The following is a 144,179-nucleotide window of genomic DNA, read 5'->3' as shown; positions in this document are numbered from 1 at the left end:
TTGTTTCATCTCACTTGCATTGGGCACATGAACTTGTATTTGGTAACAATAGCTTCAGATGATTTTTTCAAAAGAAGGAATATCAAGGTGAATATTTGACGGCAAGAGGCAGTCTGGAAGAAAACTTTTCCTAAAACCAGCTACAAATACTTCCTAAATTGTTTTGATAATTATTTCTTTGTAGATGTATTTTTATTCATCATAGCAATTCTCTTTTTTGTGCATAACACTTCACTCAGGAAAGAAAACTCTTTCCTGATCCGTCTTTGAGCTAGCACCATTAAGTATATTTCTATGTCCCCAAATTTGTGTTGTTGTTTAGTTGCTACGTCATGTCTGACTGTTCTGAGATCCCACTGGACAGTAGCCTGCCAGGCTCTTTTGTCCCTGGGATTTCCCAGGCAAGAATACTGGAGTGGGTTGCCATTTCCTTCTCCAAGGAATCTTCCTGACCCAGGGATCCAACCCACATCTCCTGAATTGGCAGGCAGATTCTTTACCACTGAGTCACCTGAGAAACCCTTGCCCAAATTTACTCATTCAAAAAACAAAAACATTCATTTATCCATTATATGTGCTTGGTCCTAGGGATAAAGGAATCAGCAGACATATACTCCTAGATATAATAGAATCATCTTACAGAGCTTAAGTTAAATATTAAAGTATAAATATGTGTAGAGTCATTTGTTGCTAAATCTGGAAAACTCGTTTTGGTCCTTATCAAATTTGATCACTGAGGGGCACTTGACGCCTGTCTCCTTTCATGAAAGGCTCTCTTCCCTGGGATTCTGTGGTAACACATTCTCTTGTTTTCTCTTCTATTTTGATCCCTATTTTCCTGTTTAAACTCCTCTTGTGTCTACCTCTTAACTCTTGATGAACTTTAAGTTTCCGTCAGTGGCCTTCACTTCTTGTGCTATGAACATTCCTTCAGTTCAGTTCAGTTCAGTCGCTCAGGTGTGTCTGACTCTTTGCAGCCCCATGGACTGCTGCACACAGGCCTCCCTGTCCATCACCAACCCTCGGAGTTTACTCAAACTCATGTGCACTGAGTCGGTGATGCCATCCCACAATCTCATCCTCTGTCGTCCCCTTCTCCTCCCGCCTTCAATCTTTCCCAGCACCAGGGTCTTTGCAAATGAGTCAGCTCTTCGCATCAGGTGGCCAAATATTGGAGTTTCAGCTTTAGCATCAGTCCTTCCGATGAATATTCAGTCCAACGGACTCTCAAGAGTCTTCTCCAACACCACAGTTCAAAAGCATCAATTCTTTGGAACTCAGCTTTCTTTATAGTCCAGCTCTCACACCCACACATGACCACTGGAAAAACAATAACTTTGACTAGATGAACTTTTGTTGGCAAAGTAATGTCTCTGCTTTTTAATATGCAGTCTAGGTTGGTCATTGCTTTTCTTTCAAGGAGCAAGTGTCTTTTAATTTCATGGCTGCAGTCACCATCCGCAGTGCTTTTGGAGCCTCCAAAATAAAGTCTCTCACTGTTTCCACTGTTTCCCCATCTATTTGCCATGAAGTGATGGGACCAGATGCCATGAACTTAGTTTTCTGAATGTTGAGTTTTAAGTCAACTTTTTCACTGTGCTCTTTCACTTTCATCAAGAAGCTGTTTAGTTTTTCTTTGCTTTCTGCCGTAAGGGTGGTGTCATTTGCATGTCTGAGTTTATTGATATTTCTCCCGGCAATCTTGATTCCAGCTTGTGCTTCATCCAGCCCAACATTTCTCGTGATGTACTCTGCATATAAGTTAAATAAGCAGGGTGACAATATACAGCCTTGACATACTCCTTTCCCAGTTTGGAACCAGTCTGCTGTTACATGTCCAGCTCTAACTGTTGCTTCTTGACCTGCATACAGATTTCTCAGGAAGCAGATCAGATGGTCTGTTATTCCCATCTCTTTGAGAATTTTTCAGTTTGTTGTGATCCACAGAGTCAAAGGCTTTGGCATAGTCAATAAAACAGAAGAAGATGTTTTTCTGGTACTCTCTTGCTTTATTGATGATCCAACGGATGTTGGCAATTTGATCTCCAGTTCCTCTGCCTTTTCTAACTCCAGCTTGAACATCTGGAAGTTCACAGTTCACGTATTGCTGAAGCCTGGCTTGGAGAATTTTGAGCATTACTTTACTAGCATGTGAGATGAGTGCAATTGTGCAGTGGTTTGAGCATTCTTTGGCATTGCCTTTCTTTGGGATTGGAATGAAAATGGACCTTTTCCAGTCCTGTGGCCACTGCTGAGTTTTCCAAATTTGCTGGCATATTGAGTGCAGCACTTTCACAGCATCATCTTTTAGGATTTGAAATAGCTCAGCTGGAATTCCATCACCTCCACTAGTTTTGTTCATAGTGATGCTTTCTAAGGCCCGCTTGACTTCGAATTTCAGGATGTCTGGCTCTAGGTGAGTGATCACACCAACATGGTTATCTGAGTCATTAAGATCTTTTTTGTATAGTTCTTCTGTGTATTCTTGCCATCTCTTCTTAATATCTTCTGCTTCTGTTAGGTCCATACCATTTCTGTCCCTTATTATCCTTTGTTATGACCATCTTTGCATAAAATGTTCTCTTGGTATCTCTAATTTTCATGAAGAGATCTCTAGTCTTTCCCATTCTGTTGTTTTCCTCTATTTCTTTGAACTAAGGAAGGCTTCCTTATCTCTCCTTGCTATTCTTTGAAACTCTGCATTCAAATGGGCATATTTCCTTTTCTCCTTTGCCTTTCATGTCTTTTCTTTTCTCAGCTATCTGTAAAGCCTCCTCAGACAATCATTTTGCCTTTTTGCATTTCTTTTTCTTGGGGATGGTATTGATCACTGCCTCTTGTACAATGTCATGAACCTCCATCCATAGTTCTTCATGGACTCTGTCTATCAGATCTAATCCCTTGAATCTATTTCTCACTTCCACTGTATAGTCATAAGGGATTTGATTTAGGTCACACTTGAATGGTCTAGTGGTTTTTCCTACTTTCTTCAATTTAAATCTGAATTTGGCAATTAGGAGTTCATGATATGAGCCACAGTCTGCTCCCAGTCTTGTTTTTGCTGACTGTATAGAGCTTCTCCATCTTTGGATGCAAAGAATACAATGAATCTGATTTTGGTGTCAACCATCTGGTGATGTCCATGTGTAGAGTCTTCTCTTGTATTGTTGGAAGAGGGCGTTTGCTATGACCAGTGAGTTCTCTTGGTACAACTCTATTGGCCTTTGCCCTACTTCATTCTGTACTCCAAGGCCAAATTTGCCTGTTACTCCAGGTATCTCTTGACTTCCTACTTTTGCATTCCAGTCCCCTATGATGAAAAGGACATCTTTTTTGGGGTGTTAGTCCTAGAAGGTCTTGTAGGTCTTCGTAGAACCGTTCAACTTCAGCTTCTTCAGCATTACTGATACTGTGATACTGAATTGTTTGCCTTGGAAATGAACAGGGATCATTCTGTTATTTTGGAGACTGCATCCAAGCATTGCATTTCAGACTCTTGTTGACTATGATGGCCACTTCAGTTCTTTTAAGGGATTCTTGCCCACGATAGTAGATACAATGGTCATTTGAGTTAAATTCACCCATTCCAGTCCATTTTAGTTCGCTGATTCCTAAAATGTCAGTGTTCACTCTTGCCGTCTCCTGTTTGACCCGTGATCTCATATCACTCCACGGGTTCATTTACTGTCCATACTTTTATCAGTTCCAGGCTTGTATAAATCTCATTTTCCTGGACTTAATAATATCTTGTCACTTGGTTGCTATCAGGATAAAGGAAATGTTTACGTATCACTTATCTCATTCCCTGGCATAAACTTAGCCTAAATCTCTTCCTTATAAATTTGTATTTCCTATCGCATTCTCGAAATGTTCATTTGGATGTTGTATAGGAACTACATGTCCTAAAGTAAAGTCATGATCTTTCTCATCAGTCCTCTGCAGCTCTGTGATTTTTATTTCAGTGAATGTTACCACAGTTCACATTTGCTTTTGTGACTCTATAGGCATAGTGTAGGTCTGGAGCCAAAGTTCTGACTCTGGCTTTCAAATTCTTGGAGAACAGCTAGGGTGGTGGGTGTATTGTACAGCACAGAAAGTGAGTGCTGGGGTCACAAAGGGTCAGACACGACTGAGCAAATGAACTGAACTGACAGAAATTATAGCCAATATTTTATAATAGCTAAACCTTTAAAAATTGTGAATCACTATGTTCTACATCTGCAACTCATGTTGTGCATCAACTATACTTCAGTAGAAACAAAATATAATACATCTTTAAGTTTTTAAAAATGTACACAGAAAATAAAATATAAAACATTAAAAAAGGAGAAAGAAATAATACTTGCTAAGAAAAGCAGAAAAGCCAAGAGCAATTGAATTTCAATAATATTAATGACTGTAATTTAAAGATAATTCAAAGATGAATTATTGAGCTCTTACTATGTGTCAGACATGGTTTTTAATGTACCTTGTGCATTATTTCATGTAATACACAAAGTAATCCCATGAAGCAGTGTAATAGTCAGGGTCCAGTTGATAATGACAGAAATTGCCTTACCTAGTTTTACAAGAAAGGAAATAGAGGGAGAACTTTCAGAACAACACCATAAAACTTACCAGTCAAAGACACCACTCCTTCCATATGCACGATCCTGGGAAATCAGAGAGCTGATGTCTACATCAAAGGTCCCAGAAGTCCACACTTTATATTTGTCTTTATCTGTCTGACTTACTTCATCAAGCATAACATTCTCTAGGGTCTCCTGCATTGCAGGCAGGTTCTTTGCTATCTGTGACATCAGGGAAGCCTTAGGCCACCCACATTGCTGCAAATGGCAGAATTTCATTTTTGATGGCTGAATAATATTCCATTGTGTGTATATGTGTGTGTATGTCTGTGTGTGTGTGAGAGAGAGATACACACACACATATTAATCCAATATCTGTTGATGGGCACTTGGGTAGCTTCTGTGTCTTGGCTATTGTAAATAGTGCTGCTGTGAATATTGGGGTTGTTTGTATATTCTTGATTTAAGTGTTTTCATTTTTTCCAGATATCTATTCAAGAGTGGAATTTCAGGATCATATGGTATTTTGGGGCTTCGACATAGAGAAGCTGGTTCAATCCCTGGGTCAGGAAGATCCTCTGGAAGAGGGCAGGGCAACCCACTCCAGTATTCTTGCCTGGAGAATCCTGTGGACAGAGAAGCCTGGGTGCTGCAGTCCATGGGGTCGCAAAGAGACTGAAGTAACTTTGCATGGAGGCGTGATATTTCTACTTTAATTTTTTGAGGAAACTTCATACTGTTTTCCATAGTGACTGCCTCAATTTACATCCCCACCAAGAGTGTACTAGGGTTCCCTTTTCTCCACATCCTCTCCAGCATTTGTTATTTGCAGACTTTTTGATGATAGCTATTCTGACAGATGTGAGGTGATACCTCATTGTGGTTTTGATTAGCATTGCTCTAATAAATAGTGATGTTAAGTCTCTTTTCATATGTCTGTTGGTCATCTGCATGGTCTCCTTTGGAAAAATGTCTATTCAAGTCTTCTACCCACTGTTTGATTTGGTTGTTTATTCTTTTGATGTTGAAATGTAAGTGCTTTTTATATATATTTTGAATATTAACCCCTTATTGGTCATATAATTTGCAATATTTTCTCCCATTCTGTAGGTCATCTTTTCATTTTATTGATGGTTTACTTTGCTATGCAAAAACTTTTAAATTTAATTAGATTCCATTTGTCTATTTTTACTTTTGTATCCTATGCCTTTAGAAATAGGTCTTGGGAAATGTTGCTATGTTGTTGTTCAGTTGCCAAGTCGTTTCTGACTCTTTGTGACCCCAGGGACTGTAGCATACCAGGCTTCCCTGTGCCTTACCATCTCCCAGAGTTTACCCAAACTCATGTCCATTGAATCGGTGATGCCATCCAACCATCTCATCCTCTGTCATCCCCTTCTCCTCCTGCCTTCAATCTTTCCCAGGATCAGAGTCTTTTCCAATGAGTTGGCTCTTCACATCAAGTGGCCAAAGTATTGCACCTTCAACTTCAGCATCAGTTCTTCCAATGAATAGATCCCGGAAAATATTGCTATTTATGTCAAAGAATGTTCCGCCTATATTTTCTTCCAGGAGCTTTAGGGTTTCTGGTTTTATATTTAGGGCTTTAAACCATTTTGAGTTTATTTTTGTATATGGTGTTAAGGAATGTTCTAATTTCATTCTTTTACTTGTTGCTGTCCAGTTTTCCCAGCACCATTTATTAGACACTGGCTTTTTTCTGTTGTGTATTATTACCTCCTTTGTCATAGATTAATGAGCCATAGGCGTGTGGGTTTATTTCTGGGCCCTTTATTCTGCTCCACTGATCTATGTGTCTGTTTTTGTGCCAGTGTTATAGTGTTTTGAATACTGTAATTTTGTAGTAATTTTGAAGTCAGGGAGCATGATAGCTCCAGTTTTTTCTTGTTAAAGATAGCTTGAGGAATTCAGAGTCTTTTGTGATTCCATGTAAATTGTAGGATTATTTGTTCTAATTCTGTGTAATGTGTAATGGGTATTTTGATCGGAATTGCATTTAGTGTGCAGATTTCCTTGGGTGGTGTGGTTATGTTAACAGCATTAAAATTTCCAGTCCAAGAACAAGGTATATCTTCCCATCTGTTTGTCATCTTTAATTTCTTTCATCAGTGTCTTATAGTTTTCCAAATACAGGTCTTTTATGTCCTGAGGCAGGTTTATTCTTAGGTATTTTATTCTTTTTGATGCAATTGTAAATTGTATTGTCTCCTTAATTTCTCTTTTTGACAGTTCATTGTTTGTGTATAGAAGTGCAACAGATTTCTATGTATTAATTTAGTCTCCTGCAATTTACTGAATTCATTGATGAGCTCTAGTTTTTTGGTGATGTCTTTAGGATTTGCTATGTATTGTATCATGTCACTTGCAAATCATGACAGTTTTACTTCTTGCTTTCCAATATGAAAGTGCTATCTATTTTTGTATTATACTTTATAATATGATACTAAAACTTTATAATATAACCATACTAGCAAATATTCTTATAAAGTTTACAGTGTACTCAGCTCTAAGTGTTTAACATATTGTGAAATCCTCAAAACAAACCTGTAGCAGGTACTACTATTTTCATTCCTTTTTACATTTGAAGAAGCTGCGGTGTGGAGTTTGAGCAAACTTACCCAGTGCATGCATTCTCAGGTGCATCCAACTCTTTGTGACCCCGTGGACTGTAGCTCACCAGGCTCCTCTGTTCATGAAATTTTCCAGGCAAGAATACTGGCATGGGTTGTGATTTCCACCTCCAGGGGATCTTGCTGACCCAGGGGTTGAACCTGTGTCTCCTACATTGAAGGTGGATTCTTTACCGCTTACTGCTGAGCCACCAGGGACCAACTTATCCAGTATCACACAGCTATGAAAGTGGAGAGACAGGCAGTCTGTCCTATTCATCACTGTATATAGTACTGCCTGTATCATGGGGTGCAATATTGTTTCATAAATTACTTCAAGGTTATTTCCTGACTCAATGGGACTGCAAGGTCCTTGAGAGCAGGAACTTGTCTTTTTTTGCTGTATGCTCCACTTTGGGTGTGTCCTCCAAGTTATTCTTTTCATATTTACCTTAAAAACTTTTTAGTTTAAAATAATTTTAGATTTTCAACAAGTTCTTAAAAATAAAACAAGAGTTCCCGAATACCCCTTACCCAGCTTCCTTTAATATTAACATCTTACACAACCATGATCTTTATCAAGATGAAATTAACATTGGAATATCACTTAACTAACATACAGACTTTATTTAGATTTCACCAGTTTTTGTAATAATTTTTTTCTATTCCAGGGTCCAATACTGTATACCAAGTTGCATTTGGAGTCTTACTGTTTTTTTGAATCTGTAAATAAGCAAGAGAGGATAGCTGACTATAGGGCCAATTTGATAATGATATCCAGCAGTCTAAGTCTAAATATTCAGAGTTTTTGACCACCGGGTTTCCCTCCTTTGTTTTCCGGGATAGCAGTATAAATTTCTGTGCTTTAAAGTAGGACAGTATGACACTTAAAAATAAGTGTTTTGTTTTGTGTCTTTGTATTTGAATAAGGAGAAAATTCAAATTGAATGTGTAATTCTTGTAATTACATTGAATTCCATTCCTCTTAAAAGCTTTGTTATTAATAAAGCTGCTGTTTGTTGACTGCCTATTCCTGTTTAGTAAGAACTTCACATGTGATTTTGCTGTTAATCATCACATCAATGCTAAAAGATAATTATAGTGCAAATACGTTAGTTTTTGTTTGTTTGGCAGTTTTTATTTTTGTCACTGCCCTTCCCCAACTTGGTATGATCTCCAGTTTGTGGATCGCCCACCTGGCAGCTCTGTGGTGGTGCTAATGGGGAGCTCCTCCAAGAGGACTTGTGCCAACACACTGCACCTCCCAGGACTGCTGATGCCAGCGCCCCGACCCCGAAGTGGGCCACTGTGGACCCACACCTCCGCAGGAGGCTCCCAAACACTCACAGGTAGGTCTGCTCTGTCTCTTGTGGGGTCACTGCTCCTATCCTCTGGGTCCTGGGGGGCACAAGGTTTGGTTCGTGCCCTCCAAGAGTCTCTGTTTTCCCCAGTCCTGTGGAAGTTCTCTAATCAAATCCCGCTGACCTTCAAAGTCAGGTTCCCTGGGGATTCCCGGTACCTTTGCTGGATTCCCCAGGTTGGGAAATGTGGGGACTGACGTGGGGCCAATCATAGCAAAGAAGCTCTTGCGCTGTTGCGAAGGTTCAGCCCCCACTGCCGCTAGACTAGTTATGGCTCTCACCATCCCTCCTTTTGGTGTTTGCATGAGATTTTTTGAAACTTATTCATTTACTTACCAAATATTTATAAAGCATATGGTATATATGTGGGATAGCCCTGTGAGAGGGGTAGGGAACTCAAGAAAAATAACACTTAGACACCACCATCAGGGAGTTGGCAGCTTGGTTGGAATAGCCACAGAAAATTAGAATGCAATATGGTCAACGCAATGATAAGATTTTCTTGAGATATGAAGGAATAGGGAGGAGGAATATTTAGCACAGCCTGGTGTTGTTGGCTGATGCACTTAGGGCAATGAAGGCAGACTCACTCATACCTGCAACATCTGATTTAATCACATATTGTCTCAAGTAACTGATTAGTCCCCTTGAGGAACGGTGCCATGCTGAAGGCTCAGATTTGCTCCTTAATACTGACAAGTGAAATCTGTAGTAGCAGCAGCAACAGCTAGATCAACTGTAGCTGAGCTCATGAATAGCTTCCATGTCCATTACTATGCATTTTGTTCACAGGTCCACCATGTTCATGGGTAGCTGAGGGCAGAGGTGAGCTGACCTCTACTAGACACATGATTCCATCCACAGAGGTGTTCAGGGCTTCCTCCTAGGGAGATGTGCTCCTTCAGGCATTGATGTGAGACACAAAGATCCACACGTTTTGTGCTTACTTGCCTAGGTTCATTCAGGTGCTACTTTCCCAGACCTCTTTGTATTTGATCTTATAATCTTTCTATCTTGTTCCTTCTAGATTCCTGATGAACCAGTCAAGTGACTTGTGATTACAGGAATTTCTGTGTATTTTTATTTTTATGCGATCACTTCCCCCTCCAGACTGAGTTGGTGACTGCTTATCATCATCAACATCAACAGCAAACGAACTGTTCAATGCTCTGCTTGCTGGAAGCATCACCCTTCATTACTACCCTTCACAGTCACCCCCTGGGAGACTGGAGTACAGCAAGAGCCTACAGCGAGCCAGGCATGAGTGTTTTCCTTGTCATCAGTTAGTGAAGGGGAGCAGAAAATGCCACCCCAAATATGTCACTTTGGCACAAGGCTTATTTGGAGCTGAAGGCAAGTGGCAAGAAACACAGATAAGGAAAGCTGTATGCCCTTTCCCTAGTTTCCTAAAAGCAGGCCACAAATTTATAAAGTATCCCCATTCTCTATTTACCAGGAAGGACTAGACCTCCTCTCAGCTCAGAGACAGCCCTAGAGGAATCTATATAATGAGGTTTACTCACTACATCTTCCATCAGTTCCCCCATATATCTACCTGCCCACAGTTTGCTGTCCCAGAAACTTAAAGCCCATTTCTTTGTCTTGTCATTTCTCATGTTCACCTTCTCCACTGAATTAAACCATCACCTTTATCCTAAAAGGCAGCTGAACTGAACTGAACTTTATCCTAAATTAAATGACCCTTGTGCACTGTCGTAAACGATTCCAAGTATCCAAAGAGGTATATATAAGTTAAAAGCATTTAGCTAAATAAAATGTTTAGTATTAGTCCCTTGGACACAAAGGAGATCCAACCAGTCTATCCTAAAGGAGATCAGTCCTGAATGTTCCTTGGAAGGACTGATGCTGAAACTGAAACTCCAATACTTTGGCCAACTGATGCGAAGAGATGACTCATTTGAAAAGACCCTGGTGCTGGGAAAGATTGAAGGCGGGTGGAGAAGGGGACGACAGAGGATGAGATGGTTGGATGGCATCACCGATTCAGTGGACCTGAGTTTGAGTAAGCTCTGGGAGTTGGTGATGGACAGGGAGGCCTGGCGTGCTGCGGTCCATGGGGTCGCAGAGAGTTGGACATGATTGAGTGACTGAACTGAACTGAACTTCATCCTAAATTAAATGACCCTCGTGCACTGTTATGTAAATGATTCTAAGTATCCAAAGATGTATAGATAAGTTAAAAGCATTTAGCTGAATAAAATGGCTAGTATTATTCCATTTGCATAAATAAATATATATTTAAGTATAAACTATATGTGTAATAGTGATTTCTTTTGAGGAGAGAGGGCAGTGGAGCACAGATAAAGGGAGATTTTCCCTTTTTATTTTATAACAGTTAATAAAAGATAACATTTTTGCATGTGGCAGACCCTGTCCTAAAGCTTTACTTTTTTTTATTTCACTTACTCATTACAACCCCAGGAGGAAGATAGTTGTGGTTGAGAGGGTAGACTCTTCCAGTCTACAGACATTTAAGAGTTCGTATCTCAGCTTATAGCCTAGCAGTGCAACTGTGAGTTTAAAACAAATTACCTGAACACTCTGTGCTTCAGTTTCCTCATCTGCAAAATGTGAATAGAAGTAATGGAGTTGTTGGGAGGGTTAACTGAGGGACACATGGAAGCTTATTAGAACAGGCCTTGACACATAAAGCACTCAGAAAATTATTATTATCATATTGATCTTCTCCCCTTCATAGACAAACAAAGTGAGGCCCAAAAGTTTTGAGTAACTTGTTAGTAAGTGGTAGAGTCAAGTATTAAACCCAGCCTGTCCCCAAAACCTAGGCTCTTAATTATTTAGTCAAACTGCTTCTCAGTTCTCTTGTGTAATTGAATTTTTTGTAACCATGCTTATGAACACCCGTGTTACTTATGTATCTTGGAGAAATTAAAAGCTGTGAAAAGAAATGTGAATAGAAAATAAATTTTTACAAGATGAAGAGGAAATTTTAAACTATTACCTGTCCAATTTTTAAGAGAACCTCATAGATATTAATGGGGCTTCCCAGGTGGTACAGTGGCAAAGAATCCGCCTGCCAAAGCAGAAGACACAGGTTTGATCCCTGGGGCAGGTAGATCCCCTGGAGAAGGAAATGGCAACCCACTCCAGTATTCTTGCCTCAAAAATCCCACGAATAGGGTAGCCTGGTGGGCTACAATCCATAGGGTCGCAAAGAGTCAGACATGACTGAGCACACATGCCTACGTAGATATTAATAGTGTTTTTTTTAAGCAGCTTTATTGGGATTTCATTTACATACCATAAAATTCACCTGCTAATGGTGGTTGGTTTAGAGAAAAAAAGTCTTGGTTACAGAGTTTTGTTTTAGCTCATGGTAGCATTTTGAAATTCACTGCAGTATTTAGCTTGGTGTCCAATAATTTGGTTCAATTCAACCCACTCACAATTATTAAGCACTCACAGAGGAGAAGGCCTTGGGGGATACAGCAATCATGTGAAAAGTCCCTGATCTTACCTTAAGTATAATAGCTGGTGTTTTTTTTATCATTTGCATTTGATTATTTTTGGCCTTTTTTTTGTCATGATGTAAATCATGATTAAATTATTCATCACCCCACTGTGTGTGTGTGGGGCAAGTAATAATAAATTCAACATTTTTGCTATAAGGATTTTCTTTTGCATCCTTTTTTGTTTTGAAGAACCTGCAATCATTTGTGGTGAAGGAAGGACTTCTCTAATAATCCACTGTATCCCTTGGAAGTAACTCAAACATCATGTCCTATCCTGACCTTTCTGGTCTGAGAATTTCCTGAAGTGTTTGTACAGTCAGAAAGATTCCCCTTGGTTATTGGGAAACTCCATCAGTTCTCCTTTCATGGGACTCTCTTCATTACTGAATTTCCAACATCCCACATCTAGCTTCCATCACAGACTGGCCTGAACTGACATCATGTCTCTATGTATCGTAAGTTGAGTTGTTTTGGATAAGGGTAGTCTTTTTCCTTAGGGACTTGAATTTAGTATATATTATGAACCAGACAGAGAACATCAATTGGGGAAGCAGAATGGGGTTACTGGAAGATTATAAATATTTGGAGTGGGTGATATGATGCTGGGCTTCCCAGGTGGCTCACTGGTAAACAATCTGCTTGCCAATGAAGGAGACACAAGAGACATGGGTTAGATCCCTGGATCAGAAAGATCCCCTGGAGGAGGGCATGGCAACCCACTCCAATATTCTTGCCTGGAGAATTCCATGGACGGAGGAACCTGGCAGGCTACAGTCCATGGGGTCACAGAGTTGGACACGACCGAGCAGCTGAGCATGTGCCCACATGATGCTGAAAGGGTTGCTGTGGCCCCACAACAGGCTTGCCTACATCTGTGAACCCGTTGATGAGGCAGTGACTGAGTCTGACGCTGTGTTTCTATTGATGGAGATGGTTTGTTTTCTCACATGCAGGAGGCAACACAGGGTGGTAGAAAGAACATGGACTTTGGAATCAGATACATATTGATTCAAATCTGAGTTTCATCACCAGCTTCTCTGAGTCTGATTTCTTACCTCTTCAATGAGGTTCTAAAACTCTTGTTTCTGGGTCCCTGGCTCTTGGTAATTTTTTTTTTTGCAGGGCTTCTTAGCCAAAGTAAATGTTCAACAGTCCTGTTTATTAAGTAGTTAGGTTTGAATCAACTTAATAATTATGTCCTAACAACTTAAAAGCTTCTTGAAAAAATAGACATACATTGAAAGAAAAGTAATCTTTTTATTTCATCCTTAAATAATCATGATTTCTTACTAATGGAATGTGTGCAAGCTCCTGGTGGACACTACACAACTTCTGGATTTGGGGGGAAGATCAATCCACCCTGATTTTCACACAGCACTTGCTTTTTATCAGAGAACCTGGTTTTGCAAAGTTTGATGACATCCAAAGGAATGTAGCGTGATCGAATATTGAAACTGTGAACCCCCTTGAATTACTAGTTTGCTCAGTTCCCAAGAAACCCTGAGCCTGCTGGATTTCCCCTGAAAACTTAAGCTACCCCATGAGCCCACCTGCGTGAGGTCTGGGAACCACAGGGCTGAGAGGATTCAAGTGCAGTGATTTGGGAGGGATGATGTAATAATGAGGGGCCAGTGCCTGGAACGTCACGGGTGCTCAGTAAGTGCAGCAACAGGCACGTGCCCGGTGGGGGTAGGAGAGAGAACCCGGCCCAGAATTTGATTCGGTATTATGCCTCTTCAAGTAAACAACTCTCAGTGTGCTGAAACAGAGTCCTCTCTGGACGGCCCTTGATCCTTGCAGTTACACCTGCCATGATGCCTTCTATCTTTTATACACACACACACAGTAGGCCAGTAGTATCAAATTCCCAATACCTTGGGGAGAGCCTGGGAATTCAACTCAGGAGATCTGATGAGCTGGTTTCAGTAAGGTGGAGGTAATTACTTAGGGTCTCTGACACTTCAGATAAGAGGCAGCATTTTGTTACCAGATATATATCAGATCAATATATACCAGATATATACCAGATCAAAACCAGATATATACTAGATCAATACCATATTGATACCAGAGATATCATAAATTAAAAAAATATGTTTTAGTTTTGGCTGTGCTGGCTCTTCGTTGCTGTGTGTGGGCTTTCTCTAGCGCGGAAGCTGGTGCTCCCCTAAAGCAGCGCTCAGGCTTCTCATTGCGGTGGCTTCTCCCGATGTGGAGCAAGGGCACGCAGGCTGAAGGAGTTGTAGCTTGTGGGTTTAATTGCCCTACAGCATGTGGAATCCTCCCAGACCAGGGATTGAACTGCCGTCTCTTGATTTACCACTGGACCGCCAGGGAGGTCCCGGAAATTTTTAATATTATTAACAATTTAATACCTAATACATGAAAATTCTGATCTTTTTGTATTACTTTCCATAGTGTTTGTTTTAATAATGTCACTAATGGCCTCTAAAAGGTTTTACAGTGCTGGGCATTCAAAAAGGTAAATTAAAAAAAATTTTTTTAACCATTTCCTAATCTGCTAAATTCCATTTATATTTATTATTTTTTAATTTTATTCACGTATAGTTGAGTTACAATGTTATGTTAGTTTCAGATGTATATAAAAGTAAGTTATAAGTATGTATATATATCTATTTTTTCAGATTCTTTTTCCTTATAGTTTATTACAAAATATTGAGTGTAGCTCCCTGTGCTATACAGTAGGTCCTTGTTGGTTACCTATTAACATTTTATATACAGTAGTGTGTATATGATAATCCCCAGCTCCTAATTTATTCCTCCCCCTCTTTCCCCTTTAGTAACCATAAATTTGTTTTCTATGTCTGTTGGTCTATTTCTGTTTTGTATATAAGTTCATTTGCATCTTTTTTGATTCCACATGTGAGTAATATCATGTGGTATTTTTCTTTCTCTATCTGACTTACTTCACTTAGCATGATCACCTCTAGTATGATAAAGTTGCTGCAAATGGCATTATTTCTTTTTTTATGGCTTAGTAATATGCCACTGTGGGCTTCCCTGGTAGCTCAGCTCGTAAAGAATCTGCCTGCAACGTAGGAGACCCCGGTTTGATCCCTGGGTTGGGAAGATCCCCTGGAGAAGGGCATGGCAACCCACTCCAGTATTCTTGCCTGGAGAATTCCATGGCCAGAGGAACCTGGCGGGCTACAGTCATGGGGTTACAGGGTCAGACACGACTGAGCTACTAAGCACAGCACACTGCACAGTATGCCACTGTATGTATGTATGTATGTATGTATACACTGTATGTATATAGACACCACATCTTCTTTATCCATTCATCTGCTGACAGCATTTAGGTTGCTTTCATATCCTGGCTAATGTAAATAGTGCTGCAATGAACATCAGGGTACACATATCTTATTGAATTATAGTTTTCTTTGTACGGCCACTATGGAGAACAGTATGGAGGTTCCTTAAAAAAACTAAAAATACAGCTACTGTGTGATCCTACAATCCCACTCCTGGGCATATATTCAGAAAATCCTGATTTAAAAATAATGTTTATTTAAATAAATAAGTAAACAAACAAACAACAATACTATGTGGCCCAACACCCTGCAGGTCAAACAACGCGTGCCTTTGGGTTAGATTTTCCCCGTGGATCATGCTTTCCAACTCTGAAACCAGACCAAACACTTTCGCTCTGGTTGACAGGACCAACAGCAAATCTAGTGCTTACGGCCCATGGAGTGAGTCATTTTTCAACACCTCCTTTCTCTGTATGACAGAATTATTTTCAATCATAACCAGGAGAGGAAATGAATAAGAGTACTGACTGGAAAGAAAATGCAGAAAGTGAGATTTTCAGTTACTGAGCATTGTAATGAATAATGTCACACTTTTTGTTTTTGGACCTGAACTTCATTGTAATCGATTTTGCACATTTGTGTCAAAATTTGTCAGTCTATCTTGACTCATAGTGCATCGAAGAACCCTTTTTGATTTGCATTTTTGAATTTATTAAACATTTCACATTGACATGTAGTTGGTTGACAATGTTGTGCCAGTCTTCACTGTACAGCTGAGTCAGTTATGCACATAGAAACGCTATTTTTAAAATCCCGTTTTCTATTACAGTCTATCACAGGGCACTGAATATAGTTCCCTGTGCAACGCGGCAGGTCCTTGCTGCTTGTCCATCCTGTACACACAGTTTACATCTGCTAACCCCAAGCCCCGCGTCCCTCTCTCCCCTCTCCCCACTGGCAATCACAAGCTTGTCCTCTATGGCTGTGAGTCTGTTTCTGCTTTGTAGATCGGATCATTTGTGCCATATTTTAGATAAAGGTGATATCATATGGTATTTGTCTTTCTGTTTCTGACTTACTTCACTTAGTATGACAATCTCTAGTTGCACCCATGTTGCTGCAAATGGCATTATTTCATAAAGAACAGCTTTTATTAATTTAATTTTAAAGTTTTTTTCACATGAAGTGACCAAAATACAAATAGTTAGGAAAAATCTTAAACTTAGGGATACGTTTCTCAGTCATAAAAAATTCCCATTTGATATTGGTTTCCAGATATCACAGTGCTATCCACATCTGTTACTTTGAAACTGACTTTAGCATCTTTCATATGTCTCTACAGTTGAAAAATTTAAAATACCAAAAAGCTCCACATGGTCACGGGATGACAGAAATGATGAAGTTCAAATTCCGCTCTCTAGTTTTTATAATACTTTATTTCTATTGTTTATCTTGAATCTACTCTTTAAACATAGGAACGAGTAGTCCTATAAAAACTGGAGAAAAGAATTGGGCCATAGTGATTATGAAAGTTATGAACTTACTTTTAAGGGTATGTGTGTAGCTGAGTCCTCATTAGTCCGTGGCTAACTTCAGCGAGAAGTTCTCCAAATTAAGTTGTATGTGGGACACAATATCTATTAAAGATAAGTAATAAAACCATGCTTACTGGAAGTCTACATACATATTATTACAATTCAACTGTAATGTCAGCATTTATTTAGAATACGGATTGATACAAGATTTTTGGAGGGGGCTTATTTCAATGCTATTTATTAGAATTGCTGGCACATGGTGATATTAAAAAGGAGACTGAGATTTAGTCAGTCTGGAAAGATGAAGCAAGCTATCCAAGAACACAGACTTCATTAACAGAAGACCAGGATTGGAGCTCAGATTTCTTGTTTCCTAGCATCTGGTAACAAGATGGGTAGCACTGCAACATGAAACAGTTCCTCAGGACTGTAAAAGGAAGTAAAAATAATTATTATTTTAATATTATATCAATATATTTATTGATCAATTTATTGCTTGTTATGAGCTAGGCATTGTGATATGTGTTTTATGTAGATGGTCTCACTTAATTCTCCCAATTCTGTAATTATTACCCCCTTTATGTGGATGAGAAAACCAAGACTTGTGAGATGTATGTCATCAGAAGAATAAAGGTGGGAGGAAGCATATTGATCAACAGGATCGCCTAAGCTGTGAGCTCCTGCCACAGGCACTGACACCTTCCTTCCCACCTCCAACCATCTAGCAATTCACGTTTTTGCTTTAGGGCTCTGGGAATTTAGGTAGGGTCTGAGTTATATACTCCGAGTTATATACCATCACTTCATGGCAAATAGATGGCGAAACAGTGGAAACAGTGGCAGACTTTATTTTTGGGGGCTCCAAAATCACTGCAGATGGTGACTGCAGCCATGAAATAAAAAGACACTTACTCCTTGGAAGAAAAGCAATAACCAACCTAGATAGCATATTTAAAAGCAGAGACATTACTTTGCCAACAAAGGTCCATCTAGTCAAGGCTATAGTTTTTCCAGTGGTCATGTATGGATGTGAGAGTTGGACAGTGAAGAAAGCTGAGCGCTGAAGTATTGATGCTTTTGAACTGTGGTGTTGGAGAAGACTCTTGAGAGTCCCTTGGACTGCAAGGACATCCAACCAGTCCATCCTAAAGGAAATCAGTCCTGAATATTCATTGGAAGGACTGATGTTGAAGCTGAAACTCCAATACTTTGGCCACCTGATGCGAAGAGCTGACTCATTGGAAAAGACCCTGATGCTGGGAAAGATTGAAGGTGGGAGGAGAAGGGGATGACAGAGGATGAGTTGGTTGGATGGCATCACCGACTCAATGGACGTGAGTTTGAGTTAGCTCCAGGGGTTGGTGATGGACAGGGAGGCCTCATGTGCTGCAGTCCATGGGGTTGCAAAGAGTTGAACACGACTGAGTGACTGAACTGAACTGAGTTATATACTCTAACAAGTTGTGGGTTTGCAAACATATTTAAACTTCATTGCTAGGTGAATAGCTGGAGAGGGTGGGACAGATATCACCCAGGGCTCTTCCAGCAGTGAAGCGTGACTCCCTATAGCCTGTTGACAACAGCAGCTCCAGTTGGATCCGTAAATCCTGTGGGCTGCTCTCTCGTGCTCCCCAAACCTGTTTGTGTCTGGGCCTTTCACAGATTGTCAGGGAGAGTCTAAACCTGTCTTGTCTTGAGCTACTGATCAGAAATCCCCACCCCCTGTGTACTGATATTTCTTCTCATTTTTCACTTGACAATCTCCTCCCTTGGGCTGTGAAACTTGGGCTGGAAATCCTGTCCTTCCTTCATAAGATTCCTGAAACTAATAATTTCCAGCATTTTGTGATTATCTTTCAACAGATATGTGTTCTCCCTATCCTGGAGGGGCAGAATAGTAAACAAATCGATTTCTCTGAAGAATGATTGATAAATCAAATACTTTTATGAATTAATAGGCTACCAGTATACTTAATTAACAGAGGCTGACATTTTAAACACTGTATTTGTTTTTCATCTTCCTCTCCCCTGTCTTAGAAATCTGTCTTTGTATTTCGTTGTCAGATCGCCTCTTCTGTCCCCTCATCTGATGTAGTTTTTGAAGGACTTGGGGGGTAAGAGGCAAACTCTAGGAGATACATTGTCACTTGGATGTTTGACTTAGTATCTGTATTTTGAGGAAGCACATGTTGCTGGAAACTTGGAACTTGAAGAATAAGGTTTTAACCTTTCTTCTGACACTGATTTGTGTTAAATTAAGCAAAAATCTTAACCTCCATGGGCCTCAGTTACACTGCTTGTTATGTGAAAGAAATAAACCCAACTCCAGGACCATTCTGTGACCTACACTCCTGGCATAGAGTAGGGGAACAAAAAAGCTTCCTTCACAGGGACCGCAGGAAATAGAACCTAAATATCTGATGTGTAAATATCATGCATCTTGAAGTTAGAACTGTGTTTCAGGTCTCTGGAATATTCTTTTCTATATAACAGGAGGCTGTTCTTCAGTTTGATCCTCCACGTGTTTGCTGCCTCTTTGAGTTGTCCCCATAATCCTGGTGCCAGTTGCGGAGAGGAAAAGAATTTCTTACATCCTCTGATGTGGCCTCTTTAACTTGAACTTTGTCTGATGCCAGAGCCATGATTCATCTCCAAGAGACCGTGTCCTTGAGAAGTATTTTTACCCATGAGAGCAGAGAAAAGCCCTGGCTCTGACATTTGACCAGGTAAGGGAGATGCTAGCTGAACTGCTCTCCTTCCGCTTACAGACTTCCCAGGAGAGGAAGTCACAGGTGCTTTCGTCATGAAACTAATAAAACCTGAACCAGAAACTATGAAGTTGTTCAAAAAAAATTCAAAGATCTGTGCTGCTGCCAAACCTGGAAACCTGGAGTACATAGTGTTCTTCTGAGGGTACCACATATGGTGTTTTGATTATGAAAGTCAAGACTATGAAATGGGAAATGGAGGCAGAGGAGCTGAATTGATCTGTGTAATAAAGTAATGCTCAAAATTCTCCAAGCCAGACTTCAACAGTGTGTGAATCGAGAACTTCAGGATGTTAAAGCTGGATTTACAAAAGGCAGAGGAACCAGAGATCAAATTGCCAACATCTGTTGCATCATCGAAAAAAACAAGAGAGTTCCAGAAAAACATCTACTTCTGCTTCATTGACTACAGTAAAGTCTTTGACTGTGTGGGTCACGACAAACTGTGGAAAACTCTTAAAGAGATGGAAATACCAGACCAACTTACCTGCCTCCTGTGAAACCTGTATGCAGGTCAAGAAGCAACAGAACTAGAGCTGGAACAACGGACTGGTTCAGAATCAGGAAAGGAGCACGTCAAGGCTGTTTGTTGTCACCCTGCTTATTTAACTTATATGCAGAGTGCATCATGAGAAACGCTGGGCTGGAGGAAGCACAAGCTGGAATCAAGATTGCGGGAGAAATATCAATAACCTCAGATATGCAGATGACACCACTCTTATGGCCGAAAGTGAAGAAGAACTAAAGAGCCTCCTGATGAAGGTGAAAGAGGAGAATGAAAAAGCTGGCTTAAAACTCAACATTCAGAAAACTAAGATCATGGCATCCAGTCCCATCACTTCATGGCAAATAGGTGGGAAACAATGGAAACAGTGAGAGACTTTATTTTCTTGGGCTCCAAAATCACTGCAGGTGGTGACTACAGCCACGAAATTAAAAAATGCTTGCTCCTTGGAAGAAAAGGAAAAACCTAGGCAGCATATTAAAAAGCAGAACATTACTTTGCCAACGAAGGTCTGTATAGTCAAAGGTATGGTTTTTCCTGTAGTCAGGTATGGGTGTGAGAGTTGGACCATAAAGAAGGCTGAGCACTGAAGAACTGATGCTTTTGAACTGTGATGAGAAGACTCTTGAGAGTCCCTTGGAGTGCAAGGAGATCCAACAAGTCCATCCTAAAGGAAATCAGTCCTGAATATTCATTGGAAGGACTGTTGCTGAAGCTGAAGCTCTAATACTTTGGCCACCTGATGTGAAGAGCTGACTCATTGGAAAAGACCCTGATGCTGGGAAAGACTGAAGGCAGGAGGAAAAGGGGATGACTGAGGATGAGATGGTTGGATGGAATCATTGACTCGACGGACATGAGTTTGAGCAAGCTCCAGGAGATGGTGATGGACTGGGAAGCCTGGTGTGCTGTGGTCCATGGGGTCACAAAGAGTCGGACATGACTGACTGAACAAAAAGAACAACAGCAACATTAAAGTAATAGGAATTTCCTATTTTTTCCTTGTGTTTCCAAGGAAGTGTTCAGGGGCCTCTAACTTTGGGGAAGTGGAAAGGAAAGTACAGAGTACAGGCAAGGGGAGAGAGAAGAGCACCACAGATGAGGGGGGGATTAGGGCCTGAGGAGAGACAGAGGCAGGAAAGGATACTGGGCTGACATGGTTTGGGAAGGGAAGGAGCTTCCCTGGTGGCTCAGCAGTAAAGAATCTGCCTGCCGATGAGGAGACATGGGTTCAATCCCTGGATCAGGAAGATCCCCTGGAGAAGGAAATAGCAACTTACTACAGCATTCTTGCCTGGGAAAATCCCATGACGAAAGGGCTGTTGGGCTACAGTCTTGGTGTTCAGTTGCTCTGATGTGTCCAACTCTTTACGACCCCATGGACTATGGGATGCCATGTTTCCTTGTCCTTCACGTCTCCTGGAGCTTGCTCAAACTCATGTCCATTGAGTCAGTGATGCCATCCAACCATCTCATCCTCTGTCATCCCCTTCTCCTCCTGCCTTCAATCTTTCCCAGCCACAGTCAATGGGGTTGCAAGAAAGTCAGACATGACTTAACATGCACACACACAGTTGGAGAATGTTTTAAGAGAGCGTTGATAGTCTCCTGTGCTCTAATCTTCTCCTTAAACCTGCGCTACATCTGCCCCTCACAGTCCTGTGGTTGTGATGACCTGGAAGAGGGGGAAGAGGGGCTGTGTTCATGATGAAGGGGACAGAAGGCCTAGGAGGGATGAAAAGTCCCAGACGACTGTGATGATGAGGAGGAGCTTGAGCAAAGATGATGGAACAAATAAGAGATGAGAGAAAGCAAGCATCCCCCTAGCATGGAAAGTCTCAGAGGATCTGCCTGGTGATAACTTGACAGTGCAGAAAGGGCGACCTCGAGGGTGGAAATTTGCAGCTAAAATCAGTACTGTAGGCTGACTCAGGATCAGGCCTGACCCAGAGGGTAAGGCCAGGCCAACTTGGCCCTCAAAGAGGCAGACTGAGTCTCCCAGGGTTTTTCCTTCCCTGAAGGGCATCCAAGAGTTTCAAGAGGGGAAAACCGATGATCTACGCCCAGACATACTTCACTTGTGGGTTGCGGGAAGGTGGTCAGACAGCCAGAGCCTCAGAGCACCCTTCCCAGGGTTTACCTGACGTTTTCAGGGCTCAGCTCATCAAAGAGGCTGACGGCTTGTTCAGAGGAATTCCCGTCAGAGTGGGAGGATAGGCCCGTAGCAGGGGAATGAGGAAGGCGATTCCACTTAGAAAAAAACAAACAGAACCAAGAACAAAGGGTGGAGTTCCAGGAAGAGATAACAGAAATTTTCTCCCCTGGGAAAGGTGAAATGTGTGTGAAAATCACTCTTTCATTCAGAGCCCTGCAGTCTGTATTATTCTGTATTATTATTGTGGAAAGTTCCAGAAAGTCAGACGACTCACTGCTCAGGAAATCATAGATGCCAGAGGCTGCAAGTGCAGAGGGCAGAGCGATCCCAGGCAGAGCTCTTGACCTCACTTGGGTGTTGTCCATCTCCCAGCCTTGTCTCAGCCATCCTTCCCCTCCTTTGAAATCTCTGAGCCATCTTCCCACACTGACTGCATCTGGGAGGCTTGTGTCTGCTCCCATCAGCCCTCCGTGTATCCCCATGCAGAGCTGATGGGTGGCTGACGCACAGGACTAAGTGCAGCTCTTCCTTTACTGCACTGAGGGGTACTGTTCATATGTGTTTGCCCTGGACGTGCTGAATCTTTCTCAGGGAAGGCTTAGTGGCTCAAAGCAGTGGACATGGATTCCAATCATGCCTCTGCCTCTAGGACTAGGGCAAGTTCTCTTAACCCAGAAATAGAGAAACAGAAATACCCACCTCACTGAGTTGTGAAGATTAAATAAAACAACACATGTAAAGCACTTACATGGTGTCTGGCACATAGTAAATGCTCAATAAAAAAGAGCAGTCACTGGAACTCACACACTATTGTCTGGAGTGTATATTAGGACAATCCCTCTTGAAGATGCATGCACTCTTGACAAATTTTTTGGCATATATTATATATCAAAGCTGAACATATGCATAGATTATCTCAACAATTCTGCTAATAATTACCGTCTTTTGTTAGTTTAAAAGGTCACCATCATGGGAAATATGTTCTGAGCTCTAAAGAGCCAACTAATAAAGTTTTGAAATACAACCCAAGTATAACTTGAGGGCTGTTTTATATTTTATTAATAATGTTGTGGTTTGGTGCTTTTTGGTACTTAAATTCCTGAGCCTTATTGGCTTGAAGTTCTTTGCACTCCATGGTTAAGTTAGTCACATGGTCATGTTTTGGAATTTGAGCTCTGTTATTAGAATAATTACATCTTGGGCTGACTCGGAAATGACTTGGAATTGGTTGACATCCTTGAATAGACAAGAGTAAGTCCCATGACGCTAGGCCAGCCACTAGGAGGGTTTCTGGATGTGACAAATGTCACATTGAAATGCTTGACAATTTTCTCTGTTGAGGACATTATTACTTGTATAAGAACTAAACACTCATCAAATGCTCACTTGGTGAAATTACATTGAATGTTCTCTTATTCACTCCTCAGCTGGATTGCCACACTCAGTTGTAATATTTTATGAATAAAGCCTTACTGAAATACATTTGGGTGCTGTCATAAAATTGTCAGCTCATTCTGCTTCTTCCTCTCCTCTTACTTCCCTCCCTTCTTCCTTTATATCTCTGCTATGATCTATTTTCAGGTATCTCTTAAATATAAACATATATATTAATATGAAATACTTTACAGTTGACTTTGAATTTGAAAACTTCCTTTACAACCCTGTTGATATGATAAAAAATTTGAATTTAAGGCACATCATTTTGAATGGCTCCGTCCTGTGGACCAGGGCTACTCAGAATGTGGTTCACAGGGCAGTGTCTGCCTGTGATCTGTTTGCTACTACCAGTCTGTGAAGACATACCTACAGAACTTGACACTAAGCATTTATACACTTTTATAAGCAATTTCTCAGAGTAATTTTATGCCCATTGAGCGTGTCTGTAATAACATCTTCCAAAGAGAAGTGAGTGGTTTGTCTCATGCAGTGGCTTCTCGTCCTGTTTTTCTCCACCCCCCCTTTCCCCCTCGTCCTTTTTCTCCTCTTCCTCCTCCTCCTTTTTCTTCTTATCCTCCTTGTCCTTCTTCTATAGACATAAAAGTCTGTGGTATTGACATATTGACATAAGGTGCATAAAGGATTGCTCCACTCAGTCAATGTAACGGCAGCTTTGTTTACACCATTGTTGGAGGAGGCCCTGTGAGGGCGTGAGACTTCCCGTTGACCCTTGGATCGCTGTTCGTCCTGCCAACTACGCCGACTGTATCACTGGTCCTGTTCGTGACACCAGTTGTCTGGCTCTTCACACTATCTGCACTGTTCGGTGAACCCAGGGTAAGGCAGGGCGCACACTAAGAGGCTGGAAGAAGACTTGAGCAGCCGTAGGATCTGCAGATGCGTTTCTTCTCTCCTGGCTGACACAGCAGCCATAACAGCGGCCGTGCTATATTCTCCCCTCTTGTGGTTGACCCCGCGGACACAGCCGTGACGCAGCAGCAGTTGCTGCCGCCTTGTGAGTGGAACTCACACACGCGCACCACACACAACCCGAGACTGTGCCAGCAGAGGCACACGCGCAGCGCCGTAAGTGACCTCAGCGCCCTGCGCACAAGAGCCAGGACACGGAAGCAGCCTAGACGCCCATTGGCAGACAAATGGAGAAGGAGGCTGCGGCACGAATACACAACGGAATATTACTCAGCCATTAAAAAGAATGCATTCGAATCAGTTTTAATGAGGTGGATGAAACTGGAGCCCATTATACAGAGTGAAGTAAGCCAGAAAGAAAAACACCAATACAGTATACTAACACATATATATGGAATTTAGAAAGATGGTAACAGTGACTCTACATGCGAGACAGCAAAAGAGACACATGTAAAGTACAGTCTTTTGGACTCTGTGGGAGAAGGCGAGGGTGGGATGATTTGTGAGAATAGCATTGAAACATGTATATTATCATATGTGAAACAGACTGCCAGTTCAGGTTCGATGCATGAGACGGGGCGCTGGTGCACTGGGGTGACCCAGAGGGATGGGGTGGGGAGGGAGGTGGGAGGGGGGTTCAGGATGGGGGACCCATGCACATTCGTGGCTGATTCATGTCAACGTATGGCAAAAACCACTACAATATTGTAAAGTAATTAGCCTCCAATTAAAATTAAAATGAATAAATAAATAAATGATCTCAGCTGTTACACAGTCATTATTTACAAAATGTGGGGCGAGAGAGTCTGAACAGTTCATTCTGGCCAGTGTGCTCTGTCCCCACGCTCCGCCCCAGTTGGACCTGGGCAACCAGAGGCTTTTCCCTCCTCCCCTGCCCCTGGAAGGCATGGTCTGCCCACCCTTCCCACAGCGGGAGTCATTTTCAGGACGCAGCTTAAGAGAGCATGTGCTGCTGAGATCACCCGAACTGGATGTGTGACAGTGACTGAACCTGGTTAAGACCTCTGTATAAACAAGACTCTGGGGGCAGGTGCAGAGATTTACTCCCCTTGAGGTCGCCCAAGACAAGCCTTGAATGGCAGTTTCCTCGCTTATCATACCTGCCACCCACCCATCTGGGGTGATCTGCCTTTCTCCAGTCTCTCCTTGCTTTTCACGTGTGGAAGCCAGTTTCAAATTTCACCCAGGGGAACTCTTGAAGTTGTGAACCAACACCCGTTACTAAAAATACCCTCTTTTCTCTGTGCTGCTGCTGAGTCACTTCATTCATGTCTGACTCTTTGCGACACTATGGACTGTTAGCCTGTCAGGCTGCTCGGTCCATGGGATTCTCCAGGCAAGAATGCTGGAGTGGGTTGCCAGGTCCTCCTCCAGGGGATCTTCCCGACCCAGGGATGGAACCTGCATCTCTACAGCTCCTGCATCGGAAGGTGGGTTCTTTACCATCAGCTCCACCTGGCAAGCCCAAATGCTCAGTACTGCTCCCCGTCAGAGAATCAAACCTTGGTCTCCCACATGACAAGCAGGGATACTCACCACTACAGTAATGAGAAGTAGTTCCATCAAAAAAAATTCAGTTTTGCAACTTGCATTTTTTATTGAATAAAATATAGTTCTTCAGCTTGACCTTTAGGATCTTAACATAAGCCCAGTATAACAGCTGAATTTCTCGTAATTCTTTTAAAGTTAAATAATTTCTTCTTATTATCCATTTAAACCATTTCTTTTCCCAGAATGTTTTCTCTGCTTAAATATTTATGAATTTATTCACTCACATAATGAATATTTGCTGGGCTTCCCTGGTGGCTCAGGTGATAAAGAATGTGCCTGCAATGTAGGAAAGCTGGATTCAATCCCTGGGTCATGAAGATGCCCTGGAGAAGGGAATGGCAACCCACTCCAGTATTCTTGCCTGGAGAATTCCATGGACCGAGGAGCCTGGTGGGCTACAATCTGTGGGGCTACAAAGAGGTGAACATGACTGAGCAACTAACACTTTCACTTTACTTTTTCACTTCAGATGCTGGGCAATGGGCTTCTGCCCCTCGGTAGTTTAATAACTAGTACTTCAAATATTTACCTGCTTTGGGGACGAGCTCCAGTCTTGCCTTCCTCATGAGGTGTAACTAGAAAAAGTACTGACTATTGTCAGAAGAGTTGAGAGTCCGAACACTTGGGTGTGAATCTCAACTGGGAAAGTTACTTTCCTCCTTGAGTCTCGTCTGTATAGTCATCTGTAAAATGGGGCCAATAGTGATCTTTTTTTCATAAAGATTTATTTTTTCAGAACAGACTGACTGACTTATGTGTGTGTAGCTGCACCGGGTCTTTGCGGCTGCCCTCCGGGGTCCTCCGCTTGGCTAGGGCTTCGCACTGCGGTGGCGTCTCCTCACAGTGCTTCTCTCGGGGCAGAGCGCCGGCTCCAGCTGCACAGGCTTCAGCGGCTGCGGCGCACGGGCTCAGCCGCTCTGAGGCACGCGGAAGCTTCCGGAGCCAGGGATTGAACCCATGTCCCCTGCGTTGGCTGGCAATTCTTAACCACTGTACCACCAGGGAAGCCTCATAAAGATTTTCATTTTTTTTAATTATATGGAATAATGATGTAAACGTGTCTGGCATAATATGAAGTCTCGCCATGCTATTTTCCTCTTTTCTCCTGTGAAAAATTTGGCTTTTTACTCAATCTAATTCTGCCATCCAAGGCATGTTTTTTTCTGTCCTCAATACTGTATACATTGTAAATTGGTTCATTTAACTGGTACGACCTTCCTATCCTAACTGCCCCCTTTTCTGGAATCTCCTCCCTTCCTTCCATCTGCCCCAATTCATTATTTTTTTCAGGATAGGATTCAAAAACCTCGCTTCTCCACAAGTACTCACAGGCCCCTTGACCTTTTGGCATTTGGTTAGAGAACTTCAGCTTCTAATCACGTTATCTCAGGTGCTGTTGGGCATCTTATTAACCCCACATTATTGATTTAATGAAAATAAATATTCTTTGACTGTAAGGAAAATGTCTTTATGTGTTGTTTATATGTTCCTGCTCCCTGGAGTTTAGAGCATATGATAAGTAGTTTAAAAACCCAGTAGAGCCCTGACGCTGGTGAAGGACCCTGGTGGTCAGCCATGTTTTAATGCAGAGGCCCAGCGGCTAGCAGGGTCTGCTGCTCAAACGCTTCTCTCATCTACAGCTTACAGACCAGGGAACGGCAACCAGTTTGTCCTTGAGCAAAATAATTAACCCATGTCCTCAGACATTCTGTGCTGGCAAAAAGCTGAAACTTCAAGGGTAAAAGCTTCAAGGGTTTCTTATGTTTTTGATAAAGTTGGTTGTGCCCCAAAATACTGGGTGGAAAAATTCTTACTCGGCCAATTATTTTGGCATCATACTGCTTCAGTAATAGACATATCACCAATTACCTGTCAGGTGTGGTTTGGAAGGCTGGCTTTTGGGTAAATACAGACAAGGGAATAACAGCTAGTTCTTGCCCAGAGGCTCTGAACCTGCTTGCATTTTCCCAGCTCTGAAGGAGCAGATGCCAAGCACTCCTCCGGATGCTGAGTGAACTTCCAGAGGCCACATCACGTGTCTTCAAAAGTCCCGCTCCAGGAAGAGTCCTTGCTCAAATATTCCATCTCTTGGTAGCTCTACCTCGTAACCAACGTTCTGAAGAATAGTGTCTAGCAAAATGGAAGGACAGAGAAATGTTCTAACTTAGATGAGTATCTTTTATTTAATTTTAACTTTATTATATTGACTTTATTTATAAAAACAAAAAGAAAAAAGTAATCTCAAAATTACACCATATTAAGAACTAATATTACAATTAACTTTCAAATTATAGCTAACCCTAATGGAATGCTTATAATGTACCTGTGCAGTTTTTCTTGTCCAGATGTTATATGAAAGCAGGTTCAAAAAGTATATGAAAGCTGAACAAAGAATTAATTATATAGGGTTGAATAAATGGATGTTGGAAACTTATTTTGGCTTTTTATTGCAAATTTCAAGAAAAATTATGAGACTTAGAAATGGAGAAAAAAGAGAGCATTGGATGTTCTTTCAGCAGAGCGATCATGAGTGTGATCTAGCTGATCATCCAGGGATTATTTGATTGTATTTTACTATTTCACTGTCTGATTGACAAGAATATTCTATAGCTCTGCATGGATAGAAACTAAGTTGTGGAAAACTGACAGGAATCTAAGTGTTTCTACCCCACAGTAATGCAAACAATCTCATCCACAGAAATGCAAATGCTCTAAAAAACAAATGAATGAACAACACAGAAACAGTCTCATAGAGAACAAACCAGTGGAGTCGGGGTGGAACCGAATAGGTGACGGGGATTAAGAGGCACAAATCTTCCAGTTATAAAATAACTGGGCTTCCTAATGGTGCCAGTGCTAAAGAATTTGCCTGCTAATGCAGGAGATGCAAGAGACGCAGTTTTGATCCCTGTGTCAGAAAGATCACCTGGAGTAGAAAATGGCAACCCACTCCAGTATTTTTGCTTGGAAAATTTCCTAGATGGAGGAGCCTGGTGAGCTATGGTCCCTAGGTTTGCAAAGAGTTGGATAAAACAGCATGCACGTGTACACACACACACACACACACACTAAGGGTCATGGGGATGTAACGTACAGCATAATATCTGATAATATTTTAATAACTTCGTATGGTGACAAGGCCTCCCAGGTGGTTCAGTGATAAAGTATCTGCTGGCCGACTCAGGAGACTCGGGTTCGATCCCTGGGTCTGGCAGATCCCCTGGGGAAGGGAATGGCAACACACTCTAGTATTCTTGCCTGAGCAATCCCATGGACAGAAGAGCCTGGTGGGCTACAGTCCACGGGGTCACAAAAGAGTCCGATATGACTTAGCAACTAAACAACAACAATAAGAAGAATGGTAACGGATGGTTACTAGACTTATCACGGTGATCAATTCATAACATATGCAAGTGTCAATGGCATATTGTCTCATAGAGATAAAATTTTGAAATGTAAAATTTATATTTTATTGACCTATGGAATTTTAATCAGTTTTGCATTTATTAGCAAAATTATTTCAGTGTACCTAATTGCACATATATAGTCTACAAAATCTCTGATTAGTACACCCATTAATTAATTGGATAAACAAATTCTTTGATATATGTTTATTTTATGTTTGAGAGTCATCATTTTAGAAAATTATAGCTTAGCATTTTTGGAATTTCCACTGAGAAACCCGAATGGGCTCTCTTGGCAAAGTATTAGTATCAAGTAAAGTGTACTTCTGGAGAAGTTCACTAATGGTTACTTAACCTGGACACATCCCTTCTTGGAATCCAGGGTGAATTCCAGTTACAGTAGAACTTAAGCTCTGGTTACTCTGTTTCTCTAGTTTTTCTTCTCTCTCGACTGATTTTTTGTTTTACTTTCCTTCTTGATTTGCTCACAGTTAATAACACATTGACTGCTATCCTGGTAACTTTTGCATACCAGGACCACGGAGAAAGGAGAAGTGACCCCACAAGAGACTGAGTCAGACCTGCCCGTGAGTGTCCAGGAGTCTCCAGTGGAAGCCTGGTTTGACAGCGGCCTGCAGTGGGGTCAGGGGCAGTGAATACAAGTCCTGGGAGCTGCAGGGTGTTCTGGCATGAGTCCTTTTGAAGGAATTTGGCCTCAGGCCAAACTACTGGGAGGGAACACAGCCTCACCCATGAACAGAAAATTGGATTAAAGATTTACTGAGCATGGTCCAGATTCCCCCACAGTCAGTCCCTCCCATCAGGAAGCTTCCACAGCCTCTTATCCTTATCCATCAGAGGGCAGACAGAATTAAAAACCACAATCACAGAAAGCTAGCCAAACTGATGACGTGGATCACAGCCTTATCTAACTCAATGAAACTATGAGCCATGCCATGTAGGGCCACCCAAAACAGACAGATCATGGTGGAGAGTTCTGACAAGATGTGGTCCACTGGAGAAGGGAATGAAACCACTCAAGTGTTCTTGCCTTGAGAACCCCATGAACAGTATGAAAAGGCAAAAAATAAGACACTGCAAGATAAACTCCCCAGGTCAGTAGGTGCCCAATATATATGTTACTGGAGAAGAGTGGAGAAATAGTGCCAGAAAGAATGAAGAGGCTGAGAAAAAGCAAAAACAACATTCAGTTGTGGATGTGTCTGGAGATGGAAGTAAAGTCCGAGGCTATAAAGAACAACATTGCATACGGACCTGGAATGTTAGGTCCATGAATCAAGGCAAATTGGAAGTGGTCAAACAGGAGATGGCAAGAGTGAACGTCGACATTTTAGGAATCAGTGAACTAAAATGGACTAGAATGGGTGAATTTAATTCAGATGACCATTATATCTACTACTGTGGGCAAGAATCCCTTGGAAGAGATGGAGTAGCCATCATAGTCAACAAGAGTCTGAAATGCAGTACTTGGATGCAATCTCAAAAACGACAGAATGATCTCTGTGCATTTCCAAGGCAAACCATTCAATACCACAGTAATCCAAGTCTATGCCCCAACCACTAATACTGAAAAAGCTGAAGTTAAATGTTTCTATGAAGACCTACAAGACCTTCTAGAACTAACACCCGAAAAAGATGTCCTTTTATCATAGGGGACTGGAATGCAAAAGTAGGAAGTCAAGAGCTACCTGGAGTAACAGGCAAATTTGGCCTTGGAGTACAGAATGAAGCAGGGCAAAGGCTAATAGAGTTTTACCAAGAGAATGCGCTGGTCATAACAAACACCCATTTCCAACAACACAAGAGACGACTCTACACTTTGACATCACCAGATGGTCAATACCAAAATCAGATTGATTACACTCTTTGCAGCTGAAGATGGAGAAGCTCTATAGAGTCAGCAAAAATAAGAACGGGAGCTGACTGTGGCTCAGATCATGAACTCCTTATTGCCAAATTCAAGAAAGTAGGGAAAACCACTAGACCATTCAGGTATGAAGTGAAATTTTCTCCATCGTGTCCGACTCTTTGTAACCCCATGGACTGTATAGTCTATGGAATTCTCCAGGCCAGAATACTGGAGTGGCCAACCTTTCCATTCTCAAGGGGATCTTCCCAACCCAGGGATTGAACCCATGTCTCCCTCATTGCAGGAGGATTCTTTACCAGCTGAGCCATCAGGGAAGCCCAAGCATACTGGAGTGGGTAGTCTCTCCCTTCTCCAGGGGATCTTCCTGACCCAGGGATCAAACTGGGGTCTCCTGTATTGCAGGTGGATTCTTTACCAAGTGAGCTATGAGGGAAGACCATTCAGGTATGATCTAAATCAAACCCCTTATGATTATACAGTGGAAGCGACAAATAGATTCAAGGGATTAGATCAGATAGACAGAATGCCTGAAGAGCTATGGACAGAGGTTTGTGACATTGTACAGGAGGTGGTGATCAAAGTCATCCCCAAGAAAAAGAAATGCAAAAAGGCAAAATGGTTGTCTGAGGAGGCCTTACAAATAGCTGAGAAAAGAAGCGAAGTGAAAGGCAAAGGAGAAAAGGAGTGATATATCCATCTGAATGCAGAGTTCCAAAGAATAGCAAAGAGAGGTAAGAAAGCCTTCCTAAGGAATCAATGCAAAGAAATGGAGGAAAATAACAGAATGGGAAAGATTAGAAATCTCTTCAAGAAAATTAAAGATACTAAGGGAAAATTTCATGCAGAGATGGGCACAATAAAGGACAGAAATAGTATGGGCCTAACAGGAGCAGAAGATATTAAGAAGAGGTGGCAAGAATACATCGAAGAACTATACAAAAAAGATCTTAATGACCTAGATAACCACCTTGGTGTGATACTCTCCAAGAGCCAGACTTCCTGGAGTTCTAAGTCAGGTGGGCCTTAGGAAGCAGCACTATGAACAAAGCTAGTGGACGGAGGAGCCTGGTGGGCTGCAGTCCATGGGGTCACTAAGAGTCAGACATGACTGAGCGACTTCACTTTCACTTTTCACTTTCATGCATTGGCGAGGGTAATGGCAACCCACTCCAGTGTTCTTGCCTGGAGAATCCCAGGGACGGGGGACCCTGGTGGCTGCCGTCTATGGGGTCACACAGAGTCAGACACGACTGAAGCAACTTAGCAGCAGTAGCAGCAGTGGAGGTGATGGACTTCCAACTGAGCTATTTCACATCCTAAAAGATGATGCTGTGAAAGTGCTGCACTCAATATGCCAGCAAATTTGGAAAACTCAGCAGTGGGGCCACAGGCCTGGAAGAGGTCAGTTTTCATTCCAATCCCAAAGAAAGTCAATGCCAAAGAATATTCAAACTACCACACAATTGCACTCATTTCACACGCTAGCAAAGTAATACTCAAAATTCTCCAAGCCAGGCTTCAACAGTACGTGAACCAAGAAGGCAAAGGAACCAGAGATAAAATTGCCAGCATCCATTGGATGATAGAAAAAGCAAGAGAATTCCAGAAAGACATCTGCTTCATTGACTATGCTAAAGCCTTTGGCTGTGTGGATCACAACAAACTATGGAAAAATTTTAAAGAGATGGGAATACCAGACCCCCTTTCCTGCCTCCTGAGAAATCTGTATGCAGGTCAAGAAGCAACAGTTGGAACTGGACATGGAACAACAGATTGGTTCCAAATCGGGAAAGGATTACGTCAAGGCTGTATATTGTCACCCTGCTTATTTAACTTATATGCAGAGTATATCATGAGAAGTTCTGGACTGGATGAAGCACAAGCTGGAATAAAGATTGCTGGGAGAAATATTAACTCAAATATGCAGATGACACCACCGTTATGGCAGAAAGCAAAGAGGAACTAAAGAACCTCTTGATGAAAGTGAAAGAGGAGAGTGAAAAAGCTGGCTTAAAACTCAACATTCAGAAAACTAAGATCATGGGATCCAGTCCCTTACTTCATGGCAAATAGATGGGGAAACAAAGGAAACAGTGACAGACTTTATTTTCTTGGGCTCCAAAATCACTGCAGATGGTGACTGTAGCCATGAAATTAAAAGACGCTTGCTTCTTGGAAGAAAAGCTATGACGAACCTAGACAGCATAAGCAGAGACATTACTTTGCCAACACAGGTTCATCTACTCAAAGCGATAGTTTTTCCAGTAGCCATGTATGGATGTGAGAGTTGGACCATAAAGAAAGCTGAGTGCCAAAGAATTGATGAACCAGCTTTTGAACTGTAGTGTTGGAGAAGACTCTTGAGAGTCCCTTAGACTGCAAGGACATCCAACCAGTCCATCCTAAAGGAAGTCAGTCCTGAATATTCACTGGAAGGACTGAAGTTGAAGCTGAAACTCCAATACTTTGGCCACCTGATTCGAAGAACTGACTCATTGGAAAAGACCCTGATACTGGGAAAGATTGAAGGCAGGAGAGAAGGGGACAACAGAGGATGAGATGAGATGGTTGGATGCATCACTGACTCGATGGACATGAGTTTGATCAGGCTCTGGTATTTGGTGATGGACAGGTAAGATTGCTGTGCTGGAGTCTATGGGGTCACAAAGAGTCGGACAGGACTGAGGTACTGATCTGAACTGAATAGCATATTCTCATTTGGTTGCAACAGTTTTTGGAAATTTGCTTTTATAGCACAACCATTTGGCGATCTTTCTAGAAAATGGATATGAATTCTCAGTTTGGTGAGAAACAGCAGAGAAACTGATCTTTTTTGTTTGTTTTTCTGTTTATCTATTTGTGAGCTCACATTTATTCAGAATTTTGAGGCCATTGGGAAGGAGGATAATGCTGCAAGATCTAGATCAGGTAGATTTTGTATTTCTGTTTTATTCTCAACTCAGCTGAAGTGAGAGACTGAAGCCGTAGTTCTCTATGTTCTTATGCATCTCTCTTTGTTAGTGTCTGTAACTGAAAGAGGTTCTATCCTATAAGTGTGAAAATGGAAAATGTTTTCCAACTTGTGGAAGGTATTGCTATGGCAGGGTATTAATAAATTAGATTATAATGACTTAAAGAAGCACTGTTCTGATTTTTTCAGAGGTAAATAAGCACTTATATAATTATTAAAAAATAAATGCATAATACATTTAAAAGGCAGTAACAGTCTTCCCATTCTCATTTCTTCTTTTTCCCACAATGTGCAGCAGCAGGTAGACCTCTTGAAAGTTGTAATAAATAAATTTAGCTGTGTCGCAGAATCCAAAATTCATACACCAAAATCAGCTGTATTTCTATATACTCACAAAGAATAATTGGAAACTGGAATAAAAAAGAAGACCATTTGCAGCAGGGTGAAATATTTATATATAAACTTAATAGAATACATACAACACCTGAACACTGACAACTGCAAAACACTGCTGGGAGAAATCGGGGAAGCTGGCAGTAGCTTTCCCGTCAGGAGCTCTGTATTGGGTGGAATGGAGTCAAGGCATGAGTGGCCTGTGGGATCTGGAAAGGGGAGTAAAGGTGCACCAGCTTTGCCATCAGTGTTGATAGTAATAGGTGATATCTCCAGAGATTGCTAGGTGAAATCACCTGAGACCAATAACTCATGATATACCTGGTGTTACTGACCTCACCTCGGTTCTTGGACTCTTTAGTCAATAGAAATTGATGAGGCCAAATGAGAAATTCAGGTAAGGATTTATTAGGACTCAGCATGAAGGAGTGTAAACAAGTAACGGGTTCCCTTGCTCCCTCTCTGAGTGGGGGCAAGCTGGCCCCTCTAGAGCGGTGAGGGTAAGGGCAGACCCACGGGTCGGGCCAGAGGGGAGGCTTAGGTGGTCTGCCCACCCCCTTGGTGGTACTGTGTGCAGGGATCATGTTTAAGTACCCTGCTTTTGCTCTCAGCACCTCAGAAATGGCAGTTAGAGTTTGGCCTTTTTGTATCTTATTGTTCATAATTTGCCCCAAGTGAGCATGTACACAGTTATTTTCAGTCCATTATAGTTTCTTTGTATTTTGCTGCTTGAGATGTTTGTCCAGGTACAAGTATTGCAGAGGTTTATAAAAGTGAAGGCCATAAACCTAGACTGACTTCCCTAGAAGGCAAAAATATCCTGGAGCCAGTATCTTAGTTTTCTGGAAAGACTATAATTATGTGTGTCTTTTTTTCTTATAAGTGAATAAATAAATATTCTGAGTTAATGAAAAAAGTGATTCATAAATCATTCCCCACCCTCTTTCCCTATTAATAAAGACAGAGCCTTGGGCTGATGTGCTGAGGACATAGAGAAGTGTTGCAAGAGTCTAGAATCACGTTGCGAGAGTTTCTCATGGGATGTGCTTTCCGGAAAAGCCTGTACTTTCTGTAGTAGTTTGAAGCCTGCTTCTAATGTAATGAAACTTCCATTCATATGTACATAACGTATCTAGGTTTCAGGCTTTCAAACTAAATTTGATCTGGAACCTGGGGAAAGAGAGACAGATACTGCGGGGAGGGTACTGAGAGATAGATTGGTTATGTGGTTGTGTTCAAGGAAAGTGGGAATCCTGACAGCTAAGCTTAACCACTTTAGGGTATTGCTGCTGCTGCGCTCAGTCGAGTCCGACCCTTTGCGACCCCATGGACTGGATCCCGCCAGGCTCCTCTATCCATGGGATTCTCCCAGCAGAAATACTGGAGTGGGTTGCCATGTCCTCCTCCAGGGGATCTTCCCAACCCAGGGATCGAACCCAGTCTCCCGCATTGTAGACAGATTCTTTACTGTCTGAGCCACCAGGGAAGTATTAATGTTATGAAAATAACAGAATCAGATTTCAAGTTCACTTGCAAGAAGGAAAATCCAAGATTCCTTTTCTTTTTCCTTCTCTCTTGCCAATTTTTTTTTTTCCAATTTGGGTTTCTATAGCCTGTTTGGCTTGTCTCACTCCCTTGGCAATTTAGTTAGCATTGATTTTACTCTTTGTACACATTCATGTACATTTCTAGTCTTATCTGTGTGACTGTGGAAGTAATAATATCTCTCAGGGTCATTGTGAGTCTCCAAGCAGATTAGGTGTGAAATGATGCTTTAAAAACTCGTGCTGAATATAATTCTGAGACGCCAGCAAAGTGATCTGGGGTTGAAAGTAGGGTTAGGCATCTGTGTGCTGGGAACAAACACTGAGGCAGGGGTGAGGGGGTGCATCTCTGGGACTCGTCCTAGCCCTTGGCATGCTGGCCTGCTGGAGAGCTCCAGCGATGGCTGCGCTGAGATTCCAGCTGGAATGGTTGTCTTCAAGGTTGACTTGGATACTGAGGTAAAGACATAGGGACTTTGGTTTTCAGGCAAAGACAGAAAAATGTGGTCAAGACCTTGCTAGTCACTTTCTCTGTAAGGCTTGGTAAGATTACAAATATAACTGCTTTCACTATAAGAACAAATTGGATTTTTTAAAACTCTTAAAAGTTTTTTTTACCCTTTTAAATAAATTCCCAGGATACCAACAGCTTTCTTCCAGAAGAGCAATCGGTAAGATTTTGTATTTTCTTTTATGATTTAGGCTTTCATTTTTGCTCCAAGAAATGTAACTGTCAGGGAAAAAAAGCCTCAAAACATCAAAAACTCTTGTTAAAAATTAAACCATGTTCTTGAAGAGGGTAAGAAGAATGGATTAGTAGACTGAGCACTAGATTCTGATTAAAAAACTTCAGATCATTTTTATCTGCCTCTTTATTCTTTTATAACTCATTTTCCCCAGGCTTCATGGTAGTCTGTGGGGGAAAGGGCCTCAGCAGGTTGTAAACAGCAATGTAAGGGTTATCTATGATTCCCAGATATCTAGCTCCAAATTCTTCCTTGAACTCAAGCTTTTATGCTGCTGCTACTAAGTCGCTTCAGTCGTGTCCAACTCTGTGCGACCCCATAGACGGCAGCCCACCGGGCTCCCCCATCCCTGGGATTCTCCAGGCAAGAACACTGGAGTGGGTTGCCAGTTCCTTCTCCAGTGCATGAAAGGGAAAATTGAAAGTGAAGTCACTCAGTCGTGTCCGACTCTTAGCGACCCCATGGACTGTAGCCTACCAGGCCCCTCCGTCCATGGGATTTTCCAGGCAAGAGTACTGGAGTGGGGTGCCATTGCCTTCTCCAGGCTTTTATATCTACTGCTTAATTGGACATCTTCCCTTGGAATACATCCCCTTGGATGTATTGATAGGTAACTCAAACCCAGCAAAGTCAAAATTGCACTTCTGATTTCCAGCCCTCATAAACCTGTTCTTCCTCTAATCTCTCTCATTTTTCCACTGTTCTCCCATTTGCTTAGCCCCCAAATCGTAGAGTCTTTCCCAACACCCTTCTTTTCCTTAAAGCCACATGCACTGTGGGAGCAAATCCTATTGGCTTTTTTTTTTAAGTAACAGCTTTATTGCAATATGAACTCACAGACCATAAAGTGCACTCTTTAAAAGTATACAGTTAAGTGGTTTTGGGTATACTCACAAAGTTGTGCATTGATCATAACCACCTGATTTCAGAACATTTTCATCTCCTTAAGGTGTACAACCATTCTCATTAGCATTCATTCTATTCCCTATTACTCCAAGCTCCTGGTGGCTGCAGGCACCATTTTACAACATACATGCATTGAGGGTTCCATTTTCTATACATCCTTATCAGTGCTTGTTATTGTTTTTGATTAGAGCCATCTTAGTGGGTACGAAGTAGTGTCACATTGTGTTTATGGTACGTATTTCCTGAGCATCCTATTGGCTCTTCCTAGAAACCTTCCTCCCATCGGACCATCCTTAGCGTCTTCACGGCTCCTTCCTTGGTCAGCACCATCGTCATCTCTCCGCCAGGAAATGCCACTGCCTGGTGTCCATCACATGCTTTACATGCATACCTCCCACCATATGCATATGGCATCCCTCAGCCACTCTATGCTTCTGCAGCTTACTGCCAGCCAGCAGCCAGACTGACCCTTTGAAGCCTGAGATGGGTTACGTGCCCTCTCACACCCTTCTCGTTACTGTGCAGCCCATCTCCTTAGGTGGCCCACAGGCCCTGCAGAGTGTGGCCGGCTTCCTCTCTGACCTTGCCTTTGCTCCTTCTCTTCTCTCACTGCCTCCAGCCACCCTGGCCCTCCCGCTGTGCCTCAAGCACACCCAACCCTTTCCTAGCTCAAGGCCTCACCTTGCTGCTTCCTCTACCTGAAACCTGGAGACACCCGTGTCTCCTTCCTTCCCTCACTTGCATCGTTGCAGGAACATTCCTGACTCAGCTCATCCTTTCCCCACACTTGCTTTTATAAAATGGCACTCCAACACCCTTTCTCCTCTCCTGCTTTCCCTATTCTTCAAATTATTTTTAATGTCTTTCATTGTATCTAGATTTATTTATCCATTTGAATATTGGCTGTTTCTCCCGTTAGAATGGAAGCTCCTTGAGGGCAGAAGTTTATAGGTGTTCACATAAAGCAAACACTTATTTTTTAATGAATTAAGAAATCCTGAGGGTGCTAGCTAGGGCCTTCAAAAAAGACTGAATTATTTGTGGAGATGAAGTATTTTAGGGAAGGGGTAAAGTCTTTCAAAATAAACTGTTGAAAAAGTATTAACTTTCAGAAATTGCCAATTCGTATATGGAAACATGCCTAAAGTTTAATGGAATGACATGCTGTACTCACTGGGGAGCCACTCATGTGGAATGTGGAATGTGACGTCCCATCCCCTACTGAGGCAGCTGTGAACACCCAACCTCAAAGGTTCACATTATTTACATTGTATTCCAGGCCTGGAATTTTCCAAGAATAAACAAATTGCTAGCTATTTACATAGACTTGATTTTTCTCCCATCACTGTAGAGGATCTAAAATGGATTTAAATGCTAGATTTCTTTTTTTTTTTTTTTTAATAAATTTATTTATTTTAGTTGGGGGCTAATTACTTTACAATATTGTAATAGTTTTTGCCATACATTGACATGAATCAGCCATGAGTTTACATGTGTTCCCCTTCCTGGACCCCCCACCCACCTCCCTCCCCATCCCATCCCTCTGGGTCATCCCATTGCCCCGGCCCTGAGCCTTTGTCTCATGCATCGAACATGGAATGGTGTTCTGTTTCACATATGATAGTATACATATGTGAAATATGTAATAATATGTATGTAATAATATGAAATATGTAATAATATGATAATAAATGCTAGATTTCTTAATTGGTCCTTTGCAACTGTTTTTTCATCCTTTTATCCTTTTCTGATCTCTCCCTCTACTTGTAGAAACAATATCCTGCATAGTGTAACAAAGATTTAATTTTATCCCCGACCATTTAAAAGGATATCTTGAATGAAGGAAAGTATGTTGGATTAAGATAAATGGAGAAGAGATTAAAAATGAGGATCATGCTTTAGAAGCATCCCAAAGTCACTCACTAATTTCCTACTCTACCTCACTTACCAGCATGCTTCAAATTCTGCTCTATTTCAATTCCAAGATTCTAAGCTGTGACAGCAAGGCAGAGATTACGGAATTTTTAGTGTAATAGGATGCTCTTTAGCCTCACCATCTTGACAAGCCACTTGGGGATGAGAATGAGACCAGAGACAAGTTCACCAGATGGAAGATAGAAGATACTCTTTAGGCCTAGTCAGGCCTTAGGAGAGAGACACAGAGAACCTTTTGGCCCAGATCTTTCTATGATCCATTTTGTTGTTGTTGTTCAGTTGCTAAATTGTGTCTGACTCTGTGACCCCATGGACTGCAGCATGTCAGGCTCCTCTGTCCACCATCTCCCAGAGCTAGCTCAAACTCATGTCCCTTGAGTTGGAGATGCTATCTAACGACCTCATCATCTGCTACCTCCTTCTCATTGTGCCTTCAATATTTCCCAGCATCAGGATCTTTTCCAATGAGTCAGCTCTTCACATCAGGTTGGCAAAGTATTGGAGCTTCAGTTTCAGCATCAGTCCTTCCAATGAATATTCAGGACTGATTTCCTTTAGGATGGACTGATTTGATCTCCTTGCAGTCCAAGGGACTCTCAAGAGTCTTCTCCAACACCACAATTCAAAAGCATCAATTCTTTGGTGCTTAGCTTTCTTTATGGTCCAACTCTCACATCTGCACGTGACTACTGGAAAAACCATAGCTTTGACTATACTATGATCCATTATGAGAATCTAAAACTCCAATCCATTGACAAGAATTAGGCATTTCTGCTCACTGGGAAATTTGAGCTACAAATATTCACATAAAACCTTCAATAGAAGGAATGACTAAAAGCGGAAATGAAGAGGAAATGTGGATGACATATAAATGAAAGCTCTTAAAGACCCTGTGACACATTTTAAACATATCACACACAATTCCAGACTAAAAACTGTACTTTATTTGTCATCTACCATGTGAAATAGAAGTTCAAGATGTTTCTGAATAAACATTTGAAAAAGAACAGAGGACCTAGCAAAGTTGAGTCCACCATTTCACACCAGGCTAACCTGAAGAGAGCTTGCTTCCAGCCACAGAAAATTGAATGCTGATCTGTGAGGGACGCTCCCTACCCAGGTGATTCATTTGCCCTTTAGCAGCCTTTCTGGTGCTTTCCAAGGCCACCCACAAATCATTTTAAAGAGGTTAATAGGACAATACACAGAGGTCATCAGAGATCGAACTCTATTCTGCTTCCTCTTGATTTCAAAAGAAGCAGTTGATTCACATTTTGGTCAAAACTGTTTTTTAACCAAATATTTTTGCACTGTTATCCTGAAAACACTGTATTCCAGAAAAACATCTACTTCTATTTCACTGACTGTACTAAAGACTTTGACTGTGTGGATCACAACAAACTGTAGAAAATTCTTAAAGAGATGGGGATACCAGACCCCCTTACCTGCTTCCTGAGAAATCTGATGCAGGTCAAGAAGCAACATATTAGAACTGGACATGGAGCAACAGACTGGTTCCAAATCGGGAAAGGAATTCATCAAGGCTGTATACTGTCACCCTATTTATCTAACTTCTATGCAGAGTAGCTGGGCTGGAATTCAATCACTGGAAAGACTGATGCTGAAGCTGAAGCTCCAATACTTTGGCCACCTGATGTGAAGAACTGACTCATTGAAAAGACCCTGATGCTGGGAAAGACTGAAGGCAAGAGGAGAAGGGGACGACAGAGGATGAAATGGTTGGATGGCATCACTGACTCAATGGACATGAGTTTGAGCAGGCTCTGGGAGTTGGTGATGGACAGGGAAGCCTGGCATGCTTCAGTCCATGGGGTCACAAAGAGTTGGATACGACTGAGGGACTGAACTGACTGAGTGATCCTGAAAACAAGTGAGCAGTATATGTTATAAATTACTTCTGCACAAAATTCCTCTTTCAGATGAGTATGTAAATATTCTGATTGAGTTCTGACGCAAACAAAATAACTTTTTCCTGTGCTTTAGAGCGACTGAAAGTGAAGTCGCTCAGTCGTGTCCGACTCTTTGCGACCCCATGGACTGTAGCCTACCAGGCTTCTCTGTCCATGAGATTCTCCAGGCAAGAGTACTGGAGTGGGTTGCCATTTCCTTCTCCAGGGGATCTTCCAGACCCAGGGATCAAACCGGAGTCTCCCGCATTGCGGACAGACGCTTTGCCCTCTGAGCCACCAGGGAGCGACTACATATTTACAAAATACATACAACTGTTTACCTTATTCAAAAAGGGATAAGGATTTGTAAGAATTCCTCTTGGTGGATGGGGGTTAACCATGGTCAGCATATTATTTGATTATTAATTCAATTTGGAATTTGGGCAAGAAAAATTTCAGGTCACTATTTATCAATCTTTGTGGTACTATTCCTCAGCTATCTCAAGGGATAATTACAAATTCTCTAAAGTATCTAAAAACAAAATTAATTCTAATTGCTTCAAAAGCAACAGTTTTACAGCCCTTATACAGGCTATCTAGAGTTCCACATATTTTGACTCAGATATTTAAGCCTCTAAATATCCGAGTGAAGTAAGAATTATTCTTACTGTAATTTTACAAAGGAGGAAACTAAGACAGAAATTAGGGAACTTGACCAATATCACAAGGCTAAAAATGACAGATCTGGGGTTTGAACTCAGTCAGGCAGACCACAGAGCACATGCTTTTTGCATCCAGTAACACTCATTTATTTGGTGAAGTGTCTACAACGGACATGTGCAGGGCTAGCAGTGGCCACAAGGTGGACACCTCGTGGGTTGTGCTCAGCACCACACGCCTTCAGGCCAAAGCTTAGCTGCTGTGGGTTCCCGGCCACAGCTGGTCAGCTGTTATGGCCTGCACAGATCATCACACTACCTTGATCTCCTTGCTTGTTATTTCAAAAAATATAACAGGTTTATTGAGATATAATTCACATACCATACAATCCATTCACTTAAGGTATACAATTTAATGGCTTTCAGTATATTCACAGATTTGTGCACCCATCACCTGTAGCATCACCTGTAGGTCATACGCATCAGCAGTCACATCCACGCCCCCTCTCTCCAGCTTCTGACAAGCAGAGATTAGTTTCCTGCATCTCTGAACATCTCATACAAACAGAATCATGCAATATTCTCTGCCTTCTGTGCATATCAATGCCTTACGTGTGTGGCTTTTTTCACTTAGCGTAATGTTTTCAAATTTCATTCATATTGTAATATGTATTAGTGGTTTTTTTAAACTGTCAAATAATACTCCAATATGTGAATTTTCCAGATTTAAAAAGTCCATTCATCATTTGATGCCTGTGTTTCCACCTTTTGGCTATCATGAATAATGCTGCTGTGAATCTTTATGTGCACATTTTTGTGTGGACATATATTTTCACTTCTCACAGGTATAGACCTATTTGGAGCCTGGCGGTCTTCAGTCCATGGGGTTGCAAAAGAGTCAGTCACATCTTAGCAGCTAAACACTACCACCACCACCTAGGAGTACAATTGCTGGGTTATGTGGTGTCTCTGTGTTTAGTGTTTTGAGGAGATGCCAGACTGTTTTCCCTCCTTGCTTATTCAGTTTTCCGCAGAGGACTGTTTTTGCAAAAGTGACTTTTTCTAACTCTGTAGAGTCAGTTGACATTGGAAAGCAGGGATACCAGATTTTGTCTTCAACAGTCGAATATTCCACATCTGGTTGGCTGTAAATAGCCACTTTCAGTAATGGAAACCAAATGGAAAGTTTAGAGTACCCTTGAGTAACTGTCCCATCCCTTCTTAATATTAAGTCTTTTTAGTGAGCATAGGAAACAAATTTAATAAATGATAGTAAAAGTATAACTAGTATCTATTGAATACTGTAGCTGTTCCCGAGAGTCTGTGAAGTATGCTAACTATATTTTATCATCTAATTTTAAAACTACTTTTTTAAAACACTTTTTTAATTGAAGGATATTTACTTTATAGAATTTTGTGGTTCTCTGTCATACGTCAACAAGAATCAGCATAGGTACATCCATGTCCCCTCCCTTCTGAACCTCCCTCCCCACCCCACCCTTCAGCCTGTCACAGAACCCCTGTTTGAGTTCCCTGGGTCACATTTTTTAAAAAATTGAAGTATAGTTGATTTACAATGTTGCATTCAATTCTGACGTATAGCAAAGTGGTTCAGTGTTATACATCTAAGTATTATATATTATTTTTCATATCTGTTTTCATTATGGTTTATTACAGGATATTGAATATAATTCCCTATACTATATAGTAGGGCCTTGCTGTTCATCTATTTTATAAATATTCGTTCGTAGCTGCTAATCCCAAACTCCTAATTTATCCTTCCCCTGCCTTTCCCTGTTGGTAACCAGAAGCTTGTTTTCTATGTCTGTGAGTCTGTTTCTATTTTGTAAATAAATTCATTTGTATCACATTTTAGATTCCACGTATAAGTGATATCATGCGGTATTTGTCTTTCTCCTTCTGACTTATTTCACTTAGTGTGATAATCTCTAGGTCCATCCATGTCGCTGCAAATGGCATTACTTCATTCTTTTATAGCTGAGTGCTATTCCATTGTATGTTTATATCTTCTTTATCCATTCATCTGTTGGTGGACATTTAGGTTGCTTCCATGTGTTGGCTGTTGTGAATAGTGCTACTATAAACACTGGATTGCATATGTCTTTTTAAATTAGAGTTTTCTCCAGATATACGCCCAGGAGTGCGATTGCTGGATCATATGGCAACTCTATTTTTAGTTTTTCGAGGAACCTCTATGCTGTTTTTCCTAGTGGCTGCACCAATTTACATTCCCACCAACAATGTAGGAATGTTCTCTTTTCTCCACTTTCTTCAGCATTTATTGTTTATAGACTTTTAACGATGGTCATTCTGACCTGTGTGAGGTGATAGCTTATTGTAGTTTTGATTTGCATTTCTCTATTAATTAGCGAAGTTGAGCAATTTTATTGGCCATCTGTATGTCTTCTTTGGAGACATGTCTATTTAAGTCTTCTGTTCATTTTTTGATTTGGTTCTTTTCTTTGTTATTGAGTCATATGAGCTGTTTGTATATTTTGCAAATTAAGCCCTTGTCAGGTCTCATTGTTTGTGTATTTTCTCCCAGTCTGCTAGTTGTCATTCTGTTTTATTTACAGCTTCCTTTACTGTGCAAAGCTTACAAGTTTGATTAGGTCCCATTTGTTTATTTTTGCTTATATTTCTATTTCTTTAAGAGACTGGACTAAGAAAATGTTGCTATGATTTATGTAAGAGAATATTTTGCCTATGTTCTCTTCTAGAAGTTTTATGGTGTCATATATTTAATTAAGTCTTTAAGCCATTTTGACTTTATTTTGTGTAGGGTGTGAAGGTGAAAGTAAAAGTCGCTCAGTCATGTCTGACTCTTTGTGACCCCATGGACTATACAGTCCCTGGAATTCCCCAGGCCAGAATACTGGAGTGGGCAGCCTTTCCCTTCTCCAGAGGATCTTCCCAACCCAAGAATCCAACCGGGGTCTCCTGCATTGCAAGTGGATTCTTTACCAACTGAGCTATTAGGGAATCCCACAGGGCGTGAGGAAGTGTTCTAACATCACTGATTTATATGTGGTTGTCCAGCTTTCCTAACACTACTTGCTGAAGAGATTGTCTTTTCTGCATTGTGTATTCTTGTCTCCAGAAAGATTAATTGCCTGTAGGTGTGTGTGTTTATTTCTGGACTTTCTCTTCTGTTCCATTGATCCACACCTCTGTCTTTGTGCCAGTACCCTGCTGTTTTGACTACTGTGGCTTTGTAGTATTTTATGAAGTCTGGGAGGGTTATGTCTCTGGCTTTATTCTTTTTCCTAAGGACTGCTTTGGCAATTCTGGGTCTTTCGTGGTTCTATATAAATTTTAAGATTATTTGTTCTAGTTTTGTGAAAAATGTCATGGGTAATTTGGTAGGGATTGCATTAAATCTATAGTTTGTATTGGGTAGTAAGGCCATTTTAATAATATTAATCCTTCCAATCTAAGAATATGGGATATCTTTCCATTTCTTTGAATCATCTTCAATTTAATTTATCAATGTTTTAAAGTAGAACTACTAAAATGTGAGATTAAAAAAATAAGAATGACAGCTATATTTTATCTGTATTAATGACTAGGTAGAAAAAAATTTAGCTTGAAATAGGACAAACTAAAACAAAAGACAAATTTCCCCAAATGAAAAGCTAGTCAGAAGAGGCCCTCTTAGATGGGTTAAAGACAGTCTCATTGAGGGCATTTTATTTTCAGGAAGGAGGAAAAAGAGTGAATTACTATTATTTCTTCTGAGTCTGCATATTCATGATACTATCTCAAGGTCTGAGTTTTCTATAAAGTACAGAGAATTTGTTATCAAAGTGTGGTAGAAGCTAGTACGCATTAACTAAAGAGAAATACTGAATTGATCTTATACAACATTTTTATTGGCTTTTGTTAAAAATTTTCTCGTTGTTGCAAAATGCCCCTCTCTTACCTAGTATGAAAATCCACTTGAGTAGATTTGCCCATTATAACCGACTTCAAAGACCAGTGGGCACACACAGAGTCAGACAAACAAACAAAGACACACAAACAATGAGAAACAAAACTCGATACAGTGTGTAGTCTGTGATAGGGTTAAAGACAGATACATTTATATGCATCATAACAAGCGTTAAGACCAAAAATGCTTGTATAGAATTAATATAATTTGTGTGGCAATGCTATTTACTATTAAAAGAATTATAATACACATCAGAAAATCCACAAGTAGGCTTCTTCCTGGAAATAAAAACCAAACTGATCAGTTTGCCTCAGTGTATCAGTGAGGAAAAAGACGATGGGTATCTAACTGAGGATTGCCCTGTGTTGATTCTGATTTTGTGTCAAGCTGACCATGTAATAATTTCCCATTTGGTTTAAAATTCTGAATTCAAAACTGAGAAACTGTTTAGAAGCATAATTCTTTTCCATGAATTCGAAATCACCCTTCGAATTGAAGGCCACGGGAAGAATATGTAACCTGAGTCCCGAGTTAGTCCTCAAGATCCAGTTACTGGCTGCTCTCCGCCATCTTCATTCTTTAGGAAAGACTAGACTTTGCTATTTAGCAACCAATCCAGGAACTAGATTTCAGCACACTAACCACATCTTCCTTCTCGGTATCATATTTGTATGCTTTGGGTCCTGAAAAGAAGTAAATGTAGCCTAAAAGAGACAAAGTTAAAATCATGGTTACTGAAAACGACTTGAAAATTTAGGAATGGGATGGCCTTGTAGCTGTAACTTTCTCGAGGGGGCACCAGTGAGAAACTAGGGATGTGCCAGCAGGCAGTTGGCTAACCTTCAGCACAGCTCTCCCTGAGCCCTGGAATCCACCGCCCTAACTCGCCAGTCATCTCTCACCATTCTCTCTGCCACGCCAGGGCTGCCCCGTGCCTCTCCTCAGGTTGTTCCCGTCCGGGAAATCCGCCCCCCACTTTTTCTTTCCTGAGTCAAAAATCTTTAAAACCCAGTGGAAGTCCCACCACGAAATCTACACCAACTGATGCCTGTTTTGATCTTTTCTTTCTCAGATCACCTCTTGCAATTATTGGGAAGACTACCACAAAATTTAGTACTAAATTATAGACTGTCTTGATTTCTAGTAATTTCATCTGCGTTGGATGGAGGGGCATTTCCCAAAGAGAGTAACCATTCCGTAAGAGCAGAGACCATACCTGAAGTTGTCTTTGCATTTCTCAACAGTGTCCAGCTCTGGGCTACACACTCAAAAAGAAGGTGTTGACTGACTGATTCAAAAGATTCAATTAAACTTACTCAACTCAGTTCAATTCAACTTTCACAGCTATGTGTCAAATTTCAGAAGTTGGGAGATAGAATGGGGAAAGTCACTGGGACGGTTGAGCATATGTACGTTTTAAAGATGAAAAAGGTAATTTTGACTGGTCGGCCTTTATGATGTAACTGGCTAATGGGCTGAAGCTAAACTTTTAAAACTTCCCATTTGTAAAGAGAGACCCATCATGGCAGATTTTTTATACTCTTTCTGGTGGCTAATCTGGTTAACTAAATTTATAAGGGATTCAGGGCCCCAAAAAATAAGAACCAAGGACTCTCATTCGGAAATCCATTTTCAGTTAATGTTAAAGCCAAGCCCAGAAATTGTTACAATTTCTACAAAGAAAGTGTTCCATGGAAACACTCACCATTTAATTCTACAGCTGCATCTATTTGGCCATTGACTCCTGAAAATTCTTCTTCAGTACTCTTTGGATAGTCTTTTTCCATTTTCCTTTTTCGTTCATCATAACTGTAAGAAATATTATTTCATAAATAATGTAAATTCATTGATTGCAGAGGACACCGTGCTAGTCAGGTGTGTTTAGCCAGGGCTGACTTATGATTTACTTTAGATCTTCTCTGTCTCTCTGTCTCTCTGTTTTTCTGTGTCTCTCTATCTCTGTTTCTCTCTCTCTCTCTCACACACACACACATTCTGCCATTACTTTCCCAGGTTGCAGAGATTCTGTGGCCGTTAGTTTGGGAGTCATTTACTCTAAACATTTTCTTTAGCAAATTGCCAGATATGTTGTTTAGACTTAGTCATATTGTTTAGAATTATAAGATCATATTTCTATCATTAAAAATTATAGCTTTTCAATGGAAAATCTACACTTATGTTTAGTGCTTTTTTTTACTGTTGTCATTTCTCTCTCTCTTACCCTCCATGTATGAATTTCTTGGCTCACCAAACAGTTGAAAGCCCTTCATGGAGGCTTTCATCAATGAGCTTTGTGCTCTGTACAGAAGGGATTGAACAAATGACGCACGATGAATGAATACATAAAGAAACAAACGTGTGAATGATCAATAGATAAAGACAAGAAGTGAGAAAGTCTGGAATAACAGATATTCTGCTTTTAAAACATTCTAATTGTTTCCAAGAAAGATTATGCAACTAATCAAAAAGTAGATTAGGTTTCTTTTTCTGAATTCACAACTACCATGCAATGATAACTCTGAAGACTCATTAATACATCTCTTTAGTATCTCTCTAAATTATCCCTTGTAAAGAGACAGTGACTCATATGAACCAGTATGACTTGGATGAGTTCAGCATGTAGGCAGAGTAGGCTCTCTTCCCTTTAAGAAGACTTCATTTAAAGTGTGAGAAAGTCCCTTCTTCATCAGCATAGAGCTCCCAGTGGGGACACGCCCTAGGTGGACGCCCTACTCATTTACCACCAGAAGGTCAAACAGTTTCTCCCGGTGCCGGGGTCACTGGGAGTTTCCTGCAGCAGCAGATCACAACCGCCTTCTCCTGAAATGTGCCTCTCATATGGCTATGACTACACAGGCAGGGGACAGAGCTCTCATGATACGGAGCGGATCAAACCCTGGGAAGGAAGTATTCAGGTTGAAACTGCCTTGTGGTTGAGATGCTTTGCTGGGTGTTGAGGAGAGAAGTGGAAGTTAACTCCTAGAAGTCCAAACTCCTTTCCCAGGAGAGTCATTAGAACCTTCCAGCAGGCCGAGGGGAAACCTGAGCCACGTGAGTTACACGAATAAAAATGGAAACCATTGCCGTGGTTTGTCATCAGAAGCGCCAATCAGGAGTGGGGACAGGGCATGTGCATGCTATTAGGAGGAGTGTTGCAAGGTGTCAGGACGGTAGCGAGGGAAAGAGTGGAGGAAAAGGACAGCTGGGCATATTGCCTCTCCCATGGCTTGGATTTCTCTAGTTCGCTTTCTCCCAGTGTGTGAAATCTAGAGTCCCTCGTTCAAAGTGGAAGTACGGCTGTTTACATATTAACCAGTGCTTACCAGGTTCTCTTCTCTCACTTCCCTGAAACGGTTGTATTGAGGAAATGGATGCTATGACTGGAGGGAATGAGGAGGGTAATTCTAATGCTTAAAATATTCGGGGCGAGGGATGAAACAGGAAGAACAAAGGGACCGAAAGGTGTTTGGCACGTCCGTCCGTAGACATACCGAGAGATGTGGGGGGACAGCAGGGAGCATGACATTTTGAATTCTTTGTTTAATGTTGACCCCTAAGCTCAGGGAAAAATAGCGAAAGGCCTTTCGTATCCTCCTCCTCTTTCGTCTTCCTGAATAAAGAATTAGGGGCTGAGCTATTATAATTAGAGCTATGCCTTACCTTTGTGTTCATTAAACATTTATGAGTGATTTTAAGAACTTCATCACCATTTACATCATTTTACAGCAAAATGTGCTCTCAGTTCCAAACAAGTGACTGGCCAAGGAATATCTGTAGGGAAACCTATTACAAATTGGGATCTGCTCGTACTGACAAATCTGGAAAGTATGAAAGGAGAGAGTGAAGATCTTTTCTTGAGAATAGAAAAAACATTTAAATAATATGGAATAAGTTTTCAAGAGTAAATGATGACTATTAATTCAATAGAAAAAAATAGAAAAATCCAATAGGTTTGAAAAAGTGATCTTTCTTTCTTTTTTTTTTCTTTTTACGTGTGTGCTTAGTTTGCTAACAGCAGTGGTGACATTTGAAATCTTATATATCTATTCAGAGAATAATGGAGTCAATGATATTATATGTAAATACAATTTCAGCAGAAATTTTGGACAAGCAATATCCAGCTGAAAATTTTAATTTTCAATTACATTTATAAAAACATAGGCAAAAATTTTGGCAAACCTGTGAAATCATTTTTCCTTTCTTCGTCCCTTCTACCACTTAGGCATTTAATAGTCCCTCTCGCTTTCTGCCAGCTGCGTCTCTGCCGTCTTGCCCCTTACCCTATAACTGCTTTCCAAAGAGTATCTCAATAAAAATCTATGTCAAAGTATCAGTCTGACACATAAGTCATGTGGTCCTGGAATGTTGCAGTGGGTAACCATTTCCTTCTCCAGGGGATCTTCCTGACTCAAAGGTCGAACCCAGGTCTCCCGAAATGCGGTTGATTCTTTACCATCCAGGGCCAGAGCCGTTAGGGAAGCCCACGTTTTAAGATTAGCTGATAACATATATATTTCATTTGGACCTCTTACATAGACACTGTGTATGTAGATGGCCTTATGCAGTTAACATAGTGTTAACCTACTTCTCATTTTACCAAGTAAGAACATTACCATTAACCATCAGAATAACAATTATCACCTATTTTCATCATAATTTCATAAAAAAAGAAACTTTAATACTAAAAAAGGCAGAAACAACATAATCTCAGAAGAAAAGATGGTTCTTGCCAATAATACTGACCCAGATTACATCCTCCTATGTCTTTATTGTGCTATATTTATCTTTCTGTGGACTAATGAAAACTTTGTGATGGTCTATTCCTTGGTTTTTGGACAGGTGTCTGAGGATTTCACTTCCCTGGTAGCTCAGTTGGTAAGGAATCCATCTGCAATGCAGGAGACCCTGGCTGGATTCCTGGGTCAGGAAGATCCGCTGGAGAACAGATAGGCTACCCACTCCAGTATTCTTGGGCTTCCCTTGTGGCTCAGCTGGTAAGGAACCCTCTTGCAATACAGCAGACCTTGTTTCGATCCCTGGGTTGGGAAGATCCCCTGGAGAAGGGAAAGGCTACCCACTCCAGTATTCTGGCCTGGAGAATTCCATGGACTGTGCAGTCCATGGGGTTGCAGACAGGACTGAGTGACTTTCACTTTCACTTTGAGGATTTCTGTTATAGAGCAGAGAGCACAGTCAGATGGCACAGTCAGGGTTTCAGTTCTGACGCTGTTATGAGCTGGCTCTGTGATCAGGAGAAAGTGCTCTGAGCTCTGGTTTCTTTATCTGGAATATAGTGGTCATGAGCATGAGAGAAATCACACATACACACACACAGGCACACAGGCACACATGCACACAGAAACATGCCTGGCACATGTAGAAATCAAGGGCTGGCCCAAGTTACTGGCTGTTTATTTTGGCCCCAAGAGGGCTTCCCTTGTGGCTCAGGCAGTGAAGAATCTGCCCTCAATGTGGGAGACCTGGGTTCGATCCCTGGGTTGGGAAGATCCCCTGGAGGAGGGAACAGCTACCCACTCCAGTATTCCGGCCTGGAGAATCCCATGGACTGTACAATCCATGGAGTCACAAAGATTTGGACTCAACTGAACGACTTTCACTTCATTTGGTCCCAAGAGCTTATTAACTGGCTGGCTAGGATGAAGTTGAGTGAATGTGTGATTTGGTCTGGGATCCTGAGTCATCAAAGAGTTTAGTGTTTGCCTAATTTTTTAAACACACTTCATTGGGATAACATTTTGCAGCAGTAGGCCAAGGTGAGAAAAAAGGAAGAAAGGAGGACTAGAAAATGTTGGAGGCAGTCCAGAGACCTCAGCAAAAATGAAGTTAGAAGGTCTACGGTAAATACTATACTGAGGATTTTGCTGAGGGTTAAAGAAAATAAAATTACATGACAGGATGAGAATTATGGGCATGGTTATTTTAATTGTCAGTAAATAAATAGATGGTGAAGAGAATGAAAAGTGACTACACATGGTAGATGGAAAGGACTTCTGGATCTGGACTCAGAGGGCATAAGATATAGCCTTGGATGGACTCCTTTTGACAGTGTGGCCTTGACTTAACCACTTGAGCTCTTAGATGCAATGTTTTTAATGGTGAAATGAAGATAACAATATCTACTTCACAAGATTGTTGAGAAGGCAGATGGGAAGATGAGAGAAAAAAAGAAAATAGTGTGATTTCTAACACATAATAAACCATCAATATTTGAATACTAAGAAAGTATTTATTGTAAATATACTATATACTGTGTGTGTGCTAAGTCAGTTCAGTTGTGTCCAACTCTGTGCAACCCTGTGGACTGTAGCCCTCCAGGCTCCTCTGTCCATGGGATTCTCCAGGCAAGAATACTGGAGTGGGTTGCCATGCTCTCCTCCAGGGAATCTTTCCAATCCAGGGATTGAATCCACATCTTTTACATCTACCTGCTTTGGCAGAAGGATTCTTTACCACTAGCGCCACCTGTATACTAGAAACCTGGTAAAAGCGTTGCATACATTTTCTCACCACTAAGGTCTTGTTTGTGAAACCCAAATACCAACTAAAAACAATTGACCAATAACTCTGTTTATTTCCTTTGAGGGTATTTGTTTCATCATTTAACACTGATCAATGGGTATAGAAATTAAACAAATCATTACTGACAGTTAAACTTTACTAGCAATACTGTTTAACTGCAATATTGTAGGGCTATAGATATCTGATATGCTTTTTCATATATACTATCTTACTCTCCACATTTGAAATCTAAGGATTTAGGGAGTATTTTGGTAAAGTACCTGCGAATTGTTTAATTTTTTGCCAAGAACTTAGATTTGTTAGAAATTTCTAGCATTTACATTGTGATGATTTCTAACTTGTGTCAATGGCAAAATTTAACAGCATTCTGTCTTCTTTGAACTACTGAATCGGGAGTTCAGTCTGCTAAACAATGCTTAAAGAAAATGTGAGAAAGGATGCAGAGAGAGGAATTTACTGTTAAGTATGCAAGATACTGTCTTCCCAGGTGGTGCCAGTGGTAAAGAACCCACCTAGCAATGCAGGAGACATAAGAGACCCGGGTTCCATCCCTGGGTCGGGAAGATCCCCTGGAGGAGGGCATGACAACCCATTCCAGTATTCTGGCCTGGCAAATTTCACAGATAGAGGAGCCTGGTGGGTTACAGTCCATAGGGTTGCAAAGAGTTGGACACGGCTGAAGCAACTTAGCATGCACACATGTATTGATGGTACATGTTTCAGGAAGTTTCTTCAAGGGGACCTTTCTAGTGAAATCTAGTGGAATTTCTAGTGGAATCCCCTTTGAAGTTAATAATCCACTTCTAGCCAGCAATCACATGGTTCTTGTGGAGGAAGGGATGTTTATGATCTAAACTAGAGAGGGTAGGGGGGAGAATGGTCAGAAATGACAAGAAGGGAGAAGAGTAAGAACCCGCTACACATCATCCTAGATGAGGTGCATCCCCATGAGGAAAGTGGCTATGAGAAAATTCTGGAACAAAGAATTAGTAATAATGTTGAAAAGGACTGATGATCTCAATTACTACCTGATTGTATGATGAAATGCAAATTTATATCCAGCCTGAATTCTCTAAATTCAAGACCTGTATGTCCAACTCCCTTCCAGACATTTCCATTCTTTGATCTTACCAGCATGTCAAACTACATAAGTACAAACTGTAATTTCTGTTTATTCTCTTAATTTTGCTTTACTTCTTAATTTTATTCTTTCCCTATTGAATGGCCTTAGCATCCTTGTCAAAAAGTAACTGAACATAGATATATGGACTGTCAATTTTATTCCATTTATGTATATGTCTGTTTTCATTATTAGTATCACATTGTCTTGATTACTGTTGCTTTCTGGTAAGTTTTGAGATTAGGAAGTCTGAATTACCCAGCTTTGTTCCTCTTTTTCAATGTATTTTGGCTAGTCTGGTTTTTTTGATTTTCCAAATAGATTTTAAGATCAACTTCTTAATTTCCAAGGAGAAACCAGTGGTATTCTGGCGGGGACTGTGTTGAGTCTATAGATCTATTTGGGGAACACTGCCATTAGGGCTCTGAGCCGTGAAGATAAGATATCTTTCCATTTAGATCTTGTTTAATTTCTTCTGTTTTGTAGTTTTCAGATTACAAGTTTCCCACTTCTTCTGTTACAATTTATTTCTAAGTGTATTTTTCTTCTTGATGCTATGGAATTGCTTTCTTAATTTCATTTTTGCATTGTTCATTAAAGTATATAGAAATACATTAGATTTTTTCATATTGAACATATCTACAAATTTGTGGACTCATTTATTAGTTCTAATAGTTTTTTTTCTTTTGAGGTTCCTTAGGCTTTCCTATGTAAAAGATTATATGACATACAAATAGTTTTACTTTCTTTCCCATCTTCTGTATCATTCTTTTTTTTAATATCATTCATTCTTGTTTAATTGCCCTGACTAGAGCCTCCAGTAAAATGTCGAATAGAAGTGGTGAGAATGAAAATTTTTGTCTTGTTCCTGATTTTAGAGGGAAAGCATCCAGTCTTTCACCACTGAGAATGATATCAGCTGTGGGTATTCATAGATGCCTTCTATCAGAGTGAAAAAGTTTCCCTCTATTCCTTGTTTGTTGAATGCTTTTTTTATAATGCAACAGTGTTTGATTTTGTCAAATGCTTTTTCTACATCTATTGAGGTGATCTTATGGTTTTTAATTTTTAAATCTATTGATGTAGTATATTATATTAATTGATATAATCAATCAATTATAGATGTTATTATAGATGAACAGATGTTAAACCAATCTTGCATTCTTGGGGAAAAATTGCCAGCTGGTCGTGGTGTATAATTCTTTTTTGTATGCTTCTGGATTTGGTTTGGAAGTATTTTTGGAGGATTTTTGCATCCATATTCATAATAGATATTGGTCTGAAGTTTTATTTGGTTATGACGCCTTCATCTGATTTTCATATACGGGCAATGCTGGCCTCATACAATAAGTTGGGAAGTATTCCTTTCTCTTCTACTTTCTGGAGGAGTTTGTTAAAAATTGGCAATAATTCTTCTTTAAAAGTTTTGATAGAATTCACCAGGAAACATGTAGGCCTGGGTTTTTCTTTGTGGATAACTTTTATACTATGAATTAAACCTTCTCATTTGTTATAGGTCTATTCAGGATGTCTATTTCTTCATGACTCACTTTGTTTTGTTTTTTTTTTAAATCACTTTGTATTTTTCTAGGAATTTGTCTATTTCGTCTAGACTTTCTAATTTATTGGCACACAATTGTTCATCTTTTATAGTCCATTTTATTTCTGTAAGGTTGTGTTCACTCTTTCATTTCTGATTTTAGTAATTTTGGCTTTCTCTTTTGTATTAGGTCAATTTAGTGATATGTTTATAAATTTTTTTGACCTTTTCAAAGAAACACATTTAGCTTTGCTGATTTTCTCAAGTTGTTTATTCTCTACTTCATTTTCACTCTTATCTTTATTATTTCCTTTTTCTTGCTGTTAGAGTTAATTTGCTCTTTTTTCCAGTGTCTTAAGTGGAAAGTTAGGTTATTGATTTGAATTCTTTCTTTTTTTTCAATATGGATATTTACAGCTAGAAGTTTCCCTTTGAGCACTGCTTTAACTGCATCAACATAGGTTGTGCTTTAATATTCATTCATCTTAAAGTATTTTCTAACTTCTCTTGTGATTTCTTCTTCATCCCATTGGCTGTTGAAGAGTGTGATATATAATTTCCATTTATGTGTAAATTTTCCAGTTTTCTTTCAGGTATTTGATTCTAGCTTCATTCCATTGTAATCAGAAGAGATATTTTGTATGATTTCAATGATTTTAAATTTATTGAGGCTTCTCTTGTGGCCTAACTTCTTATCTATCCTGGACAACGTTCCACGTGTACTTCAGTAGAATCTGTAGTTTTCTTTTACTGAATGAAGTGCTCCATAGTCACCTATCAGGTCTAGGAGGCTTATGCTATGCTATGCTATGCTATGCTAAGTCGCTTCAGTCGTGTCCGACTCTGTGCGACCCCATAGACGGCAGCTCACCAGGCTCTGCAGTCCCAAGGATTCTCCAGGCAAGAATACTGGAGTGGGTTGCCATTTCTTTCTCCAGTGCATGAAACGGAAAAGTGAAAGTGAAGTCGCTCTGTCGTGTCCGACTCTTAGCGACCCCATGGACTGTAGCCTACCAGGCTCCTCCGTCCATGGGATTTTCCAGGCAAGAGTACTGGAGTGGGGTGCCATTGTCTATAGTGCTGTTCAAATCTTCCTTTCCTAATTGATCTTGTTTTCCAGTTGTTCTGTCCATTATTGAAAGTGAAAAACTGAAGTCTCCAGCTATGACTATTTCACAGGTTGTTTTCTCCCTTCGTTTTTGCCAGTTTCTTTGCTTCACGCATTTTGGGGCCCTATTGTCAGGTTGTCTTGTATTTTCGGTAGAGTAATCTGTCTTTTGCTATAAACCGTCCCTGTCTATTCCTAGTAACACTTTTTATTTTAAAAGTATTGTTTTAATACTTCTTGTTGCCTGTTATCATATGTACCCTGGCTTTCTTATGGCCATGGTTTGCATGAGATATATATATATATATATATATATATATATATATAATTTTTTTTCTTTCCCATCCTTTTAACTTTCAGTCTATTTGTATCTTGAGTACACAGTGCCATCTTGCTTTTTAATACAGTATGACAGCCTTTGTAATTTGATTAAATTGCTTAATCTATTCACATTTAATGTTACTGATATAACTGGATTTATACCACTTCTATTTTCTACATATCCCACATCTTTTTTAGTTCCTTTTTCTTCCTTATGCTTTCTTTTGCATTAGTTACAAATTTCCAACATACAATTTAAATTTCTTTTGTGATTTTTTCACTTCATTTAATAGAGTTATTTTCTTAGTATTGCTATAGAGCATACCATATACATATTTTAACTTACCATACTCTGCTTTCTTTAGAAAGAAACAAATCTTTCTATATGTTATAGGCCCAACAATACAATTATATATATATGTGTGTGATTTTATACAGTTAATTTAAAAATTAGAGCAAATATACATTTATACTATCTTATAATTTCATAATTGCACTTAATGGTGCTCTTTTTTTTAATGTGGATTCAGATTTTCTAATTACTGTCTGTATTTACTTGCTTGAAGAATTTTCTTTACTACTTCTTGTAAGGAAGATGATAGTGATAAATTCTCTGTTTTTGTTTATTTGAGAATGTCTTCATTTTGCCTTCATCTTTGAAAGACAGCTTTGCAGAATATAGGATTCTTGGTTGAGCATTTTTTCCTTAAGCACCCTGAAGATGTTTCCCACTACTTTCTGGCTTAAGTGGTTTGACTGATTTTCAGTCTTGTCCCCGTCTAATACAGCTGCACTGCTTCCAGAGTGATATAACAAAAACCTTAATGAGTTATTTCCCTGTTTAAGACCTTTACAGATATCCCTATTTTCTCCGAATTAGCACTGATCTCCTAGAAAGGCATAGGCCCTTCCTGATCTCCGTTCTTGGACCTCATCTCTCATCCTAGCCCATGTTCTAATTGTACTGAACTACTTGGGGTTTTCCTCCTATACACAGGCTTGTTCATGCATCGGTGCCTTTGCTTCAGCTGCTCTCTCTGCCTGGAAGACACCCTGCCCATCCTGTCTGGGAAACTCCTACTCAACTCTCAAAATGAAGCTCAGTCATTGCTTCCTCTAAAAACTCTTTCTTGACAATTTTGCTAGAATTGGCCATTTCCTTTTGGTTTTGCCCCAATGATCCCTGTGCAGTCTTTCATGAGGCCACTTGTGGCATCTGGGTTGCTTTTAATTAGTTATCTATACATTTAATTTCAACTGTACAACTTGCTGAGGGCATTAATAACACTCAATATGAATTGAGTCCTTACTATATGACAGGAATTTCACATTTTTCTCATTGATTTCCACAACTCAATGAAGTAGATACTATGCCCGCATCCAGAAATGATCCAACAGAAAGATGATCCAACATGCCAGAGTTGAGATGAACACTCTCTTATTCCTGTCTACACTCTTAAACAGCAAACTTTGTGCCTTGTCATGCATGTAAAGGTCTTAGGACAGACCCTGACGTGTAATCATGACCAATATGGGCATGAATGTGATAGTTTGGTAATACATTAAAAAAAAAATTAAAAAACAAGATTTTGAAATCTATCCATCTTTCTTATTTTTGTTACTTATTATTTCCCTATTTTGATTAACTATAAAATCCTTAAATAAACAGATCCAGTTTCAGCATTCTTGAGGGATCCAGGAAGGAAAGAATTTGGAAGACCGTATCCTACTTAGGGCTTCCCTGATAGCTCAGTTGGTAAAAAATCTGCCTGCAATGCAGGAGACCCTGGTTGGATTCCTGGGTTGTGAATATCCTATGGAGAAGGGATAGTATATCCACTCCAGGGTTCTTGGGCTTCCCTTGTGGCTCAGCTGGTAAAGAATCCGCCTGCCATGTGGGAAACCTGGGTTCGATCCCTAGGTTTGGAAGATCCCCTGGAGGAGGTAAAGGCTACCCACTCCAGTATTCTGGCCTGGAGAATTCCATGGACTGTATAGTCCATGAGGTCGCAAAGAGTTGGACACAACTGAGCTTCAATCATGACTCTAGTCTATCTGTATAGAAAGAATGATTTAGGAGTGGAAAAGGGCTTGTATCTATACATTTGTAAGTCATTTTACACAAATTTTAGAAAACACTGACCATCTCAAAGAATGATGGAGTTGATGGCATCCCCTGCTTCCAGAGTTCCCAGAAGCTCCTTGGTGTAATCACCGCTCTGGTGTTAGTAAGCAAGGGAGAATACTTACAGGGAGAAATTATCCAGAGGTGGTGGAAGTAATGTAAAGAAAGAAACTGGTGGATCATTGAGGCTGTCTAGAAATAAGCAAGGAAGAAATAAAAGCAAACAGGAGACTGGGGAAGTAGCCCTTGTTCGTAATGTTTCCCCGATGTGTCATTTGGTGGGGCACCATGTGTTGGCATCAGCCTGGCAGAGCCCCATTTGGGTTTCACTTTGTAGTTCTATGGCCTGCTCCACTCTAAACTACTATTACACTGATGTGTGGGTTCTTACTCTTAGGTGGTGGCGGTGGTTTCGTCAGTAAGTCATGTCCCACTCTTGCAACTCCAAGAATTGTAGCCCACCAGGCCACTCTGTAGAGAAGGCAATGGCACCCCACTCCAGTACTCTCACCTGGAAAATCCCATGGACGGAGGAGCCTGGTAGGCTACAGTCCATGGGGTCGCTAAGAGTGGGACACGACTGAGCGACTTCACTTTCACTTTTCACTTTCGTGTATTGGAGAAGGAAATGGCAATCCACTCCAGTGTTCTTGCCTGGAGAATCCCAGGGATGGGGGAGCCTGGTGGGCTGCTGTCTATGGGGTCGCACAGAGTTGGACACGACTGGGGTGACTTAGCAGCAGCAGCAGCAGGCCACTCTGCCCGTGGGATTTTCCGGGCAAGAATACAGGAGTGGGTCGCCATTTCCTTCTCCAGGGAATCTTCCCAACCCAGGGACTGAACCCCAGTCTTCTACACTGCAAGCAGTCTCCTGCATTGCAGGTATTCTCATGCATTTCAGGCAGATTCTTTACCAAAGAAGAACCCGAGGGATGACTAAGGAAAATAAATCCTAATACACTGTCCAGGGGTATCAATATAGTAAAATTATTGGTGTGTAACTTGAGGCTTCTGTGTTTTGGGGTGTGTCCGTGTGCTTTTCCTATAGAACGTCATTGCCTCCTTTCTCTTTCTTTCCAGCCTGGCTTCTTCCTATTCAGCATAGGATGTAGTGACTGAGGCACTGCTGGCCACCTGGAATCCTCTGGCAATCGTTAAGAGGGGCAGCTGCCTGCTAGTACTATAGCAAATCGTCAGAAGGAACTTGGGACCCTGCTGGCCACGGACCCGTCTTAGCGCTCTAAATCTGTAAAACTTCAGACATCTTACATATGAGAAAAAAAACCCTTGTGGTGTTTAAGTCACAGTTATTACTGGGTCTCTCTTTCTAGCAGCTGAACATAATTTCTATCTGATACAGGGCTTTATAGACTATAAGATGTCATACACAGGAGGCCCTGCTGAGCAAAATGTGTCAAATACAGGGGGGCAGTTATTAATAAAAATGATACATTAGCTTTTCCTGAACTTCTGAGCTGTAGGTCAAGGTTATTTGTCATATTTCCTATGGTGCAAATCAGTGTGGGTGTTGGAGAGTGTAAAATAGAAGACTCTCATTGCTGAAAGTACTGTATCTGCCTTGCCAGAACCAGAGATTTCAGTGCAATGTCAACGCACGTCAGTGTTTAAAAAGAGAATTCTCTTTGATGAACTCTTTGACTGGATTGCTATTTATAGGAATATTTAGGTTTAAGCAATAACTTGTTAATTATCACAACATTTTAAGCAATTATTTGTTAATTACCATATAAGTTCAAACAGGAGATGGCAGGAGTGAACACTGACATTTTAGGAATCAGTGATCTAAGATGGACTGGAATGGGTAAATTTAATTCAGGTGACCATTATATCTACTGTGGGCAAGAATCCCATAGAAGAAATGGAGTAGCCCTCATAGTCAACAAAAGAGTCCAAAATGCAGTACTTGGGTGCAATCTCAAAAACGACAGAATGATCTCTGTTCATTTCCAAGACAAACCATTCAATATCACAGTAATCCAAGTCTATGCCCCAACCACTAATGTTGAAGAAGCTGAAGTTGAACAGTTCTATGAAGACCTACAAGACCTTCTAGAACTGAAAAAAGATGTCCTTTTCATCACAGGGGACTGGAATGCAAAAGTAGAAAGTCAAGAGATACCTGGAGTAACAGGCAAGTTTGGCCTTGCAGTCCAAAATGAAGCAGGGCAAAGGCTAACAGAATTCTGCTAAGAGAACACACTGGTCATAGCAAACACCCTTTTCCAACAACACAAGAGACGACTCTACACTTTGATATTGCCAGATGGTCAATACCAAAATCAGATTGATTATATCCTTTGCAGCCAAAGATGGAGAAGCTCTATACAGTCAGCAAAAACAAGACTGGGAGCAGACTGTGGCTCAGATCATGAACTCCTTATTGCCAAATTCAGACTTAAATTGAAGAAAGTAGGGAAAACCACTAGACCATTAAGCTATGACCTAAATCAAACCACTTACAATTATACAGTGGAAGTGACAAATAGACTCAAGAGATTATCTAATAGACAGAGTGCTTGAAGGATGATGGATGGAGGTTCATGACATTGTATAGGAGGCGGTGATCAAGACCAACCCCAAGAAAAAGAAATGCAACAAGGCAAAATGTTTGTCTGAGGAGGACTTACAAACAGCTGAGAAAAGAAGAGAAGTTGAAGGCAAAGGAGAAAGGGAAAGATATATCCATCTGAATGGAGTTCCAAAGAAGAGCAAGGAGAGATAAGAAAGCCTTGCTCAGTGATCAATGCAAAGAAATAGAGGAAAACAATAGAATGGGAAAGACTAGAGATCTATTCAAGAAGATTAGAGATACTAAGGGTATATTTCATGCAAAGATTGGCACAAAAAAGGACAGAAACAGTATGTACCTAACAGAAGCAGAAGATATTAAGAGGTGGCAAGAATACACAGAAGAACTAGACAAAAAAGATCTTAATGACCCAGACAACCACGATGGTGTCATCACTCACTTAGAGCCAGACATCCTAGAGTGTCAAGTCAAGTGGGCTTTAGGAAGCAGCACTAGGAACAAAGCTAGTGGAGGTGATGGACTTCCAGCTGAGCTATTTCACATCCTAAAAGATGATGCTGTGAAAGTGCTGCATTCAATATGCCAGCAAATTTGGAAAGCTCAGCAGTGGTCACAGGAGTGGAAAAGGTCAGTTTTCATTCTAATCCCAAAGAAAGACAACGCCAAAAATTATTCAAACTGCTGCACAATTGCACTCATTTCACAGGCCAGCAAAATAATACTCAAAATTTTCCAAGCCAGGCTTCAACGGTACATGAACCAAGAATTTCCAGATGTTCAAGCTGGATTTAGAAAAGGAAGAGGAACCAGAGATCAAATTGCCAATATCCGTTGGATCATCGAAAAGGCAAGAGAGTTCCAGAAAAAACATCTACTTCTGCCTCATTGACTACGTTAAAGCCTTTGATGGTGTGGGTCACAATAACCTGGGGAAAATTCTTCAAGAGATGGGAATACCAGACCACCTGACCTGTTTCCTGAGAAACCTGTTACTCTTTTTGAGCATCTGCAATATGCCAGGCAGTGTATTAGGTAGCTACATCTGTTATATCACTTAATATCCTCAGTAACCTGGGGAGGTTAATATCAAAAGTGGCAACTGTGATTTCTTTTCCTTTATGGCAAAATGAGCTCTTTAATATTTGAATTAATGTCCTAGGCCAACTTCAAATGAATTTGGTTTATCTAGATTGCCAAAGACTTTTCCTTAATAGATCCTCACAGAGGTTCAATTGTAAAGTTTCGGTATTATTCCCTCAGGGGTGATTAGCTATCATTAATATCAGAGATCCTCTCCCTCCCTATCCTTGATTTACAGAGAATTAAAAACCTTTCACCAAGCTCCTCATGTTAGCTGTTAAGCCTCAGTCCTGCTTGGCTGGAGGTACATGTGTGACTTTGGGTTCTAGTGGGTGGTAGATTAGTCCAAAGACTAGAACCCAAAGTTCTAGGCAATGAATGGACAATAGAAATTATGAGAGTGGATAATCCCCCCAGGGAGAATCAGACTGTGAACAGACTTTGACAAGTTAAATGGATAATCACAACTCTCCCATGTCAGCTCGTACACGCCATCTCTGGACGCCATTCTCTGAAAACCTAAAATGGGAGTTGAGTTTCTCAATATGTATCTCCCTGTAGGTCAGCATGGTGATGACAGCCACCTTATCTTGAAGAAAAACTTTGGAGAACACGCCCAGCACATACTAGGGACTTAATAACTTAAGTCCCTAACTTAATAACTATTCCTATTTTATAAAGGAAGTTCTGAAAGAAAAGGAGCTGGCTTAGTGGTTAAACATTGGACTGGAAGTGTCAACTCATGACAACACAAGACACTGAGCAACGCTTCCAAGGCTCTCGGTGCCTCGGAAGAGTCAGGAAGGCCCATGTTTGACACTCATTTTTATGAAATAAGTTTTCCTGAAGTATATCTGTGCTTCTGTTAGATTACTTTTTCAGCTCTAAACTGAAGAAGCAGAGGAAGATGACAGATATTTATTTATAAATTTATTTTATGCCACAGATATGGTTATTAAAAATAGGTAATATAAAATAAAATGAAAACCCTTGGACCAAAGCTGAGCCATTTTCCACCGCCAACAAGGTCCTAACATAGACCTAAAGAGTTTAGCATAGTCACCTGTTTAGAATCTGTTTTTGCTTCTCTCTTAAAGTTCAGAAAGACAAGGAATGCTAAAGTGAGAACTGTGACTAGAGAAGATGTAGAGGCAGAGCTTGACAGAGTTGTACCCAGTTCTTCAACGTGAGTCACTTAAGGCAGTGAGATGAGGCAGGAGAGACGAGGTGTGACCCTGTGCATAGTGATTGAATCTGCTTATAGTAACCTCTTGTAAGACAGGCATGGAAATTACACATGATCTTTGGATAAGAAGAATTTTCATGTTCTAGGTTAAAGAACTTAGCAATAAGGCCTTTGCCTTTCAGCAAAAATTTGCTTCAAAGAGCCCCACGGTTGTCACCACATTCATTTTGTACAAAATCACAGAGCATTCTGGAATGCAGTGATACTCATGCATCAATAAAATACACTCATATAAGAAGGAATCAGTTCTTCTTTCAGGCATTCCTGGGGGGTAGTTATGAATTGGGAATGGTGCCTCCACTCTTTCAGGCCACTGGGCGTACAGTTAATGAGTGCTTTGAAAGATCAGGATGTTTCATGTGTTAGACACCAAACAATGGGATTAGTGAATGAATGGTTCACTTATTTGGATGGTTCTGTATCTTGAAGACAGTGTCAACCATCAGTAAATGACACCCTAGGGACTGAGAAGAGTCAAGCGGCCTGTTGTAAATTTGCCTTTTGCATTCTTTTCAGCAAAAGGACTTTTCCTTCTCATTGAATACAGCTGGACGATCAAAAAGAGAAAAGCCATACCTGTAGTATTCATCTCCCACAAAGAAAAGGGTCTTCTGTGCATCCTTGAGATAGACTGCGGCATCTATTTGCTGCACGTATCTTGGGAACCCAAAGTCATAAATAGTCCGAGGAGGACCTTGAATTTGGAATCCTCTTGTTACCCAATAGTGAGGTCCTGGAACCAGAAATCAAAGCTTACAAAAACTCTACTATTTAGTGATGCCCTTCACTCATTAGGATTCCTATGCAGGATTACAAATGGGGCTAGTTTATGGGATATTTGCAATGGCTAAAACCCAAGAGGAGATACAAGTCTCTATTCAGTTCAGTAAAAGACTTAAAACTTGCCCTGGAGGAAGAAATCCCTAGTCATGCCTTATGAAGGCAATAATACTGATACAGCTGTGTCTTAAATGCAACACATTCACTTTTTTCAAGAAATTTTTCATCTGTATAATCTCATTTCAGTTTTATATATGTGTGAGAGAGAAGGGGCAAGTGAAACACAAATGCTGATTCATGCTTAAATTGGCGCTAATCTTCTATCCTCAGCCCTCGGCATCAAGAAAGTACAATCTAAGCTGAGAGTTAACATTTGCTGGACAATTTCCATTGGCTTCCATCTTCAAGGATGTTATTACTATAACTATTTTGCACAGGAAGAAATGAAGATGCAGAGCAATTAGATAACTTCCCTGAGGCACTCAAATAGTAAAGGGCTGGAGACAGAGTCCAGGCATCTCTCTGCTCCCAGATGCTTGTATTGCTTTCCTGAGGTTTCCACGCTGACTTTTGTGAATCAGAGGCTCTCAGAGCAGAGGTCTGGGGGGCGGGGCGGGGAGGGCAGGGAGCAGGTTTCTACCTTCCTGGACACTCGCTTATCACCGAGCCTCACCAAACTACATCTCTGGCTCTGGGAAGAGTGTGACAGTCACTGTCACAACACAGTGGAAGGATGTTTCATCCCCAGTCTGAGGAGCAGGATGGAACTGCTCTGTGATCACTAACAACACCGGTGTCCTGTATCCCGCCACTGCTTTCTTTGAGGGACCGTGAGGGTACCTTTGAAGAAGTAGGCTGTGCCCCTCTCAGCCACTTCGTAAGCTGCGTCCACATTGGACATAAGGTGGGGGAAGGAGCTGGTGATGGTGCTGGGCCGGATCCCAGACAGCAAGTGAGCCTGCCGACGCCAGAAAATCCTAGTTGGGAACAGAAAAGTAATAAGATCAGGGCTGACTTAGATCTTCAACTGGACTGAAATATACAGCAAACCACAGTTTAGAGGCCATTTCTAAATGCCTCTTGCCCATGTCTTGTTTTTAAGTAATATATATATATATATATATATATATATATATATATTGGTTTTAGTAATCTGTTTCTTTTTCTTTTTCATTCTTTTAGCATCTCTGTATGAAGAAGGCAATGGCACCCCACTCCAGTACTCTTGCCTGGCAAATCCCATGGACAGAGGAGCCTGGTGGGCTGCAGTCCATGGGGTCGCAAAGAGTCGCACACGACTGAGTGACTTCACTTTCACTTTTCACTTTCATGCATTGGAGAAGGAAATGGCAACCCACTCCTGTGTTCTTGCCTGGAGAGTCCCAGGGACGGGGGAGCCTGGTGGGCTGCCGTCTACGGGGTCGCACAGAGTCGGACACGACTGAAGTGACTTAGCAGCAGCAGCAGCATCTCTGTAATTCTTTTTCCTTCATTTATTTAAGGATGTTGAAAGCAGGGAAGGGAATAGCAGGGATTGACATCAATGATGTATATACTTAAGCTGTGCACCTCCTTATTCCAAGTATCATTTGCTACAAACTTCCCTTTCCCCTTCTGATTTTTTTGTGTGTGTTTGTGCTTCTTTTTTAAACAAATTTAAATTTATTTTTTAATTGAAGGATAATTGTTTTACAGAATTTTGTTGGTTTCTGCCAAACATCAACATGAATCAGATCTTTTGAAAACTAAAATCTCATAAAGGTAGATATCATTTCAGGTGCATTTTATGAATATTATATAAATAAGCCAAACTTTTGAGGTTTAAAGATGCTAATTACTTCCAGTAAAAACAGCAAAAACATTAACAATTATAAATTATGTTGCCTATTTACTTATCTATTGAAAGTGTTTATATCTTAGGACCTAATGGCTAGTTCACGAAAATCTGGTACATATACATTAACTTAAGATTTAACAGCTTAAGCATCCATTTCCCCAGTATTATTGACATTAAATTGTGGGAGTATATACAAGGGTAACTGGTCTGAAAATTTCAATGTCAATGTGGTCCATTTTGAATTTTGGAGTTTAAAATCATTCTTATAAAATATGAACAGTTTATTGACTCAGTAGAAGCTAGAATCAATGCATAAAATTATTTGTGGACAGGAAACTTACAGGAAAGTTTTGACTTTTAACTTTCCATGTGGTAAATTTAGGCACTCCTCAAACATTCTGTTGAGTTTCAGTTAATTCAACAAATATTTGTGAGCACCCATGAGCAGGCACTGAGGTAGACCTTGGGATGAAACACTGAACAAGATTCAGGCTCTGCCCTCAAGAAGCTATCGTTTAGTAGTAGAGGCAGACAAGTAGTTAGACAGTGTGTGTGCTTAGTCGCTTCAGTCGTGTCTGACTCTTTGAGACCTCATAGACTGCAGCCCGCCAGGCTCCTCTGTCCATGGGATTCTCCAGGCAAGAATACTGGAGTGGGTTGCCATGCCCTCCTCCAGGGGATCTTCCCAACCCAGCAATTGAACCCAGATCTCCTGCACTGTAGGCGGATTCTTTACCATCTGAGCCACCAGGGAAGCCCAATTAGACAGTATAATTCAGGGCAATTTGTGCAATGAAGAGTTAAGCTCATGATGTTCTGGAGCATAGAGGGTACCCCATAAGAGGGATGCTGCATATAGGGGTCTGGTGAAGCCATCTGGGTGAGCCGATGATGAAATCCAAAGAACAGCTCTATAGAGAGAGAGGAATATTTTTTTTCATGTTTCTTGATGCTGATGTTCTTCAGCATCAAGATGCAGAAGAGAAAGCGCATTGTGTTTTAGAAAACTTTGCACCTCCAATGCTGACCATTATCTCCAAACTTGTTTCATAATCTCTTAAATGCAAATAATAATACCTGGCCTATCTCATGAGATCATTAACAGGATCAACTGAGATAAAGCATCTGAAAGTGCATCATAAACTGTAAAGTGCCACTTGGCTGGATATTGTCCATTTTAAAAAATAATTATTTGGGCACCTACCATAGGTAATATTCTGTGTGGCAGGAGTCTATTGAGGGTACACTTCCTCTCCCCAAGCCCTATACATCACGGCCTTATCTAGACTGTAGGTATTTTTGTTGTTGTTGTTGTGTTAGTTAAGTTTTATTGGGGGCAAAATGAGGACTGTAGGCTGGAAGACGGCACCTCAGATGGCTCTGAGAAATTGCTCCGAAGATGCAGGGTGGGGGGATGTCAGTATATATATTTGGTTTTGGTAAAGAGGGAATATATATACTCAAGCACATATTTTTCCAGAAGGTTTCTGCTAGTCTGGTGAAGCTTGCTGCTAGTCACAAGGAACCATTGTCACTGTGAAGGATTTTAGTGCTTTTCTAGATAAGAGGAGGAACAAAAATTAGGCTCGTAAAATCAGCTCCTAAAAATATCTATCTGAAAACCCACTCTGCCAGCTTTTCCCTGAGCACAGAGTGTCTCATTTTTGCTCTCCACCGTGAACAATTTTTGGGGGATGTTGAAAATCAGCAGCTGCCCCAGCTCACGATTTAATTCTTGTAGAGGTAGGTGGCAATTTGTGGTTGACAGGGCCCCCTCATGGTTACAGATTCGACCATACTTTGGGAAGCATTTCATGACCATTTCATCCCATGGAGCAAGGAACTCATTCTTAGGTCTGGAGAAGATTTTGCTGATAGGCCACTCGGTGCACTGTTACTGTCAACAGTAACCAAAGGGCTGGACCAACCTGTCTTACTCAGTCTCTTATGGTCCAGGAAAAATTTCCTCTTGTTTGTATCCTTCCATATCTAGAGTAATTACAATTATCGATTGCATACAGAACTATGTATTTGATCAACTGCTCCAAGTCTCCTAGTTATTATTATTTTGTTGGAGGCTCAGTCACACATTTGGTAATGCAGGAAACAACAATCTCATAAAATAAGCAAAGTGCAAATAACATAGCTAGCAGTATTATCAAAGTTATATGTAAGAACTAGGCCAAAAACTTCTATTAGGTGTGGGAAGCCCCTGGTGGCTCAGTGGTAAAGAATCTGCCTGCAATGCAGGAAACATGGGTTCAATCCCTGGGTCAGGAAGATCCCCTGGAGAAGGAAATGTCAACCCACTCCAGTGTTCTTGCCTGGGAAATCCTATGGACAGAGGAACCTAGCAGCCTAAAGTCCATCAGGTCTCAAGAGTTGGACACAACTTAGCAACTAAACCACCACCACCATTCCATTAGGTGTAGCCCAGTATATTCTCAGGTTGTCTGAGTTAGTCTATTCTCTGCAATCTTTATCTTTCAAGGAAATTATATAATTACACTGTATGTATTAACACATAGAAAACTGAGACCCAGAAAGGCTGGGAGGCTCTAATGTCAGTGAGTGGCTAAGGCCAGACAGAGTCAATTAAACCCCAGCTGCCTTGATTTTCATCATACCTCCTAATTTCTCTACTTGCTCCTTCTCAGCCTTATGACCTCTGGTTTTCCTCTGTTTATAACTTGACCGCTTACCCAATGAGATCTGGCCTTTTCTGGAGGCCAGAAGGACTGCTTTCCCCCACTTCCTTTTCTTCAGCATCACAAAGTGAGCACTTGTTTGGTATCCAGAAGAATCAGGTAATAAATATAGAAAAACAGATTAAGTCAAAAGCTCATAGTTTCATCTCTGATAAGGAGGCCAAAAAATGGATTCACTGGGAACCCCTGAAGAATCCAAAAAGCATTTTGCAATTAATTCAACTCAATACCTAATTCCAAAATGCTGACTCTGCTCAAGTCACTGCTAGATTCTCTCTAAGGCACAAAGTGTGCCTTTCAGGCAATTAAAATAATGAGGATAAGTGAAGTGGGAAGGAGGAGGAGCAGACACATTGTCTAATAATCAGGCTGTTTCTGAATTACATCTCTGATGAGGTTAACTTCCAGCTGCTCTCTCTTCTTGGGTACTCTAGAGCTGGGATATATTTTCTTTCATTTCTCATTTAAAAATCATGTGGGAGCTTTAAAATTCTCATTTAAAAATCAAGTGACTCTAGGCAAATTAAACCCAATCTCTCATTTGAAGTTACATGTTATTGATGTCCCAGATGACTCAATGTGAGAGGTAGTAAAGTGCAATGGTTAAGAGTTTACTCAAACCAAAAATGTACTTTTGGAACTGTTCACAGGTGGTAGAATCTTATATTCCTTACTTGACTTAGGATATTTTGGGTATTGTGAGGATTAAATTGGTTAAAGTAGTCATTCTAAACCAAGAATAATTTTATGCCATGGAAGACATTTTTTAATGAGTGGTGACAATTTTGGTTTCACAACTAGGAATAGGTAATGCTTTTGAAGTCTAGTGAAAACCAGGGATATCATTTTAATTCACCTTTTACAAAGCATTGGATAGCCCAGCACAGCATAGACTTGTCTGGCTCAAAATATCAGTAGTGCCAAAGTCAAGAAACCTTGTCTTAAACATTGTTATGACATATTAGAATGTATACATGAGGTACTAATAAACACTGCCTATATGTGTACTTATGTGAAGTATCACAAATTCCAAAAGAATCTGTACTCATGAAAAATTTCATATTAATGAAGAAAAATGATATCTTGTGGGTAATGAAAAATTTCATATTAATGAAGAAAAATGATATCTTGTGGGTAATAAAGTGATAAGACACATATCCAGAGGATTTATAAACTTAGAGCTATAGATTACAATAATAAATAAATTAAAATTGACCAAAAAAGGTATAACAATTAATCTCCTAATACATCTGTAAATAGATTTAAAGTATAAGGCAAAAAATGAAAATCTATAAAATTGTTAGAAAAGAAGAACTGATGGGAATGGAAAAAGACATTCCATGCAAATGGAAATCAAAAGAAAGCTGGAGTAGTAGTGCTCATATAAGACAAAATGTTGTTGTTTAGTCATTAAGTCAAGTCCAACTCTTGAAATCCCATGATCTGTAACCTTCCAGGTTCCTCTCTCCAGTGGATTTTCCAGGCAAGAATACTGGAATGGGTTGCGATTTCCTTCTCTGGGGGATAGTCCTGACCAAGGGATCAAATGCATGTCTTCTCCATTGGCAGGCAGATACTTTACCACTGAGTCACCAAGGAAACCCAAAACAAAACAGACTAGGGTAATGCCTGTTGGAACCCTCTTGCACTTCTGGCTGGAATATAAACTGATAAAGTGACTATGGAGAACAGTATGGAGGCTCCTTAAATAACTAAATATAGAACTACCATATGACCCAGCAATCCCACTACTGGGCATAAACCCTGGGAAAGCCATGTTTCAAAAACACACGTGCACCTCACTGTTCATTGCAGCACTATTTATAATATCCAGGAAATGGGAGCAACCTAAACGTCTATCAACAGAGGAATGGATAATGAAGATGTGGTACATATATACAGTGGAATATTACTTAATCATAAAAGGGAATGAAATTGGGTCATTTGTAGAGATGTGGATGGACCTAGAGGCTGTCATACAGAATGAAGTAAGTTAGAAAGAGAAAAACAAATATAGTGTATTAATGCATATATGTGGAATCTAGAAAAATGATATAGATAATCTTCTTTGCATAGTGGAAATAGAAACACAGATGTAGAGAACAAATGTATGGATACTAAGGGAGAAATGAGGGGTGGGATAGTTGGGAGATGGAGATTGGCATATATACACTACTGTGTGTAAAATAGACAACCAGTGAGAACCTGCAGTATATATAGCTCAGTGCTCTGTGGTGACCTAAACAGGAGGGAAACCCGAAAAAGAGGAGATATATGCATATGTATAACCGATTCACTTTGCTGTATGGTAGAAACTAACACAACATTGTAAAAAAACTATACTCCAATAAAAATTAATTTAAAAAATGATGGATTGTTATAAGAGGCAAAGAAGACACTATGTAATGATCAAGGGATCAATCCAAGAAGAAGATATAGCAACTGTAGATGTGGCACTAGTGGTAAAGAACTCACTTGCCAATGCAAGACATGTAAGAGATGTGGGTTTGATCCCTGGGTTGGGAAAAGACTCTGGAGGAGGGCATGGCAACCCACTCCAGTATTCTTTCCTGGAGAACCCATGGAAAGAAGAGCCTGGTGGGTTATAGTACATAGTGTTGCAAAGAGTCAGACATGAGTGAAGCGACTTAGGACATGGGCACACATGCACCCAACATAAACTTCCCAGGGGGCTCACAGCAAAGAATCCACCTGCCAAGCGGGAGATGCAGGTTCAATTCCTGGGTCAGGAAGATCCCCTGGAGAGGGAAATGTCAATCTACCCCAGTGTTCCTGCCTCGAAAATCCCATGGAGAGAAGAGCCTGGTAGGCTACAGTCCATGGGATCACAAAAGAGTTGGACATGACTTAGTGACTAAAGGGCAACAACAACAGTATGGGAGCACCTGTTAACAGACGTACAAGGAGATATTGACAGTAACACAATAATAGCTGGGGACTTCAACAGCCTACTTACATAAATGGACAGGTGATCCAGGCAGAAATCAATAAGGAAACGCAAGGCTTAAATGATGAATTAAACCAGAATAACTTAATTGATGTTTATAGAACATTCCATCTGAAAGCAGTGGAACATTCATTCTTTTTAAGTGCGCATGGAGCATTCTCCAGGATAGATCACATGCTAGGCCACAAAGCAAGCTTCAGTAAGCTTACAAAGATTGAATCATATAAAGCAGGGTCCCCAGACCCCAGGTGAGGACCAGTACTTGTCTGTGGCCTGTTAGGAAGTGGACCGCACAGCAGGAAGTGAGTGGCAGATAAGTGAGTAAAGCTTCATCTGCCATTCCCCATTGCTTTCCATCATTCACATCACCACCTGAAGCATGCCCACCCCCCACCTGCCCAGTTCATGGAGAAACTGTCTTCCACAAAACCAGTCCCTGGGGCCAAAAAGGCTGGGGACCACTGATACAAAGTACTTTTTCCATTCACAATACTATGAGATTAGAAATCAACTGCAAGATTTGTGCAAAAAAGTACAAACACATCAAGACTAAACAATATGCTACTAAACAACCAACGGATCACTGAAGAAATCAAAGAGGAAATAAAAAAATACCTAGAGACAAAATAAAATGAAAACACAGTGATCCAAGCCCCGTGGGATGCAGCAAAAGCAGTTCTAAGAGGCAGGTTTATAGTGACACAAGCTTACCTCAGGAAACAAGAAAAATCTCAAATGCACAACTTAATCTTATACCTAAAGCAACTAGAGAAAGAAGAACGAACAAAACCCAAAGTTTGTAGAAGGGAACAAATCATAAAGATCAGAGCAGAAATATTGAATAAATGAAATGGAGATAAAGAAAACATAGAAAAGATCAATAAAACTAAAAGCTAGTTCTTTGAAAAAATAAACACAATTTATAAATCTTTTTCCAGACTCATCATAAGAAAAAGGAAGAGGGCCCAAACTGATAAAATTAGATATGAAAAAGGAGAAGTTATAACCAATACCGTGGAAATATTAAAGACCATAAAAAACTACTACAAGGAATTATATGCTGATAAAATGGACAACCTAGAAGAAATGGACAAATTCTTAGAAAGAAATCTTATAAAGCTTAGAAACCTCATAAGGCTAAATCAGGAAGAAAAAAAAAAGTGAATAGATGAATTACAAATACTGAAATTGAATCTGTGATTTAAAAACTCCCAACAAACAAAAGCCCAGCACCAAATGACTTCACGGGCAAATTCTACTGCACATTCAGAGAAGAGTTAACACCTACCTTCTGAAACTCCTCCAAAAAATTGCAGAGGAAGAAACTCTCCCAAATTCATTTTATGAGGCAACCATCATCTTGATACAAAAACCAGATGGCTTCACAGCTGAATTCTACCAAAAATTTAGAGAAGAGCTAACACCTATCCTACTCAAACTCTTCCAGAAAATTGCAGAGGAAGGTAAACTTCCAAACTCATTCTATGAGGCCACCATCACCCTGATGCCAAAACCTGACAAAGATGCCACAAAAAAAGAAAACTACAGGCCAATATCACTGATGAACATAGATGCAAAAATCCTTAACAAAGTTCTAGCAAACAGAATCCAACAACATATTAAAAAGATCATACATCATGACCAGTGGGCTTTATCCCAGGGATGCAAGGATTCTTAAATATCCACAAATCAATCAATATAATACATCACATTAACAAACTGAAAGATAAAAACCATATGATTATCTCAATAGATGCAGAAAAAGCCTTTGACAAAATTCAACATCCATTTATGATAAAAACCCTCCAGAAAGCAGGAATAGAAGGAACATACCTCAACATAATAAAAGCTATATATGACAAACCCACAGCAAACATTATCTTCAATGGTGAAAAACTGAAAGCATTTCCCCTAAAGTCAGGAACAAGACAAGGGTGCCCACACTCACCACTACTATTAAACATAGTTTTGGAAGTTTTGGCCACAACAATCAGAGCAGAAAAAGAAATAAAAGGAATCCAGATTGGAAAAGAAGAAGTAAAACTCTCACTGTTTGCAGATGACATGATCCTCTACATAGAAAACCCTAAAGACTACACCAGAAAATTACTAGAGCTAGTCAATGAATATAGTAAAGTTGCAGGATATAAAATTAACACACAGAAATCCCTTGCATTCCTATACACTAACAATGAGAAAACAGTAAGAGAAATTAAGGAAACAAGTCCATTCACCATTGCAACGAAAAGAATAAAATACTTAGGAATATATCTACCTAAAGAAACAAAAGAAAACTATAGTTTTTATATAGAAAACTATAAAACACTGGTGAAAGAAATCAAAGAGGACACAAACAGATGGAGAAATATACCATGTTCATGGATCGGAAGAATCAATATAGTGAAAATGAGTATAATACCCAAGGCAATCTATAGATTCAATGCAATCCCTATCAAGCTACCAACAGTATTTTTCACAGAACTAGAACAAGTAACTTCACAATTTGTATGGAAATACAAAAAACCTTGAATAGCCAAAGCAATCTTGAGAAATAAGAATGGAACTGGAGGAATCAACCTGCCTGATTTCAGGCTCTACTACAAAGCCTCAGTCATCAATACAGTATGGTACTGGCACAAAGACAGAAATACAGATCAATGGAACAAAATAGAAAGCCCAGAGATAAACCCACGCACATATGGACACCTTATCTTCGACAAAGGAGGCCAGAATATACAATGGAGAAAAGAAAATCTCTTTAACAAGTGGTGCTGGGAAAACTGGTCAACCACTTGCAAAAGAATGAAACTAGAACACTTTCTAACACCATACACAAAAATAAACTCAAAATTGATTAAAGATATAAATGTAAGACCAGAAACTATAAAACTCTTAGAGGAAAACATAGGCAAAACACTCTCTGACATAAATCACAGCAGCATCCTCTATGACCCACCTCCCAGAATATTGGAAATAAAAGCAAAAATAAACAAATGGGACCTAATTAAACTTAAAAGCTTCTGCACAATGAAGGAAACTATAAGCAAGGTGAAAAGACAGCCTTCAGAATGGGAGAAAATAATAGCAAACGAAGCAACTGACAAAGAACTAATCTCAAAAATATACAAGCAACTCCTGCAGCTCAATTTCATAAAAATAAATGACCCAATCAAAAAATGGGCCAAAGAACTAAGCAGACATTTCTCCAAAGAAGACATACGGATGGCTAACAAACACATGAAAAGATGCTCAACATCACTCATTATCAGAGAAATGCAAATCAAAACCACAATGAAGTACCATTTCACGCCAGTCAGAATGGCTGCTATCCAAAAGTCTACAAGCAATAAATGCTGGAGAAGGTGTGGAGAAAAGGGAACCCTCTTACACTGTTGGTGGGAATGCAAACTAGTACAGCCACTATGGAGAACAGTGTGGAGATTCCTTAAAAAACTGAAAGTAGAACTGCCATATGACCTAGCAATCCCACTGCTGGGCATACACACCAAGGAAACCAGAATTGAAAGAGACACGTGTACCCCAATGTTCATTGCAACACTGTTTACAATAGCCAGGACATGGAAGCAGCCTAGATGCCCATCAGTAGATGAATGGATAAGGAAGCTGTGGTACATATACACAATGTATTACACAGCCATAAAAAAGAATACATTCAAATCAGTTCTAATGAGGTGGATGAAACTGGAGCCTATTATACAGAATGAAGTAAGTCAGAAAGAAAAACACCAATACAGTATACTAACACATATATATGGAATTTAGTAAATCAGTAATGATAACCCTGTATGTGAGACAGCAAAAGAGACACAGATATATAGAACAGTATTATGGACTCTATGAGAGAGGGCGAGGGTGGGATGATATGGGAGATTGGCATGGAAGCATGTAAATTATCATATGTGAAACGAATCACCAGTCCAGGTTCAATGCATGATACAGGGTGCTCGGGGCTGGTGCACCAGGATGACCCAGAGGGATGGGATGGGGAGTGAGGTGGAAGGGGGGTTCTGGAAGGGGAAAACATGTATACCCATGGTGGATTCATGTCAATGTATGGCAAAATAAATACAATATTGTAAAGTTAAAAAAAATAAATAAAAATAAAATAAAATAATCATATGCACAGTAAAAAATATCTGTAAAACAAGAAAAGTGTTATGAATAAAAATCATCACCACCTATATATACCAGATTCCAACCCTGAGAAGCAGCATCCCTTTGCAAATCATCTCATACGTATCACTGAACAGGGCTTTCCTCATGGCTCAGAGGGTAAAGAATCTGCCTGCAATGCAGGAGACCCCAGTTCAATCCCTGACTTGGGCAGATTCTCCTGGAGAAGGGAATGGCAACCCACTCCTGTATTCTTGCCTGGAGAATTCCATGGACAGAGGATCCTGGCAGGTTACAGTCCAAGGGGTCCCAAAGAGTTGGACACCACTGAGCAACTAACACTTTCACTTTTTCACTTTCTTATCATCGAACACAGCTATAAGTACATCCAGTGTTCTACTTGTAAATAAAATCTCCAAAATAGAAAGAAAAAAAAAAAAGAACTTACCTAATCATCAGTTTTCCTACTCTCTTTACTAAAGAACAGCATCTAACCCATCAGGTTTGAGCAGAAGTCACCGGTAACATTCCTGATGCTCGCTGCCAGTCCTGTGAGCTCCTTGGGGCAGGGTCATGTATTCTTCATCGATGTATTCTCGGGATTAGCAAGTCCTGGCACATTTGGGGCTTGATTCAAGTCTGCTAAGCTTTTTATTTTTTTTGTTGTTGTTGCAGCCCACTGTCTTCATTCCCCACCTGCCTGACTGATCCTCTCGGTCTTTCCTTTTTAGGAGACACGGTCACCTCTTTGCTGACTGTAATCCAGCAAGAGTTGATGGGCCCTTTCATTTCCCACTCTCTTCACCCCTGACTCTACTTGACTCTTTTCTTCTCCATCCCTCTGTGCCCTAGTTTCAGGAGGAGGGGGTGTCTTTCTTCTTTCAGTCTTTTGATGCTGGGTTGAATTGATGCTTCTCTTCCCTGAGAATGGACACTGCGGTGCAGTGAAAGAAGCAATGGGTGCTTGAGACCTTATTTTATTATTGGATATGTGACCTTGTATGAGTCACTTAATTTTTCTGAGGCTAAATTTCTTCTTGTCAAATAAGAATGAAAATAATAATAATAACTGCTAACATTTCGAAGGATCAATTGAGACAATGCATATGAAAGTGTTTTACAAGTTCTGGGCTACTGTTACAATTATTTGTAAATACTTTAAAAACACATGCTTTGACCCTGCAAATTTATTAATTATGTAGAACTCAGAGTTTATCAATAGGACTAAATTTTCTTATAAATTTTTCTCATTAATATAAAACTTTGTCAGTGGAAACTTTGAAATACAAACAATCACATCATTGGTCAAGAAGGCATTCATTTGCAGGGAGCTGGCTAACCAGGGCTGTTTATATCAGGAGGTTTGAGAGGCCAAGAATCAGACATGCATCATCCATCTCACTGAAACCGAGAAAAACAGAGCTTATACAATTAAAATCCTACGTGTAGTTAGTGGTTAAAACAGTGAAAACTATTCATAGTCTCCTTAAATTAAGTATATGAATTCATCTGTGGAGCCTATGGAGATCCATATTTTAAGCCATTACCTGGTCATAGCAAACACCATGTTCCAACAACACAAAAGGACTCTACACATGGACATCACCAGATGGTCAGCACTGTAATCAGACTGATTATATTCTTTGCAGCCAAAGATGGAGAAGCTCTGTACAATCAGCAAAAACAAGACTGGGAGCAGACTGTGGCTCAGATCATGAACTCCTTATTGCCAAATTCAGACTTAAATTGAAGAAAGTAGGGAAAGCCACTAGACCATTCAGGTATGACCTAAATCAAATCCCTTATGACTATACAGTGGAAGTGAGAAATAGATTTAAGGGACTAGATCTGATAGACAGAGTGCCTGATGAACTATGGACAGAGGTTCGTGACATTGTACAGGAGACAGGGATCAAGACCATCCTCATGGAAAAGAATGGAGAAGGAAATGGCGACCCACTCCAGTATTGTTGCCTGGAGAATCCCGAGGACGGTGGAGCCTGGTGGGCTGCCGTCTATGGGGTCGCACAGAGTCGGACACGACTGAAGCGACTTAGCAACAGCAGCAGCAGCATGGAAAAGAAATGCAAAAAAGCAAAATGGCTGCCTGAGGAGTCCTTACAAATAGCTGTGAAAAGAAGAGAAGCAAAAAGCAGAGGAGAAAAGGAAAGATATTCCCATCTGAATGCAGAGTTCCAAAGAATAGCAAGGAGAGATAAGAAAGCCTTCCTCAGCGATCAATGCAAAGAAATAGAGGAAAACAACAGAATGGGAGAGACTAGAGATCTCTTCAAGAAAATTAGAGATACTAAGGGAACATTTCATGCAAAGATGGGCTCGATAAAGGACAGAAATGGTATGGACCTAAGAGAAACAGAAGATATTAACAAGAGGTGGCAAGAATACACAGAAGAACTGTACAAAAAAGATCTTCATGACCCAGATAACCACGATGGTGTGATCACTCACCTAGAGCCAGACTTCCTGGAGTGTGAAGTCAAGTGGGCCTTAGGAAGCATCACTACAAACAAAGCTAGTGGAGGTGATGGAATTCCAGTTGAGCTATTTCAAATCCTGAAAGATGATGCTGTGAAAGTGCTGCACTCAATATGTCAGCAAATTTGGAAAACTCAGCGGTGGCCACAGGACTGGAAAAGGTCAGTTTTCGTTCCAATCCCAAAGAAAGGCAATGCCAAAGAATGCTCAAACTACCACACAATTGCACTCATCTCACACGCTAATAAAGTAATGCTCAGAATTCTCCAAGCCAGGCTTCAGCAATACGTGAACTGTGAACTTCCAGATGTTCAAGTTGGTTTTAGAAAAGGCAGAGGAACCAGAGATCAAATTGCCAACATCTGCTGGATCATCAAAAAAGCAAGAGAGTTCCAGAAAAACATCTATTTCTGCCTTATTGAATATGCCAAAGCCTTTGACAGTGTGGATCATAATAAACTGTGGAAAATTCTTAAAGAGATGGGACTACCAGATCACCTGACCTGTCTCTTGAGAAACGTGTATGCAGGTCAGGAAGCAACAATTAGAACTGGACATGGAACAACAGACTGGTTCCAAATAGGAAAAGGAGTACGTCAAGGCTGTATATTGTCACCATGCTTATTCAACTTATATGCAGAGTACATCATGAGAAACGCTGGGCTGGAAGAAGCACAAGCTGGAATCAAGATTGTCGGGAGAAATATCAATAACCTCAGATATGCAGATGACACCACCCTTATGGCAGAAAGTGAAGAGGAACTAAAAAGCGTCTTTATAAAAGTGAAAGAGGAGAGTGAAAAAGTTGGCTTAAAGCTCAACATTCAGAAAACTAAGATCATGGCATCTGGTCCCATCACTTCATGGCAAATAGATGGGGAAACAGTGGAAACAGTGTCAGACTTTATTTTCCTGGGCTCCAAAATCACTGCAGATGGTGACTGCAGCCATGAAATTAAAAGATGCTTACTCCTTGGAAGGAAATTTATGACCAACCTAGATAACATATTAAAAAGCAGAGACATTACTTTGCCAACAAAGGTCCGTCTAGTCAAGGCTACGGTTTTTCCAGTAGTCATGTATGGATGTGAGAGTTGGACGGTGAAGAGAGCTGAGCACCGAAGAATTGATGCTTTTGAACTGTGGTGTTGGAGAAGACTCTTGTGAGTCCCTTGGACTGCAAGGAGATCCAATCAATCCATCCTAAAAGAGATCAGTCCTGGGTGTTCATTGGAAGGACTGATGTTGAAGCTGAAACTCCAATACTTTGGCCACCTGATGCGAAGAGCTGCCTCATTGGAAAAGACCCTGATGCTGGGTAGGATTGGGGGCAGGAGGAGAAGGGGACGGCAGAGGATGAGATGGCTGGATGGCATCACCGACTCAATGGACATGAGTTTGGGTAGACTCCGGGAGTTGGTGATGGACAGAGAGGCCTGGCGTGCTGCGATTCATGAGGTCGCAAAGAGTCTGACACGATTGAGCGACTGAACTGAACTGACTGATGAAAGGTGTAAAGAACCTCATCCTTAGTCAGAAGGAGGGGATTCAGAAGAAATGACAGTGAATGAGCAATCTTTGTACACCTTCTGCCTCTTTGTCTGAATTCATAATACATAACAGAGAATCAATCTAAGTAAATCAGTGCCATGTGTTGACTTTCAGTGATGCAGTCTTATAGCCAGAAAAGAAATATCCTCAGGGAGACTGAAAGAGGAAGATTTCCTCTTTAGTTGTGCATGCTTTCCTCAAGCCTATGAAAATCTGGCAAATGCTAGGGTCCAATGGACTCACCTATTAATAATAGGAGAGGTTACTGATTTTATTGTCTCTCCTTCCCATAGAGCTTTGCATTTCTTTCTCCTCAGCGGCTCCCTTTTACGCCTTCAAATGTTCCCAGGTATTTCTCAGACTGAAAAATCGTGATTGGAGTCTGCTGCCTCTTGCAGTTATTCTCTTAACTCCTCGTTATTGATGAGATTTTCAAATAAATGATCTATACCATCACCCTTTGTGCCTGTGTGCTAAGTCGCTTCAGTCATGTCCAACTCTTTGTGACTCTAGGGACTGTAGCCTGCCAGGACCCTCTGACCACGGGATTCTCCAGGCAAGAATACTGGCGTGGGCTGCCATGCCCTCCTCCAGGGAGTCTTCCTGACCCAGGGATCAAACCCTCATCTCTTATGCCTCCTGCGCTGGCAGGGGGGTTCTTTACCACTACTGCCACCTGGGAAGCCCACCATTACCCTTTGCCTTTTCATTCCTCAGGATCTGGGTTCAGTCCTTGTTGTTGTTTAGTCGCTAAGTCATGTCTGACTCTGTTTGACCCCATGGACTGTAGCCTTCCAGGTTTCTCTGTCCACGGGATTTCTTCAGGCCAAAATAATGAAGTGGGCTGCCACTTCCTCCTCCAGGGGGTCTTTCCCATGCAGGGATCGAACCCGCATCTCCTGCATTAGCAGGCGGGTTCTTTACCACTGATCCACCAGGGAAGCCCCGTCTGTGCTGCTAAAACTATAGTCCTTCATCATCCTGGACAGTTAGTCCTGTTCTTCAGTTTTCAACCTGGTGACCTCAGCAGCAGTGTCCACTACTGATCACTTAAAAAAAAAAAGATAATCCTCTTTCCCTGATTTATCTGGGGTTCCATTGTAACGACTCTGTCTCTGACATCAAGTAGACCTAAGTTAAAACTCTAGCTGGGAAAAAGAGCGTGGATTAAAGGAGCAGACATGTATAAAATGCTTAGGATAACATAGCACATCGTAAACGATCATGATATGTCAGATTTTATAATTAATAATGTTATGAGTTTATCTAAAATTGGATTTTTCTTGCTGTGTCTAAGTCTTTTTGATTTTCTTATCTGAGTGAATGATGCTGCTACCTTCGACTCTCCTTTTCCATTGGTCTCATCAAATCAGGGTCAAGGTCCTGTTGGTGACTTTTTCAAGATGCCTCTTACATTCGTCCTTCTCTTCAATCCCTACATGCATGACCCTGAAACATATTTTTCTTTCTATTACTATATACGATAGATAACATCTTTCAGAATGTGACAATTAGTCAATCAGGGATTTACAGATGTTTTAAAATAAAGAACCCTATTTTGAGAATACAACAGCATGTGCAGAAGCCTAGCAGACATTTCTGGGGGACCTGGATAGTCAAGAACCTCCTCCTCCCTGTGGCTCTTCCACCCAACCTGCAGGCCCAGGGCCCAGGGACATAGGGGCCACCCCAAAGTGGTTTTCTTACTCACGCAAATGTATTCAAGTCAGAAGGCATTCATTTCATTCAAGTCAAAATTCAACATTCTGTTCACAGTTCCATTGCACAGCTATGAGGCTTTCTATGTGATTGATAGACTCTGCCCTGGGCGTCAGCAGACCTGGGTTGCAGAGCAGGGTCTGCTGGGCTGAGAGTCCCGGCCCTGACTTTCTTGTCTCCAAAATGAAGGATTTGGACATGAGTAACCTTTATGTCTGTTCTGTGTGTGAAATGGTATTATTCTTCTGAGATCTGAAGCTGATAGACATATTCTTGATCTTATCATTAAAATTGTATCATGTAAAACCCAGAATAATAAAAGGCATACAAATATCATTTGGGTATGACTGCTGTTCCAGTCATTTCAAGGAAATCTGAGATAACCTTAATATTTTGTCATTTATTATAAAGAGTAAATCTATGTGAATTAAATATATATATATGTGTGTGTGTGTAGCTGAAGTTTCTCTTCAAACAGAACATTTGAATGTACCCATATCCATTTATACATTGTGGAGAATATGTAGCAGTCTCACAGTGACTTTAAAAGGCACTGCATTCCATCATGGTTTGGAAACAAACTGTGTGGTTATTACATCCACAGCCTGAAATGTCTCATCAACAGATTATTGTTAGTGATGGGGAATTCCAGGCTGGCGGGTGGGAGAGAACAGGCTGGGAACACTTTCAAATAGCCCCCAAGTTGCCATGATGGCTGTGGCTGAAAGAATTCTTTGTAGTCTGTCCAGGCTTAGCAAACCCTTGGGGACTTCTGGTGACAGCCGGTAGGGGATCAGGCGCCACGGCACCTACGAGGCAGCAGGGCAGGGCGGTTAGGAGCAGAGCCTCCGGCACAGGACTGTGGGTGTGGGCCCAGCTTCAAACATGATTAGCCATGTGAGCGTGAACAAGTTGTTCATCTTTTCTATGTCTAATAAAAAAGGAGTAATAATAATTCATACCTTACAGGGCTGCTGTGAGGAGCTGATAACAAAATGCTTAGCACCAAGTACCGAACACATTGAAGTCACGACAAATATCAGGTCACATCTGATTTTGCAAAGGAGGAAGAGAGGTTCAAGGTCCCATGGCGGGTTAGTGGCAGCTCCAGTGCTGAAAGGGTACCATTCCTGGCTCCCTGTCCTCTTTCTAGCTGTTCCTAGTTCTTCGGAATTACCTGCCCTTACCACAATAGCTCCTCAGATCTAGAATGAGATGATCCAAGATGAGATTGTGATGGCTGAGCAGATAGAAGTTAATCAGCCATCTTTCTTCCCCTAATTTCTTCCCTGCTTACTCCTTTCTAAATGTCCCTTATATCTATGCTTCTCTTTCTATTCTTTTACCACCCTCAGTATTTACATTTCTTTTACATTTGGTATTTCATCAAAGGATATATTATCTTCAATTAGTTGTTAGCAATCGTTGAATGCTCATAGTTTGATAAATAGAAGTTTAAAAAGTGTTTCCTTTAGTTTTTAAAGAAAATATAATGGTGTGAAAGGGCTATCTTTGACTTCACTGTCTCCTCTGCCTCTATCACAACCACTGATAACAGCAAAAGATGAAGCTACTTGCTGTGCTGGGGCACAAGTGCTACACCCACTCATCAGGGCAGCGCAGAGCCTGACCGTTTGTCCCCTCAGGTGGAGCCGATGTTACCTTGCATGGTGCCTGGGGCTTGCCTGCTCTGCGCCTTGCCTATCACTCCTGGGTCAGTGCCCACCGATTCCACTTTGGTTTACTTTTTGGTAATAAACAACAAAAACAAAGTAAATAATCAGCAAGTCTTAAGAAAAAAGAATCAATCAAAACAGGTGACAATTAAAAACACCTCTGGTTGTTTCCCAGCCTTAATCCATTGTACATACTTTTGATTCTCCCTCCTAAATATAGGAACTGCCTTTTATTGAGTGCTCACAAGTTTGGCACATGACTTGCCCAGTTCACCTGATCAGTAGGAAGTATAACCAGACTTCAAACCAACTTAGCCTAAGGCTAAAGCCTAGATTTCTGGGTTTTCCTCTCACTTGCTTTGAAAAGTAGACGCCTATCCATCTAAATCCTGAAGATTTAGTTCAGCTGTTTCTAACTTTTTAAACATTGGAAACAATCCAGATGCTCATTAGTTTGGGACTGGTTAAATAAGTAAGGATAGATCTATACACTGGGATAATATACACATATATTAAATAAAGATGAAAATTAAAGTTCATGACATGGAAAAAATGAGAGATTATTGAGTGAAAAAGTTTGCAAATCAGCACATCCAGCACATTACAAAGTCTTACTTTTGTGGATATCCCTGTCTCCCTATCATATTTATGATAAATCTCTACCCAGAGAAAAAGTCTGGAAGGATATTCAAATTCAATAACATGTGTAACACTATGATTACTCTGTGCTATGGGCTGAATGTCTGTGTCTTCCCATAATTCATCGTCACCCCCAGTGTGATGGGACCCGTGGGAGGTGATTAGGGCTTGATAAGGTCATGAAGGTGGCGCTCATGAATTAGTGTGCTTGTATAGAAAGAGACCCCAGAGCCCTTCCTCTGTCTGTCTAAATACACCCACGGCACACAGCGAGATGGCAGTGCTGTTTGGATGTCTCTTTCCCTCCTCTAACTGTGAGGTGTGCAAAGGCCAGGGGACTGTTGATCTGTCTCTACAGCCCCAGGTATGGGGACAGGGTTAGCACCCTACCTGAGTTCAACACACACTTTTCCAATGAAGAAAAAGAATAAGTAACGTCACACATGCTTACGCCTGAGCTACCTCTGCTCTTGTGATGTGCTTGACTTCTGTCCCCAGTACAGGGAGGAGTAGAGGAGAGAGCTGGGAGGTTTCTTTTTGTCTAAGGAGAGAAGTAATTACAGAGTAACTGGTAGCCAAGTTCCCAGAGGAAGCGCAGTGGGAGGGAAATAGGAACAATGCAACTTTAATTCATGAGCTTTCCAACAAATCTTCAGTTTAACCTTAGTCGCTGTCTACTTCTGCTCATGGGGCTTCCAGCTGTGGCTGGTGAATCCCACCAGCTTGGCCTTGTCCACCACTTTCCTCAGCCTCACTCAAGCACAATGGTTGGAGCTTTCATTAATTTGTTTTTACCAGTGATAGAAAATAATAAAACTATCCAAAACACTGACATCTGTCCAGGTGTTATTACCCACACCAACTATTCTCGTGAAGCAGATGGCTGTCTTCTCTACTTCAAGCCATTTAGGCCTAGTAATAGTTACTATTGGTATTAGTCAATCATACTTAGCATTCCTTCATGTCTGCACATCTGCATTTTAAAAATCCATATTATTTATATGCTCTGGGTCTATTCTTCATAACTATAAACAAGACATCTTTCAAATGGGCAGCTTATTTAAAGCCTTACTCTTTATTTCAACCTCACTTACTATCAGAAGCCTACAGCTCATAGATAGGCCTTCCCTTAAAGGATTTTTCTCCAAAGATTGAATTATCAAAATTGCTAACACATTGTATACTAATGCCTGCACCTGATTAATAAGACTCACTGCCACTTTCTTAACAGCTGCCCAAAGTATTCAAATTCTTTTTCTTCATGTGTCTAGGAGAACCTCATTTTTTGACTCTAATTTTAATAAATGAAAATAATCCTCTCCTAATTGATTCTATTAAACATCTTTTAATCAGAAGCATTTTCACTAGAATTTTTACTTCCAACAAGATTACTCCAACAACCATTGACACGTAACTCTGCCCTACTCCCTAAAATGAGCAGCTTCGCTATAAACCTCTCAGGTTTTATTCTAGTACTTGAATTTAACTTTATAACCCCAAACTTAAAATGTAATTCCCCTTTGTGTGCTAGTCGCTCAGAAGTATATGACTCTTAGGAACCCCATAGACAGTAGCCCACCAGGCTTCTCTGTTCATGGGATTCTCCAGGCAAGAATACTGGAGTGGGTTGCCATCCCCTTCTCTAGGGGATCTTCCTGACCCAGGGATCAAACCCAGATTGCCTGCATTGTAGATTTCAAAACAAAAAGTTTTAATTTTCTCCTTTTTCCTTATTACACTAATGTTAAACACATCTATTTAATTTCTATGAGTAATCTCCATAACAATAAAAATGCTGAAAAATAAAGATCAACCACCAACTACCACTAATCATAGCTATATCTGCAGCTACTCCTATAGTATCTTCACTAAAAATCCAGCATCTCCAGTATCATAAATTACTCAGTCTCCTATGCCATTAAAGTCAAATACCAATGCTATCTCATTGTTTTGTATAACTCACATAACTACTGAAACTTCTATTTATAAGCCCTAAAGAAACAGTTCTAAAATGACAATAATAGAAACTCAAACCTCAGGGTATTCTTTTAGTAGCTATAGCTGTAGGCTGACAAGAAGTCACCAACATTCCCTTTCTTTCTGTGCTTTCTGACAACTGACAGTTGAAAAGCCAAGAGGCCTTGAGAAACAGGGGTTTAGGAAGAATACTAAGTTTAGAACTCTCCACCCATCTGTCTATGCACCTGATTATCCATCTGTGAATCCATCCATCCATGCAACAACCTATCTGTCCGTCTTTCCATCTACCCAACCCTCATTAACAAATATTTATTGAGAATATACTATGGGCTCTCGGTAGGGATACAGAGGTGAATAAAGTAGAAATCAGATAAATCTGGGCTGATGGTATAACTGTCACTTAATACAACTGTGTTACCTTGTATAGTTTTGTGTTCTCTTGAGCTTCTGTCTTCATCTGTAAATTTGGGATTCTAACTCAGCTTCACAGTGAAAAGGATTATAAGAAATACGGGACTTATATGGAAAAGAGCGGAGTGGCAAGAGCATCGTAGGTACGCCACAAACAGTAGTTTTGGCGATTTTGTGTCTCCCCAAAGACTCCTGCCTCGCATCCGACTGTCACACAGGACAGCACTTCTGCGCAATCGTCACCCACGACGGCAACCAGGTCCTCTCCGACAATCTGTGCCTGGGCATGCGGCCGCGGCCTGGTGAGAGCTGGGGGCACGCGTCAGGCTTACCGGTCCCTGAAGAGCAGGAGCTCCTTCCCCAGCATCGTCACGGCATCGAAGGATAAGTTGGAGTCACAGAGGTCGGGGATGGACGGGTTATGAGGGGGGCCGTGGGGCGCGGCGGGCTTCCCTGGGAATGCTCTCCGAGGTCCTAGGATTCAAAGTGACTTGGTCAAAATGGTACCAGGAATGCAGTCTGTACACTTCTGCGCCAGGGACCCACTTCCATTGCATATTACAGGGTCACAAACAGCGTGGCTGTCGATGTCCTGAGGACCTGGGGCTGAATCCTGGCTTCATTAGTTGCTGACTCCTACGATGGTGGTTCAGTCGCTAAGTCGTGTCTGACTATGGACTGTGTAGCCTGCTAAGCTCCTCGGTTCATGGGATTTTCCAGGCAAGAGTACTGGAGTGGATTGCCATTTCCTTCTCCAGGGGATCTTTCCGACCCAGGAATCGAACCCAGGTCACCTGCATTGCAGGCAGATTCTTTACTGACTGAGCTACGAGGGAAGACTCATGTGAACAGATGAATAATTCAACCTCTCTAAGCCTCTGTTTCCTCATAGTAAAATGGGGGAAGGCAATAAAGGTACCTACCTCAGAAGGTTTCTGTGAGAATTAAATAATGTCTGAAAAGCAGTTAGTGGAGTGTTTGACACATAACAAAAGTTCCAAAAAATGGCTGCTATTATTTTATTATTATGCAAATTTCTTTGATAGTTATGGGTGTTTCAAATTAGTAGTCTATTTTGAAAATTTCCTCTGTGTTTTTTTTTTTTTGGTTATTAAGTACTCTTGTTCCCTTTCCTGTGTGTTTTATTCTTATTTTTGAACAGCTTCTGGGTCCTGCCCTGTGCATAAGCCTTTTCTTCAGTGTCCAGGAGAGGCTGAGCAAATTCTCGGGGCCCTGAAGCACCATGGGGGTGTTTACCATTTAAAGACACCTTCTGGTAGACCCTCTTGGAACACAGGACCCGGCCCTTAGGGGAAATGCTGGTGAGTTTTCATCTCCTGTTCTGTTCCTGAGGACTGTCTGCCAACTACAGAGGAGTGAGCTGGGGCTGCCTAAGCCACTGCTCCCGGCCAGTCCCTCTGCTGAATCGAGTCTTGGTACCATAGCTGGGGATCAGGGAAGGAGTGAGGCCAGGGGGTGAGGTGGGTAAGACCCGGGTGGAGGAGGGTCAGCAATAGGATGAAGATCAGAGGTTGGGGTGAGGCTTTGGGAAAAGATCAGAAAGTGGAAACTGGTCAGATCAGAAACACGCTGCCATTTTTTGAACACTTACCAACCCTGCCAGCACTCTGCTGAAGCTCAGGGTGGTAAGGCGGTCAGCAGTAGGTGAGGCTTGTGCTTCTTGGCGATATAAAACCATGTTTCTGTATTTTGTTCACTTGCAGAGAAACGGCCTTGTCAAAATATAAACTTCATCTCCCGGCTGAAGAACAGTGGCTGTTGGAATGGTGGTGGCTCTCCAGGGCACAAAGACCCATGAAGGGTAGGCACAGATCTGGAGTGGGTTCTTCTTGGGGGCCACAGGAGAAGGGCATGCCTACCCACTCCGGTATTCTCATCTGGAGAATTCCGTGGACAGAGGCTGCAGTCCATGGGGTCACAAAGAGTCGGACATGACTCAGTGACAGCACTCGTTCCTTGATGGCCGCAGGAAGGGTTTTACACTGGAGCCCTAGCTTGTTATATGGAGAGATTCGCAGGATTTTTTTTTTTTTTCCTCTGTCACTCAAGAGAGAAGCAGAACTGGCATATACCCCACTCTGAAGGGAACCAGCTGGCTGAACACTTCTTGGGGTGAAATTTGTCTTTTAAGTGCCTCAGGTGAAATCTGACTGTAGCTGTGTGTACCTACGTCTAAACAACAGATGGACTGGCTGGATCTGGGAAGGCAGGAGGAGCTGGGTTCTGGCCCCTTTCTAGGCTGAGAGGAAGGAGAGGAGTGCCTACAAGTAAATGCTGAATGACCAGGTTCTGAGGCTTACGGGAAAGGCAGCTTCCTAGATTCTTCAGCTTTTTACCCATCAAACAACAAACAAAATGTCAAGGTCTAGTGATGTTTCAAGATTTCTTCTCATGGATTAATGGACTTGTCTTTCTGTTAAGGAGAATGGGATATAGAGTTCCTAAAAATCCTTTATCACCTTTAAAAGAATGCTAACATTTCAGATAATTTTGGATATTTGGGGATAGTTACTGTCTTTGAGCCTCAGCTTTCTCAACTATAAAATGCAGAAAACATTTTACATCCCACAGGCTGGTGATGAGGATGGTATGTGATGATTCATATCAACATGATTTGTAAACTGCAGATCGGCTATATGACTAAACGGTACAGTTATTACCGTCGTCATTACTATTTTTAGGAAGATAAAGTCCATTCCCTTCTCCAGAGGATCTTCCTGATCCACAGATCAAACCTGGATCTCCCACATTGCAGGCAGATTCTTTACTGTCTGAGCCACCAGGGAAGCCCTGAGATAAGGTCACTTATTTGCAAATGGATATATGAATGGATATATGAACTATATATATATGAACTATAAAAAAATCCATCCTCTTCCAATATCTAACCCCTGATCAACACTCAAAATACACACAAATGATTGCATTTTCTATGGCCATCAAGGGACCAATATGCTCTGGAGGAAAGATGTAAATTTTAAATATTCATCTTAAAAAAGAAAGCAATACTCATATATGGTAAATAAGTTCTTCCTAAGAGGGGATAGTTGGCGCTGTGGTTTCTAGCTTAATCTTCACCTATGCAGATTAATGCCTGGCAGATACACTTTGCCGTGAGACCAAATGCCTGTCACTTTCAGGGTCTGTAGTCAAAAAAGTGTAGCGATTGTACCGTACAGGGCCTGGATCCCTTTCACGTCATCCTTGGGGAGATGGAATCCATAGGGATTCTGATACTTATAAGTTGGATACATCAGTGCTGACGGGTCTGTGGAATGGGCCAGGCCCAGTGCATGGCCAAATTCATGAGCAGCAACGGTGAATAAATTGAAACCTAGATGATATGAGAGAGGAAAAGACAGCATCAGCACAGAGTTTTATTTTCACTATTTCCTGTCTTTACAGGAGAATTTATGCCAAATCATGGTTTATTTATTTTCTTTTCAGAACTGGGTTACTTTAATGTTGGTAGTGGCACTTAGCTTTGCTGACTTTAGTCTAGTTCTTCCCCCCTTGGCTAGGAGGGGCTTGGGGTGGGGGACGATGGAAATGTAAACCCATTTATTTTGTTCATGGTCAATGGTGCTCCGTAAAGAAGGGCTTTAGCACTAACAGTGGCAGTAATACCTAGATTTAGTCCACGCATACTTTACTGGTTCCCTGTCTGCTCTCTTTTATCCACCCGTGTTTCACACTGGAGATTTCCAGATGACATGCATGATGTTCTAGAAATTTTAACCCATCCCCTTTGTACTTCTCAGTGAAGTACTAATTCTTCTCAGGTCATTTCTGAACGTAGCCTATTTCCAAGTACAAGTAAGAAACAAAAAATACTACGTAGTTGAAGCAAACTACTGCTGTGTGTTGAGTAGGGGATTGCTGTTTCTTGAGATTATACCCTGTGAACCAGAGATCAGACAAATCTACAGCACAATGGAGGGTGGAGCTTTTCCCTTATGGTGTTCCCTTTTGGATTTTTGGCTTACTTGTTTTTCCTAGCCAGCCCCCCTACTTAAAGGGTGGCTTGGGACGTTGAACCTCAAGGTTTCATGATGGAGGCCCAGAAGAAGATACAATATTTTCCAGGTTATGGTGAATTGTGCATATATACCATTCGTTCCCATAGTCCACTTCTCAGCATTGTCGAAATGTGTATCTCCTCCCAGGCCTTCTCCAGGTGCAAATGCATGGGCTAGAGTCCCTCGAGGCCCATCGAATGGATAGGAATCCCCATGGTCTAGACATATGGGGAGAAATGCCAACAAGATTTAGTCCTTCTTGCAAATTTTGAGGGGTACATAATATCACAGGGAATGGACAACTTTTTGAATAGCATTGACATTTCTCATACAAATAGATTTACTTTTCAAAATTCATTTTTTATAAGAGGAATCTCACATGCCAATGAGTGATCTAGTAAAATAATAAAAGTGAAATTTTGTAAGATAGTAAGCATTAAAAATAAAAAAAAAATGTTCTTTTGTTATTGTATTTGTTGCAATGTTTATTAATTGGCACAAGGCCTACTGTAGACTATGACCATGCTGCAGATTACAAAAGGAGAAAGGCAGATGGTTATTCAGCCACCATCTTGTCCACTCACTGGACTGTGAACATGTTGGTAAATTGCTTTCAACATATTATTTACAGGGTGGCAGTGAGGGAGGGACAAATTAGGAGTTTGGGATTAACATATATACATTCCTATGTATAAAATAGGTAACTGAGAATGAACTACTGTATAGCACGGGGAAGTATACTCAACATTTTTGAGTATAGTATAGTATAATAACCTATAAGGGAAAAAAATCTGAAAAAGAACATATATATAATTGAATTACTTTGCTGTACAACTAAAACTAACACAACATTGTATATCAAGTATATGTCAAAAAATATAAAATTGCTAACAAAAAACAAAACAAAAATATGATCTGGCTAAGAAAATGATAGTAAATTGGACAAGCGTGCGCTTTCTGTTTGTATAGCCCAATATAATTTAAGGATGTGTCAAAAAAAGAAAGAAAATTTCTCTGTAATTTTGTTATACTTTCACGCATTAAACTCCTGAAAGCAACAGAAGTGTTTATAAAATTACAACTTTCAAATCTTAATATGCTTTGTTTTAGTATCTATATTTACTTAAAAGTGCATTACAAAATAATATAAAAGGAAGAAGAATAAAATGAGGGATATTATAGAATACATTTCACGGATTTTCAGGATTTTGGTGAGAATACCTTGCTTTATTTAAAACCAAAAAAAAAACGAAGCTCTGGTGTGCCATTCCCCAAGTTTCAGGGCAGTGTTGTTTAATCAGGGTACATGCCCTGAGGTCCTGGTTAAACGGCAGTAGAGTGCCCAGTCCACTTGTTTTAGGGAACAGAGCCCCAGCTTGAACAATCAAGAGAGAGCCAGATGTTAACTCCGTCACCCCCAAGCTGCCCCAAGCCACACTGCCCTGCCCCTTCCCTGGGGGTTGCCTTGACCCTGCGGGAGAGCCGAGACCCACCGTGGGCCAGTCACAGTCACACCAGGGCCATCTCTTAAGGGATCCAGCTCAGGACTTGCTTGATCCTCTCTCCCAGCTTCTACGCATGTCTCTCCCCAGTGACATCAGATTAAAATTAAGATAAAGACTTTAAAGAGGACACTTAGAAAGGTTATCCGTGGAGGGAAAGAGGCGGGGATACTCACCTTGACTCTGAGAAAGCTGAGAGGGAAAGGACTTACATGGCCTTTCCTTCATTTACTACTAGACCCGTTTCTCTGAAACAGGGGCGAGTGAGCGATGGGGTGTGCAGGCTGGAGGCAGGCCTGGCAACTCCACCAACAGGCGTCTGCTAGTGTGAACCAGGAAGGAGCGACAGCCGCCCCCCTAACCGCCGCTGCCTGGGAAAGCCGTCAGGACCCCTGTGGGATTCACCCCACCCCCAGAGAGAATTCAGAGGGGGCAGACCCTCGGCTAATATGAAGGGGAGTGATGGACACCATCATGGGGACGGCATGAGGTCAGAGGGCTGCCCAGCCACATAGAAGCTAAATCTGACAGAACTTGTCCCTGACGGGGCAATGCCACGGCGAAAATGGATTATGCCGGGTCCGTTCTGTAGATCAGTTGTGTGGAGAACTCCCCTGGCTCTGTTTTCTGACTAGATAAAGACTGTGACTTTGCCATGATCTCGGCCTCTGCCCTTCACGGCTCTGAGAAGAAGGAGCATGCTGGTCACATGGATTAAACATTGTATGGGGAAAAGTGCTGAAACATTTTTCCTCTGGAGTAATAGACAAAACCCAGGAAGCACCACAGTACCTCCAGTTTCAAAAGAGATCATAATGTCTGCTTCCCCTGCATTGACTCTGACAAAGTTCAGAGGGACGGCGCTGCTCCAGGCCCGCAGGGCCATCTCCATGGCTTTGTCCACTTCCGCAGGAGTCATGGAAGGGGTGTACTTGGATATTCTGTCAATACAGAAGCAACACATTTTCCTTTTAACAAGTGCTCCTAAGTGAAGAAAGTGAGAGTTACGTCAAGTTCATATTGAAAATAAAAATAGTGAACATAAATCTACAGTTTAGAGATTTTTCTCCAAAATAATAATTCTTATTTCGCTTTCATCTTTATTACATTACTGAAACATGCTAACATAAGAAAAAGGAAGGGGTGAAATGAAAAATTTGAGATTTCTCATGCTGAAACAGTTTGACTTTTGTTGTTATTATACATCACTAACTGGAAAGAGTAATACCTGTGTAACTTTATGAGTAGCTAGAAGTCCGTTTTTCCTGAAGCGGCTTTAACTGATAAGGGATCTTTTTCCCATAAAGGGACCAAAATTTTTCAATTGAAAAAAGTAAAGACAAAGAGTTTTGAGGTTTTGCAAATTCTTATTCAAAGACAAGAAGGTTTTCCCCAGGGCCACGGGAGAATGTTTTTTCTTAAAATAATGCACATTTTAAAAGAGGAAGTGCTAGCTTGTCACAAGGATGCACACTTGGGCTGAAAAAGGCTCAAGTCTTTCTTTCATCAGGTCCTGCTCTGACAATGACATTGGAAGGCATAAAAGTATAGAGTATTTTGGATACAGTGGGTAGAGACAGTTGGTGTTTTTCTAGGATGTGCCACTCTGGAACCCAGGGGCTGGGGATTCTAAGCTGCCATAAAGGAAGGGCAGAAGAAAGGAACTGCACCCTGGGTACCTTGGGCTCAGGTGGAATAACAGGGGCAGAGTTAGAAGTGAATTCTGAAAATGCCCACCTTGAGAGCCAGACACATAGTCTACCTTCTCGGGGTCCTAGCCCTGGCCCTTGCACATAGTAGGTGCTTAGCAAACACTTGCTAAATGAATGAACTAATGAATAAAGGCTAGTGCTTTTTAGGGCCTACTCAGTTGTTCTCAAAGTTTAGGACCTGTGATAACAACTCAGAAAGCTTGTTAAACACACAAGCGCAATCAAGAAATCTGCATTTTAATAAGTGTCCCAGGCTATTCTGATGCAGGTGGTGCAGTCTCAGCCAGAAATCAACAGTGGTTGTCCCGGAGGCCCCAGAGGAAGGGACCATGTCCCACAGAGAGGAAAGGAAATAGCTAAACCGGCAACTGCAAGGGAAGGAATAAGATCTCTCACTCTAGGAACTTAGTCCAAGAGGAGGGAGCTAGAGCGTCCAGAGGGGGAACCAGGACTCTTAAAGGGACCATTTAGTGTTTTCCGAATTTGTTACTCCCACTGCATAATATGAATCTGTGATTTATCATGGCTCTGCATAGTTAGCATCCCCTAATTCCCTCATATTGTAGATAAGTTATCCCTCCCCACATAGCGGCCTGTGTGTGCTGGGATGGAGAAAACAGCGATGGAGAAGGGATGGGCCAGAAAGGAAGAGTACGTGGACAGAGGTCCTCGCCCAGAGGGTCTGGAGACCGAGACAGCCGCAGTGATGACAGATGACGTTCTGGGAACACACGCAAAGGGCTGGACCCGGTTCCAGGCCCTTTTCTATGTGGTACGCCTGCTAACCCTCACAGCCACCTTCAGAGGCAATAGTATCACTCTGTGTTTCATGACTAGTCAGGAACTGAGCCCAGTTCTTTCTGGCTTCAAAGTGTATTCATATAAGCACTAGGCTGTATTTTATCTTCGTCAGTCTTCTGCGAGCTAAGTCACTTCAGTCGTGTCCAACTCTGTGCAACCCCATGGACTGTAGCCCGCCAGGCTCCTCTGTCCATGGGATTCTCCAGGCAAGAATCCTGGAGTGGGGTGCCATGCCCTCCTCCAGGGGATCCTCCTGACCCAGGGATTGAACCCCCATCTCTTACGTCTACCTGCTTTGTTTGGAGGGTTCTTTACCACTGCCACCACCTTGGAAGCCCTTTCAGTCCTATGTGTGTGTGTTGTTGCTCAGTCCTGTCCGACTCTTTGTGACCCGACGAACTGTAGTCTGCCAGGCTTCTCTGTCCATGGAATTCTCCAGAACACTGGAGTGGATTGCCGTTCCCTTCCTCCAAGGGATCTTCCCGACTCAGGGATTGAACCCTGGTCTCCTGCATCGCAGGCAGATTCTTTACCGTTTGAGCTCTAGGGAAGTCCTTTCAGTCCTCTGGGCTATGTTAAAAGAAGTTATTCTGAGATCCAGTAGCTACACAGAATGTTAAGGTAGTCTCTAGTTCCTTTTTTTTGGAGAATGGGAGGAGAAGGCGAGTTGTTCAGGAGGAAGTGGATGGTCAGTGTGGGGTGTGTTGAGGGGTTTTGGGGACTGCCCAAAGAATATTACCACAAGAATACTATACTTCAAATCCCAAGTTAGCTTGATCTGTCTCCTTGTCTTTGCTGTGCATAATCACCGACTATGGCTTCCCAGGTGGCGCTAGTGGTCAAGAACCCACCAGCCAATGCAGGAGACATAAGAGAAGAGGGTTTGACCCCTGGGTTGAGAAGATCCCCCTGGAGAAGGGTGTGGCAACCAGTATTCTTGCCTGGAGAATCTCATGGATAGAAGAATCTGGCGGGCTACAGTCCATGGGGTTGCAAGGAGTCAGAAAGGACTGAAGTCATTTAGCACGAATGTAATCACAAACGACTGTGCTCGGAAATGTTTAAGAAATGTTTACACAGTTTAGGAAATGTTTAGGAATGTTTACACAGTTTAGGAAATGATGGGAAGGACTTCATGAGTTTATACAAAAATTTCCTCTCTTACCTCGTAATCTCGTGGGTGCTCAGTTTCTTAAAGGTGTTTTTTTTTTTCCCCCAAGAAAGCTCTTTGAGGCGTTCTTGCACTGAAGCAGAGACTAATAGCTGTATCCAGAGTGCCACCTTATGGATTCAAAGGCTCATAGCAACTCACAAGAGGCCTAGGGGAATCATCTGATCTCGGCTTGGGTTTGGGCCCTCAGCTGATCACAAGGAGTCAGCGGGGTGCGAGGACAGTCTAACAGCTGGCTCTACAGCCAGCCCCCTCCCCTCGCAGGGTTTGGTGATTGCCGTATTGGAAACACTCTTCGCTAGGGCTCATTTCAGCTACCAGCCTGCCACCAGCGAACGTCAAGTTGGGACGAGATGAGCCGCAGCAGGTCATTTCCATCACACAGATAAGAGCTGTAACTCACCTCCCGAACATCGGTAACAGCAAAATGTACTATAGTAATTAGGAAGCACCACGGTCGGTCTATCGGAGGGGGACCGAGCGGGGAAGGAAGCCAGCACTGGCCCCGCCAGTGGAGACAGGCTGCGGGGCTGGAGTTCAGGCCGAAGACACCGAAGCACAGCGCGGGGCCGGTTCTGATTGGGCGAGTCCCCTTGGGCAATGCACAATCCTTGCTCCCCGGGCGGCAGGAAGAAATGGGAGGATGGCGGGGCGGGTGCCGGGCTCACGGGTGGGGGCGGAGGAGGACGAGGCGGGAACAGGGAGCCGGGGGCGGCCAGCTCCGCTCGGCCTTCGGGTCAGGCGCGGATGTCACGGGCCACCCCTGGGTGACCTGGTTGCTCATCCACGCGCGGCCACAGTTCTCTGCTTAGACTTGTGGTTTCACATCTCTCACCCGGAGCTGCGGCTATTTGCATGTGTTTCTCCCCAAAAGGCGAGGGAAAATGATATATTTACCTTTTATCTCCAGAACTGAATGCCTATGGCAGACATTTAATAAATGGCCAATAAATTACTTTTGGAATTAATAACAATTAATTTACTAGGTGAGCTTTACTTCTAGTTTAGAAGGTTGTTGGTACCATCAGGTTATTAATCTTAGACAAGGTTCTTTTTCTTTATGGAAAAAAGTGTTGTCTCTAAACTGGTAAAATTGTCATACCTAAAGCGGCTGGTCATTACGACAATCTTGAGGTCATGTTTTCTAGTGAATTCTCCCTTGTCTAAAGAGCAGACCAAAAAAGTTCTCATTCTCTCTTATGATTGGGACGAGTCATGATTTTTATACACATCAGAAGGAACATATTTTTAAAAGAAAAGAAGGAGAGAGAGGCTATTTCTCTCTGAATCTGGAAAGTCTCGATCTCATTACCTGTATGTCAAAGTATTTTTTTTCCATTTGGGTTCACCTGGGAAGACGCGATAGTCGGCCACGTCGGGAACTCCGCAGCGAGGCGTCTTGATCACGTCCATGGTAGCCCGGTCCAGCTTCCCAGTGACTCGGAGGCCGAAGAACGCCTGCAGCTCCTTAATCTTTTTAACCGTGGAATTATCTCCTCTTGCAGCCATCTCCCCAATCTGGGGCCCTCCTTTCTTTGTGTAATACTTGTCAAGGTACGCCTGAAACAGAGAGGCAGGCTGAGGTCTACAGCACAAACTCTAAGTAACACTCGCGCTCAGGTTAAGACAGGACAGTATTCTTGTTATGCTGAGGACAGTGTGCACAGCATTTGCCACTTTTGAAAATAAAATTAGATATATTTGCATAGATAAAGCTTAGATAGATAAGTCCAAGTTATTAACAACAATTATCTTTGGGAGGTGGGATTTTAGATTTTTTTTATTTGCATGCATTTTATGCTTTTTCCCTGGTGGCTCAGAGGTTAAAGCGTCTGCTTCCAATGCGGGAGACCTGGGTTCGATCCCTGGGTCGGGAAGATCCCCTGGAGAAGGAAATGGCAAACCACTCCAGTGTTCTTGCCTGGAGAATCCCATGGACGGAGGAGCCTGGCAGGCTACAGTCCACGGGGTCGCAAAGAGTCGGACACGACTGAGCGACTTTCCTTTCCTTTCCTATGCTTTTTCTGCAATGAACAGCTATCTTAAGAGAAAAAAAAATTAGAAAGAAAATAGTGTGAACATTTTCCCCACAGCCCATTTATTTGCACTGAAGTCTTTACCAATTTGCAAAATAAAGACTATCCTATTTCTCTGTAAGCAAATATTAGTGTCACCTTTTCATTACACATTAAGCAAGATCAGTATGTTCTTAACTCTGTGAGGCCTTATAGCACGGTCTCTCACTTTATGTGAAAGCAGTAGGTGTCAATATGTTTACTGGCTGAGACTTTTAAATAATTCAGGTGTGTTCGATATGTGGGGTGTTTTTCAAGCGGCAGGTTTTCTAGGACTGACTCTTTGTCCCGTGAAGCAAATATTAGAAAATTAGTCATAAACATAATGTTTTCATTTGCATTTAAAGGCTTAAAACCCCTAATATATCACTCAAAACACTCTGTATGACTTTTTGGGTGAAGTGAATAACATAGTCATGCAAATGCAGATATAGTGCCTGCTGTTGTCCTAGGAATTTCATCCACGCAACTTGTTTCAGGAAAACAGAAAGCAGTTAAAGATTTATATCTATATTTTATTATACATAAAAAATGTTTATATTTGTATGTTATAAGGTGTTTATTGTATATAAATAATATTATTTGTATATCATATGAACTATATTCATAAACCATGTATTTTATTATATTCTATATAAATCATGTGTATTATTAATTTCTGTTAAATATATTTATTTATAAATAATAAAATATTGGATGTAATATTAATATCTAACAATAGGGAATGTGTTAGATACATTATTATATATCGATATGAAGTAATACTGCTAAGTCGCTTCAGTCGTGTTCGACTCTGTGCGACCCCATAGACGGCAACCCACCAGGCTCTGCTGTCCCTGGGATTTGCCAGGCAAGAACACTGGAGTGGGTTGCCATTTTCTTCTCCAATGCATGAAAGGTAAAAGTGAAAGTGAAGTAGCTCAGTCATGTCTGACTCTTAGCAACCCCATGGACTGTAGCCTACCAGGCTCCTCCATCCATGGGATTTTCCAGGCAAGAGTACTGGAGTGAGGTGCCATTGCCTTCTCCAATGAAGTAATACTAGGCCTCTGCTAATATCACATTTTTGAAAAATATTTAGTATTTGGCATGTATAATAATTCAATACAATGGCGATACACTGAGAAAAGCAGAAGTGAAACCTTTAAACAGATTGTAATCACAATTTCACACATAAGCCAAGTCATATAATGTTTATGTATTATGTTCATGTTTATTATATCTGTATGTTAATATATCAATAATAATGTTAGCATGTATATTAACATTTAAAGTTAACACACTAATCAATGCATTGGTAATTAGCACATATATAATTTATTAATATAGTGAACATCAGTAACATAAATAATGGAAGGAAATACATCTGAATATTAATCTTGCTTATCTCCGGGTTGTAAAATTATGGGTTATAATTTGTCTTTATCCTTTCCTATATCCCAAAGATTTCTGGTATCAACGTAAGCTGTAATTGTTAAGCAAAAAGTGAAAAGGAGTAAGACTCACTTGTTTAGACAAGGTGCTCTGTGTCCTTACTGTGGGGTCAACCAACCCTTAGTCCTTGGCTTGCTTGTGAGCAGACCTCACTTCCCTGGTGGTTGTTCTTTTTAAAAATCTTAGTGAGATGAGAACCCAAGAGGAGAAAAAGGGTGAGGGAGCCCTGAAACCCAGGAGAGGTGCCCTGAAACAGAGGTGTGACTATTTGCTTTCATTTCTATGTCTCATTAAGCTGTCTTATACATGCATTTTATGTTTCTGATTCTTTTGGCAAGATGACGTTGATTCTCTGAGCTATTCTGTTTCCTCAAGCGGATGCTGTAGTCATACAAAGCTCATAGCAAGTCTAAATTACACTCTTCAGAGGTGAACTCTGTGTGGACCTCTGTGCTCTATATCTTCTGAGGCTGTTTAGAGTTCAAATAGTTTGTTTCCTTCTTAGATTATGTGTTACAGTTATACTCTAAACTCTAATTTTGATTTCACAAAATATGGTCCCATAAGAAGATGCTTAATATGCATTAAGTGAAAAGAGATTTATCACTATTATTATTATAGTACAAGCCATGTTTGTAAATAGAAATGTGTGCGCATGAATTCACACAGATATACAGTGATAAACTAGGATGAGGTGAAGAAGTGGGTAGGGGTTGCCAAAAACTCAGTGATACAGAAAAATAATATTAAATGCAATATTTTTGGAAAAAAATTTAAATTAAGGCAAAACAAATCCATGGTGGAAAAAAGTATTAAAATTTTAAATAAAGATAGGATCCAACTTTCAGCAGTCCTTCGTCCTAGTCCCAGCCCTGAGTCATAGAAAGTAGTTCGAGAAATATAGACTAAGGGATTAACAGTGCTTTTATGTTGGTGATGGAATTAAGAATAATACTTTTAAAATCATGTATGTTTTATATATGTGGGCTTCCCTTGTGGCTCAGTTGGTAAAGAATCCGCCCACAATGCCGGAGACCTGGGTTTGATCCCTGGGTTGGAAAGATTCCTGGAGAAGGGATAGGCTACCCACTCCAATATTCTTGGGCTTCCCTGTGGCTCAGCTGGTAAAGAATCCCCCCGCAATTCAGGAGATCTGGGTTTGATCCCTGGGTTGGGAAGATCCCCTGGAGAAGAGAAGGGCTACTCACTCCGGTATTCTGGCCTGGAGAATTCCATGGACTATACAGTCCATGGGGTCGCAAAGAGTTGGACATGACTGAGCAACTTTCACTCACTTTGTTATGAGCATAAAAAATTTTTGCAATAAAATGGTTCTTCTTCAAAATGCCCATAAGATGCTAGACCTGCAGCTCAAGAAGTTTAAGGCTAGTGATAGTAAATAGTATGCAAACCATCTTCAATGAAGTAAAGGTAAAATCAGAAACGATTTCTACTTAGAGCACCAGGCCTGGCTGCTGTGGTGACCGGGTGAGCGGCTCCCCGCTGGGTGCTCCCGCGGGACGTGGCTCTTATACGAGGGAGCTCTGGCCACCGTGCACACAGCCCACGGCCTTCTCATCACTCCCACCCGGGGGGCTCATGGTCCTTCCTGCTGGGCGTGATGATACCTTCACAGCTATGGCCGTGGCCTGACCCAGTTCCAGACGCAGAATAGATGTTCAATTACCATTTGAGCTCTTATTCTTTGGGCAAAATATAGCAAATATGCTTCCTTGAAGAATTATGAGATGTTCCGAGGTACAGAGAGGCCAAATTTTTCTATGTACTTTATTGCTAAAATTACTGACGAGGTTTTAGCATGCTTTCCAGAGTCTAAATGTTCAGTTAGGCACAAAGATGCACACCTTGAACTGTGCGTTCCATTCTAATGCTTGCATGCTGTTGGCTCAGCACTTGGTTGTGGGGTCAGCTGGGTCAAGGATTTCAGGCCTCACCAGCACCGTCCTACGTGCTCTCCACCCTCCTCGTCCCCACCGGTAAAACCACAGGAGCCTGTCGCTGGTGTTTGGGTGATCCTCTTTCCAGAAATTAGAATAGCAGAGGCCCAGAGAGCAGGGCCAGAAGCTCGTATGCCGCCCAGCTCTTACTGAGTGTGCTTTCCGCATGTCCCTCCTGGGAGAAACGAGCTTAAAGCTCAGATTTAAGTGCTCCTCAAGAGAAGGTGAAGTTCAAGATTCGATTTGTTCAACATTTCTTTCTGTTTTGGCAAAGTCACAGAAATGCAACTGTGTGAATTTTCAGCTGTGTGATAAATCCTAGATTCTAAAAAGTGTGGGCAATTCCTGTAATTTCTTTTAGTATCAGTTTTCTCATCTGTAAGATGGTGTTGGTGTCTATCCTTCCCACACCAAGCTGAGGATCCAATGAGATGCTCAGTGTGAAAATGCTTTGAAATGTATCAAGAGACCTTAACACGTTCATACCCTTTTACTCATTAATTCCACTTCTGGAAATCTATCCTGAAAAAGTAATCCTTTAAATTAAGCTGATGTGCAAAGATGCTCACAGAAATCTTATTCATATGGAAATATTCCATGTGTCCAACTAAATAAATGGAACAAATTATAGCTGACTTATTTTCTGAAATATTGTCACTTTTAAACATGATGTTTATGAACATATAAACATCAAAATTTTATTATGATATAATAATAAAAAAGGAAGGGACCAAAATTTGACTATAATGACAATTTAAAAATATCTTTATGCACAGAAAGTAAAAGGGTAGTAAAGGCGCCTGAATTTAACAATTTGTATTTGGAAGGTTTTTATTTTTATTTTCTTTAATTTTAAGTTGATAATAATGTGATAATAAAAGCTTCTATTATTTTAAGGACAACTTAATAGCCTGTATTAAATGTCGTATTGATATTACTATGTAAAAACAAACAAACAATAGGCTAAATCTCTGGACGATGAGACTAATTATTTCATCATTTTCCAAGCCTTTGTGATAATTAGCCAATAAAAATTGAAAAGATACAAGTGGGCATGAAATAAATCAATTAAAAGCCTATTTATCTTTGCAAGAATAGACTGGCGTGTTCCTGGGTGGAGGAAGAAGTGAACAGCACTTGGAAACATTTCCCGCCTGGAGTTCCCAGGCACAGGAAACCGTTTGCCGTCTCTTGGTGGGCGATCGAGAGAGAAGCGAGAGGGTGGAGGTGCTTAGCCCGGCCTGGGGCCCCAGGCCCCGGTGTGTGCTGGCCTGACTCTGGACTCTGCGGTGTCCTCCTGACATTCTGGCCTGCTGCCCCAGGCTGCTGCACCCGCTCTTTCCTCTGCCTGGACAGCTCTGTCTCCAGATCTTCACGCGACCGAGAAGTTCGGGTCCACATATTTCTTCATAGGGTTCAGGTTCATTACAAATATCCCTTCCTCAGAGAAGCCTTTCTGGACTACTCAGGTGAGAATACCACCCCCCCCCCGCCCCCCCAGGGCCCCAGTAACTATCATTGTGGTAAATTTATGTTTTAACATCATGGACACTTACTGATTGCCTGGTTTGTCTCCTCCCAGCTCTTCCCACTCCTCTGTCACCCCCATGTCAGTGCTGGAAGAACAGGAACTTTACTTGTTTTGTTCACTGATGTCTCTCCAGTGCTGAGGACACACCCTGGCACATAGCACATAGTAAGTGAAAGGGTGAAAGTGAAAGTTGCTCAGTTGTGTCCGACTCTTTGCGACCCCATGGACTATACAGTCCATGGAGTTCTCCAGGACAGAACACTGGAGCAGGTAGCCTTTCCCTTCTCCAGGAGATCTTCCCAGCCCAGGGGTCAAACCTGGGTCTCCAGCATTACAGGCAGATTCTTTACCGGCTGAGCCACCAGGGAAGCCCAAGAATACTGGAGTGGGTAGCCTATCCCTTCTCCAGCAGATCTTCCCGACCCAGGAATCGAACCGGGGTCTCCTGCATTGCAGGCAGATTCTTTTACCAGCTGAGCTATCAGGGAAGCCATTCAATAAATAATTGCTAAATGAATAAACTTAAGCTGTTTTATGAAATAAGTCTATTTTCATGTTTTTTGATTTGTTGTATTGTTGCATGAGTTGTTAGCTATTTCTTTAAACTATAAGGTGGGACAGTAATTCTTTCTAGTCATTGGGATGCACTTGGGAGGTTTGCCTAGATCATACCAGCCTGCTGAAGAGGGATACCCTTTCCTGCCTGGAGCTGATGGCTAGGACCACTGCAGGCAGGAGAAGACCTGTTTGCCAGGTGTCAACAAGTTTCCTTGATCCTTGGTTGAAGGTCTTTCAAAGCATGTTGTAAGGGAGACTGAAGGAGGCTGACTTGCTTTGGAGGGGAGGGATAAGGGGTCACTGTGAAAGTGACAGTGTTAGTTGCTCAGTCGTTTCTGACTCTTTGCGACCCCATGGACTGTAGCCCTCCAGGCTCCTCCAGGCAAGAATACTGGAGTGGGTTGCCATTCCCTTCTCCGGGGGATCTTCCCCACCCAGGGATCCAACCCAGGTCTCCCACAATGCAGGCAGATTCTTTACCATCTGAGTCCCAGGGAAGACCCAGGGGGTCACTAGAGACCCCTAACATTCCAAGAACACCTAATTCTTTCCCAATACTCTTAGCAAGGATGAATTTCTTCCAAGGCTTGCTGGCCTTATTTCTGCATAGACCACTGTGAGGTCAGTTAACTGTTTTCTGAAAGGTCTGATAATTAATAGTTTCTGTGTCATCACGTGATTTCCACCATTGTAGTACAAAAGCAGTAGATGATTTGTAAATGAGGAAGAGTGGCCGGTTTGGGCCCAATGACCATAGTTTGTCTGAACCTGGACAAAACCATGATTTTCAGCCACCAGATCAGCATGATGCTCCTTCTGGAGGTCCCAAAGATTAGTGTCTGAATCAGAGTGGCATGAAACTGGGTAAGTGACAGTTACACTTCAGGAGGGAGGCAAAGCCTGGTGGCAAAATACGATTGGAAATAGACCCCGTTAGTATTCTGAGATATGCTATTTAGAATTTAGTTAGTCTGAAAGTGGTTTCAAGTTAAAAAAAAAGTTCAATTCAACAGGTCTGTACTCCACTGTGCTGTTTATATGGAGGGCTGATATTCTAAATGTTGAACAGCCGGTGGGCAGGGCGGCTGATCAGTTAGGAAGAGCAGCATGAGCCATCAGTAGGGACACGCGGTGTGTACAGAAGATCAGCTCTGCGAAGCAGCCCGTGAGCGTAGCCTGGCAGGTAGGAAGGCAGTCCCCATCAGGGCTGCAGTCACAAGGGTGCTGTCTTTGTGACAGATACACAAAACAGAGGCCCTGGTGCAAAAACGTCTCACTACACCCCTTTCACTAATGTTGGAAATTCCTCCATTGAAGATTTATTTCTTTAGGTTAAAGTTTGCCACCTTTCTTTTAAATGTAAAGAAAACAAAAGCAGAAAAATCCCTCCCACCCCCCCCCAAAAAAACCCCCAAAACACTTGGAAGAAAACATACATTGAATCACTTTGAGTCACTCTTAGTCTTTGAAGGAATTCTGGTATGCTGAATGAATTATTTGTATTAGATCCTTGCCAACAGTCAGTTGGGAGAGATTTTAAAAGAGAAAGGTACAGAAAGTGTAAGTAAATCAGGGACCTTGGGAATATGCTTTAGAGAGGAAAGACCTTGGCATGAGAAGTGGGTTGGCATCCAAGAAAAATTCGGTTCACTTCAAATTTTGATCAAGTTTGCCCTGAGTATAAGAGCCATTTTTCTGAAAAGTGAGCACAGGAAATCCTTCTGTTGTGACTGTTAGGAATCTTAGCACTAAATCTGCAACCCACCTCTACTGTGCAAATCTTACACTTTGTTTTTTATTTTTCTGCCCTCAGTTTCACTTCTATGTTGTTCCTCAAACACTTTTGTCTTTCTGTAATGCCTGTATTTTTGCAAGCCCCCTACTTCTTTTGTCTTTCTATAATGCCTGTATTTTTGCAAGCCCCCTCAAATTCTGTGTGCAGCAAAATACCTGGATAGATATTCATTCATTCATTTATGCAGTCTTGCAACACAGACACTCAGTGTGTACTAGATACCAGTCTCAGGTGTACAGGGAATCATATCCATCAGACTTCAGTGCGCTTAGAAGATGATTTCAAAACCATAACAGATTTTCCTGATTTTCTTATTATTATCCCCTTTGGATTTTCTGGGGCAGGAGGAGGAAGAGGGAATTGTGCAAAGATTCACAAACCTGTGCAAGGTGGTAGTTGTTCCTTGAGGTCCTGGGGGAGGCTGCAAATAGGGAGGGGGCTGCGGTGGAAAACTTCAGAGCGGTGACGAGGAGGACAGCAAGGCCAGATGCAGGGAGCACCTTCATCTCCTCTTGGCGGATTGGTAATTATAACAACCCTGGGGCACGCGAGACAGTGCATGTCTGCACTTCAACCCTGAGCTGCTTTTATAGAGTCAAACAGGTCTGGGCCCTCAGAGTAGGGATGATTCATGTCTCAAAAGGTAATTATACAGCTCCTTTCTCCCCTGATGACGGGGTAACCCAGTAGGACACAGGAGTCAGGGAAAGCTTCATTCTTTGCCATTTATCAAGTGGCAAAAGGAGGAAAAACAATCACTTTTAATGCAGTTTGTCAGCTATTAATAATTCCACGAATTGAAGTAAACATGATTAATCTGAACCCATCTCAGTTGAAACCTTTGGTAAGTCTCAGTTTGGGGCCTTGTCCATTCTACTTGCAGGAAAGGTAAATAAATAGAATATACTTGAATTTGTCCTCAGTAATTCTGGGCTCCCCACATGCTCACCCCAATCACCTTCTTCTGCATCCACTTGGACATTTCTCAGAAACGAATGCTGCTTATAATGACGGTGCTGGGACACGTAAGATCCTGAGTCATCAAGGAAACAGTACATTATTCTGTGCTGACTTAGGGTGCAAGGTACACTGGGAACTGTTAGAAAGCTTTTGAATAAGCGCAAGAGAGATGTTCTTCGTTAACTGAAACATTAAATTCCCCATTCTCTGTGCACTCTGGCTGACTAGAGTCATACTCTTGCTCCTGGCTCTGATTTAGATGGATCTTGACTTAAAGATAGCATGTAGAAATGGTGCAGAATCACTTTGGCATCAAATAGAGATTAAATTTCTTTTAAGATGCTTTCTAGCTGTGCGATTTTGGACAAGTTATATAGCCTCTGACCATCAGTTTGTTTTAATCTGCAAAAGACTAACTAATACTGTGTGCAAGCTCGTCGCATTGCAGGGGTAGCATAGTAGGAAGCACGATGTCTGTGGGCACCGCTTGCATTCAGTAGACCTGGGTTCGAGTGCTAGTTCTGACACTTGTCCATATGACTTTGAGCAGGTTACTTAATCTTTTTCAGCTATGTAATTTATCCTGAAAAAACGGGGGCAAAGGTGCCTACTTTGAAGAATTGTTATAAAGGAGTAAATCAGGTCGTAACAAAGCAGAGTGCTCAGTAGACATCAACTCTTACAAAATAATGTTCAATTTATCTTTTTACTTTGATACCAGGCACCAGGTAGGCTTTTAATTAATGTTTTTTCAAGAGATGTGCTGGTATGCAGTTGCTCAGTGGTATCTGACTCTTTGTGATGCCCTGGACAGCAGCATGCCAGGTCCCCTGTCTCCTGCAGCTTGCTCATACTCATGTCCATTGAGTCAATGATGGCGTCCAACCATCTCATCCTCTGCCACTCCCTTCTCCTCCTGCCCTCAATCTTTCCCAGGATCAGGGTCTTCTCCAAGGAGTCAGCTCTTCACATCAGGTGGCCAAAGTATTGGAGCTTCAACTTCAGTATGAGTCCTCCCAGTGACTATTCACAGTGGATTTCCTTTAGGATTACCTGATTTGACTGATGGATGCATGAATGACTCAATCAATGAATCTCAAAATGTAGTTCCTAGACCGGTAGCATAACTATTACTAGGAAACTTGTTGGAAATGTAAATTCTCAGGCCCTACCCAGAATTACTGAATCAGAAACTCTGGGACTGGGGCCCAGGAGATATGTTTTAACAAGCTGTACAGGTTATTCTGATGCATGCTTGGAAAACCATTGGAGTAATTGAGCAAACAAGATTATGAAATATGGGATGAAACAAACAATATATACAAAATGCCAAAAACATCCTGGTCACAGACAGTATTGAGTATCACCCTTGCCATCTGCAACAGTGTGGCATTTCTTATATTTAAAGTCATTTGTGAAGTCTGTTGCAGATAATTTAACACTAATATTTGTTAGGTGGTGAAAATATGTGAATGTCTTGCTTAGATATTAGAATAACTTAGATTAGATTCAAGGCTATTCCTAGGTGATCTCTCTCTCTCTTGCTCTGTTGCATGGTGATATATTTTCCTGCATGAAAAGAAAATAGTGGAGTTACAGGCCATGTATGGGGGGCTGGTGAATAAACCCAGGTGCTCGATGAGAATTTGTTATACATGTGAACATCATCTCCATCATATGCTGTGAGACACACAAAACATGATCCTCAGAAGAAAAAAGAAAATCACAGATCTAGTAGACTAGTTCAACTAACTAAATTATACTGTTCCTTGAAGAATGAATGATACAAGTCTCACTTAAGGTTGTTTTATAAATGAATGAATGAACATATACACATATACTCATTGCCACTTTTTGGTCCGAGGAAAGGAAAAGACTATTACAATAATCATTCAAAATTTCCATCTATATATTCTCCTACCTTCTACAGTAATACTTACTACTATAACTTCATAGCAGCTGCCACAATTGAAGAACAAAGAATGAATGAGTCCTTGAAACTTCCCTCCATCTGATCATCTTATTTCCCTGTGTTCTCCCCACACTACTGTTCCCGTTTATCATGATGGTCCAATGCAAATAGGAACTGGAGGAATGGCAGCAAGAAATTCTGGACCAACTGAGAGAAAATGCTCTCATTTTCAGAACTCCAAAGAGTTTACAAAATTCCATTTTTGGATGCAAATTGAGGAAAATAACTGCTTATAAGGTATGATCTGGGCTTCCCTGGTGGCTCAGATGATAAAGAATCTGCCTGCAATGTAGGACACCTGGGTTTGATCCCTGGGTTGGGAAGATGCCATGGAGGAGGGAATGGCAACCCACTCCAGTATTTTTGCCTGGAGGATTCCATGGACAGAGGCGCCTGGTGGGCCAAAATCCCTGGGGTCACAGAGTCAAACAAAACTGAGCAACTAACACAAGGTATGATCTAGATATTTCTAGAAGATTCCAGCATCCAGTTTTCATTTGCATGAACTCAATAAATCCCAATATTCCCAAGCATGACCCTTTGACTGTTAAGTGCAAAAATTGATAATTTCTAGGTATTTTCTCGTCCTGATTGTCTCTCTTCACAGGGGAGCAAAAATTTGCTTTCTACCATTTTTGTGTCAAGACTAAGTTAAATTCAAATCATTCCAACCTAAAAAAGTCATATCAAAGCAAGTTAATGACTAAAAGATAATAAAATGAGAGACCATATCCCAGAGAAAGGTGGAAACCATAGTATCTGTAGAAAAATTGGGTGATAAAAATAATATGCACATTGGAGGCTGACAATCTGTTTCATGTTTACTGATGTTTGGGTTGATATTTTGGGGCTTCTGCAGACTTTGTAGAAAGTTTATACAGAATTTAGGTTTCCATACCACTAATATGACCAACCTAGATAGCATATTAAAAAGCAGAGACATTACTTTTCCAACAAAGGTCCGTCTATTCAAGGCTATGGTTTTTCCAGTAGTCATGTATGGATGTGAGAGTTGGACTGTGAAGAAAGGTGAGCGCCGAAGAATTGATGATTTTGGACTGTGGTGTTGGAGAAGACTCTTGAGAGTCCCTTGGACAGCAAGGAGATCCAACCAGTGCATCCTAAAGGAGATCAGCCATGGGTGTTCATTGGAAGGACTGATGTTGAAGCTGAAACTCCAATACTTTGGCCACCTCATGCGAAGAACTGACTCATTTGAAAAGACCCTGATGCTGGGAAGGATTGGGGGCAGAAGGAGAAGGGGACGACAGAGGATGAGATGGTTGGATGGCATCACCAACTCGATGGACATGGGTTTGTGTAGACTCTGGGAGTTGGTAGTGGACAGGGAGGCCTGGCATGCTGTGGTTCATGGGGTCACAAAGAGTCAGACACGACTGAGTGACTGAACTGAACTGAACTGAAGTATTTCAAATTATAGAATCAAGTTCACTGCAAATAATTGCTCTTTTTTAGACTCTTGATGAATTCAATTCCATGGCATGATCACTCATGTCTGACTCTTTGCGATCCCATCGACTATAGCCCACCAGGCTTCTCTGTCCATGGGATTTTCCAGGTAAGAATACTGGAGTGGGTTGTAATTTTCTATGCCAGGGGATCTTTTCAACTCAAGGATCGAACCCACATCACTTAATTCTCCAGGTTCTTTACCACTAGCGCCACCTGGAAAGCCCTCGATTCCATAGGGGTTTTAGTAAATCTGCAGCATTTAGGTTGCTGAGATGGTACCTGCTCTGCCTATGACGAATAATTGTTGAATAAATTACTGATTGCTCAGTTGACTTACTTAAGGGGTTCTGTTTTTAGACAGACCTAAAATTAATTATTGACTTGGTCACTTTCTAAATGTATTGTTAGTTAGTGTTATTAAGTTTCAAAGTATGAAAATCTGGATAATTCAGTTTTTAAAGGATATAAGGCATCTGAGAGGACTTCCAGGAAGGCTGGCACATTAGGCTGGGAGAAACAGCAGAAATAAGGGCAGCAGAAACCAAAGCTAAGGAGTGCTCTGTGGCTGGGACCCGTGCACCTTACAACTGGGCAAAGGTCCAGCTGGATAGTCAAGGCCACTTCTGCAGGGCTCTTGTTTCTGACTGTCTTTTACTCACTCCCACAGCATTCAGAGTCTTTAATGAGAGATTCTGTTGGTTAGGTTGGGTCAGTGTCCTCACCTTGATGTTCAGAGTCAAGAAGCATGTCTCCACACTAAGAGGCAAGACACCTTCCATAGAGATCACTGATTATATATATATATATAAAAACATATATATATATATATATATAATAGAACATAACCAAACCCAGAAAATATCTATTACAATTTGTGAACCCTCCTAAACTATCTCCTGCATTATAAAATGGGGGAGGGGGTAATACCTATCTCAGAAGGGTGTTGAGAGGATTAAAATAGCTTATGGATGCTTAGTATTCAGTCCAATTCTGAAATAGGAGATTTCAGAATTGCTTTTTGCCATGATTTGCAAAATTTCCCCAGAAATATGTGATTAATTAATAAAAAAAGAACATACGACATTTTCTAACTTCTAAGATATCATTGGTTATTGAATTGACCATTGATTAAAATAACAGCTGTGGGAAAAAAACAAAGTATCACATCATTAAATGTATACATTGACATGCTATATGTTGCTTAAGTGTGTTTTGTCTGACACTCACTACCAGAATGTAAGGTCTGTAAGGATAAGGACTCTATATTTGTCTGCAACAATATTTCTAGTACATAAAACTGTGTCTGGCACAAAACAGGTATTCAATAAACAGTTGAATAAATGATTGTAGGAATGATGAATGATTCAATGATTAAAGCTAGGAATAAGAAAAATGATTGTCCTCAGAGGGACAAATTTTACTTAACCCATATAATGAATCAAACAAAGGTGTGTAACATTACCCTAAGGTACTGAAAGTTTTATTAAACCCTCGTTAGACACCACACTTTGAGCAAACATCCTATGTACACTTCCCCCCAAAGTGTAGAACACCCCATTTTTCCAATGAAGAAACTTTAGGCTTAAGGAGAGTAAATAATTAGTTGAAGTATCCATAGATACTAATTGATGGCTCCATGATTTTAATCCAAATTTGTCAGAGCTCAATATCTGTGTTCTTGACAGTTACAGGCAGCATACACACATGGGTGCGTGGGCCACGCAGGGTCCTCGGGAACACTGGGCTCAAGGTGGCTAGAAGCGGACCACCTGGCTGACTCCAGCTGCCAGGCAGCTCCCTGGCACTCCCAGGTGCGGTTTCTGCATCTCAATCTCTAGTGGATGCAGCTTTGATAAATGATTGGATTTCTGGACTTCTGAGGGGTTCAGGGACAGTCTGGGAGAGTGCCTTGCAAGGGAAACAGGCTCCTAGCAAATCAGCCACCAGCATTACCATAGTCTTTCTTTCATACTTCTCAAATAAACATATTCTGCTTTGAATGCCTGACTTGTAAAAATGGTGCAAACTGATATAATCCTAAAAAGTGCTATGTATCAAGAACCATACAAGGGTTCATACTTTTTGACATTTTGTGTATTCCTCAGGATTCTCATTGAGAATATAATTTAAAAGAATGAAAGCAAAAGTGTTTATTTTATTCTTAGTGATAACAGCAAAAACTTAGAAACAACCTAAATGTCTAAAAATAGGGAAGTGGTTATGTAAGTGATGGCAACTCAAGATTATATAATTTAGTCATTAGAAAGGAAACAGGAATGCATAAAATATTAAAGGAACAATTTCAACCAAAAAAAGAAATCACAAAATGGGGCAAATTTGTTTCTGTCTGCTAAAAAAAATATGCACATAAAGGCAAAAGAGAAACCTTGGAGAAATAAGAGCAGTAGGGTTAAGGTGGAAGGCCGGGGCCAGGGAAGCGGGAAGGGAAAATTCTGAGGAGAAGGAATGGGCGGTGAGGAGCTATCAAAAGGCATCCATCCCTTCAGGAGACTGGAGGCATTTCTGTCTATGAGTCTGTTGAGGGGCAGCATCAGGAGACGCGGCGGAAAAGGTAGCAGAGACCTGTCTGGTGGAGGACGCCTCTCACCCGCAGTTCCGATGACTGCGTCGGCCAGGCAGGCCAGGGGTTGTTTGTTGGGGGAGCTGCGGGCCACGATGCTAGCCAGGAGAGCAAGCTCTGCCCCAGGCGGAGGTCCTAGGGCAGGACAGAAGCCAGGCTGCAGGACACAGATCTGCCGTGTGGGCAAAACACAGAAGGCAGAAGGTGAACAGAATGCCCAGCACCAGCCTGGGGCCGCCACAGCAGAGCTTGGAGAGCTTGGGGAGCTTGGAGAGCTTTGGAGCTTTGGAGAGCTGGCTCGGTTTATGTAAAGGGCACAGAGAGGGGTGGACTGGGCAACGTCATGGAGCCCTGTGCGCCAGGCTAAGGCATCTAGACATTAGGGGTTTGTGATGGGGAACCACAGGAGCGTTTCTGCCCCGGGAATGACATGACGGGGTTTGCATTTACCGAAAAGACTGTTCTGAAGCGCGCAGCACAGATTGGACGGGAGTGAGGACGGCAGGAAGGGGTCACAGAGGGGCGGGTTGTAGGAGGCCCGGGGCGGAGTGCCAGCAGCTATGTTTATCTTAGATCAAGTACCGTGGAGACACACATGTCAGTATAGTTAGCATTTTGTTTATTCTTGTAAAATCCGGAGCCTGTAATGCAATGACCACCAATATGAGCTTTTGAGGTTGGATAGTAAGTATGTTTACAGTGGCCTGTGTGAGGGATGGGATGTCAAAAGTTCCTTGTGAACATGTACCACATGCCCAATCATTTTAGCGAGTCAATTCTCTAAATTATACATCTATTTCAGTGCAGGAATCAGTAATTTCTGGAAGTTGATAGCTTGCCTAGAAGTTTCTTTTGAAATCTCCATTTCTTTTTTTTTCCTTTTGAGTTTTATCTGCATGTAAAATAAATTCAATCACTTTGAGGGTTCTACCACACATATCTCCCACCATCCCCCTCTTTAAGAAAGAAAGAAAGGAAGAAAGAAAGAAAAAGTGAAGTCGATCAATCATGTCCGACTCTTTGCGATCCCGTGGACTGTAGCCTACCAGGCTCCTCCGTCCATGGGATTCTCCAGGCAAGAATACTGGAGTGGGTTGCCATTCCCTTCCCCAGGGGATCTTCCCGACCCAGGGATTGAACCCAGGTCTCCCGCATCGCAGGCAGATTCTTTACTCGCTGAGCCAGCAGGGAAGCCCCCCTCTTCAGTATGGGTTCAAAAATGTTTTTGAGTATCCTCTACATGTGTCAGGTACTGTTCTGGATGCAAGGAATGCAGAAGTGAGAAGGAGGCATTTGGGCAGAGATTTAAATGTAAGGAGGAAGTGAGTCTCTTCTGTGTGGAGGGGGAGGAACATTCCAGGTAGAGGGACCAGTAAGCACAAAAGCCTTCAGCTGGGTTGTTCCGGGCAGAGCCAGGAAGAGCCGGAGGCCAGAGCAGTGGGGGTGAGGGGTGTGTGGTGGAGGGGGTCAGGGCGGCTGCAGGGTGAGCCTTGGGTTCCCGCATCAGGCTCTCCATGGGATGGGGAGGCCTGGAGGGTGGGTTGAGCAGATGCCCCACCATGCAGCCAGCGCGTCTACAAGGGGAACTGGCTGCTCTGGAGACGTGTGAATCCGAGCAGGGAGACCAGCTGGGAGCCTGGTGTCCGGGCAAGAAGTGGTGGTAGCTAGCGAAGTGTTCTCCAAGTTGGTCCCTGGACCAGCTGCATCAGCATCGCTGGGGGGTTTGTCAATTCCTGGGCCCCCTCAAGGCCTACTGAATCAGAAACTCTGGGGTTGAGGGCCCAGCAATCGGTGTTCTAACCAGCCTGCTAGAAGGCTCTGTCCAGGGCCGCTGGTGGGAAGGGGTGGAAAGAACATGTCAGATCTGGGATATACCCAGAACGAGCTTCTGGGGCTTGCTGATGGCATGGATCTGGTATGGACGAGGCAAGAATCCGGAATGAATCTTGTTACATCTGAGCAAGGTGAGGGAATGCAGTGAGGCATGGTGATTTTGAACATTAGTTTGAGACAGTCTGTCTGGGTTTCAATTCTAACTCCATCACTAAGTATCTGTGTGACTTTGGGGAATTAAAGTCTCCTGCAGAAGTAGACACTGAAGGAATGACTTAGGTGCAGTGATCCTCGGAAGTGCCAAGAGGGGCGTCCTGTGTCATTTTCCAGGGGCGGGGAGAAGGGTGATAAAGGGTATAATAGTGAGGTTACCGCTGTATGCCCACAGAGAGTTCAACCCCACTGAGGACCCCTGAGACTCTAGGTGGAGTGTACCCCAGAACTCCCCAGGAAGGGAGAGGAAACTGGGCTGTTTATCTGGTAATTCCTGTCTTCACTGGTTGAAGTTACTCTTGGGACATTCCTTTTCAGGAGCATCCAGACTGTAAATGTCTCCAGAAAGAGATAGGAATTGGTTGTAGATAAGCTCTGACATAGGTTTCCTTGGTGGCTCAGATGGTAAAGAGTCTGCCTGCAAAGCAGGGAGACCAGGGTTCGGTCCCTGGGTCGGGAAGATCCCCTGGAGGAGGGCATGGCAACCCACTCCAGTACTCTTGCCTGGAGAATTCCATGGACAGAGGAGCCTGGCGGGCTACGGTCCATGGGGTCGCAGAGTCAGAGATGACCGAGCGACTAACACTCACACACACACACACACACACACACACACACACACACACAGCCTCTGATGTGACCTAAGGGACTGTGAGAAGCTTGCTGACGGGGTCTGCAGCTTGTGCTCAGACCCTCTGTGCCTCACTGTTCCCATCTGGAAGACAGAAATGGTGGTGATTACACATCCCTGCTAGAAAGCTGTGAGGATTAAATGTTAGGACATTTAATGCTATTGGAACGGCGTCAGACATCTTAGCACATGTTAGCACTCAGTGGACATCAATTTCTTTTTCTTTTCTTTTTTTTAGATTTAGCAGAGAGAAGCTCAACTGAGTAACTTTTATTCATACAGTCATTAGAGAAAACACGCAAAATTTCCAGCACTGCCAACCACTGCCTTTTCTTCCTGGGCCTGTTTTATTTAAATCATTCCTATCAACTCGAGTTGATTCTAAAGTCTGGGCTCTAGGGGATTCTGACATCTAACGTGGGTGGATACATTCTGGTCTGGATCTTGGCCTCCATCTTACGATTCTTTAATGAGATAAAGACTAGGGGAGGTGTGAATTTGGGAGCAAGGGAGTTCTGTGTTGGATCTGACACACGGGACTGTTTTTTGCAGTCGACAACAGGCAAGGAGAGACCAAGGAGCTGCTCCGGGCGGAAGGAACATAGAGGCACGTGATGACGGGGATACCTCGGGAGCCTCTGCTGCAAAGGACGTGACCAGCATAAAGTAGGCCTCGGATGACGTCTCTGGGTGAGCGTCCTTGCTGCTCTTCTTGCGACTTTTCTGTAAGTTTAAAGCTGCTTCAAAGTGGAAAAAAATTTTAAATAAACATTTAAAAAATGATCATCTAAGTCATGCAGGCTTAGACGCAGAAAAAAAGGACTCAGGCCCACGTAGTAGGAACTCCTTCGAAGTGTTTTTCCGAGGAGCTAGTGAAAGAGTATGAAAGCTAATTTAAATTGCTATATCTGTCGACTGAAAAAAAAGCACAGCCTAGTGGTTGAGAGTTACCTTTTATCTGGTGAGCAAAACTAAGGACTTAAGCCTGGGACACAGCATCTCAGATAACTCCGGGAGACTGCTACAAAGAGGCGATAATGCAGGGGACTCTAGATATATAGAGGTTTTTACAAGAAAAACTATGTAGTCAGAACACCAAAAGATTATTGGTTTGTTTTTACTTTTTGTTTGTGTTTGGCTGCGCTGGGTCTTCTCTGCAGTGGGCCAGTCCTCTGTCACTGTGCGGGGGCTCTCCCTAGTCGTGGGGGGTGGGGGCTTTCTCTGGCTGTGGCGCACAGGCTTCTCACGGTGCTGGCTTCTCCTGTTTTGGAGCACGGGCTCTAGAGCACTTGGGCTCAGTAGCTATGGCACGCACACAGGCCTAGAGCACACAGGCTTCAGTAGTTGCGGTGCTTGGGCTCAGTAGCTGTGGCACGCACACAGGCCTAGAGCACGCAGGCTTCAGTAGGTGCGGTGCCTGGGCTCAGTAGCTGTGGCACGCACACAGGCCTAGAGCACGCAGGCTTCAGTAGTTGTGGTACTTGGGCTCAGTAGCCTGTGGCTTGGTTGCCTCTTGGTATGTGGGATCTTAGTCCCCAGACCAGAGATCAGACCTGTGTCCCCTGCCTTGGCAGGCAGACTCTTAACCACTGGACCACCAGGGAAGTCCCAAGATTATTCTTAATTAAGGAAACCCAGATATCTCAAGTTAAGGAATTTACTGCATTTCTGTGTATACGTAATCTGAGCTTATGGAAATAATCCCTCTGATACCTGCCTCAGCGATCTAGGACAGCATCCTGTGCTTCTCACCCTGAGTCTCCTCAGGGTGCAACCATGGGGGGTAGGGCGGGGGGTGAGGGGTAGCTGCAGCCGCTGACTGATAGATGGGGCATCCTGCCTCCACCCCGAGTTCCCTCAGGATGGCTATGATGTGATGCTCTGATACCTGCAACATCCTTTATTTACGAATAAAGCAGGCAATAATTTTCATTCACATATCCTGAAGAGAAGACTAAAGGCTAGTGATCTTGAGAACACTCAAGCCAGAAAAAAATTATTATAAATGATCTGTAAAACCATACCGACGCAAATTAACTCATTAGCTTTGCCTAAATGTTTAAGGGAAAAACTGAAATAAAAGATAAGTCCAAATAAGTTAGAAGTTTATGATCCATTAAGTGCCTGTGATAAATCTTATTTTATATACAGAAGATATGGTCTTTGTTTGGAAGAGGGAACGCAACCCACTCCAGTGTTCTTGCCTAGAAAACTTCATGGACAGAAGAGCCGCGCAAGCTACAGACAATGGGGTGGCAAACAGTCGAACATGACTGAGCAACTAACACACACATGACCTTTTTTAATAGAAAAGATTTTCCCCTGATCTCTTTTAACTAAGCATTGAATAAAGATTATAGATTATAGATTATAGGTTATAATCTATAGATTATAATCTATTAAAATCTATTATAGATTATAGATGATAATATATAATATATATTGTATTATAAATATATATAATATAATATAATATGATATGTAGCATATATAATATATTAATATTAATATATATAAAATGGTATATAATATATAATATATGCAATATTATATTAATATTAATATATATTATACAATATATTATAATTATAATATATTATATTATATTTAATATAATATAATATAAATATAATATATTATATTATATATTAATATATTACATAATATAATATATAAATATATAATATATAATAATATAATATATAATTTATAATATGATATATAATATATATAATATATAATATATATTATATTACTATATATAATGTAATATATATTATTTAATATTAATATATTATATATTAATATATTATATAATATATATAATAATATATGATATATATTATGTATTACATATTATATATTATATTAATATATATAATATAATATATAATATTAATATTAATATATTATAATATATTATAATATTATATAATATTATAATACATATATAGTATATTATATATTGCATATAATATATAATATATAATATTATATATTATATAATATATAAATGCATAATATATTATACATAATATATAATATATAATTATATATTATATATTATATATTAATTATATATTATATAATATATTATACATATATATTATATAATATATAATATGATATTTAATATATAACATATTAATATTAATATTAATATAATATATTATATGCATAGTTTATATAATATATAATATATATTGTATATAATATAATATATATTAAAAATGCATAATATATATAATATATTATATATATTGTAATATATAGTATATGTAATATAATATATTATATTATAATTATATTATAATTAATTATAACTATAATATATTATAATATAATATATTATATATTATTATATATTATATTATATTATAATACTATGTATTAATACATAGTATTATAATATATAATATATTATACATTATATATTATATATAATGTTTAATATTGATATTAATATATTATACATTATATATTATACATATTATATATATTTTATATATTATATTATATTTATTATGTTATATTATATATAATATACAAGTATGTAATATATTATGTAATTATAATATATAATTATTATAGATTATAGATCATTATATATAATTATTATAGATTATTGTAATTATTATAGATTATAATATAATTATAGATTTTAAGTATAGATTATAGATTTGAAAGGTACCAAATTATCAGGCTGAATATTAAGGTTTAGCCTTGGTCTAGTCTTGATTAAGGAAGGAGAATAATATGACCTCTTAAATTCCCAGAAAAAAATTACAATGGTCCGAAATGTGATAAAATTCTAAATATACATGGAACAAGCCATCCTAAATTAGAAATATTAAATAATAAATTCATTTGTTCTCTGAATTCATGAATATCTAAAAATTTTATCAAGCTATGTAATCAAAATAAAAAAAGTTATGAGTATCTGAATAGAGAGATCTAGCATTATCAAACTCAGTTCATGTACCCCCATCCTAACTTCTTAGCCAGATTATACCACATTATACCCATGTTCTTGGGCTCCTCTCTCATCTCCTTAGTCTACTTTCTTTTCCTTCAAGTGTGTTAATCGCTCAGTCTTATCCAACTCTTTACGACCCCATGGACTGTAACCTGCCAGGCTCCTCTGTCCATGGGATTCTACAGGCAAGAATACTGGAGTGGTTGCCATTTCATTCTCCAGGGGATCTTCCCAACCCAAGGATTGAACCCGGGTCTCCTGCATTGCAGGCAGACTCTTTACCCTCTCAACCAGCAGGGTAGCCCTTCTTTTCCTTACCTTGGCCTTTAAATAAATGGACACTTGGATTGCTTTCATATTTTGAATATTATAAATAGTGTTATTGTGAACATTTGGGCTCCTGGATCTTTTCAAATTAGTGTTTTCATTTATTTTGGATATATACCCAGAAGTAGAAATGCTGGGTCATGTGGTAGTTCTATTTTTGTTTTTTTGAGGAATCTGCATATTGTTTTCCATAGTGGCTGCACCAATGTACATTCCCATCAACAATGTACAAAGATTTCCTTTTCTCTACATCCTCACTGGAATTTGTTCTTTGTAGACATTTTGATGATAGCCATTCTGACAGGTGTGAGGTAGTATTTCATTGTTTTGACTTGCATTTCTATAATAATTAGCATTTGATTTAGGTCATACCTGAAGGGTCTAGTGGTTTTCCCTACTTTCTTCAATTTCAGTCTGAATTTGGCAATAAGGAGTTCATGATCTGAGCCACAGTCTGCTCCCGGTCTTGTTTTTGCTGACTGTATAGAGCTTCTCAATCTTTGGCTGCAAAGAATATACTCAATCTGATTTCGGTGTTGACCATCTGGTGATGTCCATGTGTAGAGTCTTCTCTTGTGTTGTTGGAAGAGGGTGTTTGCTATGACCAATGTGTTCTCTTGGCAAAACTCTATTAGCCTTTGCCCTGCTTCATTGTCTATTCCAAGGCCAAATTTGCCTGTTACACCAGGTGTTTCTTGACTTCCTACTTTTGCATTCCAGTCCCCTATAATGAAAAGGACATCTTTTTTGGGTGTTAGTGCTAAAAGGTCTTTTAGTTCTTCACAGAACCATTCATGTTCAGCTTCTTCAGCGTTACTGGCTGGGGCATAGACTTGGATTACTGTGATATTGAATGGTTTGCCTTGGAAATGAACAGAGATCATTCTGTCCTTTTTGAGATTGCATCCAAGTACTGCATTTTGGACTCTTTTGTTGACCATGATGGCTACTCCATTTCTTTTAAGGGATTCCTGCCCACAGTAGTAGATATAATGGTCATCTGAGTTAAATTCACCCATTCCAGTCCATCTTAGTTCGCTGATTCCTAGAATGTCGACGTTCACTCTTGCCATCTCCTGTTTGACCACTTCCAATTTGCCTTGATTCATGGACCTAACATTCCAGGTTCCTATGCAATATTGCTCTTTACAGCATCAGACTTTGCTTCTATCACCAGTCCCATCCACAGCTGGGTATTGTTTTTGCTTTGGCTCCATCCCATCATTCTTTCTGGAGTTATTTCTCCACTGATCTCCAGTAACATATTGGGCACCTACCAACCTGGGGAGTTCATCTTTCAGTGTCCTATCTTTTTGCCTTTTCATACTGTTCATGGGGTTCTCAAGGCAAGAATACTGAAGTGGTTTGCCATGCCCTTCTCCAGAGGACGACATTCTGTCAGACCTCCCCATCATGACCCATCCGTCTTGGGTGGCCCCACACGGCATGGCTTAGTTTTATTGAGATAGACAAGGCTGTGGTCCGTGTGATCAGATTAGCTAGTTTTCTGTGATTATAGTTTCAGTGTGTCTGCCCTTTGAGGTCCTCTCACAACACCTACCGTCTTACTTGGGTTTCTCTTACCTTGAACGTGAGGTATCTCTTCACGGCTGCTCCAGCAAAGTACAGCCATTGCTCCTTACCTTGGACGAGGGGTATCTACTCACGACGGCCCCTCCTGACCTTGAATGTGGAGTAACTCCTCTCGGCCCTCCTGTGAAAAAGTGAAAAAGTTGGCTTAAGATCATGGCATCTGGTCCCATCACTTCATGGCAAATAGATGGGGAAACAGTGGAAATAGTGTCAGACTTTATTTTTTTGGGCTCCAAAATCACTGCTGATGGTGATTGCAGCCATGAAATTAAAAGACGCTTGCTCCTTAGAAGGAAGGTTATGACCAACTAGATAGCATATTTAAAAGCAGAAACATTACTTTGCCAACAAAGGTCCGTCTAGTCAAGGCTATGGTTTTTCCAGCAGTCATGTATGGGTGTGAAAGTTGGACTGTGAAGAAAGGTGAGCCCCAAAGAATTGATGCTTTTGAACTGTGGTGTTGGAGAAGACTCTTGAGAGTCCCTTGGACTGCAAGGAGATCCAACCAGTCCATCCTAAAGGAGATCAGTCCTGGGTGTTCATTGGAAGGACTGATGTTGAAGCTGAAACTCCAATACTTTGGCCACCTGATGTGAAGAATTGACTCATTGGAAAAGACCCTAATGCTGGGAAGGATTGGGGGCAGGAGGAGAAGGGGACGACAGAGGATGAGATGGCTGGATGGCATCACCGACTTGATGGACGTGGGTTTGGGTAAACTCCGAGAGTTGGTGATGGACAGGGAGGCCTGGCGTGCTGCGATTCATGGGGTCGCAAAGAGTTGGACACGACTGAGCGACTGAACTGAACTGAACTGAATAATTAGCATTTTTATTGGGTGCATATATGTTAGCAAGCATATCTTGTTTTATTGATCCTATTATCATTACAATACCTGCTGTTTTGTTATATAGCCTTTCTTTTAAAATCTATTTTAGCTGATATGAGTATAGCTACCACTGCTTTCTTGCAATTTCTGTTTGTATGAAATGCCTTTTTCAATCCTTTCACTATCCATCCTTGCCTTTAGCTTGAATCAAGTCTCTTGTCGACAGCTTATAGGTGGCTCTGGTTTTTTCTTTTTTAAAATAATATCAGCCATGCTATGTCCCTTTTTTGGAGCATTTATCACACTGTTATTTAGAGTAATTATTGGTAATTTGCATTTGTTGTCATTTTATTACTTGTTTTCTGGTTGTTTTTGTAGTTCTTCTCTGTTCTTTTTTTGTTTGTTTCTTCTTTTACGGTTTGTGGATTTTCTTTAGTAGTATGCTTGTGTTTTTTTCTTTTTAGTTTTTTTTTTTTTTCATATGTCTTTTAGGTTTTTTTTTTTGTGGTTACCATGGGGTTCATTTATCTTGACCTACAACTGCAAGGAGATCCAATCAATCCATCCTAAAAGAGATCAATCCTGGGCGTTCATTGGAAGGTCTGATGTTGAAGCTGAAACTCCAATACTTTGGCCACCTCATGCGAAGGGTTAACTCATTGGAAAAGACCCTAATGCTGGGTAGGATTGGGGGCAGGAGGAGAGGGGGATGACAGAGGATGAGATGGTTGGATGGCATCACCGACTCGATGGACATGGGTTTGGGTAGACTCTGGGAGTTGGTGATGGACAGGGAGGCCTGGCATGCTGCAATTCATGGGGTCGCAAAGAGTCGGACACGACTGAGCGACTGAACTGAACTGAACTGAACAACTGTATCTACTTGTTTTGAACTGATAGTCATTTAACTTCAAACACATTCTAAAAGATTTATATTTCTTACTCCCTCCACAGTTTGTATTTTAATGTTATAGTTCACATCTTCATGCTTATCCTTTAACTGTTTATTGTAACTACATTTACTTTTACTTTTTTTGTCTTTTAACCTATGTACTGGCTTATTTAAAAGGTTGATTTTCAGTCCTTAACTATATATTTGTCTTTCCTAGTAGAATTTTGCCTTTCTAATAAGTAAAAGATTATTACTTTTTTTCCACTTAGGGAAGATCCTTGAACATTTCTTTTTTTTTTTTTTTTTTTATAAATTTATTTATTTTAGTTGGGGGCTAATTACTTTACAATATTGTAATAGTTTTTGCCATACATTGACATGAATCAGCCATGGGTTTACATGTGTTCCCCTTCCTGGACCCCCCACCCACCTCCCTCCCCATCCCATCCTTCTGGATCATCCCATTGCCCCGGCCTTGAGCCCTTGTCACATGCATCGAACATGGAATTATTTCTTTTAAAGGGCAGATTTAGTATTGAACTAGGTAGAGTATCCTAAAGTAATGTAAGGTGTCAGTCGCTTAGTCATGTCTGACTCTCTGCGACCCCATGGACTATAGGCCACCAGGTTCCTCTGTCTATTTGAATTCCCAGGCAAGGATACTGGAGTGGGTTGCCATTTCCTTCTCCAGTAGATCTTCCTGACTCAGGGATCAAACTTGCATCTCCTGTATTGTAGACAGGTTCGTTATGGACTGAGCTACCCAAGGCTGCAGGTTTTACCTTTCAGCATTTTGAATATATCATGCCACTCCCTTCCTTTTGGCCTACAAGTTTTCTATAAAGAAATCAGCTGATAGGGATTCCCTCGCATGTGACTCTTTGTTTTTCTCTTGTTGCCATTAGAATTCTCTATTTTTAACTTTTGCCATCTTATTTATGATATGTCTTGGTTGGGTCTGTTTGGGTTCATCTTGTTTGGGATCCTTCATGCTTTCTGTACGTGGATATGTTTTTTCTTCAGACTTTGGATGCTTTCAGCCATAATTCCATCAGACACATTTTTGATGCCCTGTTCTCTCTCTTCTTCTGATAATATTAATGTATGTATGTTTAATGTTATTCCAGACATCCATTACATTGTTTTTATTTAATAAAAGTTGTATTTCTTTTTGCTCTTCTGATTGGGTGATTCCCATTACGCTATATCCAGATCACTTATGCATTTTTCTGTATCACTTCGTCTGCTATTGAGTCCTTCTAGTGTGTTTTTATTTTCAGCTATTGAATTCATTTCTTTTTTTAAAATTTATTTTTGATTGGAGGATATTTGTTTTACAATCTTGTGTTGTTTCTGCTGTACAATAACGTGGAAGTCTTCATTTCTGATTCTTTTTCTTTGTATTTTCTGTGTCCTTGTTAAAGTGTGTGCATTGGTTCTTTTCCCTAGTTCGGGTAACATTTTTATTATTGATGCTTTGAATTCTTTATCTGCTAAATTGCTTATTTCTCTTTCATTATGTAGTTTTTCAGGGGTCTTCTCTTGCTCTTTCAGTTGAGAGCAGTTTCTCTCTCTTTTCATTTTGCTTTACTTTCTCTGCCCCTATTACTTTAGGAGAAACAGTTACCTATTGTGGTCTTATAGGGGTGATCTTACGTGGGAACACCCCTGTGCAGACTGTGTGCCCGGTGCCTTGGGTGGGAGAGTTGGGTCTGCCTTGGAGACAAATCAAGTCTTTCCTCAGGGTGTGCTGGCAGCTGTGCCCTTGGTAGGGGATGTGGCCACAGCTGGAGCTGGGTGTGATGTGGGTGTCCCCCGCTGCTTAGCGACTGCTCCCTTCCTAGTGAGGGTAGGGTCTGATTCCAAGTTTCTGGAGCACAAGCCACAGCTGGCTCTGCTTTCTGTGTGCCTTTCCCTCTCCCTTGCCTCGGAGGGCTTGAACGCAGCTCAAAGATCATCTATTTATCCGTTAAATGCTTCTCATACTGTTGAGCAAATTGTATGTCTCTCTTTTAATTATGCTTTGAGCTCCTTAAGGAAAGAAACTTGACATCTAGTAAATACGGTTATTGAATATAAAATGTTAAAAAAAATTAACAACATATGTTTGTTGAACAAATTAAGTTTTTATTGAATGCATGAACAAAATTATTTGATAAAAATGGGATTAGAATGACTTTTGCATGTTCTAGAATAGTACTACATGGCATTTTCTTTAGACTTTAGGAACAGTTTAAAAATAATATGATTTGGAATTGACATGTGTAACACGTAAATTTTTGTGATACATATTTCAAAGTAAAAATTTGCCCATGGTCACAGATTGGGTTCTCTTGGTAGCACACTCTGCAGTGGGCACAAGAGTGTAGGAAGTTACTGGGAAGTGCTGTCGGCACTGCCAGTTGTGGAAGGGATGGGAAAGGAACTGAAAGAAAAGGAAGGGAAGGGTCAGGGAGGGAAGGGGAGGGAAGGGGAGGGAAGGGGAGGGAAGGGGAAAGGAGGGGAGGAAGGAGGATTAAGCAGATGGAGAATCTGAGCTGTGATATAGTTTCAGGATGGTGTCAGCATCCCGAATGGTGTCAGGAGCTGACAGGGTCCTTCAGAGCTGTCCTGAGTTGGACTGTGACTGATTTGCCTTATAACCCATACATGTAATAGGATGTGGTCTGCCTTGGCAGGGAGGAGGAAATGGCAACCCATTCCAGTATTCTTGCCTGGAAAATCGCATGGACAGAGGAGCTTGGTGGGCTACGATTCATAGGGTTGCAAAGAGTCGGACACGACTGAGTGACTGAGCTCTTCCTTGGAAGAGGCAAAACCCCTCCAGCTGAAGCAAAGCAGAAAAGGGCTAAGAACTGAGGGCTGTCTGCTGCAGTGCTCCCAAGAGCTGGGGGGATCCTCTAAGTTCAGAGGAGCATCTTGACAATGCTGCACAGCACCCACTACATCCACAAACACGACGCTCTGAATGGTTTGGATTCCATTTACCCTGAGGGTGATTGTGTGTGGAGGGAGGTGGGGTTAGGGAGGTGCATTTCTTCCAGGGCTCCAGAACTACCAGCCATGATTTCTGTGAGGGAAAACAGAGCTCAATAAAACTTACACTGTGAACTGAATTTAAAATAAATTTGATAATAATGACTTAAAATCATTTGATTTTAGCCTTTTATTATGCTTAATGTTTCTAAGAAGAAAAACAGATTTTACATACTGAAATTCTGCGTATGTGTTCATTTCAAAATCTTCACTGAGGATTCTAGAATAAGGAAGTCACTAAATATAAAGATTTGCATTTTTAGATAAGGAAAAACTGTGAATAAAGTACAATGTGGGTAGCAGCGATTTAAAGGAAGTGTATATAAATAGAGGCTAGTTGTCTTAAACCACGTAATCATAGTAATTCATGAGCACACAATAAAACAACCACAGTTTCCTGTTCAGTGTTCCCAGCAATTAACAATGTATATTGCATTTATCAAGCTTCTCAAGTAATTTTATTTTAATGTCTATGAAGGCAGAAATACTGATCCCTCGATCCTATAATCCTGAAGTATTTATGTCAATAAATGTTTTCTCAAGACCAGAATGATAGTTAAATAAAACCTTAATTTTGGTTTATAAACCTTTCTCTAATAATCTGGGGCAAATTCAAAGGACACAATTCACTAGTTATTAACCAGAATCTAAACAAGGACAACATTCCATTTTGGAAAGAAATTATTGGTCTTCTTGAGACATAGGTGATGTTTTGGTAGCAATAGTTCTGAAACTTTGCTTTCCAAGTGGCTCAGTGGTAAAGAATCCGCCTGTCAAGCAGAGACACGGGTTCAACCCCTGGGTCAGGAAGATCCCCTGGAGAAGGAACTAGCAACTCACTCTAATATTCTTGCCTTTGAAATCCCACAGACAGAGGAGCCTGGAGGGCTACAGTCCATGGGGTTGCAAAAGAGTCAGACACGACTTGGCCACTAAACAACAACAAACCATTTGGACAAGCCTGTTTATGCACGATGATGCTAAATTGTAGTTAATTAAGTTACTGATTTCTTTAATAACTTACATATATGCAAGATAAGTAGGCACTTACAGTTGTATGATCTTCTGCAAGGTAGTTTACTTTCTAAGGTTTGAAGATGAAGTAAGTCTAAGGTTTGAAGATGACAAAGCTCAGTCATGTCTGACTCTCTGCGACACCATGGACTGTAGCCTGCTAGGCTCCTCCGTCCAAGGGATTCTCCAGACAAGAATACTGGAGTGGGTAGCCATTTCCTTCTCCAGGGGATCTTCCAGAGCCAGGGATCGAACCCGAGTCTCCCGCATTACAAGCAGACTCCTTACCATCTGAGCTACCAGGGAAGTCCTTTCTAAGGTTTAGTTTCTTCAATTAAGGAATGAGGATATTAAAACTTACTTCACTGAGTTATGTGAATTAGATGAGACAGTGTGTATAAAGGCTTAGTATAATACCTGAAATGTAGAAAGTGCTGGATAAATGTTTGCTATTATTATATATTATGTACATATATATATATAATCCAATTATAATTTAACATGATTATTATAATCCTAAGATATAATTTATCTTCGAAGCCTCTCCGTATCACTCCCTTTTGACCCGAATCTCTTCAAGCACGCTTAGAACAGCTATGCAAATGTGTACAGCTTAATAAGTGGTTATTAGAGTGCCCTCTGGTTTTCTTTTCTCTCATACTTTTCTTCTTCCCAATCTTCTACACATATCCTCAAGTTATCTACCCTACCCCTGCCCAACTACTCCACAATTAAAAAGTAAAAAGTACCCAGGGCTCACAGTGCCTTTCCTCCCCACCTCCACCCCTTCCCTGCCGGTCATCCCCACAAAGGCCCCTTGAACACTGCTTAGGAAGTGTTTGCCCACAAAAGTTGAAAGCAGAGCCAATCAAAGTTTACGACTATCCCAGTTACTCATTCACAAAGCATATGGCCACAGCCCTGCCACGAGTGATATCGTAGTAAACATGACCCAGCTCTATCCTCGGGGAGCTCACTAGCTGGTTTAAGATACAGTCATTTAAAAGAGCAATTATAAAACAGGGTCAACGGCAGATATAGGTTGTCATTTTTATGGGATTCTTGCAGAGGTCAGGGAAGGCTTCCTGAGTGTGGTGGTATAAGCAAGAGTGAACTAGGTGAAAAGAAAAAATAAAGGTGTCACTTTGGAAAGTGGGGTATCTGAGATGTCCTGGTTTGTGCAGAGCGGCAAGACTCAAGGGAGAAGAGGCTGGGCCCGTCACAGAGTTGGAATTTACCCGGTACAAGTGAGGATTTTAACCCCGCCCGTACTTGCGGTTTGAACTTCTTGGTTTTTCCTGAGGTTTTCTGTGTGTCTCTTCTATTGATCCTAGAATCAAGAACAGAATTGTGGCTCTGGCTGAAAATGTGCATTCTTGTGAAATTGGAGTCCATGGGGAACAAAAAGAAGCTTCTGGCACATCCTTATCACCACCTGCCGCTGGGTTGAGTCTACAGCATGCTCTTGGTTTCTCCCAAGGCAGGTGCTGATTTCTTTTGGGTCATCAGGTTGTATTTTTCTATTTTTTCCTAAACCATGTCATTTTTTTTTTTTCCTGCTCAAGTGAGACATGTCTAGATTTTATTTTCATGTCTCACTTCCCAGTTGCTGTTTCAAAAGAAAATTTCTGACTTTAAAGTCTGATTATTCTATTATTATAATGAGAAAAACAGTTACTCAAAATAAATGTGCTTATTGTAAGGTAGGTCTTCTTTTTAACAGCCACTGCAAAACCAGTGACGGCTTGGACTTTAGCTGAAGTCATAAACATTCATCACTCATTCAAATGATTCTCTCCTTTCTTTCTTCCTGGAGATTGGATTCAAGGGAAATTTAGTATTAGTTAGTGCTTCTGTTTTTCATTCTGTCATTGCAGTTGGCTCTGTTTTCCTCAAAACTTATTGCTCCGTTGTCATATATTTAGGTGTACAGGCTTTGTAATTTATCATTACCTCTGTTCCTTTTTTTTCCTGGAGCACTGAATCTTTAAAAATTCTAATACATGTCATTTGAAATTACGTATGCCCCCTCCCAAACTCTCAATTTTTATTAAAGAGGAATAAGTAAAAAGTGAAGTGAAAAGAAAGGTACCGATAGTGTTGTTTCACACATTAACTATAACGCATGGTTTTAATCAGGAAAGCAAACTGAGCTGTGTTTTCACATTATTTCGTTCCTGCTAAGTTGCTTCAGTCATGTCCAACTCTTTGAGACCATATGGACTGTAGTCCGCCAGGCTCCCAGGCCATCTGTCCATGGGATTCTCCAGGCATGAGCTGAAGAGGGTTGCCATGCCCTCCTCCAGGAGATCTACCTGACCCAGGGACTGAACCTGCATCTTTCACGCCTCCTGAGTTGGCAGGTGAGTTCTTTACCACTAGCACCACCCGGGAAGCCCTTTCACGCTATTAAGTAACGTTCATTTTTTTTCTCAGAAAGTCTTTCAAATGTTAACCACTGCTTTAAATCAAGGGGTGTAATTTCTTCATCTGCAAACAAGTATTTGGTTTTAGAGTCTTTCAGTGAGAGGAACAGAGGTTCGAATCATGAACAGGCAGTGGCAAGTAAGAGTGGTCACCTTGTGGCACTCAAGGCCAAGCTGGCAGTGGTGGGCATGCCACCAAGACTTAGCTGGTAAGATTAAAACGATCTGAAGAATCTGCATGTATTATTCCCCAAGAGCATCATCATCGAGTCAGCCTGTACTTCTGTACACCAGCCTGAGAAAGTGGCAAGTTGTCCTTTTTGCATTTCTCTCCCTCCCCTTGATGTGCACCTTACCCTGATTCCATCCGCATGAACCGGCAGTGGTGGTGGTGAGCTCTTGGTCCTAAGGGCTGGCTCTTCCTGGGGTGTTTGGTGTCTTCTAACTCCCTCTGATTTCTTGAACAGTGAGGCCATACTTTGGCTTCTATGCACGGTCATCTGACCACCAGGCTGGCAGCCCTTGTGGGGTTTGTGCCTTAACTTTGGGTTCAGAGCCTCTTTGGCTTTATTTGGCATTATTATCATTGTCGCAGTTTTGCTTTTCGTCTCTATAAGGTTTTGATATTGTGGCCATTGTTGTGTTTCCCTCAGGATAATAAGATTTGATAGCACGACAAAGAAAAACGCTTAAGATTTGCAGCAGCTGTATTTTTATGTCTTGAATAAGTTTTATTAGGTAGCCTTTTCATATAACTCCGTTTCTGTACTTATCTCCTTTTATTTAGGGTATTTATTGTATTCTGATTCCCACATTGTATAAATTAGGTCTCTAAAAGCCGAAATCAGTATTTCACGCATCTTTAATTTCTTATCCCTGTAAGATCTAATATAAATGGCGGAGAGCCGTTTAGAAAATATACACTCTACAAAATAAACTATACCAGCAACAACAATATTGACTTGGAACCAGAATCATGGTCCAAATTCAGAAGTATTTACCTTTTTTCCCCCTGAGAAACCAAGATCTTTTTTAAAATGCTAATTTGCAGTTTGAAACTGTTGAAAATACAAGAAGCAGCAGCAAAAGAGACGAAGCAGGCACTTTTGGATATTATAATTACACCTAAGGATTGTTTTTATTATAGTTCTTCAGGTTTAATCATGCTCTTGATTCTGTGAAATGTCATGGAATCACAGGAGGGAGGGCTCAAAAGGTCTTTAGTCTCTGTCTTTTAAAGAAACGCGAGTTTAAAGTTCTGCAAACATTTACTTACCCTATAGTTTTCTTTTAAAATAACCAGGAAAAGAAGGACCAAGAGGCCCAAAGATTTGTTTGAATAAATAATATTTTACTCAAGCCTTTTTGGTTAATCTAATACATCTGTTAACATCTAATACATCTGTTCTCAGTTCTTCCTTTTCTTGCCACTTCTGGGATTTTCCTTTCTCTGATCTCTTTCTCCTCTTTTCAAAGAGAATTTTAAATCCCTCACTTTCCTGCTGTACAGAGAAATTTAGCAAGCAATTTCTGTTTCTTGAGCATGCATCTGCACCCTGTAGGTGATGCTAACCTCTGCCAATAATGGTTAATTCAGACAGTTGCTACGAGATGAAGAGAGATCTCTATCAGATTTTGGTGACTGAGATTTTTCTTCATCTCGTTACATTTTCCTGTACTCTTTTTCTAAATAAATGACTCCATCCCATCATTCTTTCAACACAGTGCTTCCTTTCCAGAAAGATAATACAACTTTGTTTCCTCTCTTTTTGGTCCTCTGCTCCGGTCAACACCCATCATCTAGGTTTAGACCCAGAGCTGATTACAGTTTCTAAAAAAGGCCAGACCACTCCAGATTGTAGCATTCATGGGTGGTTGAAAGTGCTGATGACTCAGTTCCTGGGATTCACCAAATACCACCATTTGCAAGTCAAACTATATTTTAGCACTATTATTTTTAAATCTTCATTTGTTTTCCATCAGACTTCTGGGTTTTCTACTCTACTCATTTTGTTCTAGATTTAGTGAAGTTGTTACTTTTTTCCTATTCCTCAGGGCCAAAGGATTCAAATTGTGTATATGCTGCTTTTCTGACTATTTTTCTTTGATCAACTCAACGCACATAGATTGTACCAACTCTGATCATTTCGTTGTGGACTTCCTGGCCTGCTGTCTTGAGAAAGACTTGATAAATGTGATGCTCGACACACCATGCAGTGTGCTAAGGGAAAAGCATGGGAAGGAAGCCGCTGGCTGTCAGGGAAGGGTTTCCATGAGAGGGAGACTCTATCTGGGGTCCTAAGGCCTGAGAAGGAGAAGGCCAGGTGATGAGGATGGAACAGTAGGGGGAGAGAGACCCAGGAAAATAAAACAGCAGGTCAAAAGGCCTGAAGGTGAAAAGCACACGGCTCTGTTTAGGCAAACACATGTAAGCTGAGCATGGCTTGAGCACTAGACACAAGGCTGGGTGGGTAAAGCGTGATGTTAAAGCGTGGTAGAGACTCCTGTCATGCCAGGCCTTGTGAGTCATGTTAAGAAAGCTGAGAGTGATGGAGAACCACTTAAGGTTCTTAAGAAAGAAAGAAGATGATATTAGTAATTACAAAGGGCTTACTCTGGCCTTGGTATGTAAAAGTGGAGGCCATGGGATCCCAATAGCTGGATGTAGCAATAACCCAATAGAGAGAGGCTGGAGGCTACAACCGAGGAGGGAAACAATTAGATGAATTTGAAAAATATAAATACGGTAAAATTGGAAAATGAGATGAAATACACTGCCACTCCTATCATATTTGCCATTAAAATTGCATAAGATTTAACTGTAATCCATGGAATTAGGGGCTGTGGTAAGCTCTGGAGACAGGGCACCAAGGGACAGAAGTGCCTCGGTCTCTCTGATGACAGCTTGCTTCAGCAGCTCTGTCTGGAAGCAGAGTGACCAGCCTTACAGGCATCAGATTGCTGTCATGCATGTATTTCGGGACTGGATGCCGAGGATGAGTGCTGGCCAAGATGGTTCACTGATCTCAGCAGGAACACACCTGCGCCATTGTATCAGTTCTCGAGTCTGCATTTAAAAGTGGTCATAACTGGAACTTCTACAGAGAGGAATCAAAAGATAAGACACCCTCAAAACACATCATATAACGAATAGGTCAAGAAAGTAAACCTATTAAAGACAGGAGGCACACAACAGCTCTCTCTGAACACCTACAGGGTTCTTAAACTTGTCTGTGTGACTTCAGAGGGGTGAGCTGGGATCCACGGAAAGACAGAGGTTCCCAGGAGGTAGAGAATAGAATCTCACCCTGAGACCCAGATTTTGGAGTTGGCTGAAAAGTGGAAACTGTGTGCTCCCTCCCACTGTGAATATTCAGCAGACCAGCCTGTGACCTCAAAAGTACCTTCCAGATCCAAGTCACTTAGTTTTTAAAGCACTTCTCTTCTGCCTTCATTCATTCTTCGGCTGACAGGCCTTGCACAGAGCAGAGTAGGAGGTTCCTTGCCATTTACACTAAGCATAGCAAATGAGTAATAAATATGTGATGACACTTCCGGTATTAGTGCCTGAGTTGTCACCACATCCTTTTTTTGTGGATCCTTATAAGCCTATCTTAGAATGAGGATTCACTGAAAATCAGTAATGGTTTTGTCTATACCGATGTCCTAAGTTTCCTATTTGTATCCTTCTTTGCCAGAAGCATTGAAAGTGACAGTAGGTATAGGAGTGAGGGTAATCATGATGGAGAAAGCAGGGGGATGGTTGAGAGTGGGCTCATAAAAAAATCTTAAGTTACAGTCCACTTACCTAGGGCTTCCCTGGTGGCTCAGTGGTATACAATCCTCCTGCCAATGCAGGAGATGCGGGTTTGGTTCCTGGGTTGGGAAGATCCATTGGAGATGGAAATGGCAACCCACTACAGTGTTCCTGCTGGGGAATCCCATGGACAAAGGATCCTGGTATAGTCCATGGGGTCACAAAGAGTCGGACATGACTTAGTGACTAAACAGCAACAGCAACCACTTATATAGGCCATTTCATTGACAGTTGGGAAATGTAATATCTAAATATCTTGCCCACCTTTTAGCAAAAATTTTGATTTTTTTAGTATCTACTTGCTCATGTTTCTTATCAAAACACTATCACAAAGATTAAATTCCTCATTTTTCCTCTTTCCCTTTCTATATTTTCCTTTTCAAACAATTTAATCCAGAAACCATTGGGTGACATTAAGAAAATAATGATGGTCCAGAACAGGATATAAAGCCCAGATGGGATGAGGAGGCATCTATCAGTGGGGGAGCCCAGCACAACATACCTGAGCGTGAGGAGATGAGGAGGGTGTCCATGAAGGTGTGTGGGTGATGGCAACCCGGTGAGGGGTGTTGGCGCCTGAGAGGTGTGAAAGGGCATATGCCTGAGGTCTAGGTTTGTCTGTTATATACGAGGAGGTTTGTTACATACAGGAGGATAGATAATTCAGTAAATATTGTAAGGATAATGGGAGCTAGGTTTTTCAAAGTCAGAAAATAGCATTATAAATAAGGAAAGAGAAAAAACTAGATGTTGGATTGGGATTAGAGATATTAGTGTGAACTCATGGTTTTCAATGTATATAGATAGAGAAATATGCTTAGTTGTGTATATACATACACATACGTATACATATATGTGGGCGGATATATCTGTCCATTTGATTGTATATACATCTACATTTAGCTTTATCCAATGAAGGAGTCCTGGAGCTGTGGCACCCCCACAGTATTACACACAACTAGCACCTAGATCTTGGTTTCTTTTCTTTTCTGTCTTTACTTTTTAAATTAAAAAATTTTTAATTTATTTATCTATTTTTTTACTTTACAATATTGTATTGGTTTTGCCATACATTGACATGAATGCACCATGGGTGTACATGTTTTCCCCTTCCAGAACGCCCCTCCCACCTCCCTCCCCATCCCATCCCTCCAGGTCATCCCGGTGCACCAGCCCCGAGCAACCTGTATCATGCATCGAACCTGGACTGGTGATTTGTTTCACATATGATAATTTACATGCTTCAGTGCCATTCTCCCAGATCATCCCACCCTCGCCCTCTCCCATAGAGTCCAAAAGACTGTTCTATACATCTGTGTCTCTTTTGCTGTCTTTCATAGAGTTATACCGATTTACTAAATTCCATATATATGCGTTAGTATACTGTATTGGTGTTTTTCTTTATGGCTTACTTCACTCTGTATAATAGGCTCCAGTTTCATCCACCTCATTAGAACTGATTCGAATGTATTCTTTTTAATGGCTGAGTAATATTCCATTGTGTATATGTACCATGGCTTCCTTATCCATTCATCTGCTGATGGACATCTAGGTTGCTTCCATGTCCTGGCTATTATAAACAGAGCTGCGATGAACATTGGGGTACATGTCTCTCTTTCAATTCTGGTTTCCTTGGTGTGTATGCCCAGCAGTGGGATTTCTGGGTCATATGGCAGTTCTATTTCCAGTTTTTTGAGGAATCTCCACACTGTTCTCCATAGTGGCTGTACTAGTTTGCATTCCCACCAACAGTGTAAGAGGGTTCCCTTTTCTCCACACCTTCTCCAGCATTTATTGTTTGCAGACTTTTTGATAATAGCCATTCTGACTGGCATGAGATGGTACCTCACTGTGGTTTTGATTTGCATTTCTCTGATAATGAGTGATGTTGAGCATCTTTTCATGCGTTTGTTAGCCATCTGTATGTCTTCTTTGGAGAAATGTCTGCTTAGTTCTTTGGCCCATTTTTTGATTGGGTCATTTATTTTTCTGGAATTGAGCTGCATGAGCTGCTTGTATATTTTTGAGATTAATTCTTAGTCAGTTGCCTCATTTGCTATTATTTTCTCCCATTCTGAAGGCTGTCTTTTCACCTTGCTTATAGTTGCCTTCGTTGTGCAAAAGCTTTTAAGTTTAATTAGGTCCATTTGTTTATTTTTGCTTTTATTTCCATTACTCTGGGAGGTGGGTCATAGAGGATCCTGCTGTGATACTGTCTTGATGACTGTAGCTTTGTAGTATAGTCTGAAGTCAGGCAGGTTGATTCCTCCAGTTCCATTCTTCTTTCTCAAGATTGCTTTGGCTATTCGAGGTTTTTCCGTATTTCCATACAAATTGTGAAATTATTTGTTCTAGTTCTCTGAAAAATACCATTGGTAGCTTGATAGGGATTGCATTGAATCTATAGATTGCTTTGGGTAGTACACTCATTTTCACTATATTGATTCTTCCAATCCAAGAACATGGTATATTTCTCCATCTATCTGTGTCATCTTTGATTTCTTCATCAGTGTTTTATAGTTTTATATATATAGGTCTTTTGTTTCTTTAGGTAGATTTATTCCTAAGTATTTTATTCTTTTCATTGCAATGGCAAATGGGCTTGTTTCCTTAATTTCTCTTTCTGTTTTCTCATTGTTAGTGTATAGGAATGCAAGGGATTTCTGTGTGTTAATTTTATATCCTGAAACTTTACTATATTCATTGATTAGCTCTAGTAATTTTCTGGTGGTGTCTTTAGGGTTTTCTATGTAGAGTAGGTGTTTGTCTCTAAACACCATTCTCTCCTCAAAGGGACCATGGCTTCTTGGAGAAATGACTGATTTCTGAGATGAGAAAGGAAAAGTACAAAATAAGCCTGAAATATATTGTCTGGCTAGAAAGTAAGAAATTGTTTAAAGAATAACAGAGACTGACAAAAAGATGGAATAACTAGCTTGAATGGGTCCTGTTGACCAAATCTGGAGCACTTTGAGTATCAAAATAAATAATTATAGAAGTATAATATAATTGAATAAAATAGGACTCAATTCATAAACATGTAAATTAAAAATAGTTTAATGATGAGATATTTGCATGGTTGCAAAGTACTTTTTAAATGAAATACTTATTAATTACAAAGGGAAAAGGGGGAATTCAAGAGTTGAGAAAACCAGGAAGAAAAAAACTTCACAAGAATTTTGAGGGAGGCGCTGAGGTTCTCCTGAAATCCTGGGATTAAAAAATTTGTACACTGATATTAGTGGGCTGTATATATGCTGGACACAACTGAAGTGACTTAGCAGCAGCAGCAGCAGCAGCATATATGTGGGTATTCAGATTAAAAGTTCACAATCTCACTTAGGTTCACCTTCACAACAGCTGTAAAATAGAGGCATTACTGTTGCCTATTTTACACACAGACAAACAAATGAGAAGTTAAGCAACTTGCCAGAGCCACTAAGTGTAGCTCCAGGATGTGAGCTCAGGCCTGACTCTAAATCTGCTGCACTTTGAGAGCCAGTATGGAGTCCCTGTTTCACGCTTATCACAGGCAAGGCCTGCTGAAGTTTCTGTATTTCTCTAAATTAGTCCTGGCGGTAGGCCTGCTCAATATAGCCCATAATTTATAACAAACACGTTTCATGTAAAACTCCATTTGTTGCTGCTCTTCTTCAGTTGCTCAGTCATGTCTGACTCTTGGGTGACCATGGACTATGGTGTGCCAGGCTCCTCTGTCCTTCACTATCTTCCGGAGCTTGCTCAGATTCATGCCTACTGAGCTGGTGATGGTATCTAACCCACTCGTCCTCTGCCACCCTCTTCTCTTTTTGCCTTCAATCTTTCTCAGCATCAGGATCTCATCCAATGAGTTGGCTCTTGGCATCATGTGGCCAAAGTATTGGAGGTTCAGCTTAAGTAACAGTCCTTCCAATGAATATTCAGGACTGATCTCCTTTAGGATGGACTGGTTGAATCTCCTTGCAGTCCAAGGGACTCTCAATAGTCTTCTCCAGCACCACAGTTCAAAAGCATCAATTCTTCGGTGCTCAGTCTTTTTTACGGTCCAACTCTAACATCTGTACATGGCTAACATCTGTACATAGCTTTGACTATATGGACCTTTGTTGACAAAGTGATGTCTCTGCTTTTTAATACATTGTCTAGGTTTGTCATAGCTTTTCTTCCAAGAAGCAAGCATCTTCTAATTTCATGGCAGCAGTTGCCATGTGCAGTGATTTTAGAGCCCAAGAAGAGAAAATGTCACTGCTTCCACTTTTCCCCCATCTATTTGCCATTGGGCTTCCCCCATAGCTCAGTTGGTAAAGAATCTGCCTGCAATGCAGGAGACCCAGGTTTGATTCCTGGGTTAGGAAGATCCCCTGGAGAAGGAGATGGCAACCCACTCCAGTATTCTTGCCTGGAGAACCCCATGGACAGAGGAGCCTGGCAGGCTGCAGTCCCTGGTGTCGCAAAAGTTGGACACAACTTAGAGGCTAAAGAGAGAGAGAGAGATGGAACTGAATGCCGTGATCCTGTTTTTTTGAACATTTTGAGTTTCAAGCCAGCTTTTTCTCTCTCCTCTTTCACCCTCATCAAGAGGCTCATTAATTCCTCTTTGGTTTCTGCCATTAGAGTGGTATCATCCGCATATCTGAGGTTGTTTATATTTCTCCCGGCAATCTTGATTCCAGCTTGTGAGTCATTCAGCCTGGCATTTTGCATGATGTACTCTGTATATAAGTTAAATAAGCAAGGTGACAATATACAACCTTGACGTTTCCCGATTTTCAACTATTCTGTTGTTTCATGTCCAGTTCTAACTGTTGCTTCTTGACCTGCTTACAGGTTCCTATGACCTGCACAGAGGAGGCAGGTAAGGTGGTCTGGTATTCCCATCTCTTTCAGAATTTTCCACAGTATATTGTTATCCACACAGTCAAAGTATTTAGCATAGTCAGTGAAGCAGAAATAGATACTTTTCTGCAATTCTCTTGCTTTTTCTATGATCCAACAGATGTTGGCAATTTGATTTCGGGTTTCTCTGCCTTTTCCAAATCCAGCTTGTACATCTGTAAGTTCTTGCTTCATGTACACCTGAAGTCTAGCTTGAAGGATTTTGGGCATTACCTTGCTAGCATGTGAAATGAGTGTAATTGTATGGCAATTTGAACATTCTTTGGCATTGCCTTTCTTTTCGATTGGAATGAAAACTGACCTTTTCCAGTCCTGTGGCCACTGCTGAGTTTTCCAGATTTGCTGGCATATTGACTGCAACACTTTAACAGCATCATCTTTTAGATTTGAAATAGCTCAGCTGGAATTTCATCACCTCCATTAGCTTTGTTCACAGTGATGCTTCCTAAGGCCCACTTGCATTCCAGGATGTCTGGCTCTAGGTGAGTGACCACACCGTTGTGATTATCTGGGTCGTGAAGATCTTTTTTGTACAGTTCTTCTGTGTATTCTTGCCACCTCTTCATACTCTGTTCTGCTTCTGTTAGGTCCTTGCCATTTCTGTCCTTTATTGAGCCCATCTTTGCACGAAATGTTCCCCTGGTATCTCTAATTTTCTTGAAGAGATCTCTAGTCTTTCCCATTCTATTGTTTTCCTCTATTTCTTTGCATTGATCACTGAGGAAGGCTTTCTTATCTCTCCTTGCTTTTCTTTGAAACTCTGCATTCAGTTGGGTATATCTTTCCTTTTCTCCTTGGCTTTTTGCTTCTCTTCTTTCCTCAGCTATTTGTAAGGCCCCCTCAAACAATCATTTTGCCTTCTTGCATTTCTTTTTCTTTGGGATAGTTTTGGTCACTGCCTCCTGTACAATGTTGTGAACCTCCATTCATAGTTCTTCAGGAACTCTGTCTACCAAAAATAATCCCTTGAATCTATTTGTCAAAACAAGAGTCTGAAATGCAGTACTTGGGCACAATCTCAAAAATGACAGAATGATCTTGGTTTGTTTCCAAAGCAAACCATTCAACATCACAGTAAATCAAGTCTATGCCCTAGCCACTAATGCCAAAGAAGCTGAAGTCAAATTGTTCTATGAAGACCTATAAGACCTTCTAGAACTAACACCAATAAAGATACCCTTTACATTATCATAAGGGATTGGAATGCAAAAATAGGAAGTCAAGTGATACCTGGAGGGAGGGAGGCTCAAGAGGGAGGGGACATATATTTGCCTATGGTTGATTCAAGTTGATGTTTGGCAGAAACCAGAACAATTCTGTAAAGCATTTATCCTTCAATTAAAAAACAAATAAATTTTTAAACAATTAAAAAAATAGAGATACCTGGATTAACAGGCAAGTTTGGCCTTGGACTACAAAATGAAGCAGAGCAAAGGCTAACAGAGTTTTGCTAAGAGAACACACTGATCATAGCAAACACCCTCTTCAAACAACATAAGAGACAGCTCTACACATGGACATCATTGGATGGTCAATACTGAAATCAGATTGATTATATTCTTTGCAGCTGAAGATGGAGGAGCTCTGTATGGTCAGCAAAAAGAAGACCAGGAGCTGACTGTGGTTCAGATCATGAAATTCTTATTGCAAAATTCAGGCTTAAACTGAAGAAAGTAGGGAAAACATTAGACCATCTAGGTATGACCTAAATCAAATCACCATAAATTGTTGAAATAACAGATAATAAATAATGTTCATCATAACAACAGCTCAATAATATTGAAGGATTGTTATGTTCTAGATCCTACTCTAGGCATTTAATAAATATTCATCTAATTTATTCCTCATAAAAACCCTAAAAGTAGCACTATAACTGCTCTCATGTTAGTGGGAACTGATGTCCAATTTTGTCTTTGGATTGGGGTTGAAAAGATTCCCTGCTCTTTTTTGCTGTTACTCAGTAATTTGAGATTATGTATTTGGATGAACTTGCAAAGTTCGGGATATTGTGGTTCTCACCCATGTGTATAGCATATGAGTCTGATGTTTACGACTGACATTTTCTGTTCATGAAATGTTTTTCTATAACCTTGAGAGGAGCAGCTGCAGATCAGAGCTGGCATGCAAGCAGGAGCTTTCCATAAGTGCTGGAGGTGGGTGTGAGGTCAGATTTCTTTCCATGACCTAAGATTGCAATGCCAGGCATGAGTGTTGGAATTCGTTTTCCTTCCTGTACTCATGGAAGACATAACTAATTTCTCAAAAACTCTTTCTGAGTCTGGATATGGCTTCTGGATTTTTTTTTTTTTCACAAGGCAGCACTTCTTTCAGCAGATACTCATTGAGTAGAGCTGTCCCTCCAGGTGAAAGCTGTTTCCCTTCCTTAGTCAATGAGGTCCTTAATAATTGTAATCCTTAGTTCTAAATATTAGCATTCCAGTAAGGTTTGGCTTCCTCCCACTCTCAATAGCTGTATAGATTACAAAGTGCTTTCATGTAAATTGTTTTATTTTGTCAGCAATAACTACCATCTGAGCTCTCATGTATTAAGTATTTATTACAGACAGTCTAAATTATACTAACTTGAATCCTTCTAGTTGGTATTGTGATTCTCATTTTATTGATGGGAAAACGGGCTCAGAGACGTGGAATGGCTTGCAGGAGCCCAGCTGAAAGGCAGTTGTGCTCACTACTGTGTCACCAATACCCACCAATTGGCTTCCCAGGTAGCTCAGTGGTAAAGAACCTGCCTGCCAATGTAGGAGACGTAAGAGACCCAGGTTCGATCCCTGGGTTGGGAAGATCCCCTGGAGGAGGGCATAGCAACCCACTCCAGTATTCTTGCCCAGGAAATTCCATGGACAGCGGGAGCCTGGTGGGCTACAGTCCATGGGGTTGCAAAGAGTAGGACACAGCTGAAGAGATAGTACACACACACCATACCACCAACTTTAAACAGCAGAACCAGAAGCAGAACTTGGACAAGTTCTTACAGGGCAAGTTCTGTTTCTTTCAAACACTGTAGCTACATCAAATTTCCAAACACTGGAGCAAACCCAATCTTTTTAGCCAGATGCCTGAAGGAACGTGGCTATTGTTCAACAGCAGTGTTGCCCCTCCTGATACTTCTCCCTCTGTCTTCCCCGGTGCGCATATGCGTGCATGCATGTGTGCGCACACATATGCTGCTGCTGAGTCGCTTCAGTTGTGTCCGACTCTGTGCAACCCCATAGACGGCAGCCGACCAGGCACCCCCGTCCCTGGGATTCTCCTGGCAAGAACACTGGAGTGGGTTACCATTTCCTTCTCCAATGCATTAAAGGGAAAAGTGAAAGTGAAGTTGCCCAGTTGTGTCTGACTCTTCGCGACCCCATGGACTGCAGCCTACCAGGCTCCTCCGTCCATGGGATTGTCCAGGCAAGAGTACTGGAGTGGGGTGCCATTGCCTTCTCCAATGCATGAAAGTGAAAAGTGAAAGTGAAGTCGCTCAGTCTGACTCTTAGCGACCGCATGGACTGCAGCCCACCAGTCTCCTCCGTCCGTGGGATTTTCCAGACAAGAGCACTGGAGTGGGGTGCCATTGCCTTCTCCGCAATAGGAGCACAGTTAACGTCAAACGAGAGCAGGAGAATGCCTGCCACAAACGCTGCTGCTGCTGCTAAGTCGCTTCAGTCGTGTCCGACTCTGTGCGACCCCATAGACGGCATCCCACCAGGCTCCGCCGTCCCCGGGATTCTCCAGGCAGGAACACTGGAGTTGGTTGCCATTTCCTTCTCCAATGCTTGAAAGTGAAAAGTGAAAGTGAAGTCGCTCAGTCGTGTCTGACTCTTCGCAACCCCATGGACTGCAGCCCACCAGGCTCCTCCGTCCGTGGGATTTTCCAGGCAAGAGTACTGGAGTGGGGTGACATTGCCTTCTCCGCAGGCCCCTGTAAACCATCTGCAGGAAGGCGCCCTCCCGGCCCGGAGCACGTCCCCTGGACGCGGGCGGGCTCCTCGGGCCTCAGCCCGCCGGGGAGATGACGTCCCAGCCTTTCTGTTCCCCCAGGTGGAAGCATCAGATGTTCAGCAAAACGCTAACGACAGAACTGCTGATACCAACGGAAACTGTTAAAAAGTAAAACAGACGTCCGTGGAATGCCTATGTTCTAAGAGCCCTCGGAGACGCTCGACAATCTTGTCTTCGTGGTAAACTGACGAGGCGGCCCCTGCCTCCCGCTCCACCCGCGCGGAGACTGAAAGGCAGGCAGGCGAGGCCCGCGGGGGCAGCTGACCCTCCAGGTTCCCTTCAGGTCGCAGGGGGCCGGCTGGCCTGCAGTCTCACACAGCCACCGCGGCAGATTCAAAGCCTGGAATCGGGTTCGGAGCAGGAGACCGTCTGGGGCGGAAACCTCTGACAGCTCTTCCGCGAACCTTCCTCTCAGGGTGGAACAGACGAACTCCGTCAGAAGCCGCTGAGCCGCGGAAACCCAAGCTTTACTGGCACTGAGCTGAGTATCCAGGTCTCTCATCTGAGAAGCAGATGTTCTGATTGTTCTACGGTACCTTGCAGGCAGAGTACACATATATGTGCACACATATGCAACATTCACTTATTTTAGGCCCTTGAAACCTTGCTAGGTCTCCTATTTAGCCAAACACAGAGATTTATAGTCTTGCAAACACAATCATTTTTCTTAGGAGACTAAGTTCTCTACCTCTTAGAAAGATGTGTATATATAACTGGAAAGTAAATTCTCAACACTGCTCTGAACCTGTGCAATGATTCTGCTGACAGCACATGAGTGAATATAACTAAAGGGTACACAGATGCCTAACCTTACATTAGCAAAGAATCAAGGTAAATAAATGTGTAGACAGCCTTTCTTGAATTTTCTGGCTTCTGTCTTTGCCATATTGGATCTAAAGCATTTAGATCCTTGCTGGAAAGGTATGTTTTAAAATGGAAGCATGGTTATTATATCTAATTTTCTGTCTCTCGCACTACTAGATCTTCTAGTCAAAATTAGATTTGCAGTCACTACCTTCTATTGAAATTTTAATACCCAATTTCTTTTTTTTCTTTCTTACTATTTTATGTAAGTAGAATCTATCAGTTCAGTTCAGTTTAGTTGCTCAGTTGTGTCCGACTCTTTGAGACCCCATGAACTGCAGCACACCAGGCCTCCCTGTCCATCACCAACTCCCAGAGACTACCTAAACCCATGTCCATCGAGTTGGTGATGCCATACAGCCATCTCATCCTCTGTCGCCCCCTTCTCCTCCTGCCCCCAATCCTTCCCAGCATTAGGGTCTTTTCCAATGGGTCAACTCTTCGCATGAGGTGGCCAAAGTATTGGAGTTTCAGCTTCAACATCAGTCCTTCCAATGAACACCCAGGACTGATCTCCTTTAGGATGGACTGGTTGCATCTCCTTGCAGTCCAAGGGACTCTCAAGAGTCTTCTCCAACACCACAGTTCAAAAGCATCAATTCTTTGGTGCTCAGCTTTCTTCACCGTCCAACTCTCATATCCATACGTGACTACTGGAAAAACCATAGCCTTGACTAGACGGACCTTTGTTGGCAAAGCAATGTCTCTAGTTTTAAATATGCTATCTAGGTTGGTCATAACCTTCCTTCCAATAAATTATAGTTGCTCATTTTTTCCTTGAAACAAGTTTTCTTTCTGACACATGCACTTAAATATTAGTAGTTATCTTGAGGACAGAAGGAGTTTATGTATGACTGTTATCTTTTTTCCTTTGTGCATTTATGTATTTTTTTAATTAGGAAAATATTACATAAAACGTATTTTATTTCAGACTGTGCATTTTAGCGGAGAAGGCAATGGCACTCCACTCCAGTACTCTTGCCTAGAAAATCCCACGGATGGAGGAGCCTGGGGTTGCTAATAGTCGGACACGACTGAAGCGACTTAGCAGCAGCAGCAGTGCCTTTTAGAAAGGTGATAAAATCTCTGTAGAACATGCATGTGCCAGGTTATGCCTGAGTCCATACTATTTTTATGTTAAGCAAACACAAGCATACAATGAAATAGAAAGCAAAGTTCAGATGATTTTT

General features: G+C 41.2%; 1 protein-coding gene and 2 long non-coding RNA genes across 3 annotated transcripts in view; all 3 read right to left on the bottom strand.

Annotated features, from left to right (window-relative positions):
* Positions 1-17,018: 17,018 nt before the first annotated feature.
* LOC145525836 (uncharacterized) lies at positions 17,019-24,687 on the bottom strand. Its single transcript, XR_014068439.1, has 3 exons — positions 23,231-24,687; positions 20,119-20,290; positions 17,019-17,290 (listed from the first exon to the last, which is right to left on the bottom strand). It is a non-coding gene; the product is annotated as an uncharacterized LOC145525836 (long non-coding RNA).
* Positions 24,688-46,460: 21,773 nt separating this feature from the next.
* On the bottom strand, positions 46,461-106,154 carry MMP20 (matrix metallopeptidase 20). The gene is made up of 10 exons (XM_081545910.1): positions 106,029-106,154; positions 97,610-97,857; positions 93,406-93,554; positions 91,204-91,329; positions 90,265-90,426; positions 87,404-87,545; positions 65,793-65,929; positions 64,749-64,905; positions 48,247-48,350; positions 46,461-47,245 (listed from the first exon to the last, which is right to left on the bottom strand). Exons 1-10 carry the CDS (start codon positions 106,152-106,154, stop codon positions 47,145-47,147), a joined length of 1,452 nt encoding a protein of 483 aa, XP_081402036.1. The 3' UTR covers positions 46,461-47,144.
* Positions 106,155-140,413: 34,259 nt separating this feature from the next.
* LOC145527803 (uncharacterized) overlaps positions 140,414-144,179 on the bottom strand; it is a 5,230-nt gene continuing 1,464 nt past the window's right edge. Inside the window, exons 2-3 of the long non-coding RNA XR_014069875.1 lie at positions 142,012-143,284; positions 140,414-141,681 (exon numbers count right to left, since the gene is read on the bottom strand). This is a non-coding gene — a long non-coding RNA (uncharacterized LOC145527803). The remainder of the gene's footprint in view (positions 141,682-142,011; positions 143,285-144,179) is intronic.

This window comes from Giraffa tippelskirchi, chromosome 11 (assembly GCF_054371585.1).
Source record: "Giraffa tippelskirchi isolate mGirTip1 chromosome 11, T2T-mGirTip1v1.2.pri, whole genome shotgun sequence".
NCBI lineage: Eukaryota > Metazoa > Chordata > Mammalia > Artiodactyla > Giraffidae > Giraffa > Giraffa tippelskirchi.
The sequence above is the reverse complement of the archived record's forward strand: the minus strand, read 5'-3'. Positions and strand labels throughout refer to the sequence as shown.

Bases quoted from the DNA above. Each gene is read 5' to 3' on its own strand.
- MMP20 (XM_081545910.1), bottom strand. From the start codon at position 106,154: ATGAAGGTGCTCCCTGCATCTGGCCTTGCTGTCCTCCTCGTCACCGCT. The intron at 93,555-97,609 runs GTAATGAGATCG...CTGTATTGACAG, and splicing joins AAAAATACTTTGACATACAG to AATATCCAAGTACACCCCTT. The intron at 47,246-48,246 runs GTGAGTGTTTCC...TGTCTCTTTTAG, and splicing joins TGCAGCTGTAGAATTAAATG to GCTACATTTACTTCTTTTCA.